Source organism: Tenrec ecaudatus, chromosome 9 (assembly GCF_050624435.1).
Source record: "Tenrec ecaudatus isolate mTenEca1 chromosome 9, mTenEca1.hap1, whole genome shotgun sequence".
NCBI classification, from domain to species: Eukaryota; Metazoa; Chordata; class Mammalia; order Afrosoricida; family Tenrecidae; genus Tenrec; species Tenrec ecaudatus.
This window is the reverse complement of record NC_134538.1, coordinates 77,806,489-77,942,578: the sequence shown is the minus strand read 5'-3', so window position 1 is coordinate 77,942,578 and position 136,090 is coordinate 77,806,489. Positions and strand designations below refer to the sequence as shown.

Sequence of the window (136,090 nt, the reverse complement as noted above, 5' to 3'; positions counted from 1 at the left end):
ATGGCTTGAAATCGGGAAAGATGTGCATGAGGATCATAGTATTTCATTGTACTTATTCAGTTTGTGTGCTGAGCAAGCAATCCAAGAAAATGGACAAAATGAAGAACCTGGCATTGAGATTGGAGGAAGGCTCATTAACAGCCTTCGATAGGTGACACAGCTTGCTTACTTTAACAAAGATCAAAGAATCCAGCCTTCCATATAGATTACAACTCAATGTAAAGAAAATAACAATCCTCACAACTGGACCCATAAACAACATCATGATAAACAGAGAAAAGCTTGAAGTTGCCAAGGATCTTATTTTACTTGAATTTAATCATCAACACTCCTGGAAGCGGCAGTCAAGTAAACACAGGATGAATCTCATGCACAAGACTTCTTTCAACTGTTAGAGAGCAAAGATACCTCTTTGAGAATTAAGGTGCCTGACTTACTGTGTCGGACTCAAGTCATGTTATGAAAAAATGCCTTATATGCACATGAAAGCTGGACAATGACTGAGGAACATTGCAGAATTGATGTGCTTACTTCTCATAAACCCAAATCTAAGAAGAATTGGCTCCTATGCTGTGGCTCTTATGAAGTGGTCTCTGAAGATACGGGTGCTACGGTAAAGTATGAAGAAATAGGATGGTGCCCAGCTATCAGAAAGAATAACATCTGGGCGTTTAAAGACTTGTGCTAAACAAGCAGCCATCTCAGTGAGGTGTCAGCTAAACTCCCACAGAAGAAGCATACCAGATCATGTGATCCACACTTGTAAAAAATAAAATCTAAGATAAGAGGTGAGGGAATCGCATTAGAGCTTAAATTCTGAGCACTCAGTATACAGAAGGTTAGAAGACGGCGAAGCCCAAAATCCAATTTCAGAGTCCCACTGGACCGTTGACCAACGTTGGACTGACTGGTCTTGCCCCCAGAGAGAGTGCCTTGAGAAGGGCAATTCTGCAGAGATCAAACTCAAGTTCACTGTCCCGGAGTCCATTATAACTTGTGGTGACCCTGTGGGGGAGAGTTGCGCTATCTCTGGGTTCTGAGGCTGAGACTCTCTGTGGGAGTAGCCAGTCTCATCTTTTCCCCTCCGAGCAGCTGGTGCATTTGTACGGCTGACCATGCTGTTAACAACCTAGCGTGTGATCCACTACACCACCAGGGCTGCAGAAATAGATAAGTTAAACTTTAACATCTTATCAATTGTTTCGCTTTGGGCCCATTGTTAATTTTGGTTATGCTTTGGCTACCATCTTCCAGATCTGCAGTTGGAAACTCCCAGCTGCTCGGTGGGAGAAAGACGGCTTTGTACTCCCACGAAGAGTCACAGTCTTAGAAGCTCTCAGGGGCAGCTCTCTCCTTTAAGGTTGCTATGAGACGTCATCCACACGGCGGCAGGGAATTTGGATTGTGATTTGTTGTGTTTTTTTAATTGAAGTTTTTCTGTGTTTTGTTTTATTGTTGCTGGTGGGCTTTTTTGTTTTTTGGTTTTTTTTTTTTTGGTCATGATGTTCTTTATATGAAATCCAGGATAGGTAAATCTATCTAGACAAAAAACTTGAGTAATAGCTTCTTAGGCTTATGTCAGGGAACACTTGGGGAATGAGGAGCTAATAGTAATGGGTACAAGAATGAAGGAAAGGTTCTAACATTGATTATGGCGATGACGGCACAACTCAATATATTTCACCCATTGAAATGTATGACACTTAAAATATATGTCAATCAGACAATTTTTAGATAGCAAGCACACACCCAAACTAAACTGGTGCATTTGAATTATGGTGCTGAAAAAGAATATGGACCGTGAAAGGAACAACAAATGTCTTGGAGGAAACTCAGTCAGAGTTCTGTTTGGAAATGTTGATGGGGAAACTTTGGACATGCTACCAGTAAAGACCAGGGCATCATGCCTGGTCAAGGAGAGGGTCCGAAAAAAGTGGAAGGTCCTTCAGTGAAATGGATTGCCACAGAGGCTACACCAACGGGCTCTAGCACAGCAGCTCTGAGGATGGCAGAGGACTGGGCCTGCTCCATGCTGTTGCACATGGGGTCCCTATGAGCTGGAACCAAGCCAGTGATACCTCACTACAACATATACATGTGGGAGTCAAAAAGCATTGCTATGAAGGTTCCCGTTCATACAGATGAGTTTATTCCAAACAATAGTGTTTAAATATGTGTCTGCAATCAATGGATGGCTGCAGGCAGGTTCTCTCAGTAATACACTGGTCTTAATTCCTACACAGCCACAGGAATCGCAAGACCTGGAGTTCAAGAACATGTGAAGACAGGTATCTGATTTTCCCAAAATCTTCCTGAAGAAGCTTATTGTCGTGGGATTAATGTTTATTAAGCAGCAGCAATACGTTGTCTCGGCTTTGTATATGAAATGCTGACCCTAATGGAATTTAGTCCTCACAAATAGAGATATGACAACAACCACGCAAGAAATACAGAGAACACCAAGAAATATCAACAGGGCCTTTGGTCATGGGTCTCTACCAAGCACCCAAGGGTGGGGTGTGGATAAACTACATGATTCCTATGGGACACCTTGTAAGGAAAAAAACCTTTTGTCTAAATAACTTGCAATTGCATATAAATAAGTTATTTATACTCCATCTAATTATGTTCAGAAACTTAAGAGTTAAGAAATAAAAGTACAGCAGATGGACATTAGACCTCCACTGAAGCACTTGCTCAATGCAGGTACACGTTGTTCTATTAAATTGGCATTCCAGGATGCACACCTCCCTAACACGATTGCTGAAGAAAAATGTGTGCATAAGCAAAGGTGGTGAAGAAAGCCGATGGTGCCCGGCTATCAAAAGATAAAGCGTCTGGGGTCTTAAAGACTTGAAGATAAACAAGTGGCCATCAAGCTGAGAAACATCAAAGCCCACATGGAAAAAACACACCAGTCTGTCTGACCACGAGGTGTAGAAGGGACCAGTTATCAGACATCAACGAACTAAAAATCATATCAATGCATGCCCACCTTTCTGATACGATCAATGAAGACAAATGTGTGCATAAGCAAGTGCGGTGAAGAAAGCTGATAGTGCCTGGCTATCAGAAGATATAGCATCTGGGGTCTTAAAGGCTTGAAGATAAACAAGTGGCCATCTAGTTCAGAAGCAACAAAGCCAACATGGAAGAAACACACCAGCTTGTGTAACCACGAGCTGTCGAAGGGATCAGTTATCAGGCATCAAAGAACAAAAAAAAATCATATCATTGTAAATGTGGGTGGGTGCAGAGTGGAGACTCAAAGCCCATCGGTAGCCAACCAGACACCCCTTACTGAAGGGTTGTAGGGAGATGAGCCAGTCAGGGTGCAGGGTAGCAACGATGAACCATATAACTTTCCTCTAGTTCTTAAATGCTTCCTCCCCCCACACACCATCATGATCCCAATTTTACCTTACAAATCTGGCTAGACCAGAGCTGTACAGATAGCAACTGGAAACACAGGGAATCCAGGACAGATGACTCCTTCAGGACCAGTGGTGAGAGTGGCGATGCCTGGAGGGTGGAGGGAATGTGGAGTAAAAAGGGGGAGCTGATTACAAGAATCTATGTATAGCCTTCTCCCTGGGGGATGGACAGAAGAGAAAAGAGTGGGGGGAAATGTCGGACAGTGTAACATATGACAAAATAATAATAATTTATGAGTGATGAGGGGTTCATGAGGTGGAGGGAGTGGGGACAGAGGGGGAAAATGAGCAGCCCATATTAAGGGCTCAAGTAGAAGGCAAATGTTTTGAGAATGGTGAGGGCAACAAATGTACAAATGTTCTTGACACAATGGAAGTATGTATGGATTGTGATGAGAATTGTACGAGACCCCAATAAAATGATTTTTTTAAATAAATGAATAAAAGTACATAAGGTATACTTTTTTCCCACAGAAGTCAGCACTGGTTTCTTTTCCCAGGACAAATAAATAAATAAATAGTAATGAGGGCTGACTGGGGAGTCGTTTCCATTTTTCTTCCTTGTCATGCCGAGGGACTCATGAATCTCCCTCTGGCCATTTGTACGGGAGGAAAGCACTAGAGAAACCTTTCTGGCTTTATTCATAAACAGTAATATGGAAATGAATTTACTGAGGAGATCATAACACATCCAGTTCAGGAACATTTTGCAAATATTAGAGCTGTTTATCTCTTCCCAATTTCTATCACTAATCAAGGTTGTTCCTATCTAGTTTCAGTTTATTCTGAAAGTGTGTAATCAATTGGCCAGACCTATAGGAGGAAGATGACCTAATACTAAACTCAGTAGCCTTGCCACCTCATAGCTCGGGTACCCCAGACGCAGGAAATGAGGTGGTGGATTCGTTTCCTAGGGCTACTGTACCAAAATATCACAAATTGGATGATAGAAGTCCACAGAAAGCTAGTCTCACAATTCTGAAATCTGTTGTTAGGGGCCGTTGAGTTGGCTCTGACCCATGGAGACCCTATAACAAGAGAATAAAACACGAAAAGGGGTACTGAAAAATGGAAAAATTTCCCCATTTTTCCTGCTAGGCAAGCATCGAGCAACTTTCTCTGAGTTAGGGCACCCAGTGGCATCGCCTGGAAAGTCCTCTCTGGTCACAGTGAATGTTTTTCATAAAAGCAGTTTCACCCGAACCCCATTTTTTGAGATGGCCAATTTAGGAGAACAGCATGGGGCCGTGACATTTCATTTCCTGCTCAGGGAAAATGCCACAGAAACTGTTGTGAAGTTAAAGACAGCCCTATAAGGACAGCTCTGTGGGGAAAGACTCAAGTGTACAAGTGGTTTTCTCATGTTAAAAAAGGTGAAATGTCGAGTGATGACAAATCTCATCCTGAACATCTGTCACCTTCCCCAAAGATGAAAACGTCGACAGAGTTCGAGCACTTGTGCTCGAAGAGCGACGACAGACGATTGAAGAGATGGGGAAGTTATGTGGACTGCCTTGGTGCTCAGTTCAGTGAATTTTAAAATTCGGGAATGAGAAGGGCCACTGCGAAATGTGTGCCTTGGGTTCTGACGGACCTGGAAAAAGAGCATCAAGTGGAAACATGCCCTGCTTGAAGGAACAGCTCTGAATCAACCTTGACTTTTAATCCAAGGTCATTACCAGTGACAGACATGGTGCTATTCTTGCAACCCCAAAGACAAACATTAATCAAGCCAGCGGAAGATGTCATCATTACTTCTCCCCTCAAAAAAACTCACCAAGTGAACTCTAAGATCAAGATGATGCTCATTGGTTTTTTTCATGTGAGGGGGATAGTGCCTTTAGAGTTTGTTCCACCAGGTCAGACTATTAATCAAGCTCTCTATTTAGAGGTTCTGAAAGGATCGCTTCTGAAAGTGTGCAAAAAGGGGCTGATTTTTGGCAGATGGGGGACTGGTTTTGCCACCACAACATTGCACCTGCTCATGCAGCCATCTCAGTGTGCTAGTTTTTGGCAAAAAAAAATAACATGTCTTTCTTGCCCTACGCACCTGACTCACCCGACCTTGCTCTGTGTGACTCTTTTTGTTTCTGAGAATTAAGGGGGACATGAAAGGACAGAAATTTTACATAGCAGAAGAGGAGAAGAAACAAACAATGAGGGAGGTGCTGTCAGCAATCCAAACAGATGAGTTTGAAATATGTTTCCAAGAATGGAGTGACAGATTTGGCAAATGTATTAAATGTGATGGAGAGTGCTTTGAAGGTGAAAGGTTGTTTTATAAAATAATTTAAATACATGGCCTTGAATAAAAAATTCTGTTTTTTTAGGGGGGGGTCCCCTCTTATACATGGTTCTGTGCCTTCCTCACAACTGTTCCTATGCCTGAGCCCATTTCTGCAGCCACTGTGTCCGTCCATCCCATTGAGGGCCTTCCTCTTTTTCATTGCCCCTCCACTTTACCAACCATGATGTCCTGATCCAGGAACTGATCGCTCCTAATAATATACCCAAAGTATGTAAGGTGAAGTCTTTGCATTCCTGCCTCCAAGGAGCACTCTGGCTGCACTTATTGCAAGACAGATGGTTTTGTCCTTTTAGCAGTCCATGGTACTTTCAATATTCTTCTCCAGCACCATAATTCAAATCAAATGGCACCGATTCTTCTACAGTCTTCCATATTCAATGTCAAAAATCCAGGTATTGACAAGGCTATGCTACCTCTGAAACATCTAAGGAAGAGTCCTTTTTGCCTCTTCAAGTTTTGGGGACCCTAAAATATTCCTTCACTGTAGCATCTTCTATTACCTGCATTTATCTGTATCCATCTGGATCTGGGTCGGTTCTCCTATTCTTGAAAGGACATCAGTCACATTGGATTTAGGGCTCATCTTATTCCAGCATGGCCTCATGTTAACTGATTAATTACCTCTGCAAAGACCCAATTCTTAAATATGGTCACCTTGACAGTGACTAGGTATTAGGACTTCAACATATCAACACATTCTCTTTCCATGTCCAAAATATTCACCCCATGCTGTCATTCTCAAAAGTCCTAACCCATTCCAGCATCAGTGAGAAGTTCACATAGCTCCCCTAAGTAAAATTGACTCAAAAGTACCTCAGATTTCCCCATGCCATTGTGGTTGATTCTGGGTGCCATCAAGTTGCTTCCATACAGGAGCTGGAGACCTCATATGACAGACCACTCCCCGCAGTATTTTCTTGACTGTAATCTTTACAGAAGCAAATGATCACGACTGTCTTCTACAGAGCCAACAGTGGATTTGAGCCATCCACCTTTCGGTCCACAGCCTAGCACTGAACTGTTGTGCCACCAGGCTCCCCTGTCTCGTCATCCAACCCAACCAACTCAGTGCTCTCCAGTTGTTCTGATTCACAGTGACCGCAGAGGATCAGGGACGATTGCTTCTGTGGGCTTCCGAGACTAGAAGTCTTACAGGAGTAGAAAGCGTCATCTTTCTCTTGGAGCAGCTGGTGATTTTGAAATGCTGAACTTGTGGTTCGCAGTCCAACGCATAACCACTATACCTCCAGGGCTCCTGAGAGCTCATCAGAAACTACCTAAATCAGGTATGGGTAAGGCTTTGGGTATGAGTCATCCTGGGACAAAATTCCTATCTGCAAACTCGTGAAAGCTAGAAAACCATGCTATCTGCTTCCAAAATACCCCCATGGGACAGACATAGAGTTGACATTCTCATTCTAAACTTGAGAAATTAGGAAAAATAGAAAAACAGCACAGGTCTTGTGTTAGTCTGGGTAGACTAGAGAAACAAATCCATGGACACACATATGAGATTTACATAAAAGAGCAATTGAATATTGAAAAAACACCCCAGCTCATTCCAGATCAAATCTATAAGTCCGATGTTAGCCCATATGTTTGACAGCAATCTATAAAGTCCTCTTCAGACTCACAAAACACATGCAATGATGCCGAATGTGGAAGATCACAGGCCAGGGAGTGGAAAGTCTTTGGATCCAATGGCATTGGAAACATCTCAGCATTGGCAGGGCTGTGCATGGCTTCTCCAGCACCAGGGCGGCATCAGGGTGGGTCCATGTGTCTTGTCAGCTGCTATGTCTCCCATGGTATGCGCAGAGAGAGAGAGAAGCGTCTCCTGCCTCCAAGAAGGAAGTACCAGGTTTCCCAGAATTCTGAGAAGGTCATGCCCACACAGAAGCCTCATTGGCTATCTCCAGATTGACAGCCTAGACTCCACCCCTGCACTCTTAATCCTTAAATTGACACCAGATTAGGTGACTACCACAGGTCTCAAGAAAATTCAAAACAAAGCAGGGGAAATGCCATTTGATTTTTCAGGCTTGGGAATAGTTCTCTGCGACTAGATTATCATGCTCTGGCCCCAAAAAGGCCCTGCCAAGCCCCCGTTCTGAGCCCCCAATAGCTGCCCAACTCTTTGGAATCAAAAGGCAGTTCTGCCCCCAGGACCACACTCTCTAGATGTGGGGTGCTAGCTGTAGCCCCACTGGCTTCTACCCACCCTCAGGAAAGTCCACTCTCTTCTGGGAAAATACTGAGTCCATCTATGAGCCTGCCTCCTGCCTGTGGAATTCGAAGCACTTCCACAGCCTTCATTTCATCCTGTCTCTGTACTCTTCAATTCAAGCTGGAAGGTTTCCTTCCTTCCTTCTTTTTCTTTTTCATTAAAAATATGTTATTGCAATTTGGGTGCAAGTTTTCACAGTAAATCAAATTCCTATCAACATACCTTTTGGGTAGACACAGTTCAACTGCTAACAGTGTTCTGAGCATAAAAGATTCATAGAGATCAACACATGATAGGGAAGGGATTGGAAGCAAGATTGGGCAGAGGAAGAAGGTGAACTTCAATGCAAGTGCAGTTCTCAACCTGTGGGTTGCAGCCCCTTTGGGGGATCAAATGACTCTTCAGAGGGGTTGCCTAAGACCATCAGAAAACACATATTTTCAATGGTCTTAGGAACCGAGACACCGCTCCTCTATCTGTCTCCAGGCAGGTCTGCCCACATGCAAATATGCCTACATATGAGTACCCAGTGTGATGACATCATCGCGCCAACCCCATCACATACACCCCATACAAATAAAGGTGTATGTGACACTGTTGGCACCATAATGTACTTATGCAGACTAGTCACACATATTAGACAGCAGCTACTGTGTAGAGAGCAGCTGCTGTGTTGAAAGCAGCTATTTTGTTAAAAGCAGCTACTGTGTTGAAAGCAGCAGTATTGGAGGTAAAATGACACTTCATGAATTATAATTACATATTGTTTTTGTGATTAATCACCATGCTTTCATTATGTTAAATTTGTAACAATGAAAATACATCCTGCATATCAGATATTTACATGATGATTCATAATAGTAGCAAAATTACAGTGATGAAGTAGCAATGAAAATAATTTTATGGTTGGGGGTCACCACAACATGAGGAACTGAATTAAAGAGTTGCGGCATCAGGAAGGTAGAGAACCACTGCTCTAGAGCAAGTATCAACCAGAAGAGTGTCCCAATAAAGTCAAAATGGTCAAATCTTTATACTCCCGCTTCGCTCATTCAGTAGAAGAGGGTTTGCCGCTGAAGCAGAAGTAGAAAGCTGCAAATTGTCTTTACAGACAATATCTGAAAAGTGCAATCAATCTGTTCTGCCATAATTAATATCAATGTTTTTAGTTTGTGGCATTTATGAATTAAGCTGTTATCAGCCCTTAGCTACAATTCCCTGTGTGAATATATGTTTTTATTTTTCTTTGGTAAATTCTTAAGAATGTGGGTGGGATATCAGGCATCAAAAAACAAAAAAAAAATCATATCACTGTGAATGAGGGAGTGTGCAGACTGGGAACCCAAAGCCCATCTGTAGACAACTGGACATCCCCCTTACAGACAGGTCATGGGGAGGGGATGAGCCAATCAGGGTGCAATGCAACAACAATAAAACATACAACTCCCCTCTAGTTCTTAAATGCTTCCCTCCACACCCACTATCATGATCCTAATTCTACCTTACAAATCTGGCTAGATCAGAGGATGTACACTGGTACAGATAGGAACTGGAAACACAGGGAACCCAGGACAAATGAAACCCTCAGGACCAGTGGTGAGAGTGGAGATACTGGGAGGGTAGAGGGAAGGTGGGGTAGAAAGGGGGAACTGATCACAGGATCTATATATAACCCTATCCCTGGGGGAATGGACAACAGAAAAGTGGATGAAGGAATATGTCGGACAGTGTAAGACCTGACAAAATAATAAAAATTTATAAATTATAAGGGTTCATGGGGGAGGGGGAGCAGGCAGGGAGAGGGGAAAAAAGAGGAGCTGATATCAAGGACTCAAGTAGAGAGTCAGAACTGACTCGATGGCAGTGAGATTTTTGTTTGCTTGTTGACACACGCTGACATGAATTAGACATAACCAATCATCCCCCAAATTATTTCTCGCAGTTTGAAGGCTTGAGTTCATGGTGTCTTGGGACAATCAGTCAATTGACACAATATAGTCCTAAGGCTTATGTTCCACCACCACTAGTGTCTGGGGCTTTAAAACTTGCAAGCAGTCTTCTAAGACACAACTACCATTCTCTCCTTGCCTGGAACATAAGTGTAAAAAAAGCAAACCCAAGAACCAAAGAAGGAGGCAATCTCCTTCTAAGACTAGAGCCTGGGAAACCCCACGGGTCATTCTGCTCTGTCTCATGGAGTTCCGATGAGTCAGCCTTGGCTTGAGGGCAGTAGGTTTGATTTAGTTTGGTTCATTTTGTAAATGCGAATATTCAATTGTTCCAGCACCATTTGTTAAAAAAGACTATGTTGTTCCCCACTGAATTACTTTGATGTCATCAAAAAATCAGTGGACCATACAAGTAAGGATCTGCTTCCTGACTGTCCTCTGTCACTGACCTATATTTATATCCTTATTAAGAGTCCTGGTGGTGTAGTAGTTGCAGGCTGGGCTGCAATTTGAAAACACTGCCTGTTCTATGGGAAAAGGATGAGGCTTTCAACTCCCATGAAGAGTTACAGTCCTGGAAACCCACAGGAGCAATTCTACCCTGTCCTGTAGAGTTGCTATGAGTCACAAACCACTCACTGGCAGTGAGTTTATAGATCTACTCTTGTGTTGACCCCCCACTCACTGGACAGCTGCAGTTTTCCAGGCAGTGTTGAAATTCGGCAGTGTATATCTTCAACACAGTGGACCGACACATGGCTGCATCCATGGGCCACCACAGGGACAGCTGTGAGGACGGCACAGGACTGGGCATGGTTGCCTTCTGTTTCACGTAGGCTCGCCAGGAGTCGGGACTGACCGGACAGCACCAAACCACAATCACAACGTGTCTTCCTGCATTGTTCTATTTTAAAAACATTTTTACTAGCCTAGGTCCTTAAATTTTCTTAAAATTTCTTTGAACTTAAAATTTTCTGAACTTGTTGGTTTGTACAAGATATACTGACTGGGATTTCATTGAATCTATCTATCAACTGGGGGTGGTGGTGGATTTACATCCTAACAATATTGAGCCTTACAGTTGAATGTGGTTTCTCTCTCAATCCATGGCGGTTGTATCTAAATTTTCTCAGTGAATTTCAAAATTTTTAAGGATAAAGATCATGAACATATTGTTTTAATAAATATTTCATACTTTTTAAAATGTTAATATGCGGTGGGTTTAGGATTGGGCTGCTAACGGCAAGATTCGAGTCCACTGGTCGCACCACAGGAAACCTGTGTAGTCTCCCGCAGATGTATCGGGGTTCAGGACTGACTTGATGTTAGGCAGTGAGCAGGGTGGGGGTCGGTTACTAAGGTACGAAGGAGCCTTGTCGGAGTTGAGGGATAGAACCGACAATATGATGTGGAATAAGCACGTTGATCCAGGCAGCGTATGAGGGAATGTGAGCAGAAGCAGACTCTCACCTCTTTCCCCCACGGAGCACTGCCGTGTTCCAACCTCCCACCTGTTGGTTCCCAACTGAGCCCTCTAATCGCTGCTTTCAACAAGTTTCAAAGAGCATAAACTCAAACCTCCAACATCAACTCACTGGCATGGAGTCGATACTGACTCACAGGTGAGTCTGTGCCTATGTGTTTCCAGGACTGCGGCTCCTTACAGGAGCAGAAAGCGCCATCTTTCTCCCATGAGAGGCGGGTGGTTTCAAACTGCTGACCTGGCAGCTGGCAGCCCAATGCATAACCACTATGCCACCAGGGCGCCTTCTAGTCAAACCTAATCCACATAAGATTATTGATGACTGGGCTGTCTTTTCTCTCATACAGTGGTACTGTCTGAAGTGTCAGGCAATTATTGTGAGAAGCTTGAGGGGGATATGTGTGATCGAGAAATGCCTTTGGCACATCGAAGATACAGGTGTTTGTCATGTAGGACTTCCTTCAGTGTATGACTGTAGTGGGAGGAAAATAGACCTGTCACTGGGCAAAGCTCATGGGGATGAACTACAGACAATATCACGTGACTAAGACACTTCTCGATGGGTAAGAAAGCCTGTCTAATTGCCTTGTGTAGAATCTCACGAGAACAAAAGAAAGGAGTTGACAGGAAGGCGAAGAAGAAAAACGTTAGTCAAGACTAATCAGCCACCTGCCTTAGAAGGTTCATTTTCTGAATCTGGTTACCATAGTAACAGACCTTTAGCCTGCTCTTAAATCAGTTTATAGAAATACTGGCTTCAGTGAGTACAGATAATGCAGCAAAGTTGTAAGTACTGAAATATATTTTTAAAAATTATTCTTGGACTTTAAATGAGCCATCAAACACTTTGGACATAAAATTTAAACAACCATAATTATGATTTTGGGCAAAAGGAAGATATAAAATCCTATGCATGATTATTAGGTGATGAGCTTATCAATTCAAACATTCAAATATATCATTTCACATGAATAGCTCCTGTTTAATTCTAAATAATGTAAAAGTGGACGAATATCCTGGGCCTTGTTGAAGAACAAGGCCTTGCGTATGTGTCAGGCTCCTTGACGCACCTCCTGGCGTCATCCATGGGGTTAGCTAGTTAAAGGGACCGGCTAAGGGGGACTTGGTTACACTCGGTCAGTGATCCTCAAACAGCCTGGAGGAGGATCCCATGAGCAGCCTCAGAGTTTCAACATGACGCTTCAGTGTCGACAGCGTCCTTTGTGTCCATATCATTCTAAAATAGAGCTTTTGCAATTTGCTTTCAATTTTTTTAAATTTTAATATTCTAGTGACATCTGAGACCACCTTTTAATAAATTAACGGTTATCCAGAACTGTGACAGTTCAACATCATCTATCTTTGAGATCTTAATATTACTCTGTTGAGACAATGAATGACTTTACTTGGAGGTCCCCAAAATATAGATGGAAGATTTAGCTACTGGACCTGTGAATGAGATCTTATTTGGAAAGTAGGCCTTTGCCGATGTAATCAACTCAGACAAGGTCATGCTGGATTAGGATAAATCTGATGTGCTATTTTCCAATTCTTCAGAGAACTAAGTGAAGTCTTTGTAAATTCCTGAGTACACTCTTAGTTCATTGGGAAGACTTATTTCATCCTACAAAACCCCAAACCATAAGAGAAACAAAATTTTTGGTCAGATAGAGACTGGGAGGACCGTGCACACGATGACTCTTAGTCACCTTTCAAATCTGCAACTGAGCTCGCTATGATCAGAAGGGCAGCTTTTCCCCACGGACAAAGTTTAGAGGGTTGCAGCAGCAAATAAAGGGGGACACAGTGCATGGGTGGGAGTGCGATGAATGAGCTGAAGCAAAATGTGTGTGAATTATTGAGTGTTAAACTAATAATCTGCTCTGCAAGCCTTCAGCTAATCCACAACAGAAAGTTTTAAAAGGTGTCTTGTGATGGTGGCCTAACTCTTGAATAATAATAACAATAATAAATCTATTGAAGTATAAAAGAAGAAAAATAATTGAACTCCCTACGAATTTTATTAAACATAAAATGCCACCACCACCCCCCCATCCCACCACCAATAAAAGACATTAGAAAACAACTGAACACGGTCCAACCTCTGAGTAAGCAAGTGAGTGGCAAGATAGAGCTAATAGTTTCACTGTTGTCTTAGCGATAAATCCAAGGAGCAGAGTTGATGTACAGCTTAGTCTTAACCATCAACTCCAGTAGACGATTTAATCTTCTTGAAAAAAATTATGCTCCACAACAGAAAATCTTGACTGCTGCGTGTTTAAAATAAGGGCATCTACTTGCCGCCTTTTAAAAGATTACACACTTTATAGTATTAGGCTAAAATAATGTGAGGGAAACGTAAGTGAATCGTTTCAAGGAACCAGTGGTACACACACACACACACACACACACACACATACAGAGGAACATCATGCTGTGGGGACATTAGGCAATTCTAATTGGGAGTGGCACAGTAAGATCTGTCATCTTGCAAGTAAAAAAGCTGCCTGTTTTAAGACAAAACTCCTTTTTTGGGGGGGGGGGGGATATGATTATTCCTCTTGATTGCCCTGCATAATGGTATACATTTCATTAAACTCCTGATCTTAAAACACTGCTCTGAAATTCCAGAATGTCTTCAATAAAAAGTACTCTGCACAGCAATTCCAGCAGATATGATCAAAATAATGGGAGAAAACTACCAACGTGTGGTTGGTCCAGGGTTACAGCATCCTGGACTCTGACACTCTAATGCTAGCGATTCCAAGTTATAGTAACACAAAACGCACTTCAGTAGATTAAGTGCAACAAATGAAGGAGAAAATGTTGTAAGAAACTGGAAATAAGCCCTGAAAGTTCGCCCTGACCTTACTTCCTTCTTCTAAAAATGAAACTCTCCCTCAGTACCGAAACTCACGTCCTGCATGGAATTGCACTTTCTGCAGTCACTTAACTAGAAAGGAAATTCTCTTTTATCCAACCCACAGCCTGGAATGTTACAGTGACGAAATGACTTGTAAACTCCCAGAAATTCTCAAGTGGGATATAATTTAGCTGTGATGAGAGACCCGGGGAAACCGTTCACTGGACTCTGGATTTTTCAAGTAAAACTTCAGTGAACATCTCATGCCGCTGAACACAAAACGGATGCCCGCCTGGCTCGTAGGCACTTCGATAGTCTTCATCAGCTGACCCAGGCTCTCCTAAGTCACCCGTTTCATACCAGAGACTTCCTTAGCCGTCCAGGAGCACAAAGGGTTTACCAGCAAAAGAACCCATAATAAGCAGAGATGACACGTTTCAGGTCTTCCCAAGCCCCTAATTCTTTGTACCCATTTTCTGCACCTGAGTACTGCAAAGTAGGCCATCTTTGGGTAAACCCCCGGTGAAGGAGAGAGAAGATTGTGGCAGCTTCATGTGGAGAACTCTCATGACATTGTACATGAATTATAAATGAGATGCAGGAAATGGATAGACTGGCCGGAACCGAATTGACAAAAGGCAGTGTAGCTGCACCCGAAAGACAGGTTTCCAGAGGGGCAACGGTGCGCTCGAGAGAGCATTTCCGTGATCAGTATCTTGGGCGCAGAAGAGCCTTCCCCTCATCTCTGCCTAGATACACACGAGCATATACAGGGCGACCTGAAAAAGTATTGCTGCAAAAGCATCCAAAACCTTTATTAAACAAAAATATCAAAATATAAAGATGTTGCTGATCAAGGAGCCTGACTGATAGGCAGCGGGTCAGGGCTTGGGCTGCGAACAGCAAGTCCACAATCGCAACCCATCAGCTGATGCCTGGGAGAAAGAAGAGGCTTTCTGATCCTGTTCAGAGTGAAACCACAGCCAAGGTGAATAGGGGGTGAGGCGTGGAGACCCAATGCCCATCTGTCGACAATTGGACATCCCCTCACAGAGGCCTCACAGGGAAGAGATGAGCCAGTCAGGATCACCGAACACACAACTTCCCTCAGTTCTTTGGTGCTTCCTTCACCCCACTCTCATGACCTCAATTCTACCTTACAAATCAGATTAGACCAGAACATGCACACTGCTACAGATAAAGAGCCCACAACACACGGAACCCAGGATAGATAAACCCCTCAGGGCCAACAAGGAGAGTAGAGATAACAGGAGGATTGGGAAGGGTGGGGGGAGGGGAAATCGATCACAAGGATCAAACTAGAACCCCCTCCCAGGGGGACAAATAATGGGAAAGTGGGGGAGGATGATGTAAGCTATGGAAAAAAATAATGTATAACCTATCAAGGGTTCGTGAGTGGGGGCAGGTAGGGGAGGGAGGGGGAAGAAATGGGGAGCTGATAATCAGGGGCTCAAGTGGGAAGAGAATGCTTTGAAAATGATGATGGTGGCCTATGTGCAAATGTGCTTTACACACTGGATGAATGTATGTATTGTGATAAGAGATGTAAGAGCCCCCAATAAAAGTATTAAAAAAAAAAAGAGTTACAACCTCAGAAACCACAGGGGCAGTTCTACCCAACCGCACAGGGCCACTTTGAGTCAGAATTGACTCCAGGTTGGTGAGGGAGGTTTATTGTTCATCAGCACATCCTCCTAAAAGATCGACACACTCTGAAGGTTGTGGTTCCATCTCTGGAATGCTTCCCCAAAGAATTCTGCACTCTTCAGTGAATCCCGTCTCAAACAGGGCTCTTGGTGTGCTCCATGGAGAGCAGAACCTGGTTTTCTTTCAATGTTTTGAAGTCCGAAGGCTAAGATCAGGGATACAAGACTGGGTGGGGTAAGGTTTCTCAGGCAAATCTTCCTAGAACAGACCTTCCTAGCCTTGGATGGGGTCCTGGCACTTTTCTCACCAGTGCAGTTTTCAATTTTCATAAAATGTCTTCATTTGTCCCCATGATGGTCCTGTGTTCCTCAAGAATATCTATCAAGATTATTCTTTTGGAATCCTCCCCTGGCCCCCAAAAGAATTACCATGACCTTCTGATCTCACCTCTCTTCCTTGAATTGAGCTGGTCCAGCAGTCAGCAGAACCCTGGGAAGCCACAATGTTGATGGGATCTTTTCTTCTTTTTTTGCAAGCTCTCTAATGAGACGAAAGGTGCTCTGGTGGCCCAATGGTTTACACATTAGACCTCTGACCGTAACACCGGCAGTTCAAAACCACCCTCTGCTTCCTGAGAGAAAGACGCGGATTTCTACTCCTATAAAGAGCTACTGTCTCAGAAACCCTACTGTCACCATGACTTAGAAATGAACATGAGGGTAGTGAGTTTTATTTATTTATTTTAATGAGAGTAAGACAAGTCTATTTTTGAAAGAAGAATCTGTAGCCATTCATTGACTGCAGAGGCATATTTAAACATATTTTCTTTGGAATAAACTTGTGTATATATGAACTAGAACCCTAGAAAAATTATACACATAAATAATTTACCCCCATACACACATTTAGGAATATATATGTGTGCATTAGTATTCTACATACATACATTTATACATATAGACACTGTATGTATATGTCCACACACAAATGCATACACATATATTTTTTTAAGAGAATAGCTTTTTTCTTCCAAACCTCCTGACTTTATGTACTTCTAAATGGAGAACTCCGAAAAAATGAGATAAAAGCAATTTGGGTAATGTCTGAAGTTCTTTCCTCTCTTCTAATAAAGAAGATATCCACACACACAAAAAAAACCCATACTGGCCTCCTAACTTTTTGCCCTAAAAATTCAGTTATTAAGAAAAAAATCTCCCCATACCAGCTACATGGAGAACTGTCCCTCCCCCCAGAAGAATTTACTTCAGAGGAGGCACTGAAGCTGCAGCTCCGATGAGAGGGACATGTCTGCTCAGAGCACACGGGAGCAAGTGAATGGGGAGGAAGAGAGAGTGCGGTACATCCTGGCCCACCAGGCCTGCTCCGAACAGCCTATGCACAGAGTGGACCATATGGCTGATCCCACTATGAGACACGACGTCACTCGCTGACCCATGACGCTACAGGGGACAACACTGGAGTCTCAGTGTCAGTATTGGCCTGGACTGACTCCGTGACAAGGAGGCAAAAACACTAAAGGGGTGTGGCAGAGCAAGAGGGGAGCAGAGCAAGAAGCTCCCGAGGGAGTGCAAAGGATAGACTCGGGGGCCAGTGGCACCCCATCGGACTTGACAGAAGGATTCGCCTAACGTTCAAAAATCAGACCTTGATCTATTTACAGGTTTTCTTTCTTTTTAAATTTTTTCTTTTTTTCCCTTAATTAATTTATTCTTTAATGGGGCTTTGGTTTTCTCTTCTGTTGTCATTGTTGTGTTCTCATTTGTTGCTTTGTCTTGCTAGGCCTTGATTTTGGTCATATTATTATCACTACAGATTTATCTAGATAAGATAGACTGGATGAATAGTCTGGAGGAGAAAACAACAGGACCGATGGTTCCGGGGGGACATGGCAGAGGGGGAGGTGGGGGTAAGGAGGTGGTGCTGACCAACCCAGGGACAGGGGAGCAACAAGTGATCCAAAACTAGTAGCAAGGAGGGTGTGAGAGGCCTGGTAAGGATTCAGCAAGGACAATGTAACCGAGAGAAATTACTGAAACTCAAATGAAGGCTGAGCATGATAGTGGGACAAGGGGAAAGTAAAAGGAAATAGAGGAAAGAACTAGGAGAAAAATGGTATTTATAGAGGTGTAAATACAGGCATGTACATATGTAAATATATTTATATAGGATGGTGGGGAAATAGATCTATGTGCATATATTTATAGGTTTAGTATTAAGGCAACAGATGGACATTGGACCTCCACTCAAATACTTACTCAATGCAAGAACACGTTGTTCTATTAAATTGGCATTCTATGATGCACACCCTCCTGACACAATCGCTGAAGACAAATGGGTGCATAAGCAAATGTGGTGAAGAAAGTTGATGGTGCCCGGCTATCGAAAGATACAGTGTCTGGAGTCTTAAAGGCTTGAAGATAAACAAGCATCCATCTAGCTCAGAAGCATTAAAGCCCACATGGAAGAATCACACCAGCCTGTGTGACTACAAGGTGTCAAAGAGATCAGTTATCATGCATTAAAGAACAAAAAAAATCATATCATTGTAAATGAGGGTGAGTGTAGAGTGGAGACCCAAAGCCCATCTGTAGGCAACTGGACACCCCCTTACAAAAGGGTTGTGGGGAGGAGATGAGCCAGTCAGGGTACAGAGTATCAACGATGAAATATACAACTTTCCTCTAGTTCTTAAATGCTTCCTCCCCCACTATCATGATCCCGATTCTACCTTACAAATCTGGCTAGATGAGAGTATGTACATTGGTACAGATAGGAACTGGAAACACAGAGAATCCAGGACAAATGACCCCCTTGGGACCAGTGGTTAGCCACCCAAAAGTTAGCCCACTCTGACCCCAAGGCTCCTTTGTATAATCCAAGCAGGCATTAAAATTTGTCAATAACTGCTACATTTTGCCTTTACGAACCGAGGAGCGCCTTTCATTGAATTCAGATGAATTTAGAGTAACTTCAAGGTCAGCAGTTGAAACCACTAGAAAGATGAGGCTTTCTAGTGTCATTGAGAGTTACAATCTCAGGGAGAAAGGGGGAATCGATCACAGGGATCAACCTAGACCCTCCTCCCAGAGGGATGAACAACAGAAAAGTGGGTGAGGGGTGACGGAGGACGATGTAAGATATGAAAATAATCTAAAACTTATCAAGGGTTCATGAAAGAGAGTGGATGGGGAGGGAGGGGGAAGAAAGGGAGTACTGATAATCAGGGGCTCAAGTGGAAAGAGAATGCTTTGAAAAAGATGATGGCAGCATATGTGCAAATGTGCTTGACACACTGGATGAATGTATGGATAGTGCTAAGAGATATAAGAGCCCCCAATAAAAGTATTTAATTAAAAAAATAGTTACAGTCTTGGAAATCCACAGAGGCAGTTCTACCATGTCCTATAGCATTACTGTGATTCAGGATTGACTAGATGGCAGAAGCCTGCTTGTCTGTCTGGAATCTAATATTTGCTAAGGATATTTCCTGCTGCCACCCTGGTAGCTGGAGGTGATGGAGGCAAGGCTGCAAGAAGCACAACAATATTTTAAAGAAAGTATTTACTTTGAAATGAAGACTCCCCAAGTGCACAGATAAACATGCACAGATTTTTGCTGGACCACATAGCCATGCCCTATTTTTAAAATTGTGAAAACAGCGCTACAGACACTAATAGCAGAAATACAACCAAAATGTTCCTTAATTGCAAGAATGAAGAGACCTTGACTCATTTACTTGGGACACATCATCAGGAAAGATTGATCCCTAAGGAAGGTCAGTGTATTCGGTGAAGTTGAGGGTCAGCAAACTACAAGGAAGCCCTCAAGGAGATGGAGTGACTTAACAGCCACCACGATAGGCTCACACCTGCCAACCATGATGACAACAGTGCGGGACCAGGCAAGACTTTTTCTCATACCTGTGTAAGGTAGGTTGCCGAGCGTCGAAGTGGACCATGTGGCATTGAACAACTACAGTGATGAATCTTTCAAATGAGAATATGAACTTATGGACATGTTCGACATTTGAATTCAAGCTAAAACGGGTTAAAACCCAACCAACCTTAGGTCCAAGTGCTCTGCACCTCTGCAAGAAGTTCTTCACTATTTCTCTCCCCTGACTTTATTAAATTAAAACCTTACACTGCAGATTTGATATTTTTTTGTTTGTTAAAAAAAATGAAGAGGCGAGAGATGTATTTTCAGCTTCCAACATTCCACCAGCTCCTTTTTCGCCTCCTGTGGGTTCCAAACGCCGAGAATCACTCATATCTTCAATTCGGTGGCAAGTGGGGGGAGTAAGGCTGAGAAAACATTGCAGATGCAAGCAGTACCCTACTTCATGAAAAGAAGCAATGTACATCCTCATTTCTGCATGATAAAGATGACAATGGCCAATCACTTCATCTGAATCAGAAATCATTGTTTCTTGCTATTTTGGGGCAACTCAGGATTTCACATAATCACATAAGGCATTTTATAGCACTAATTTACCAAGGAGTCATTAATCACCATTACTTCAACCTGTGGCACACAATGAGCACAAACTAAAATATCAGTGATAATAAACATCCACACGCACACACACACCTCTCTACATTTCTCCAGGGTTAACAATTCACTATTAATTATTACCCTGAATGCTCAAGGTTTAATGCTTGTTTCAAAGCCAAATTTAAACCAAGCCACAACTTGGATTACAAATGTATCCAAACAGGGTCATCCAAAGCAGTCCTGGAGGCATCATGGTTACGCATTGGGCTGTGATCCCCACGGTCAGTCCATAACCACCCGCCATTTCACAGGAGACAGACGGGACTTTCTACTCCCATTACAGTCACCTCTCAGACACTCACAGGGGCAGTTCTACCCTCTCCTACAGAGGCACGACAGGGGCATTCACCATCCATCTTTCTCTCACTTAATTTCAAGGTAAGACGCAGAATTCCAAAAGACTCACTGCCATCGGGTTGAGTAAGATTCATAGCGACCTTATGGAACTTAATAAAATTGTCACCAGGGGTTTCTGAGACTGACTCTATTGGAGTAGAAAACCTCATCTTTCTCTTGTGGACTGGCTGGTGGTTTTAAGCTGCTGACCTTGAAGATAGCCTAACAATAGGTAAGGTAATGCACGACACCACCTAGAATTAGAAAATCAAGAAAGCTGCTTGTGATATTTAGGTTTATTGTGGCAACCTGGTCAATAGGAACATGTGGGATTAATCAGGTCGCAATTTGATTGGAGGGAAAAGAGACAAATGGCTCAGCAAGGCCCGACACTGTCTGTTGCTCTCTGGTGCTTTAAAGTTTTCTGCCTCAACCTGTGTGCTACACCACCTGTGGGCCCAGCCAACCTGTGGGTCGTCGATCATGTTGCTAGAGCTTGAAGCTCCTTTGAGACCTGCTTCACCACGCTCGCTGCTGTTGTATACATTCCTTGCGCTTGAGACTGGTGGATCCTTGGGTCTTGCATTGCTTGAATTGGGAATCCCAGCCTGCTACCCTAAGCAATCAGGCTACTGACTATTGCTGACCCACCCTGCTGTTTGCTGCCTGTGGCTAGACTCTGCCTGCCTTGCCCGAGGGAGAACTCCGCTGCCTGCTTCTTTGACCTTGGACCTGGCAGCCCACGTGAGTTGAAGGGCTTCCAGTATATTAACTGTTCCACGGAAAAGTGAGTTGACCTGGGCCCTCTGTACTGCTGTGTGGACTAATTAGCTGTTATATTTCTTCTCGCTGGATAAACCTATCTTCTTTTATATCTATAATCCTAAGTGTCCTGGTTATGTTTCTCTAGAGAACCCTGCCTAACACACTGCTGAAAAAGCTGGTGCTTTAAGAACTGTTCACAAAACCAATTACTTTCAAATACGCTTTATTTTGAAATGACGACCATATTTGTGCACATTTGATTACAGCACATCTCGTCCAATTAGACATGTAGGGAAGTTACAGTTCATGTGTGTTTATTCCCACTGACAGTAAACATACAAAGGTGCAGCTAACCTCAAAGGCCAGATAATTTGAAAACAATCATAAGCTATGTAAACATTTTCATTTCATACGTATATCAAAATACTAAATATAGAATCGCTAAAAATCACTGAGATGAAGGCTATGCTGCTTGGATCATGAGAATCCTTCTCCCTTTAATCCATAACGTTTGGACAGACAAGCACCTCGGACAGGCTGCTCTTTTCCTCCCATAAGGCAGCACGAGGCTTTCCCCATTTTGGTCCAGGACAATATGATTGATGCTGTGATACACAATTTCTGAGTAGGGTTGGTTTTGTCAAGAGAAAGCATTTTAGTATGTTCTCCCCAAGAACTTCATAATTTAGTGAGGAATGCGTCAATGTACAATCTGTGAAAGTAGTCACGCAATAATGATGCATGATTCAAAACAAACAAAAAACACAGCCTGTAGCTAACGAGCATGAAGGAAAGGAGAAACATACACACTGAAAACCTCTCTGACCACACAGGGTTTGTGAGGCAATTCGGAAGTAGCCCCCAAATTATTGTACCAAACCAAAGCCATTGCTGCATCCTGAAGAGAATTCTAAAGTTCCAGAGAGAGTCAGGAGACCATCTCTATAGGACAAACACCTAAACACAACTAGAACAAACTGAAGGGAAAATGAAGCCCAAAATACTCCAGGGGAAGTTGAATTGTCAGTAGGAGAGGATGTAGAAAGATACTGAACTTGGGGGCCGAAAACTGGTTCTTCCGGTTAGCTGTTCACAGAGGCAGAACAATGAAGCTCTTTGAACACCCACTTCTTGTCTATGAAACTGGTACAGTACGCTCCATGATCATTCCAAAGATTTCAGAACAATATGATTCCAAGATAACAACGTATTTGATTTCACTTTGTAAATTCTAAAAGACTTTTCTTAGTAAATGGGTGTTTGGCCATGCTTCAAAGGTATTCAGGATAAAAATCTACGTAAGATACAATTGTCAAATCATCTATCCCACCCCCCCCCCCACCGGTTACATTCCTATTCAATAGGGACTGGTACAGAGTGGCTTCATTTTCTTTTCTTCTTCTTCTTTTTTTAAAGTTAGATTTCGTTAAGGCTAAACTTGAGATACGTTTGATAAGCAGATACATTTGTCAAACCACAAGACTGAACTGAAAATTTTCATGCTTAACTTACGCATTTTCAAAATAAAGGAATCCAGACATGGACATTTGAAGAATGAATACACTAATTTCAGGATAACATGTTAAGCTTCCCTCACGCATCCTGTGGTCGCAAACTGATAGGCAGACCGCCGTTTCTGCTGAGGACAAAATGGGACACTGTCCGCCTTTCCTGGCCAGTGGAGACATGGGTCCAGAAAGCAAAACAGCCAAGAGCTTAGAAAGCTCAGCTCCTTTGTCTTCACGAGGGAATTGGGTGTAAACTATCGGCCTCAGCAGGTTCACTTTGTCAGTGTGCGCAGAGTGAAGTCATGAATGGTTACTCACTTCTCTTATGATACAGTGCTACTGGAGCATAACACATTAGTTAAAGACTTTATTCACCAAAGGCCCACAAAATATACTAGCCTTAAAAACAGGGAATAAATAAAACTCCCTTCCCTATGATATTTTGACACATTTTAATTACAAAAAACAAAGACATCAGTAATTCATCCTATTTATCATGACAGATCATTAGTGAACTTAATCTAACCACCAAGTCCCAGGCGCACTGTTTGAATGCATATATATTTATAAGTTAATACCTTATTTACCAGGAGCCTGGTAGCATAGTGGGTTAGGCATGGGGCTACTAACCACAAGGTTGACATTTCAAAGCTACCAGCCACCCTGGGGGAGGAAGATTACGCTTTCTGCACCTTTAAAGATTTACAGCCTTGGAAACCCCAAGGGGGCAGTTCTACTCTGCCCTAGGGGTTACTATGAATTGGAATTGACTTGATGGCAGCGATGTCAGTGTTTGCGATCTTTGGTTGGTCGGTTGTGAACCTCAGTTACACTCTGTAGCACTGCATGTCCCTTTAGTGAAGCAGTCATCGCTAACCAGTCAGTCCAATGACCATTTTCCTCAAGCAGAGATTCAAGGACAGTTTAAGATCAACGATTTCATTTTAACATGAAAACAGTAAGCCGAGGGGTTATCGTAAACGGTCTGTGAAGCGGGCCAGCCTCTCACTTAGAGGAAACAGGGGAAAGGAGAACTACATACAGTGTGCGCCCTTGGTTTCAGGTAATGGCATGTTCTCAGTTGCAATATTTTAAATTACAAGTAAGCAAGTAAAACATTAAAATGTGGTGTGAGAAACTGGACAATGGTCCAGCAAATTCCATTCAAAACAAAGTAATTTTTTCCTTCACAATAACTCACCAGAAAAAAATGGACCAGAAGGACCTTAAGGCGCTCCTGAAGTGTTATTGAGAAAAAAAATGAAAAAATGTTAAAACAGTAAGAACAGAACATTGTTGAAAAACAAGACGTTCTTGAAAGGCAGTCAGTCACCCTCCCAATCCAGTAAAAAACTAAGCAGCTCTGTCTCTATAACTCATCATGTTTATATGTAAATTCTCTGGCAGATATAAATCCATCTTTGTCTTCGTCTTCTTTATCAAAAATATCCTCCACCAAAACATCATGATGACTTTCATTCACCACCGCACCATGCTTTTCAAACTCCTTCTTTAAATATACTTTAACCTATAAAATAATGGACTTCATTAATAATTTTCATTCATATGATACCGTCATTGAACCAATCAATAGCACAGACATATGAACTAGAAATTAACTACGTATAACTTACTACATATAATTAATTTGTAGGAATATATTGGAAGGGCTTCAAAAAATCTGTGGAAGAATTCTCTTATCTATCAATTCCATTTCCTGAAACTCACGCGTATGTATTTAACTATGTTTGCATGTATGTTGACATAGCTACTAAACTACTACATGGAGGTAGTTGCTATATACAGTAGTTATATAGAGTAGTAATTATAAGAAAACTTATCCCTGGAACATGGATGCTTGACTGCTGTACTTGAGGAATAGACTGTTGCTGAGAAGCAAGCACAAGGCTTGTACCATGTGTACAATCTTTGTATCAGGCATAAGGCTGACAGCAGGAGCCCTGGTGTTGTAGTTGACTATCTGTTGAGCTGCTAACCACAGGGTCAGCAGTTCAAACCCACCAGAAGCTCTGCAGGAGAACAATGAGGCTTTCTACTACTGTAAAGAGGTGCAGTCTCAGAACTCCATGGTGGGTGGGGGACACAGTTCTACCCTGCCATCTAGGGTCACTGTGAATTGGAGTCAGTCTGATGGCAAGGAGTTTTAAGAAGGATGACGGCACCTAGAAAAATATCTGATGAAAGTAGATAAGCTAAGCTTAACCTAAGTCTCTATAAAGCCAAGTATGTGGAAGGCAGCAAAATCTATGAATTATCCAGACCTCCGTTTTTATTCTGCCAAGCATCAGTAGTCTACCTATTTCTCTTAAAAGTAGATTAAATGACTGCATTTTTGACTTGGGCAAGTCGCTGCGGGCCTGATGATCATCACATACTGATTAAGTTTGGTTATCTCCGATATCTGAAATTAAAGCAAAATCCAGTCTGATAAATCCTTAGATAAAAGCTTCACATTTTCATTTAAAGTTTTAAAAACAAAACCAAACTACTGCTGCCAATTCTCCACTAAAATGGATTCAATTCAGAGCCACCGAGACCATATAGTACAGAGCAGAACTTCCCCTTTGGGTTCTGAAGCTGTATATTTTTATGAGAGCAGAAAGCCTTATCTTTTCCCCATGGAGTGGCTGGTGGAATCAAACTGCTGATCTTATGGTTAACAGGCCAACCCGCTAGGTCACCAGGGCTCCTCAGTTAACCACTAGATTCACCATAAAGGAATCCAACCTATATTTCCATTTATAATCATTTTCCCACTCCTCCTTCAATTCTTCCAGCAAGTCCAAACCTTTGTCACACTTGCCCCACATGCAATCTTATAGTATATCCTTGCTTTTAAGATAAAGTAAAGTTAATGGAGTTGTTTTTTTAAAAGATGGTGATGAAATGGTTTATGGATTGATGTCACTAAATAAAGCAAGATGACACAAAGGATACTGCTACCTGTTGTATAACAAAGGAGAGAAATAAGAATCTGTGTTCACGTTTGCTTGAATTCGCATAAATGCTGGGAAGATTCATTAAAAGCTGATAAAGTAGGACACATGAAGATTTGTGGGGGGAGGGGTACTAAGTGGAAGAAGAAATGAGAGGGAAATGGTTTCTTAACAGAACCACGTGAAAGGGCTTTATGTGTTTGTTTTAGTTAAAATTTTTAAGATTTGCCTTGGATAGAAAACAGGGCCTAGGATCAGTAATAACACATGCAATGTGACAAAGTTAGTGGTTTTAGATTGTGACCCCGTGGCTCATGACAGATTAGCTGATACATGACGTCATCATTTCCTGGCCATTAGAATCTAATTAAACCAAGGAGTCCTAGTGGCCCCATGGTTAAGCACTCAGCTGGCAGCTGGGACCCACCAGCAGTTCCTTGGGAGAAAAGACCTAGCGACCAGCTCCCTTGAGGATGTTCATCTATCAAATTCTAGTCTGTCTCACAGGGTCGCTGGGAGTCAATGTCACTCAACAACAGAACTAAACTGATCAAGCATAGATGGAGCGGGGCACGGGCACTCCTTTCACTGGTACAGGAGTCCTGGTGATGTAGTGGTTATAGGCTGAGCTGCTCTGCTAACCCCAGGGTCAGCAGTTCAAAACCACCAGCTGCTCAGCCAAAGCAAGGTGAGGCATTCTACTACTGTAAAGATTCATAGTCTCACAGATATTCTGACCTCAGTCTTAGAAACCCACGGGGCTAGTTCTATGCTGTCTTAGGCGGGGGGCGATGAATGGCAATCAGCTCAGCAGTAGTGCGCTCATGGAGTTGCTATGCGTCAGAATCAACCCAATGTCAACGAATGGAGGTGTTAAAGGGTGCAGTTGACCAAGACACAAAAGGCCAAGAGGTCTATTTTGAAATGCAAAAAATCAAATACCTTGCGAGAAGTTGTTTGTATCCAATTACAATAATAACTATGCTGATTCAAGTTTACATTGAGCAATATAACAGCTAAACAGACCTTCAATAGAAAGATATTCGCATTACTCTGCTAAGCGAGGAAGGGGCGAGGAGCAGAGGAGAACTCTCCCTCTGTTCTTTATAGCAGTCGCTCTCCAGCGTGGGCATCAGGGGCCCAGGGATGCGGACACTGATCTCAACTGAGGAGAAAAAGAAGGAATAGGGCTTCTCTTTGTATTGATTTTCTTCTTGTCTAAAGCTTTTTTCTTTTGTTGGCTTTGTATTAAGGTAAATAGCAGTAGTATCTTTATAAATCATACACATATTTACTACCAGTGAGGGGAAATAATCCCAAATGTTCAGAGTTAACTGCTACCTATAACACATCATTAAAACAAAAAACAACAACAACAAAAAAAAACATCATTTAAAATTGGGGAAGACTGGCAATTGGACTTATTTTGTTTTGTACCAAAAAGATTATACAAAGAAGCTTTCGAGAGTTCATGGGAAAATTCCATTATCTTTTGATTCCATTTTCCCATGATTTTTCTTGAAGCCCATCGTATGCAGGGCCACCAGAAACACCCACAGTATCTTAAACAAAACATGACCATGGTTTGGATGACCATGGTTCCTGTCAGCACCTGCTCTGCGCCGCTCCTTCTCCGACACCTCATCTTAACCACTCATGCTCTGTATGCGCTCTGTGTGCTCCTGTTGTGACACGTGCCAATCCATGCTTTATAAGCCACCGCTGCCATCGAGTTGATTCAGACTCAGGGCAACCATGCAGGAAGAGTGGAAATGTCCTGAGGGATTGCCAAAGCTATACATCTTTATGGGATCAGACAGCCTCTTATTTCTCCCTCAGAGCCTCATGGTGGGTCTGAACCAAGAACCTTGTGGTTAACCAACCAACACATAATCCCCACCATCACCAGGGTTCCTTCTATGCTCCCATAGCCCGGTTGGCAAAATGTGGCTCTTAAGCCATGTGCGGCTCTTTGCCTACATACATGAGGCTCTGAAGTAAAACTGAAAATGAAAAAAAGACTATCATCATTCTGTTTAAAGGATAGTATTCAGATAATGGTGATTTCATTTGTTTGTAAAAATATATTTCTTCCTCAAATAATTTTTAAGTTGTTATGAAGGACAGGGTTGGCACTTCTGTCTAAAAAAATTGTTGAACCCTTGGTCTGTAGGATACTTAATTCTTTCATTTCTATCTTATTTTCTGATTTAGTAATTTATCAATCGGAGGTACTATTCTTGCTCCTCAGCCCTGAAGGGCATACGTCCTGTTTTTCACTGTGATGCCATCGCTAAGCCTTGGGAACGGAGTCTTTGATTCTCTTTAAGGGAAACAGAGGATATTTCCGTAGTTTATTCTATGCAGGACTGGAAGGAAGGAAGGAAGGAAGGAAGGAAGGAAGGAAGGAAGGAAGGAAGGAAGGAAGGAAGGAAGGGAGGAAGGAAAAGGGAAAGAGAGAGAGAGAGAGAATTGAAAAGAAAGGAGAAAGCCTCTCACTGCTATCATGTCCATTCTGACTCCCGGCGACCCCCCAGGACAGGGTAGCACTGCCCGTGGGCTTCCGAGCCTGGAGCCGATGCAGCAGCAGAGCCTCCTCTTTCTCTCCAGGCGCAGCTGGTGGTTTCAGGGCGCCTGGGGATTTTCTAGGAGGTGTCCATGGCTGAAGTGCTCAGTTGGTAAGTGAGAGGTTGGAAGTTCCAGTCTACCTAGAGGTGCCTTGGAAAAGAAGCCTCGACAAACTGCTTTTGCAAAATCAGCCCTTGAAAGCCCTCCGGAGCACAGCTCTACGCTGATGCACACGAGTCTCCCTGTACCAGAATCGACCCGCAGCCAGTGGGTGTTTCCATTCTAGTCTATGAGTCTCGAAGCCTGGGCGCTGACTGGGGAGCAGCAGCAGCAGCAGCAGCAGCACCTGGGAACAGGTTAGAACGGAAATGTTTGGATCCCCCCAGACCTATCATCAAATCCGAAAGTCAGGTGGTGGGACGGGGCACAGGGAATCGGGGAGGTGATTTTGGGAATGGGGGAGGTGATTCTGGGCGTGTGACATCTATCCCGCTGTGGGCGGGGCCAGAAGGGAGCCACATTTGTGAGGCAGTAACATGACTGCGTGCTCAGGGCCTTGCTTTGCTGTGGAAGCAGCCAGGCCAGGAGGGAGGGGTAGGCAAAAACGAAGGGATACACATATGTCTGCAGCGATGGCTGTGGGAGCCGAAACTGCTGGGAGAAACCACTTCCTTCTTTCGCTGTACCCAGAGGCCAGGACTTTGAAGGGACTGGGAGAGGTCTTGTGCTATGGAAAAATCTCCTTGCCCTACGTATTGACCAGAACCAATCCGAAGGCAAAAACTGCTTTCTGTCAATTGCTAGGAAATCGCCAAGACACACTTTTAACAGCCAGTCTACGGGGGCTCAACGGAAATTGTCCACGTGGGACCCTTTTTTGGGCGCATCTATGTTCGTTATACACTAACTCCAAAATAAGAACTATCTCAGCATAGCGGAGCTTTCCAAAACTCAAGGCCAGAGCATGGTGTGGTGAGCCCTAGGCTTGGGGAAGGGAGCCTGGTAGCATCATGGTCCAACCGCTGGCTGTTAACCAAAAGGCTGGCAGTTCAAACCCACCCGGCAGCTAGTTCCACGGGAGAAAGGTCTGGCCATGTGCCCCATAAAGAGCATAGCACTGAGCGCCTGATGGGCAGTCCCAGGGGAGTCTCGAGGAGCTGAAACTCACCCGAGGGTGCTTAGCAGCAACACAAGCACTGGGAAGAAAAAGAAACACAAAATTGAGAAGGCTGTGATTTCCTGGGAAAATGTCAACTTTGAAGACATCACAGTTCCAAGAACACTTATCAATAGCATTTTACTTGAACCCAAGTCAAGTTTCTTGAAAAACAGATTTCTGGAAATTGTGCTATCAAGAAGGGGGGGGGTGTCACCTCATCTTTAGAAAGTTTCCAGTCATCATTCAGATCCATTTCTTGGAATGATTCATGGGATCTTGGTCCATTCCGAATCTCCAGGAGATCAATGTTGAATATCAAGGTACTCTCTGGAGGGATTTTACCTGGCATGAGGAGAGGGGGGAGGAACGGTGCATTAGAAAAAGATCCGCATGTTGATACTGGACACAATGCTCTTTTCATTGTAATTTAGGAAAGATTTCTCAAGCTTTTGATGACAGACATATGGTAATGTGTCGTATAATTATATTTTACTCAAATAGTTGGGGGTTTCAGTCCACCAAGAGGGGGTACCCGGGAGAGGCACTCTTGCACGAGGCATTTGGAAGTCAGGCTTGGTGCTGTTCTGAAAAGCAGCCACTGGCAGTCCACTGGGCACAGTTCTCCGGTGACACACGTGATACACGTGGCGTTGTCATGGCCAGAATGCCCAGATGAAGGACTCATGTGGCCTAATAAATATGAAAGAGTCTATTTTGTGCTTTTCAAAAGCAATAAATAAATAAACAGAGATGTGCCTAATGGCTATTTGAATGTATACCGACCCTATAGGACAGAGTAGAACTGACCCAAAGGGGCTTCTAAGGCTATACATTTTTATGGAACAAACCGTCACAGTTTTGATCCTAAGAAACAGCGGGTGGGTTTTGGTTACAATATTCCCTGCCGTTCAGTTGATTCTGAGTCATAGTGACTTTATAGGACAGGGTGGCACTGCCCTGTGGGTTTCTGAGACTATTATGACTGTAGGAAGCCAGTGGTTTCAAACCACTGGCCTAGGAGTGAGCAGTCCAACAAGAAAGCCACAATGCCACCATGGTTAAGTCAAAATTCAAGCTTACCACCAAGTCAATTCTGACCCGTGGGGAGCCTAAAGGACAGAATAGAACTGCCCCTGTGGGTTTCTGAGACAGTAATTGTTTATGGAGCAGAAAGCCTCATCTTTCCCCCAAGGCACAAGTGGTGGTTTTGAACTGCTAACCTCTTGGTGAGCAGCCCAACTTGTAACCCTCTATGCCACCTGGGCTCCTAACAGCTGAGCATTAACTGCTGTGCCACCAAGTCTTCTTAAATAAGAAGTTCAAATCTTCATGGAATTCAGACTCTCTGGAGCCACAGGAGTCAGATGACTCTGAAATTATTACTTTGGAAAAATAAAAACCCAAAACTTTAAATCTTGAACCCAAATTGTCTTCTGAAGTCTTCCTTTGCCTCAAATGCTCGTTTAGCTGAATTAGACGAGAATGCCTGCATTAAGCAGTATAGTTTCTTAAAGAACAGCTATAAAAGGTGCTTCAATGGTCAACGGGAACTCGAATGCATGAATGAGACGCTTGAGGGGCAGTTTGACCTAAGGATGTACAGCCGTCTGGAAATGGTACAACTCGAAGAATGTAACCGATGTCCCTGAATTGTACATGCAGAAACTATTCACCTGCTGTATGGTTTGTCGTGCACATTTTCACCCCAAAAAGGAAAAGGAACATTACCTGTAGTGCTTGGCTTTGAGGGTGCTTTAGAGAATTCAGATTTCATTATATTTCAATGATTACTAACGTTGGAGATGGAAATCCTGCCCCGGAAGCATGAGACAGATACTGCCCTCATTCTATTGCACGTCCCTCTCTCGTACTGCCCAGGCACCGGGTGTTCTTCTCATGAAAGGTTTGTGGCAACTCAGATGGCCCGAGTGGATTGCACCATTTTTCTAACGACATGTGCTCCCTTGCTGTCTCCGTGTCACATTTTGGTCTTCTCACAATATTCCCAGTGTTTCCATAATGGGATTGCACATGTGAGTTTTATCTATACTGCGAAGCAAAAAAAGTGTGCGGGACTCCCTTGATGTGGCATTTGAATACCCAGCATCTTCATGGGTGTCTGCCTAGAATTGTCCTTTCTACCGCTGGGAGAGACAGTCAAATGTAAGGAAGTGCGCGCAGGTGGCTCACGGTCAGGGTTGAAGCTAATAGTCACCCTCGCTAGTCTCTGTTTCCTCGTCTGTAAAATGCAAGTAATATTGGGATACTCACGAGCCTGTTGAGAGGACAGAAGACAATGAACCATAAGCTCCTTCTTTGTTTTTAACTTTGGCATGGATGGTTTTATTTATGATTTATATTTTATAAAATAATTTAGCTATGCTGTAGATATTGGGTTTTTAAAATGAGTATTAAGGTAATTTTAAGAATTTATTTTACTTTTTTTAAAAGGGTAATTTTGGGGGGGGGCTCTCACAGCTCTTATAACAATCCCTACATCAATGGTATCAAACATATTTATATATATATATAATAAGTTCTTGAACATTTCTTAGACATAGTAATTCTTTTATAGGCTTTAAAAGACAAGGTGGAAATTTCAAAATGTTAAGAAACCTCTCCTCTGATCTATGAGGGTAAGTGAAAAGGGATGGTGACACCATAATGGAAACCATTATTAAACCAAAATAGCAAACATGAAGTTACTGTTTGTCGACAGAGCCTTCCTCTGGGTGGATACACTCTGGTGTTTCCATTTCTCTGAGCCTTCCCCCAAGACTTCAGCACGCTCCTGTTTGCACCACGTCAAAACAGTAGGCTGGGCTTTTTTTGAGGGGCTCAAATTGTGTTCCTTTTAAATGTTTGTTGTTGTTTTTTTTGAGTTGTGAGAATCAAAAGCAGCCTGAAGGGACAAGATCAGAGCTATGGAGGGTAAAGACGACAGGGTCACTCAGTGATATTTTTGCTTTTATAGGATGGCCTTTGCTACCTAGAAGTCCGAGCAGGTGCATTGTCATGATGGAAAAAAATTTCTTTGGTTCAACTTTCCAGTCCTTTTTTCTCACCAAGGAACTCTTCAGTTTTCTTAAAACTTCTTCCTGATGCATCCCCATGCTCATCCTGTGTCCACTGAGAAAACCGATCAGGATTACCACCCCTTCTGATTCACGCTGTTGCATGTCCTTCAGAGCTGACCTCTCTGCTTTGAATTTCACTGGCCCAGCAGATCCCCTAAGAAGCCGCTTGTGCTTGTGCTTTGTCTTTGAGTCATCCCCCGGTTGTATGTTTAAACAAGTTCTGTTCACAATGAACCCAGGCATGTATGATGCAGCAATACTTTCTGGCTTACCCTCGGAAAATATTTCACAGATGCTAAAGAGAGTTCATGGGAATAGGGGTGGGGGTGGGTGGGTGAGGGAGAAATGAAAATGAATTATTGAGGTGGGCGAGAAAAATCTTGGAAAGTAAAAAGACCTTTGTTAAACCTCTAAAAAAGAAAATACAAGTAATTTGTTTCAAAGTTTTTCCTTACAGTCACATCTAACTTGCAGATTTGGAACAAACATTGCAACATATTTCCAAGTATGTCCATGAACAAGCATTTGTATGGCTCAAAGGGAACAGCACTTACATTGTGCACGAGGCTTAGCATTCCACCTCTAGACAGAGCGGGCATGCACTAGGGGTCGCTGAGCACACCGGTACTTTCCAAAGAAGGCATGCAAGCATGGTGCTAAAAAACTACAAAATCAGCGTTAGAGACATGGTAGAAGAATTAGTTTCATGACATTTAGTGCAAAGGAAATGACCAAACTTAAATCACTACCGGTTATTATGATTAAAATTGAGTTAATTATAGTACAGCGAAGAGTCATGAGCTAGTACTATACATAGATATTAAACAAAAATGAGACAGTGAAGATGCAAGAGAGTCATAGAGCATGTGTAAGCAACAGAGAAACATTTTTTAGATCCACGACTTTCTACAGTTGACTATAATTAAAGTAAGAATTGGAATTGGTTAGTAAATTCTTCTCTAGGCATAAGATTTACACACCAAGTTCTATTTTGGAACGGTGGTTACGTGTTGGGCTGCTAACCTCAAGGTCAACAGTTTGAAACCACCAGCCACTTTGAGGGACGCAGAGGATGCTTTCCACCCGGTAGAGTGACAGTCTTGGAAACACACACGGGGCAGTGCTACCCTGCCCTGTAGGGTTGCTATGAATCGAAATCAACTCGATGGCAGTGAGTCTGGAGGATGTTTCATGTATGGCATCTTAATTTCCATTCTCAGGAAACAAGGAATCAGAATTCTGATCCTCATTATAAATGATAAGGATAGACCTAATATTGATACTATATCACTGTGGTTCTGTGTGGTTCTGATGACTATTTAGACACACATAAGCTTTTCCTCATTATAAAAGTAACACATGGCCATATACATGAGGTAGAACCAGAAACAAAAGCAGAATGTCCAGTCCCACAGTCCAATAAATATTCTAATTTATTCCTTGGGATTTGTTTTCTGTGTATACATATTTTATTTTTTAAATCATTTTGGGGGGCTCTTACAAGCTCGTATCACAATCCATCCATCCATGTGTCAAACACATTTGTACATATGTTGCTATCATTTTAAAAACATTTTCTTTCTACTTGAGCCCTTGGTTGATACCAAGCTCATTTATCACCCCCTCCCCATGAACCCTGGATAATTTGTAAATTATTATTTTTCATCTTACACCGACTGCTATCATGTATACATATTTTCTTCCAATGCTAAGTGTCCTAGTCGATATGACAGCTTTATTTTCTATATGGATATATAACATTATACCATGAATTTTATATACACTTTAAAAAATCTTTTAGGATTCCAGTTTTAGTAAGTGGCCTACATTTTATTTCCATGCACTGACACGGAGTCAGTTCTGACCCATATCGACCCTTTGGGGCAGAGCAGAACTGCTTCTCTAGCTTTCAGACTGCCAATCTTTGCAGGAGAGCATAGCCTCGTCCTTCGTCCATAGAGCAGAGGTGGGTTTGAACTACCGACCTTGGAACTATCAGCTCAATGCTTAACCTAGGACAGCACCAGAGTTCCTTTATATTTTACTTTGCTAACCCCGGTGGCATAGTGGCTACTCATTGGCCTGTTAACCACAGGGTCAGTAGTTTGAAACCACCAGCTGTGCCTTGGGGAAAAGATGAGGCTTTCTACTTCTGTAAAGAGTTACAGTCTTGGAAACACAGGGGGAAATTCTACCCTGTCCTGTTGAGTCACTAGACATTGGAATCAACTTGATGGCAGTGAATTATTATTTTTTAACCCTTATTATTATACATATAGGCTGGTTCCAACATTTTGCTGTTGGAAACAATGCACCGATGAACATCCCTGCTCACAAATCTTGCTCCCGATAATCTGGATTGTTTCCCGCAGACTAATTTCAGTGTAGGAACTACAGGATAAAGTGGATCTCTTTAGACTCGCTAGGAGTCGGCAGTGAGCTTGGTTGGTCTGGTGATCAAGATAGGAGAAAGAAAGGATGTTCTGATCCTGTGCAGAGTTCCAGTCTTGGAAACTCACAAGGGTGGTTGTTTCCTGTCTCGGGACCCATTCAATGGCCATGAGTTTGTTTATTTTGGTCATTGAGTAGATTACAACTCACAGTGATCTTATAGGAGACAGAGGTTTCAGAGGCTATAAATCTTTACAAGAACAGAAAGCCTCATTTTTTCCCCATGAAGTGACTGGTGGGTTCAAACTACTAACCTTGCAATTGGGAGCTCAATTCATAACCCACTAAGCTAGCAGAGCTCCGTTAGGGCCTCTTGATACATATATAATCAAACAGCCCTTTAGAATGCTGCACTGTTCCCACTCAAAGGTCAGGTGAGTGTGCCCGCCCTGGAACTGGCCCAGAACCCGCCAGCTCAGCTAGCCTGCTTGCTTCTGCTTCGTGGAGCAGAGGAAATAAAAGCTTCTTATGTCACCTGCTGCTTTTAAAAATAAATAATCAAAGTTTTATAAATACACTTTAAAGTAAAAGAGAACAGAACCCCATGAGAGATTATAGTTTGTTGCAAGCCAGTCCCAGAGGGTAGATCTAAAATTGCATTTAACGGCCTGCATTTTAAATGTCCGACTTACGATACGAGGTGGCTTTAAAAAGGTTATCGGTAAATGGCATTAAAAGGCCATGAAATTCCCCCTGTCCAAACTTTTCCAAGCGCTCTTGTACTTGAGTGGAATAATGCTAAAACAAATGGGTGATGGTGAGCAGAGGTCAGGGCTCCAGGGCCTTTTTATAATCCTTGCTGGGTGGCCAATTCAGAGACTATTCGACTTTATTTTAGCAGACCATTTTAATTGATACCTGAGCTATGCTTACATTTCCCAAAGGAATGCAAGAAGTTACACTAACTTCAGTCTCTGGATCCCAGGACTCTAGTGCCAAGGCAAGAAAAGGGGCAGGGATCTTACCTTTTCCTTCTTTTCCATAGCCGAGCGCAGGCGGGATGGTGAGCTTTCTCTTCTCGCCCACACACATGCCCTTCAAGCCCTGGTCCCAGCCTCTCAGAGACTCCAGAATGCCCAGGGTAAACCAAATGGGCTGACCATTGTTATGTTTATGACTGCGATAGAAAGAATACATATTGCAACTCTCCACTGTATTTTGTATTGCCATGGTACGTTTCCCACCCACGACCGGCCCACCCAATCTGTAGGCAATTATTTGATGGGAAGTCAATACCCACCATGGCTGCTATGATGGGCTCCAACATAGGAACAACTGTGAGGATGGAGCAGGACTGGACAGGGTGTCCTTCTGTTGCATGGAAGTCGCTATGAAGTGGACCAGACTCAAGGGCACTTAACAACAACAATTCTTTATTTGCACCCATAGGAGTCAACTGTATCCTAAGTCAATTGATGCAAATTTCATCTTACTTGATGCAAATTTCACACAGTTGACTCAGCTAGGGAAGGACAGAGGGAACTATCAGAAAGGCAATGACTATTTTTCTCAGTGTTTTCTACGTCCGATGTATTCTCCTCTGATGCTACAGTGACCCTGCGGGGCCCAGCACCTTGACTGCTCCCTTGTACAGGTTAGGAAATGAAGGTTTAAGTGTACCCCAAACAGACCAAACTCCAAAGCACAAGGATATAACCCAAAGCCATGCTGTCCCGGGAAAACCACACGGATACAGAACAGAAAAAATTGGGAATGGGTTCCTGTGTGAAAGATGACAGCCTAAAGCGAAGTGACTGCCAGCACATGTGAACCCATATGTCCATGATAACAGGGGGTAGGGGCACAGCAGCATCCTATTTCACCTACAAGCTACCCTAGCTGACAGCTCACCCACAGCTCCCACAGGTGAACTGGCTGTCCCTAAATCCCACTCAGACCCTGGCTCAGTTACTTACTCCCTCAACGGTTTAAAAGGTGCTATTTCTTTTCCCACCTCTCAGAGCACAGCAAATCCCAGGCTCCGTTATGCTGTGTGATCACTTCATGCCTCTGGACTCTGTATCGTGAGCTATTCACACGTCTCCTTCCCTCTACCTGTAGACTGTATGTGGCTAGAAGACAAGTCCTATTCTCAATCATCATTGCCTCTCCCACACCTGACCTGTGGCCACTCAGTGAAGGCGTGGATGGGGAAGGGAATGGATGACAGTGAGTAGAAGCCACACTTCTGAATGCCTGGTACCCAGCAAAGGGCTGAGCATAAAGAAAATGCCGATAAATCCTTTGGAACGGAGTGAATTGACGGAATGCCTGACGGGAAATCATTACACCTGTAAAAATGTTCCCATGTTGCAGTCTCTTTATTTATAGAACAGAAACAATGATCGCGTGGCCACCTGAAGGGGCCCTGGTAGTGCAGTGGTGATGCACTGTGTGGCCAACTGCAAGATCAGCAGTTTGAAAGCACCCGTCACTCTCGGGGAGAAAGATGGGCTTTCTAGTCCTGTAAAGAGTTCGTCTCGAAACCCACAGAGACAGTTCTAAATTGTCCCGTGGGGTCGCTGTGAGTCGGCATCGACTCCATGGCAAGGAGTTTGGTTTTCACCTGAAAACTCCTCACTACAGGTTCGGGATTGGCCTTCCACAGTCACGCCCACAGCCACGGCCATCAATGAAGCCTCTGGATTCTAGAAAAAGAGCCCATCAGTATGGAAGATCATGGAATGTGTCTAGATTTGTCTGCTCCGGTGAAGATTTACAAGCTTCAGAAACCCTAAATAGGATCGCAGTGAGTAGGAATGGCTGTGTGTGTGTGCCCAGGTCTAAGTGTCATCTGTCAGTGGGATCACATTTGCACAGCCTTCAAGAGGCAAATAAGTGATGGTGTATTTTTGCTCATAAAGTTGCTATGGACAATTTTAGGCATATACACCAAATTAAAACAAAATTGAATAGACTAATCTTCCCTGAAGAATGGTTTGCGAATTCCTTTACGCTGTTCTTACTGTCTATTTCCGCATTATCTCAAAGCTTCTAGTCCTGATTTGTGCAATAAATGAAACAGCTTTATTCAGGCCACGCGTTTCCAGGAGGACCTCTTAAGGTCTCCGCATGTGCGTTAAGACTGGCTTTAAACAATTCCCTTTCCCCCGAAGAAGTAACTAGGCCATTTTTGCGTGCGCTTTATAAGAGAAGCAACTCTTCGCAGCTCCAGAGCTAGCCGAACAGGAGGGTGGGTTCTTCTCATTCTACTTGCGGGCACAATTACTTACGTGGAGTGAAATAAGGCGCCGTCCTTTTCTAAGTAGCCTTCATAATGGATCAGCATCAAGTCTCCCCCTTTGGTCTTGCGCTGGCAGATAAATGGCTTCTGGAGAACTTCGATCTTCACTTCTGGTTCAGGGATCAGAGCCCCGCTCAGAGGAGTGACTAAGAGAGTCAGCACCGCGTTCCATGCGAAAAGTCTCATGTTAGTAGGACAGGAAAGCGCCCCTACAAACACAGAGAAAGGGACCCTGACTACAAAGAGTTAAGACGTTGGGACAACAGCTGGGGCAAGTTCATGACTACGCAGCAGACGTGGCACTTTAACTACCTACAACTTTCCCAGGCACTGCGAACTCTCCCCTACGAGGTTAAACCCAGACGGAGGCCTCATTGGCTCTAGCACTGCAGCCGCCCGGAAAGACTGTCCTCCTATTGGCCAGAGCCCTTGCCAATCAGGCTTCTCTCCAGCCAATGGCTTCGCAACACTGGGGTTGGCCGCCGGGCTGCGGAGACTGCGCAGCCTGCCCTGCGGAGGACAACACCGAGAGATCCTAGAGCTCCAAGATTTAAAGGATTTCATGTCCCAGGACCTGGTGTCGTTGTGGGTTAGGCGATGGCCTACTAACTGCAAAGTTGGCGGTTCAATCCCACAATTCTCTCATGGGAGGCAGAGGAGGATGGATGCTGCTCCCATAAAGATTTGCATGATCTGCAGCTATGAATCAATAGCACACTGGATTGGTTTGGTTTTGGACATTTGGGAGCGGCGCACTGTGGAGGAGGCAGGACACACTAATTCTTGCACTTGATGAACGCTCTGGTCCCACCCCCCAATCCCACCCCCAAGGTTCCTGCACTGCATATTAATGAATAAAAAATACTCTAAAGACTGGCCTGGGGCTTTAGGAGTTACACAGTAGGGTCCTGTGCTCGAGCTCCGCTCCAACACCAAGGTAGGTGATCATTTTGTTATAATCCCTTTCTAAAGTTAAGTAAACTTAGGCCCAGGGAGGTAATTCAGCCCCATAACAGTTGAGCTCCAACTTCAAACCAAGTCTTCTGATTCATTCCGCGACTTAACTTTATGACTATTGATAACGTAGGTATACCCTAATGTAGCTGTGTGAACTCAAGCCCGAAATCAGTGCTATAGAATAAATTATTAGTGGTCTTCGAGGCTGTATGGAAGAAGGCAGACTCATTTTACTCTAGTCCAGCTCTTGGTGGGTTTGAACCGTGAACCTTGCCATTAGCTTACAGGATAGCTTCACAGATAATACCAATGTTCGCCTCCTTCGAGGGTAAGGGTGTGCAGACCTTTGTTTTAAAGAGGAAATAGTCATGTTTACCAGTTCTATACCAGCAATCTTATCCTAATTTTGTCAGTGTTACATTTGTTCCCTTGCCTAATTTCAAAAGTAATTTGGAATTATAAAGCAGGGTTTAGTAAGTACCCGTTAAATTTGAACTTCAGATAAACAGTGCATTTTTTTCTTTACTGAATCTGGCAAACAAGTTCCTAAGAAACAGGCAACAGGGTGGAGGAAAGAGAAAGGTAATTTAGAATGCCTCCATCCACAAATACCATCCTCACACTTTGGCGCTGGTTTGTGGGACATGTGCCTAAAACATTTTGAATCACACTGTTTATGTTGTTTAGCAACCTCTTTCCTGCAGAAATCTATGGTTAATACTTTCCCTGGTCAAATGTTCTTAGCAGAGTGTTTCTCACACTTTAAGGTGCATAGGGATCCCCTGGGGATCTTGTTAGAGTGCAGATGCTGACTCTGGAGGTAGAGGAATCCCCTGGGGATCTTGTTAAACTGCAGGTTCTGATTCTTCAGGTCGGGGCTAGGGGACAGAGACCGCATTCCAACGAACTCCCAAGTGATGCCAATACTGCTGGTGTGGGCACTCCCCTCAGGAAGCCTCCCGGTTCACACAACATATATTTGCACACGGTATCCCACCGAGAAATTCTCATCATCTCCGTAGTAAGTTTTACTGTCGGGTACCTCCAGGGTGTGGGATCAAATCGAAACCAGTGAAATAAGGTTCCCATTGGAACCGGCAGGGTCCCCGGGCCGGTCCCCCAAACAGAAACTGGGGCTCAACCATGTATGGCATCATTAAGCGTCAGAGCTGTCTCCCCCACTTCTCACCTGGGGGGACCCCTCCCCCTCTTTTGCTCAGGGTCCCCTAGCTAGCCGGCGTACGGGCCCTTTCCCGGGACTCAGTTTCCCTGCGGGCTCAGCCGGCGACGTCAGCGCCGCCGCGAAACCACGGGGTGGATTTCGGGAAGGGAGGCGCGCAGGGCGCACCGGGCATGCGCGAGCGTGCTCCGAGGCCGGCGGCCGGCGGGGTCAGGTAGCGCGGCGGCGGGGCTCCTCGCGGTGGGCTCGCTCGCCGACGGGCGTGTAGCTGCCCCTCGGACCCCCCCCCCCCGGGTGCCTGGGCGTCCGGGTGGACCGCGCGCCGGGCGCTCGGAGCCCCACCGGCCGGCAGCGTCCTCCCGGGCCGAGGCCGCCGCAGTGACCCCGCCCCCGGGCCGAGGATGTGAGGCCGGCCGGCCGGCCCCGCGCGGGACCCGCGCACCGGCAGTGGGCGTCTCCGCAGCGCCGGGCGATGGCCCAGCCCCGGCCGGTGCTCCTCGCCGCCTGCGGGCGGGGGCAGTGAGGGGCCGGCGGGCGCCGGGGAGCGGCGCCATGGAGGGCGTGCTGTACAAGTGGACCAACTACCTGAGCGGTGAGTGGACCCGCCGGCTCGGGGGCGCGCCGGGGCCGGCCCTTTGTCTGAGCGGCCCCAGAAGGGCGTCCGGACACGCCCCCGGGGGATGGGGATGGGGTCACGGCCCCTGGGAGACCAGCTGTGTCCCAGAGCGGGTCTCCCCCCCCACCCCTACCCCCGGCCCCGGCGCGGGTTGGGGGGAGCCGTAACTGCCCTTGCACTTCAAGGAAAGGCCGGAAACCGAAGTTGGCTGGCCTGAATGGCGCGATGACCTCCGGTCAGCGTTGTAGTCCTCCGTGGGGCTTCACCAGTTCTGCCGGAAGAGTGTGCCTCCAGGCTCGCTGCTAGGTTGGAAACTTCCACGGGAATGGCATTAGTCACGTGGAATTCCAGAGGTGAAAGGCCCCTTCAGAAATTAAAAAAAATAAATAAAGTTCTCAATGCAAACACTTTGCCTTTGTCACCTTGGGCTTTACCAGGGTGTAGACGAAGCTCGCAGAGTTCCACCCCCACAGTTACAAAGCCCCGAAGAAGGTCAAGGAGTTTGCTTTCAGTCACTCACTCAGAAGTTACTCCGACCGCGCGGAGTAGCTTAAAAATTAGCACCCTCTCCCCACTTCAGTTTGTGGATGGACTTCCTTCGTGTCTTGCAGTAACTAGAACTCAGCAGTGAAGATGATTCAGGATAAGCACCCACCCTGACCCATGCAACCAATATTTAATCAAGGAGGAAGCCTGGGTGGAACCAGAACATGGTGATTCGCTGCTAATCTGAAGGGCAGCAGGGGCAGAATTCAACCCGAGGAAGAAAAGGCTGGCAACTGATTTCATAAAGATAGAAGCAGAGGTTATGGGGAGCAAGCAGTTAAACTCTATCCCATGCAGGATCTCCTGGAAGGAGTCCCCCGGTGGCACAAACATGTTCATGTGACTGGCAGTTACATGTCACTGTAAGCTTGGAAGTTCAAGTCTACCCAGAGGTGTCTCCCGAAAGGCCTGGCAATATTCGGTAGGAGGGGGAGAAATCAGCCACTGACACCCCTGTGCCACAGTCTCACACAGACACACTTAGGGCGCCATGCATTAGTTTTTTTTGGGGGGGGTGCTGGAAACTAAAAAGAAAACTTTTTATTGTGGGAAACAGGCTGTTCTCGTCATCGTTAGGTGCCCTGGACTCATAGCAACCCTAGGTACAACAGAATGAAACACTGGAAATTTAATAGCCCTGGATTTTGAAACCCAGACTACTGCTAGTATTTTTGAGAGTTAGGAGGTATGTTTATCTCACCCTTTCTTGGTTGGGACAGCGTTTAAAGGTTGTCCTGGTGTGCTGGCATGATTTAAGGATGAGTGTGTCTGGGAGGTTTCCTTGGCCTTGTGACTGAGGAGATTACCCAGCACAGCCTTGGCTAACAGGTACACCTGTTGGGTGTGCCCTGCCCAGAATTCCTTCCTTATGCATATTATGGTTCAAAAGGAATTCCTCTTCTATTTTTCCTGTAATCATAAATATAGACAACTATTTTAGAAGACCTGGTTTTTATCTCAGGGACTGTCAGTGATTAGATTGGATGTGAGCTTCAGTCCATGGCCACAGGCTACTTAATACTTGGCTAACCTAAAACAAGAGAAGGAGGTTTGACCAGTTCTGAGACGCATGGGTCTTTATTTATCTATTTATTTATCCACTTTCATTAGCTTGTGTTTTAAGCTTACTCTACTCCTGAGCCCCAAGTCTTTACTTCTTTAGTTTCTTCTAGATGTGTTTTTCTCCTATGCAAACGTCTCTTCTGTTTTCAGAACACTTTGTTCCTTTTCAGTATGACTTCAACGTGGCAGGGGGAGCGAATAAAGGGGTTGATCGGACCGTGAGCAGTTGCCAACAGCGCATCTGAGGGGCTTTCTTGACCTGGATATGCTTAAGGACCAGAGATTCCACAGCTAAACCCTTAGGTTCAGCATCATGCTCTGCAATTTTAAACCTATGCAGCAAAAAGTCAGCACTCTTTTGGGGCTACCGACCCTGTGCCTAACCCACTGTTTGGTCCAGGCACATCTGCTAATTCCACCATTGTAATGTGGAAGGGCACACACTGCTTCTGCAAAGTGACATCTTTCAAGTACTTGGTGGTTTTCCAGATGTGCACACGCTGGATAACCTGTGTAGTTTCACAGGCATTCCTAAAATGGATCAGAAGATTTCAGCCTCTTGATTTGTGCGGCTTTATCTATTCTTTTGTCCTTGGTGCTTCCCCCCCCCCCCCAACTCCTTTTTTTAACCTTTCGTTTTCTTTTACGGCATCCAGCAACTTTGAACCAGTTAAGTCATGATGGACGAAAGGAAATCCGGACAGGCCCTTATTTTAAGCATTTGAACAAAGCAGAATAACCATGGGAACATGAAAAATTACTGGTCAAAGCCCTGGAACGGAAGATTCAGAAGCGGCATAGTGAACCTTTTTAGGAGAAATACTGTTGGGATTGTGGAGAGTGACACATCTAAGTGGTGTAGTTAGCAGTCTTCTTTGAGCAGAGCATTGCTGTTTCCAACTGTGTCGGACAAGAGATTTGGTTACTGTGCAGCATACACGCAGCCGTTGCTTTCTGTGAGCCTTTGGCCTCTAGGTTTCTCCTCTCCCGGCTATTATCCTGGTTCAGATTGTTCATTGTGAGGTCTCTCCCATATTCTCTCCAGCAGTCATAAGAACAGTCTGGAAGAATGAGTTCACAGCCCTGCTTTCTCATCTTTTCTGTGTGGGGTGTATTGTCTTTAGTATCAGTACCTACTTTTCCTTTTCTTCTTCCTGACTGTACTTGTGTATGCTTCAGTAAAGCGAGATTTCTCTGGGAGGATCCTTTGGAACTTTTGTCATGTGATACCTGTACCATCTGTCTGGTTGGAATAGATTTTACCTTTCCTTCCTCAGTAAAATGCTGTGAGTGATGCCTGACTGGAAGCTCTGTAGAAGACAGGAGCTGGAGCCACAGCCCGAGACACCTGTACCATCTCTCTGGTTGGAATAGATTTTACCTTTGCTTCCTCAGTAAAATGCTGTGAGTGATGCCTGACTGGAAGCTCTGTAGAAGACAGGAGCTGGAGCCACAGCCCGAGACAGAGACTGGTTTCACTCGAAGGGCACAGAGGGTGCAGACTGCACTCCCTGAGGCTGCAGGGAGATGGCACTCATGGCCCCAGAGGCTGGTCACATGAAGGGGTTGGGTGGGGGTGGGGGAGGTGTTGCTAAGGTGTCTGTATTGCCCAGTCACCCAGTGCAGTAATTCATTTCTATCCTCCTCCTCCCAGTCAGGGTGTGAGCCCTCACTGCCTTGACAGAAGGAGCTGTGTGTGGGAGTGGGTGTGGGGGGTTGTCACCGTGACTTCTTGGACTGGGTGACACCGTCCTTACTGGCCCCGCTCTCAGGGGCAGTGTTTACATCATGCTGCACGCTCCCTCAGCACATCCACTGCCTCTCGCTGGACAGACGAGAAGCTCACGGCGCAGTGAATGCTTTCCTTGCGTGTAGCTCAGAACCTTCGCTTCCATTAGGAGGTCCATTAAGGAACGGTGGTAACCTTCAAGGCACAAATGTTTCCTCCCCCTCCTGTGCGGATGCTTTCCCAGAGAGTGTGGCGTGTTAGAAACTTTCATAGAGATTCACCACACCCACTCCTCCCTCTTGGACCTAATTACAGACCAAAGACCAGGATGTTGGGCAAAGCCCTCATCATGCAAGGAGCAGGGCAGAGAGGTGGCCCTGGAGCTCAAACCCTAAGAACTGGTGTACCCCCGCCCGGCACTGCCATGTACTGGACCCCGAGGCCCTGCCATCGGGGCTGGGTACAAGTGGACCTGGGGCCTGCTGTCTGGACTAGAGGCCCAGTTGATGGCCCTAGGCTCAGGTAACCAGTGGGACCAGGGGTCAAGTGATCAGTGGAGGTTGCACCCCAAGCTCCCCACAGCTGCCCCCCGGCAACCCCAGCTGCATGGTGCTCCCCCAGGCTGGGGAGGACCTCACAGATAGCAGCTGCTGGTCCGAGAGGTCTCGGGATCTGTGGCAGAGAACTGGAGGCCAGCAGCTCCTGGAAGAGGAGCTTAGCAGCTCCCAGTCCTGGACTTACTTCCAGGGCCAGGGACCCTTCCAAGTGCAGGGCGTTGTCCCTCCAGGCGCTTGAGTAGAAGGAGCATCGGCAGCAACCCTCCTCTCCCCTGCCTCCTCCTGGGCCCCTGCTGCCTTCCCAGAACCTACTCAGAAGTGTTCCCCCATCCACCGCCGTTCTCGCTCTCATGTGAGGTTCTGCAACAGTGGCTCTGGAGTGAGGATAGGGGCCCCAGAGAAAGGCCTTCTGGCCAGTTGGCGGCTTCAGCTGTGAGCTTGTCAAACATGGGCTGGATTTTTTTTTTTAACTAGTGCTGTAAATGCACAATGTTGTATAACAAGATAGATGGTAAATGAGGAGTTAGGTGTACTTTCTCAGATTCTGCTGAAATTGGTTTTAGAAAGTAGATGGTAACTTTACATGTCATCCTAACCAGAATTCTTGTTCATTATGAATTTTTCTCCCAAAGCCAGTGTAGCTGCTGCCTTGGCATAGTATTCTCAAGCCGACAGCTTGACACGAGATCAAATTTGGTATCGCATTTGAGCAGAGAAGTTAGGAAATGAGTTTATCAGCCCCTGGTCTCTTGAGTGTACAGCCCATGGGCAAGAAAGGCTTCCAATGGCTTAGTGGTTAGTGGCATTTTCCAGGTGTAGCTCTCCTCGTCCATAAACATGATTGGATTTACCGGTTCCAAGAATAAGACAAGCCTTCACACAATGTGTCAGCTACTCTTCCAACACCCACGTACATGGACTGACTTATTTAATCTTTGTAACGATCTTGGGAAGCAAGTCGTCTCTACTATCCTCACTGTCCACAAGGAGCCACGGAGCCACAGAGAGGTAGAGGAACCCCCGTAAGCCCACACAGTAAGTGGCAGGGTTCAGATGGGATGCATGGTGTCTGGCTCCACAGTCTGTGTTTCTTTACGCTTACCTCTTTTGAAGAGCCCTCTGCTTGGCCATTATGTAATTCAGCTGGGGTCCCAGTGAACTCATGACATTTATATGTTTAACTCATGGTAGCAGACTATTTGGGGGTGAGCGATAGGGAGGAGGGCTGCAGAGAGGAAGCCCTGAGTGCCCAAGGTCACGCTGTTGACATATACTCTACACAAGGAACTTGTCCGAGCTGTGCTCTTGAGTTGTCTTCTTCCCGTTTTAGGTTTCTGCTGTTACCCTCTTGGCAGAAGAGAGGGCTGTGAGATCTGGCCTCTGCGCAAACCTTTTGCAGCCCTGCATTCCAAACAGAGCAGAAAGCTAGCCAGTTGTCATTGAGGAGGCCCTCGGATTTTGCATGCCCCCAGGTGGAGGGAGGTGATTCTTCTGCAATAGGTGTGTGCCCTGTGAGCATCCGTCTGGGATGCCAGGGATCCAGAGCAGGATGCTCATGTTCTCACAGCTACAGGTCAACTGTGTTAGAAAACACACACCTGTATGTGTATCTTGATTGAGATCATTCATTTCATATAATTTGCTTATTGAAAGAGTACAAGCTAATTTTTTCCAGTATATTTGCAGTGTTGCACAACTGTACTCCAGCATTCTCTCTCTTGGCCTATATTTCAACTCTCTCAAGAGGCTTCCTCTTTCCCCAGTCAATTTTAGAACATCTTCATCCCTGAACAAGCAACGCAGGATCTATTAGCAGTCTACTGTAATCTACTATCTGTGATCTCTCTTGTGATGTAGATTCTCAAGGGACAAGAATCAGGATCAGGACAAAGCTGCTTCCTGTGAGGTGGAGTCAGACCTACTGCCACCCTCCAACATTTACACATTTCTGACTCCAGCCAGGCTCCCATGGCACTTTCTACTTCTCTGCTGGGTTCGCACATTTGTTCTAGTGTCACACAACTCACAGACCATGCTCAACAGTTATGTGGTTTGTGGTAGTACCATAATCTGGTGTCAACTTGAGATTTAAGAGTGAAAGGGTGGAGTTTAGCCTGTCAATCAGGTCGCAACTTGATGGCCTCATTTGAAGGTGCTAAGGAGATTAAGTAGCTCACTGGAAGCGGGACACAGACACTCTCCTTGGGAGACATTCCTGTTGACAAGCCACATGGAGCTACAATGATAGAGCCAGAGCCCTGGAGCGGGAGGATCCACATGGAGACCCACACCAACGCTGAGATGCTTATACCGCCACTGGATCCACAAGACTTCCCACTCACTGGCCTGTGATCTTCCTGTATTCAGTGACATTGTGTGAGTCTAAAGAGGAATTTACAGACTGGTATCGGACACATGGGCTCATATAGGATTTATGGATTTGATTTGGACTGGGCTGGGATGTTTTCTTAATATCCAATTACTCTTTGATATAAAGTTCTTTATTACACACAAATGTGTGTCTATGAGTTTGTTTCTTTCGTTCACCCAGACTAACACATAGTTTATGAAGTATCAGGATCAACTTGGAAGTGCCAGTAAGTACACAGCTCAGCAAATAGGATACAGTGTGTTCATCAGAACAACTGCCAAGTGAAACAGCCCTCGGGCAGGTCAGTTTCTTGGCCATGCCAGCTAATGGGCCTTCTCTCCACTTCTGGGCCTTGGCTCTGCTGCTGGGCCTGTCCGGGAATCTGCTCTGCCTGGGAAAGTGTTTAACTCCACCAACTGGAACCTGGAAGCAACCCTGCAGTGCCAGCAAACCTCTTTGCCCCAAAGCGCTCAGCCCTCAGCGAGCACCTCTGCAGCCATCTGCCTGTTCCTTCCCACGTCACCGTCAGTGGTACAGCTCGTGACCTCCACTCCAGCCCGCTTAAGAGGGTCCCTCTTCCCCACTGCTTTCATTCCAGTGTCAAGACATGGCCCTCCCAGCCAGACCACAAACTGACCAGCCTCCATGAGATCACGTCAGTCACCTTAGGTGATTTTATGCACTCTGCTTGCCCCAGCAGCATCGTCAGGTAAGCGTTGAAGATCAGCAGTTCTTGCCCACCAGCCGCTCCCCAGGAGAAAGATGAGGTGGTCTGCCCCGTGAAAGGCTTACAGCCTCAGAAACCCCGCTGTGGGGTTGCTGGGAAGTCAGCACTGACTCAGTGGCAGTGGCTTGTGTGCATAGTAAATTGACCAACTCCTGCAAGGTGCATAAAGTAGACGAGTCACAAAGCAGGCCGCAGCCCATCAATCACTGGGCAGAATTTTAAACCTCCAGCCAGAGAGGGCTTTGAAGAAAAACTCAGTGCACTGTATACTCACCCTGTACCCCCATCCCACCCTAGGCAGCTACTAGTTTTCTGTCTGTGAAGATCTACGCTTTTGGGTAGTTCATGCAAATGGAACCTTACACTATGTGCACGTTTTTAGTGGTTTGCTTTACCTAGCATAGTGGTTTTTCTTGTTTTGTTTATCCTTGGCTGTAGTATGTATCAGTACTCTATTTCTTTTTATGATTGGATGGTATTCCATTGTTCAGATAGACTACTGTTGTTTATTCTTGTGCTGGTGGTGGTTTCTGTTCTTTGACTTATGAATATTGCTGCTTGAGCATTCATGCTTCAGCTTTTGTATAGATAAATGTTTTTCTTTCTGTTGGATATCTACCCAAGAGTAGAATGTGTGGACCATATGGTAAGTCTTGTTTAATGGTGTGAGGAAATGCCTTCTGCTTTCCAAATTACTATGTGGCTTTATATTCTTATCAGCACTGAATGATGATACTAATATTTTCACATCCTTGGCAGCACTTGTTATTGTCTTGCGTTTTTTGATAATAGCCAAGCAATTCGCAACGTCAGCAGTTCAAAACCATCAGCCGCTCCCTGGGTGAAAGACGGACTTTCTACACCTTTAAACAGTGACAGTCTCCAAAACTCACAGCAGGCAGCAGTTCTGCCCTGTCCTGTAAGGTTGCTGTGAGTCAGCTTCAGCTCCATAGCAGTGAGTTTGTGTAGTGAGCTTGAAGTGGCATTTTTGTTGTGGTTTTAAAGCAAATTTGCCTAAGTGCTTGGCTGCTAACCAGAAGGCTGATTGTTCAAGCCCACCAGCTACTCCATGGGGAAAAGATGTGGCATTTGCTCCCATTAAAGACGAGCAGCCTTAGAACCCTCTATGGCAGTGGTCTCAATCTTCCTAATGCTGCGACCCTTTCATACAGTTCCTCATGTTGTGACCCCAACTATAAAATTATTTTCGTTGTTACTTCATAACTGTAATTTTGCTACTGTTGTGAATCGGAAGAACCCTGGGGTCGTTCGATTCTCCCAAAGGGGTCACGACCCCCAGGTTGAGACCCTCTGCTCTGGGGGGTAGTTAGACTCTGTCCTCTAGAGTTGTCAGGCGTGGCAGTTGACCTGGCGATGACGAGTGTTTGGAATGAGCAGTGAGGGAACTCTGGGGTGCAGTGGTTGAGTGCTCAGCTGCAGGTGTTTCGAGGGAGAACGGTATGCTGGCTTGAGGCTGTAAAGATTACAGTCTAGGAAAGCCAGTGGGGATCAGAACTGACTGATGGCAGCAGTCAGGGACCATGGAGTTTCTGGGCAATTCACACGGTTAGCACACTTGACTGCTAACTGAAAGGGTTGCGTCCACGAAGAGGGCCTTTAAAGAAGTGCCTGATGGTCTACAGCTGAAAAAAAACAGCCACTGAAATCTCTGTGGAATGTGGGGGGTGTTGGCATTCAGGGAGGTTACCAGGAGTCAGAATGGCTAGGTGGAAACTAATTTTTGTTTGTTTTTGGTTAGAGCAGCGATTCCCAACCTGTCGGTCAAGACCCCTTTAGGGGTTCAATGACCCTTTCACAGGGGTCGCCTAAGACCATCGGAAAACACATATTTCCAATGGTCTTGGGAACCTAGACACCGCTCCTCTGTCTGTCCCCAGGCGGGTCCGCCCACATGCAGATGTGCCCACATACGAGGACCCAGTGTGAAGACTGTTAACCATGCTACACCATGACAAAATTTCATTTATTTGTCATTTGAAATAAATATTTCACTATATATAATTACATATTTTGTGATTAATCACTATGCTTTAATTATGTTCAATTTGTAACAATGAAAATACATCCTGCATATCATATATTTACATTACAATTCATCACAGTAGCAAAATGACAGTTATGAAGTAGTAATGAAAATAATGTTATGGTTGGGGGTCACCACATCATGAGGAACTGTGTGAAAGGGCATGGCATTAGAAAGGTTGAGAACCACTGGGTTAGTACTAATGACTTTTATCAACTCTTCCTGGCTGCTAACCCACCAGTTGCTCCAGAGGAGGCAGATAAGCAGTTTGCCGCTATAAAGATTGACAGCCTTGGAAACCTGCAGGAGCAGCTGAACCCTGCCCTGTTGGGCACTATGAGCTAGAGTTGATTTGATGGCAGTGAGTTTGATGAAAAACAAAGCAGCCCCTTGCTGTTGAGTTGATCTCCACTCACGATGACCCTTTGTGTTGTGGGGTGGCACTGAACCCCTTCCGTTTCCCCTTGCTGCAGTCTCTGTGGAAAAGAATCACCAGGGCTTTCTTGTGCAGCGCTGTGTTCAAACCTCCAAACTTTCAGTGAGTCGCTGAGAAGAAACTGCCCATTTTATAACTGCGTTCGATACAAGTCCCAGCCAGATACATTACATGATTTACAAATAGCATCTCATGTTTTCTAGGTTGCCTTGTTAGTGTGCACACGTTTTGAAATTTGATGTAATCCAATCTGTCAGATCTAGAAATACATCTGTAGGACAATGGAACTGCCAATACGGTTTCCAAAGATACGCATTTTCACAAAAGAGTAGACTGTCACATCTTTCTCCCATGGGTGGCTGATGGATTTGAACTGCTGACCTTTAGGTTAGCAGCCAAGCCCTTAACCATTGTGCCACCGGGGCTTACTTTTATGGAGGGCAGAGGGTATGCATTGTAAGGGAAAAATGAAAATAAATTTTGCATCGGCATTTTGACCTTGACTCTACGGGGACTGTGACAGCCACGGGGCCCACTTTTGGATGAATGATAATGACAAACCCTGTAATTCTGTGATGCGGGGTCTGTAGTTTTGCATCCAGCAGCAATTAATAATGCGTTAAGCTGTCTTCCCAGCGATCCTGGTGTGATGTGGCTGGAGACATTGGGAATGGCCCTTGGAGTCCTTGATGGCATTGAAGTGGTCTGTGGGTTGAAACCTGAGGACCCTTGTTTTCAGATTCCACTCTCAGTGTTTCATCTCACCACTCTGGCTACCACTACTTTCATCTTCTGTGAAATTCCCTCTAGAAACAGTTTTGAGACAGTCAAAAATAAAGGCCAGCTCTTGTTGGACATGAGACAGATGAAGGAGACCGCAGGCAAGGGCTGTTCAAATGATGCTCTCATCCTAGGGCATTTTTTGGAATTCATTGTCCACTTCACTTGTGGAGGGTGTGGTGTATGGAGTGTACAAGGAGAGCTGGACAAACGGATGGTCCTTGTAGACTTAGAGACAGGGCTTTGCCAACATTCCCGTCACATCAAAAGGAGCTCTGGTGATGTGTAGTGGTTACGCATTGAGTTGCTAACCGCAAGGCCAGCAGTTTGAAACCCCAGCCCCTTTTTGGGAGAAAGACAGGGCTTTCTACTGCTGTAAAACGTTCCAGTCTCAGAAACCCACAGGAAGAACATCTCCACCCTGGCCTACAGTGTTGCCATGACTCGAAATCCAGAGTAGCAACCGCCCCATGCAGCTTCTTGGCCTGCACGCTCCACGAAAGCAGATCACCAGGCCTCGCTCCCCTGCACGCTGCTGGGAGGCAGAGGCTGGGGCTTGACGTGCCATCCTTTCCTGTAGCAGCTGAGCCACTGCCAAGGCTCCTTGAGGCCAGTGTAAGCAGCCAGAAATTAGCGGGGAAGGGGGTAAAGAGCAGTAGGATTAAGAAGGCAGCCACAGGAGGTAGGCATACCTCTGTCAAGAAAAAAAAAGGTCGAGACAGCCCCTTTTCTGGAGCGGTCAGGGGAACTTTATGGTGGGTAGAACGGGCCTGGACAGAAAGAGGGAGGTTGAGGGAAGTTCTGGAGAGCAGAAGGAGGATTGAAAGGAAAGTCCGTCCCTGGGAGCAGGTGGCAACACTGAGGTGGTGCTGGGCTGGTGTGAGCTATTTACGCCTGAGCGGTTAGACCTGGTGTGGTAGGGGGTCACTCCGAGTTTCTGAGTCGGGGAGAAAAGCTGGTAGGATGTGGTTGAAGCATGCAAAGCTGCAATTCAAGGGCAAGAAGATTGAGGGCAGGTGTGGAGGGAAGTGTGGTTCCTCATTTCCCAGGCTCATAAGGTAAAGATTCACTCTTAACAACTAATAAGTCTGTGCCACGTGCACCTGATTCCATGCTCTTTCCTTGGCTTGGCACTCGATGCTCCAGGGGGAGAGGTGGAAAGCTTCCAACAACAAGAACTGAACTGATTAGGAAAGACATGGGGACTAACTTGGGCCAGAAGTGACCCTTAGGTTTGGCCCTTGGATAGGGAAAGGAAGCTGAGACAATTGAGAGGCTTAGAATCGAGAGAAAGCCGACATGTTAACCCTGGAAGCAACTTTCCATACTGTTTCATCCCTGGCTCTATGTATAAACAGGGAACTCGTGACCAGAGGAATTACGTGCCATGCTCACAATGACCTGAGTGCCAGGAGCCTGAATGTGCTCCCGGGACACCTGACTGTTCTCTGGAGTGAGTGCAAAACTGGTCTGGAGGGGCCACGTCTGACCTCTGACTTTTCCTCTGTCACCATGCGGATGTCGGATGTGCCTCCACCCTCCATCCTTCTTTACCTATTCTGACGCCACCTGTTCCTCCTCTGGCACTCTGCTTCTCTGCTGGCTTCCATAATGCGTCGGCAGTAGCCACACAGAACTCACAGACTACCGTTTTTACTAAGGAAGCTAACAGGTTTCCACAGTCAGGATCATTAAACAGGACACAAACCAGTGGTCCACATCAACCCTCTGCATAGCCAGTGAATCTCCATCCAGTCCTCAGCCTCTCAGCCATGTGGTGCCTTGGCCTCTGCCTTGGGGGGCCAGGAGGCACACCCGCCTGCTGCTCTTCCTCACGACCTCCCCGTCTCAGCACAGCTCCTCGGCTCTGTCTCCTGGTCCTCTTGCTCAGCCTCTGCTCTCTCCTTCGCTCTGCCCCATGGTTTCCGTGCCACAGCCTCCGGTGCTTCCGGCCTCAGGAAACAAGAGATAGTGACTAAATCTGTTGAGGAAGCACTTATTCCTTTATTTTGGTAAAAATATGTACAACAAAGCATTCAACGTTTCACTAGTTTCTCTGTGTACAATTCGATGATGTTTACATTCTTCAAGTTGTGCCATCCTGATCAACAACCATTTCCAAATGGCTTGTATTAGTCTGGGTGCTTTAGAGAAACACATCCACAGAAACTCATATGTATAAGAGAGAGTTTTATATAAAGGGTAAGTGCGCATCAAGAAAACATCCCAACCCAGTGCTGCCCAAGCCCACAAGCCCAACATTAACCCATATGCCCAGCACCAATCCACAAAATCCTCCTCCATCCAACAAAACAGACGCAATGATGCTGACTGCAGGAGGAAAGCTGAGTCAGTGAATGTGCAAACATCTCAGCGCTGGCAGGGGTCTCCACACGGGTGCTCCAGCACCCAGGGCCGCATTGGGGTAGGTCCATGTGGCTTCTGAGGGATGTCTCACAGGAAGTGAGCCTTGTCAGTTGAAGCACAGAACTGGCTAAGGCAGCTGGACCCTAGTCCAACCATCACAAAGCAAGAGATCTGAGAACTCAAAAGCGAGGCTTACTGAGCCATTTATCCCTCTGCCCTTCAATTAAACCCACGCGTGTTTATCGGCCAGGTTGGCACAATAAACTAACTCAGACGTCATCATTAACAGAAACACACTGCCCACCTAAGCGTCTCATTGCACCTTTTAAGTTACTATTGTCAGTGACTACATTTAGAACATTCTTTAAAACTATAATGCTTAGTGAAGACATTCTTTTGTAATTAGGCTAAACTATTATTTGGCTGAAAGATGACTTTAGGAGATAGTTTTGGTTTAAAGTTTAAAGAATTCTATCAGGTAATAGCTCCAGGGAGTCATTCAGCTTCAATGGCTCCAGAAGGTCTGGATACTACAAGAAGTATCCAGCAATGAAATTCCAGATATGAAATTCTGCTCCACATATTCCTCCATTTGTCCAGGATTCTCTTAGAGAATCTGTGATCTAAATGTTGAGGATTGATAGCTGGGCACTATCCAAGGCTTCTGTCTCATAGGAAAAGATGTAGTTGTTCACAGAGGCAGTTTGACATGTTGAATAAATCAAATACTGGTATTGATTTAGCACTCCATAGAGATGGTCAATTCTATTAAGAAATTTAATATAGCTGAATTTTCTTCACATTTACAACTTTGTTGAAATAGATTGGAAAAAGATTTGCGTTTGTTGTTGCTTTGGATTAGGCCAGAGGTTTACAGGTTTGGAAGTGGAAGAGCTTGCTAATGACTAGATACGCTCCTGCTCTAATTTTGTAGTCAAGCTAATAAAACCAGAAAGCAGCTAAGAGATGTATTCAACTCTTCTGCTTCCCCAGTTTTATGTCTGCTCAGTAGTGGCCATGAATTGTATTTCCTTTCTTATGCTTGAGGAAAAGCACCTTTCTCTCTTTTTCTTCTTTGCTTTTGGCTTAGATTTCAAGAAAGGATTTACATACCCTGTGGTTTTGTCCGCACTCAGTTCAGTGGCATTTCATTAGCAGTAGTTTTTGACTCACAGTGTGTCAGTGTTTCCCTTCCTTTTTATCTGCTTTCCCACCAAACGTCGTCACTTGTGCTTTCCCGTAACGCTTGACAGCATTTCACGAGGGGCTCGGCTGGCTTTACATGCAGATTGATGGGCCCTAGCATGAAGCTGTACATTTTCCTTAGTGAGGGTTCGGTAGCTCTTTTAATTAAGAGTGTCACTCTTGGGCCCAAAGGGAGTAAGCCCACTGTACCGCTCTCTCTCACTCATTAAAACTACAAACTCTGAACAGAATACGGAAAAGCAACTAGCTGAGTACTATGAAAAGTAAGCACATGAGAGGTAAGATATTACCAACACGCGTGGTGAGGTGTGCCTCCTGTGGTGGTATCCCCATCTTCTCACCGCCACCGCCCCCATCCCCGTACTGTTTTCCCCTGGCTTTCTACTGGTGACAGGCTGCATAGGGGGTTGTGTAGCAGGCTGGCCTTCTGACCAGAGAACCTGAAATAAAAGCTTCCTACACGCCATTGTGTGAGGTTTTGTCGTTTTCTTTGTTTTAACCACCTCTGTCTTGAAGCCAGGTCCTGCCTAAACTGTGGCATGGCAGTGATGACATGGGTACCCAAAGCTTTGAGAAAAGACTCACCCCACTGGAGAGAGGAGCTGGGGGAGGAGTTCCTGCTGGATGAAGAGGGGGCGGGGAATCCACTCGATTTTTGTTTTCGTTTTTCTCATCATCTCACGATGAGGCCAGGTTGAGTTGGGCTGGACAATGCAGTAGCACTGGGATGTTAATCCTCTGAGAACCCCATCCTTTGTAGCAAAGGAACAGCTTAAGGGGCTCCTGCATCCCCGGGCGGGAATCTCTAAAAGGAGAGAGCTGGAGCTTGAATTCTGTGTGTCAATGAACCAGCACAAGCCCCAGGCAATTCCCCAAGCTGTGCATGCATGGAACACACAGTGAAGAATTCAAATAGTCATTAAGAGAGGGAGATTTTAGGTGTATGCATTTTCCTTGAGATGATAAACTAGTCTAAGGCGACTGAAAAGTTAGGTGTATGTTTTGAATTCTGGCGTGAGTGACAAAGAGAAAAACGCACAATGAGCTGGATTGATACAGAGGCTCCAATAGTGGTCCCAAGCACACCAATTGCGAGCCATAGTGTTTGGTTTTGTTGTACATGTGCTCACTATGAGTTGGATCCAACTTGGCAGCACCGAACAATAACAATAAAACAAGCAACAGAACAACCACCACCACCACCAAACCCAGAGAAACCAAAGGATATTGCCAAAAATCCAGTCACCGTATTCAAATGTTGTTGTTGGGTGCCATGGTGTTGGGTCCAACTCGTAGATTCATCTGTGAGTCCCTGTAACAGGACTCATTGTGGTGGCCATCCTGCTGGGTACAAAATGAGCTCTGGGAGGTGGGACCTCACTACCAGCAAAACCCTGTGTACAGCAGAGTGAAACATTGCTCAGCCCTGCTTCATCCTGACGATGGTTATGCTTAATCTCATTGTGGCAGCCACTGTGTCAGCTAGCCTTCCTGAGGATCTTTCTGTTTTACACTGACCCTCTAGTGTACCAAGCGTGATGCCCTTTTTAGATAACATGTTCAACATATGTAGGATGAAGTCTGTCCATCCTTTCTAAGGTATATTCCAGGTGTATTTCTGTTTGTTCTCTTTTTCACCTAACTCTAACCCTATCCTGATGCATCAGTTCTTCACCCTTCCTTATTCATTGTCCAGTTTTCACATGCATATGAGGTGATGAAAATACTAAGGCTTGGGTCAGGTGCATCTTGGTCTTGAAGGTACCATCTTTGCTTTGTAGCACCTTAAAATTTTAATAGCACATTAAAATGGAGTCATTTTAATCTCAAAAAGGGCAGGAAAGAGGAAACAACAATAAAGAATTATAATAATAATTATATGTAATGTGAGTGGTCTAAACAGGTTCATTAAAATTTCTTGTCAGATTAGGTAAAAGGAACAAGACTGGACTGTGTATCTTTGTTTTAAACTTTATTGTGCACTGGGTGAAGGTTTATATTTTTATGGCTTTACATGAACAAATTTCAGTTTTACATGAAATGATTCCTACTGAATGCAGGAATGGTGAATTATTTGATATGGCTCTTCTAGCTGAAGTGTCTCTCTAACTCCCACCAAATGCCCGTTTCCTGCCTGGTTCTGGGTAAGAAGGTGGGGGAGACACTGCTATGCTTCACTTGTGAGCTTGTGAGTTCACCACAGGATTCCTGGTGGTTGACATCCTGCTGGGGATAAAAAAGAGCTCTCTCTGAGGGGCCGGCCCCAATCCCAACTATGTGGACAGCTGCCCCTTCCCCCAGAAGAATTTATTTCAGAGGACAGCACTGAAGCTGCAGAGAGAGGGACATGTCTGATCAGAGCACACAGGAGCAAATGAAGGGGGAGGAAGAGAGAGTGGTGCACATCCTGTCCCACCAAGCCTTGATGATGATATTCCCACTCAGAGCAGCCAATCCACACAGAAGGCCATCTGGCCGGCTCCATTATGAGACACCACATCCCTCACTGACCCATAGCCCTACAGGGGACAACACTGGAAACACAGTGCGGGAATTGCGCCTGATCTGAACCCACCTCACCAGGGCAAAACACCAAGGACATGCCATAGAACACCAAGGGGAGCAGAGCAACGAAGTCCCCAAGGAATACCAGAAATAGATTTTGGTGCCAGGTCGTGGTGCCCCATTAGACTCCTAAAGGCCAACAAACAGTCCTTGAACTAACTACAAGCTTTTCTTTGTTGTTGTGGGGTTTTTTTGTCATTAGCTTTTTGTTGTTGTTTTGCTTTCTTTTGTTGCTTGGTTTTGCTCTGTCTTAGTTTTTGTGCATGTTATTATCTCCGCAGATCTGTCTAAATAAGATAGGCTGGATGAGCAATCTGGAGGAGAAAACAACAGAATCGACAGTTCCGGGGGGACATGGGAGAAGGGGTGGTGGGGGGGAAGGAAGTGATGTTAACAAACCCAGAGACAAGGGAACAACAAGTGATCCAAATTGGTGGTGAGGGTGTAGGAGGTCTGGTAGGGCATGATCAAGGGTAATGTAACCAAGAGGAATTACTGTAACCAAATGAAGGCTGAGCATGATAATGGGACAAGAGGAAAGTAAAAGGAAATAGAGGAAAGAACTAGGAGGCAAAGGGCATTTATAGAAGTCTAAATAAAGGTATGTACATATGTGAATATATATATATGAGGATAGAGAAATAGATCTATGTGCATATATTTATAGGTTTAGTATTAAGGTAGCAGATGGACATTGGGCCTCCACTCAAGTACTCCACTCCCCGAATGCAAGATTACTTCATTCTGTTAAGCTGGCATTCCATGATGCTCACCTTCTCAACATGATTGCTGAAGACAAAGCAGGTGCATAAGCAAATGTGGTAAAGAAAGCCGATGGAGCCCGGCTACCAAAAGATATAGAGTCTAGGGTCTTAAAGACTTGAAGGTAAAACAAGCGGCCATCTAGCTGAGAAGTAACAAAGCCCACATGGAGGAAGCACACCAGCCTGTGTGATTACAAGATGTTGAAGGGATCAGGTATCAGGCATCAAAGGAAAAAATATCAAATCATTGTGAATGAGGGGCAGTGCAGATTGGGGACCCAAGGCCCATCTGTAGACAACTGGACTTCCCCTTACATAAGGATTGTCGGGTGGAGACGAGCCAGTCAGGGTGCAGTGTAGCAGCAATGAAACATGCAACTTTCTTCTAGTTCCTAAATGCTTCATCCCCCCCACTATCATGATCCTAATTCTATCTTGCAAGTCTGACTAGACCAGAGGATGTACACTGGTACAAATAGGAACTGGAAACACAGGGAATCCAGTGGCGACACCGGGAAGGTGGAGGGGGAACCGGTTGTAGGGATCTACATAAAACCTCCTCCCTGGAGACAAACAACAGAAAAGTGGGTGAAGGGTGACGTTGGACAGTGTAAGATATGACAAAATGATAATTTATAAATTATCAAGGGCTCATGAGGGAGGGGGGAGCGGGGAGGGTGGGGAAAAAAAAGAGGACCTGATGCAAAGGGCTTAAGTGGAGAGCAAATGCTTTGAAAATGATTAGGGCAAAGAATGTACAGATGTGCTTTATACAATTGATGTATGTATATGTATGGATTGTGATGAGTTGTATGAGCCCCTAATAAAATGTAAAAAAAAATTATCAAGGGTTCATGGGGAAGGTGGGGGGAAAATGAGCTGATGCGAGGGGCTTACGTAGAGAGCAGATGTTTTGAGAATGATGAGGGTAACGAATGTACAAATGTGCTTTATACAGTTGTTGTATGTATGGATTGTGATAAGAGTTGTATGAGCCCCCGATAAAATGATTTTTTTTTTTAAAGAAAGAGCTTTCTGCGCAGGGTTCTTACCACCAAGAGCCAGGAGTGAAGCACGCTTTGACCCCGAGATCCCCGCGCAGTGAACCTCTATATGACAGCTGTGACATCCGAGGAGTAGCAGAACCAGGAGCCTTAAGCATGAGAGAGAGTGGGCTTCCCAGCTCACAGAGCAACTAGAACAGAGTGCTTTGGGGCAGGAGTCTGCTGTGGACTGGGGTGCTCCTGGGCGCTTAGTTTGGGGAGCTGGTGTTTGCTGACCCACAGTTGGGACTGAGTGCCTTAGGGTTGAGGATACCATGGGGTGGCATCCCTTTTGGGCATTTGTTAGCAGCCCTGAAAGAACTCTGTAGCATGTTCTGACTGAACGGTGGTAGCCTAAGCATTCCTACCTGCATTGTAACCTGTTAGCTTCCTTAATAAACCCTGAGTTGTGTGTGGCCACTGCAATGAGTTCGAGTCTAGATAGAAAAGTAGAGTGTTGTGTGGGACAGCACACACTGAGCTGTGTGCTCTCTACAAGCACCCTTCCTTAAGTATATATAAAAGTAAAAGAATGGGGAATGATAGGCCACGCAGACGCTACAAAAAAAGCTGCAATCACGCTATTAATTTCAGACAAAGGAGATTTAAGAAAAAAGAAAGCTACAAGATACACGGGGATGTTGCATAATTCTGTAAAGTTCATTTCATCAAGGAGGTACACCAACTTTAAATGTGTATGCACCTAAAAACTGATAGAAAGAGATGAAGCGCAAGTCGGTAGAATGAAAGAAGACATAGACATAGCACAACCACACCTGAACGCTTCTAATTTTCAGTAATCCGTGGAATAACTACACAGTAAGCAAGGATATAGAAAATGGGTGCACTATCCGCCAACTTGACCCAGGCGATACATGTGGAGTAATCTGTCCAGTAAGGACAGAATATGCAGCGTTTTTTCTTCTCCAAGCGCACACGTAGCGTTCATCAAGATAGATCGCATTCGGAATAATAGAACCCTTCACGAATATAAAAGAAAGTTGTTTGTTTGTTTGTAATGGAATTAAACTAAAAACTATTAACAGAAAGATATGGGAAATCCCCCAGATGTTAAGAAATCAAGCAGTACCCTAGATCGAAAGAGTAAACCTTTGAGAAAATTGGAGAATAGATTGAACTTAATGAAAATGAAACCACAACAGTGATTGCCCAGAGGTCAAGGGTGAGGAAGGTTTGAAAAAGTTCTTTGGAATGGGTACAAAAGCAGGTCTCTTATAGTCGGTTAGCCAGGTATCTGTCTTCCAAATTTCTGGGCGTAGATGAGTGAGTGCGTCTAGTGCTCCATCAACTTGTGAGAACCTATCAATTGGTGTTCATAAGCCATTCAGCAACTGGGTTCTCCAAAATGGACATCCTATTTCTTCTTTGTTCTTAGTCTGGAAGCTCCGCTGAAGCCTGTTCACTGTGGGTGGCTCTGCTGGTGTTTGAAATACTAGTGAGAGAGTTTGCAGCATCAAAGCAATAGCAGGACACCATAGTGGAACAGACTGATAGATGAATGAGGCCATGATGGGGGTGGGGGAGGGAGTATAGACACTAACTGCTACATACAAGGAAAAACCTCCTGGAATTTTTGGTGCGTTGGTTTGAAGGTTTAGGCTCCTGGTTGCTTTGGGACCTCCCAATTAATTGGACTACTGCCTTGTTTAATGTTGCTGTTCTACTTCCTGGTTCATTGTGCCTGGCTAGGTTCATAAAGGCTTGGGAAAGGCCCCCTCAGGCACAGATAAGGTTCTGGATTCCTCTGGAGCAACAGAGAAAGAGAGTTAGGAATAGGAGGAGGCTGTGGAATGTATCCCCAATTGACTCAAGAGACCAGAAGAACTGGATAGTACCTGGCTACCATTACTCAACTTTCTTACCAAGATTCTGTAGAATAGTCTTGATCAAAAGAGGGAAAATCCAGAACAGAATTAAAAATTCTCCTGGACTTGAGACTTTCTGGCGCCTTGGAGTATGGATGAGCCTTTTAATCTTATCCTTTGAAGTGATCCTTAAGCCAAACAGTAGTTTAACTTATTAAGAAAAGTCTGCCTTGAGCATTTTGCTCTTTTCAGAGCTGTATGAGATCAACTTGCGGGATGAGACAGGTACCTTCGAGGATGGCGAACTCAGGTTGACTACAGTGGCTGTGAACTTTGAAGAGAGGAATCGGTGTCTCTAAATTTTACACGCAGAAATTATTCAATTAGTATATATTTGGCTGTGTATATTCTTAACAACAGATTAAATAAAATTTAGAAGGAAAAAGGTGTCTCTTTGGTGCAGTACAGTTTTTTATGGGGTTGTGTGTGCATGAGTTGTTTGTCACAAGGCTGCTTTGAAAAAAGAAAAGCTACAGTGTTTTCCTCAGATGTGATTCTGACTCACTTGTCCGTGTGGGGTTTGCGTTTTTAATGGAAAAGGAGCATCTTCATCTAGAAATTTTCCCTTAAAAACGGAGGCAGCTTTGGGGAAATAAAGAGGAAGAATTTATAGTGCAGACATACTGTGAGCTATGCCAGATTAGATCCAAGTGTGCTCTTAAAAGAAAGAAAGAAAATTATACCCATTGAGGTCATGTAGCTCAACATTTGTTGAGCTAGAAAACCGCATGATTAATGATGAAGTGAATTTACAGATAATTGCTTATCCATTCAATTGTTGTGGTTAGTTGCCGTCCACCCAGCTCCAAGTCATGGTGGCCCTGTGTGTGCACAGTAGACTGCTCCGCCAGATTTTTAAGTCATGACTGTTTTAGAAGCAGATTGCCAAGCTGTCTTCCGAAGTACCCATAGGTCTTTGTTCTACCAACATTTTGTCTAGTAGTTGATCACTTAACCAGTACGCCACCTATGCATAATAACCCATTCCCAGCTAGTCAATTATGGGAGCAGAAAGCCACCCTTTCTCCAGTCCAGTGGCTATGAACTGCTAACAGTGTAACGCTTAACCCCCAGGGCCACCAGAGTGCCTTTGCACTACCTAAGGACTCCATTAATCAGGGCTTCCAACTCATTAATATCTGCTCAACCTCTGGCTGACAATATGCGTTTCCACCCTAGATACACTGAATCAAAACCTACATTTTGTGGAAATGCAATTTCTTAGCATTGGATCCAACCAGAGTGGACAGGTTTGAAGCCCTGCCGTTAATTAAACACAAACAGACTTACACGGAAGCTGGTAGAGCTTTTAGAACAGTGATCTTCAGAATGGAAGAGTTCGTGTATCACTAGGGGGAATGTCAAGCAAGTGTCTGGTGAAGTGGCTGTGCAGGCTCTGCTAGGCAGCCTCCTGGCTGGAGGGCATGAATCATGTGATGAACAGTGATGTCTGCATGGGCAAGAGAAGGGAGGAACCCTGACTATGTTAACTCTTTTTAAAAATCATTTTATTGGGGGCTCGCACAACTCTTATCACAATCCATACATACATCTATTGTGTCAGGCACATTTGTACATTTGTTGCCCTCATCATTCTCAAAACATTTGCTTTCTATTTGAGCCCTTGGTTTCAGCTTATTTTTCCCCTCCCTCATGAACCTTTAATAATTTATAAATTTATTATTATTTTGTCATGTCTCACACTGTCCGACATTTCCCTTCACCCACTTTTCTATTATCCGCCCCCCCAAGGAGGGGTTTATATGTAGATACTTGTGATTGGTTCCTCCTTTATGCCCCACCTTCCCTTCACCCTCCCGGCATCTCCACTCTCACCACTGGTCCCGAGGGGTTCATCTGTCCTGGATTCCCTGTGTTTCCAGTTCCTATCTGTACCAGTGTACATCCTCAGATCTAGCCAGATTTATAAGGTAGAATTGGGATCATGATAGTGGGGGGAGGAAGCATTTAAGAACTAGAGGAAAGTTGTATGTTTCATCATTGCTACGCTGCACCCTGACTGGCTCGTCTCCTCCCTGAGACCCTTCTGTAAGGGATGTCCAGTTTCCTACAAATGGGCTTTTGGTCCCCACTCCTCCTCATTCACAATGATATGATTTTTTGGTTCTTTGATGGCTGATATCTGATCCCATCAACACCTCGTGATCACACAGGCTGGTGTGCTTCTTCCATGTGGGCTTTGTTACTTCTTAGCTAGATGGCCACTTGTTTATCTCAGGCCTTTAAAATCTCAGATGCTCTATCTTTTGATAGCTGGACACCATCAGCTTTCTTCACCACATTGCTTATGCACCTGCTTTGTCTTCAGCAAACCTGTCAACAAGGTGAGCATCACAGAATGCCAGTTTAATAGAACAAAGTGTTCTTGTATTGAGGGAGTACTTGAATGGAGACCCAATGTCCATCTGCTACCTTAATACTAAACCTATAAATATATGCACATAGATCTATTTCCCCATCATCATATATAAATATATTTACATATGTACATGCCTGTATTTTGACCTTTATAAATGCCCTTTGCCTCCTAGTTCTTTCCTCTATTTCCTTTTACTTTACCTTGTCCCACTATCATGCTCAACCTTCATTTGGGTTGCAGTAATTCGTTTTGGTTACATTGCCCTTGATCAAGCCCTACTAGGATTTTGGATCACTTGTTCCATTGAGGAGGTCTATGTAAACTTTCATATAACACTGTCTCTTTCACTGACCCTGACCAAACTGTGAACCCAAATTTATATCCCTCAAACAATATGTTAAAAACAAACAAAGATGTTTACTAAACATAATCATGGCGATAATTGGTGGGAATGCCCTTTTCCCTTCCCCCAGGGATATCCCTTCCAGGATAGAAAGCTGGATTTTATACCTTACTTCTTGACCTTCCACTTGCTAAGCATTTCCTCCTTCTCTTGCCAACCCATCAAAGTTAGATTTACTCCCTCCTCTTGTGTGAAGCCTTTCTGGTTCACTGGCTCACTTCTCAACTCTTATCTGTATTTATCTGAACATCTAGTTACTGCCCTGGGTTGTTACCTGACAAGCCCATAGACTTTCTTTCTTGATAAACAATGTAGCTTCTTAAGGCCAAAGAGGACAACACTGGGGACTCATGACTGGAAGTGAATCCAGTCTGAACTCCCCACCGTGGGGCAAACCAAGAAGGGAACATAATAGATCAGCCACTGGAGCAAAGCAAAACCACAAAGCCCCGGAGGAGCCCCAAAGTACACTTCAGGCTAGGAGGGGAAGTTCCTGGAATTCCCCTAGGATTAATGGGAAGATAATCATAAAGGTCAGCAGACAGACTTGGAATTATGTATGATTTTTTTTACCCCTTAGGTTTTTTATCCTTTTCTTTTTAAATCTTGTTTTATTCCATCTTTTTTTGTCTTCATTATTGTTGGTTTTGCCTACCTATGTAAGATAGACATGGGAAGCAAGCTCGAGGAGAAAGAAACAGATTGATATTCCAGAGGGACTTGGGTGGAGTAGGAGGCAGGGGAAGGGAGTGGTGAGCCAATAGGGAGTTAAAGCAACAAGGAGCATGTAGAGATGCGGGTGGTGGTGGAGGAGCAGCAATCTAGCTGAGAGGAATTACTAAGAGGCAGAAGAATAGTGAGCACAGTGGTGGGGCAGGAGGAACCTAAAAGGACACAGGAAAGATCTAGGAAGCAAAGCTATGGATAGAGCTTTGTATACGTGTGTACATATGTCAATACATGGATTCATCAAGATAGAGGGATTGGCTTATGGACATATATTTATATGGCAATACACTGAGGTAGTGGATGGACTTTGGGCCTCTGTTCAAGCTCTTCCTCTAGGCAAGAACACTTAGTTCCAACAACCTGACATTCTGTAGTATTCATACTCTTGATATGATCACTGAAGACAAATGGGTACATAAGCAAATGTGAAGAAAGTGGGTGGTGCCCAGCTTTCAAAAAATACAACATCTGCGGTCTTAAAGACCTGAAGTGAAACAAGCAGCCATCTAACTGAGAAACAACAAGCTCTCATGGAAGAAGCACACCAGCCTGTGCGATCATGAGGTGTGGATAGGATTGGGTAATAGTCATCAGAAGACCCCAAACCAAGAAATAAACAAAAAACATTGTTGATGAAGCAGGGAACTGATAGAGAGGCCTGAGGGGACGGCCACATTACCAATTAAGTGGACAGCACCACCCTCCCCCCAAGAAGAATTCACTTCAGAGGACAGCACTGACGCCACAGCTCAAGAAGAAGGGAAGAGGGCTGGTCTGGTCAGAGCACACAGGAGCCAAGGAGGGAGCATATGGTGGGGGGTGGGGGGGAGAAAAGAGTGACACATATCCTGGCTCACCAAGCCCTGAGGACAATGTTCCTGCTCAGAAAAGCAATGCACAGAGATGACCACAGGGCCGGCCCCACCGTGGGACACAGCATTCCTCGTTGACCCATAGCACCATTAGGGACAACAGTAGAGACACACAGTGGGAATTGTGCCCTCCATGAGCTTACCACGCCGAAGCCAGCCCCTGGGGACATGCAGCAGAGCAGGGAGGGAAGCAGAGCAATGGAGTCCCCAGGGATAGAGGCGGTGCCAGGGCATGACACCCCATCAGGCTTGACTGGAAAGCACCTGTGAAGAAAAACACCGTGAACTATTCGTGTGTGTGTGTGTGTGGTGTAGCTGTTGTTTTACTTTCTGTTGTTGCTTCGTGGTACTCAATCTTGTGATAGTACATAGCATGTCTACCTGGAAGGGATAGGCAGAATAAACAAGCTGGAAGAGAGAACAATGGGATGACAGTTCTGGCAGGACACGGGGGTAGGGGAGGTGGGTGAAAGGAAGACGGTGTTAACAAGCCCAGGGACAAGGGAATAACAAGTGATCCAAAATCAGTCTCAAGGAGGGTGTGGGAGTTCTGGCAGGGCTGGATCAAGACCAATGTAACCGAGAAGAATTTCTAATACCCAAATGAGGGCAGAACATGATAGTGGGACAAGAGGAAAGTACAACGAAACAGAGGAAAGAACTAGGAGGCAAAGGGTAGTCATAGAGATTGAAATACAGACATATAAAAATGTAAATATATTTATATACAACGAGGGTGGAATAGATCTGTGTACATATATTTATAGGTTTAGTATTAAGGAAACAGATGGACAGTGAGCCCCTGCTCAAGTACTCCCTCAACACAAGAACACATTGTTCTAACAATTCGGCAGTCTGAGATGCTCACCTGCCTGGCGCGATCACCGATGACAATGGGTGGACCGGCAAATGTGGTGAAGAAAGCTGATGGTGCTTGGCTACCAAAAGATATAGCACCTGAAGCCTTGAAGACCTGAAGATAAACAAGCAGCCATTTAGCTGAGAGACAACAAAATCCACATGGAAGAAGCACACCAGCCTGTCCCGACTTGATCGCTGAGGACAAAGTGGGTGCATAAGCAAAAGTTACAAACAAAGCTGATGGTGCCTGGCTATCAAATGATATAACATCTGGGGTCTTAAAGGCTTGAAGACAATCAGGCGGCCATCTAGCTAAGAATCAACAAAGCCCACACGGAAGAAGCACACCAGCCTACCTCGACATGAACGCTGAAGACAAAGCGGGTGCATGGGCAAGTGCGGTGAAGAAAGCTGATGGTGCCCAGTTGTCAAAATATATAGAATCTGGGGTCCCATAGGCTGGAAAATAAACAAGGGGCCATCTAACTGAAAAATAACAAAGCCCACATGGAAAATACACACCAGCCTGTGAGATGACAAGGCATCGAAGGGATCAGGTGTCAGGTATCAGAGACAAAAAAAATCATAGCATTGTGAATGAGGGGGAGTGCAGAGTGGAGACCCATGGGGAAATTGGACATCCCATTGCAGAAGGGTATGTGGGGAGGTGACAAACCAGTCAGAGTGTAGTGTAGCAACAATGAAACATTACAATTTTCCTCTAGTTCTTGAATACTTCCCCCTACTATTATGATTCTAATTCTACCTTATATAACCGGCTGGACCGGAAGATGTACACTGGCACAGATAGGAACTGGAAATACAGGGAATCCAGGACAGATGAGCCCCTCAGGAAGTGGTGAGAGTGGCAATATTGGGAAGGTAGAGGGAGGGTGAGGGGGAGAAGGGAAACAGATGACAAGGTATACATGTAACCTCCTCCCTGGAGGACGGACAGTGGACAACTGGGTGACGGAGACGTTGGATGGTGTAAGATACGATAAAATAATAATTATAAATTATCAAGGGGTCAGGGGGAGGAGGTGCGGGGAGGGAGGGAGAAAATGAGCTGATACCAAGGGCTCAAGTAGAAAGCAGGTGTTTTGGGAATGATGGCAACATATTATTAATGTGCTGGACACAAATGATGTATGTATGGATTGTAAAAAGAGTTGTATGAGCCCCTAATAAAATGATTAAAAAGAAATTGTTGAGAACAAGCAGGGTTGGAGCAGAATCCAGGAACAGGGCAGGGGGAAGGTGGGGCCAGCAGGGGAGGAGGGCAGAACCGATCACAATGATCCACATATTACACCCCACCCCCCACCCCCGTGAACAACAGAAACCATAGGGGAAGGGAGACAGGACATAATTTATCAAGGGGGCACTAGGGAGGGGGAAGGGGAAAAAAGAGGAGCTGATACCAAGGGCTCATTAGAAATGTAAATGTTTAGAAAATAATAGTGGTAACATGTACAAATATGCTTGACACAATTGATGTATGGATTGTTACAAGAGCCCCCAATAAAATGATCTTTTAATAAATATTTTTAAAGATAATTTTAATAATTATATATATATACACATTCTCAGGACTGAACAATCTGTTCAATAATCCCCCATAAAAGAACTGTCATAAAGGAGCTACCATATAAGATGAATTATTTCTGTGTCTGGCTACTTCACAATGCCTAAAGGTTTTCTGTAACTAAAAGCAATCAGGTTCTATAGCCAATCCACCATAAATGTAGCAGCCCCTTGGGTAGGGCTTTGGGGGTTCGAGGTCAACTAGCACTAGGTCAAGATGATGACTTCATTGCTTGTCTATTATGTATTTGTTTATGATGTCACCCATCAACTTTATAATATGTTAGCTGTATGACGTGCATGCCTTATGAGAGATCTGTAAGACCCATTATTGACACCCATTGGAAAATACATTCTCTCTCAGCGCTGACATGGGACTAGGAGCCCCTGTGAAAAAAAGAAACCATAACCCGTAGAAAAGAAGGGCTAGGAACAGATTCTTTGATCACTTTAGAGCCAACGATAGAGACCAGAGTTCGGCAAACATTTTCTGCAAAGGGCCAGATCACTAAAAACTGTGAGCTTTGTGGTCACACAGCCAGTCATAAACTCTCAACTTTGCGTTTGTAGCAAAATGCGCCACAGCCAATATGTAGCAAATAGTGTGGTTTTATCCCAGTAAACGCTGGTGGCTGAATGGGTTAGTCTCTGGGCTGCCAACTGCTAGGTCAGCAGTTGGAACCTAAGAGCAGCTTCTTGGGAGAAAGTTGAGTCTGTCTCATAAGATGTCCAGTCTCAGAACCCCACAGCGGCAGTTCTACTCTCTCTGAATGGACTCAGTGGCAGTGGGTTTATTCTAATAAAGTTGATTTACAGGAATAGGTATGAAGACCAGTTTATACCCCTAAACTGTACTTACCCAGTCCCTGTGAAAGAATCATAGTTATTTGTTAAAGTTAGATGACTTAAAACTTTTCTGTACTGTGTTTTCCCTCCCTCACACCCTTCTAAAGAAGAACAATTTACCTTCTAATTTAGGCAAACCTTTGGGGGGCAAGGAACCCTGACGGCATAGTGGGTTTCATATTCGGCGGCTCACTGGCAGACCAACAGTTAAAACCCTTCAGACAGGGCCCTGGAGAAAGATGAGACCTTATGCTCCATCAGGATTTACAGCCTCGGAAACCCACCTGGGGCAGTTTACTCTGTTCTGTAGCGTGGCTAGGAGTCAGAGTGGGCTCAACAGTAGTGGGCTTGACTTGTTGTTCTGGGGTGTGTTGGAGAACAGTCTTGCTTTGTATAATTGTAGAAAAGAAGTAAAATAATATTTATGACTAGATTTATAGTGAAACATAAGGGATGCCATTGTAACCATGCGTAAGCATATCATTGTGTGATATAATTACAGTCACAAAGCTGTGTAGCCATCACCACTTCTTTCTCTTTTTTTCCATCTCCACTTCTAATATCTACTCATCATCCTGTTGGTAATAGAAGTCTTATACCCAGTTGGGAGCAAGAGCTAGACATTTCATTGGGGAATAGAGAATTCAGGTTGGGAAGTGCTGGTCTACCTACAGAGCTTTCCACCCTTAGGGAGGGGAGGAAGGCTATATAGACATAGAACTACTGTAGGACTACTAAGCACATTTCTGATGGATTGGTATTAAAATTAAAAAAATCCAACCAGCCAGGCATAAGACAGTCGCAAATAAGACCACAACACACACTTGATTTTGTTAACATCAGCCACTTCTTACAAAGACTCCTGGAACAGTCTAAACAAAAACTTTTTAAAGGATGCTGTGCAGGCAACATTTCACATAAACAAAACCACATTCTTTAGCCATTAACCTTCAAAGTTTCCCCCTCAAAATGACTCAGAGTTCATGTAATTATAGGAAAGCGGAAGCAGGAAAAAAATGGGGCTAAATTCCAAATCTTTGTCAGCCACTTTGTTCATATCAAGCGCCTCAAATTTTTTAAATTATGAATCTTTTTATTGGGGGCTCATATAACTCTTACCACAATCCATACATCTATCCATTGTGTCAAGTACATTTGTACATATGTTGCCATCATCATTTTCCAAGCATTTTCTTTCTACTTGAGCCCTTGCTAGCCGCTCATTTTTCCCCCTTCCTCCCTTCCTCATGAACCCTTGATAATTTATAAATTATTATTTTTTCATATCTTGCACTGTCCGATGTCTCCCTTTACCCCCTTGTCTGTTGTCTATCCCCCTGGGAGGGGGTTATAGATAAGTCACTGTGATTGGTTCCCCCTCTCTCCCCCCACCTTCCTGGTATGGCTACTCTCAATATTGATCCTGAGGAGTTTATCTGTCCTGTGTTTCCAGCTCTTATCTGCACCTATGTACATGCTCTGGTCTAGCCAGATTTGTAAGGTAGAATTAGGGTTATGGTAGTGGGGCCTGGGAGGGAGGAAGCATTAAGGAATCAGAGGAAAGCTGTATGTTTCACTGGTGCTATATTGCACCCTGACTAGCCCGTCTTTTCCCCATGACCCTTCTGTAAGGGGATGTTCAATTGTCTACAGATGAGCTTTGGGCTTCCACTCCGCACTTCCCCTCATTCACAATAATATGATTTTTTTTTTTTTGCTCTTTGATGCCTGATATGTGATCCCTTCGACACCTTATGATCACGCAGGCTGGTGTGCTTCTTCCATGTGGGCTTTGTTGCTTCTCAGCTAGATGGCTGCTTGTTTATCTTCAAGCCGTTAAGACCTCAGACGCTGTATCTTGATAGCTGGGCACCATCAGCTTTCTTCACCACATTTGCTTAAGCACCCGCTTTGCCTTCAGCAATCGTATCTGGAAGGTGAACATCTTGGAATGCAGGATTATTGGAACAAGGTGTTCTTGTGTTGAGGGAGGACTTGAGTAGAGCGCCTCAAAATTTTGATCACTCTGACAACCCCAAATTGAAATTCTGTACTCATTCAGCAGTAACCCTGCATGTCTTCCTCCCCCAACCCAGATAAAAACTTTTTCCTTTTTTTTGGAAGATGTAATTCACTTACCTTAAAATTCACCTTTGAACATGCCCCACAGGCCTCACATTCAACTTCAGGACATTTTCTTCACCCCAGAAAGAAGCCCCATAACCTTCATCTGTGAGGTTCCTCACCCTACATTGCTTCCCCATCAATCCTGTTTCTTGTCTCGATGGGAACAGTCTTGTGTTTTGCCTGTTCTGGACATTCCATATAAATTAGATCATATAGCATGTGCTCTTCTGTGATGGCTTCTCTCCCTTAGTGTTAGGTTTTCAAGATTCACCCATAATGAAGCATGTAGGTGTCAGTATTTCAGTTCTTTTTACAGCAGAATAATATTCCATTGTACAAATACAGCACATTTTGTTTATTCATTCATATAGATATTTTTCCCTTGCCATTTGGCTGTTATGAGTAATGATGCTATACACATGCATATTATGTACACGTTTTTTTCTCTCTAGATAGGTATTTTTATTTCTCCTAGGCTTATACCCAGGAGTGGAATTTCCTTATGACAAAGGATGTTGAGTGTCTTTTCTTGTGCATATTGAGCATTTGCATATTGTCTTTGGAGAAATGTCTGTTCCAATATTTCACCCATTTTGAATTTGGATTGTCTTTTTATTATTGAGTTCTTTATATACAGGGCTTCAAATGGTTTGTGGGGAAATGGATATGAAAGATCATTTCCACAAACTTGAAGTCCTTATAATGTTTTGTGTACAGGCCCTGTAGCAGGCACTTGACTTACAAAAATGTTTTCTTCTCGTCTTTGGGTTTGCCTTAGAGCTCTTATCACAATCCATGCATTTATCCCTTGTGTCAAGCACATGTGTACATATGTTGCCATCCATTTTCAAAACATTTTCTTTCTACGTGAGCCCCTGATACCAGCTCATTTTCCCCCTCCCTTCCCTCCATCCCTCATGAACCCTTGATAATCTATCAACATTTTTTCATGTCTTACATTGACCATTGTGTACCTTCACCCGCTTTTCTGTTGTCCATCCCCCTGGGCGGGGATTATATGTAGATCCTTGTGATAGGTTCCCCTTTCTACCCCCACCTTCCCCTTCCCCTCCTGGTATCAATACTCATTATTGGTTCTGGGGGTTATTTGCACTTTTGTGATGGTAGTCCTGTACCCACAAATGTCTTTATGTTTTTGTGTAATCCAATTTATTTTTCATTTGTAGCTTGTGCTTTTGATATTACATCTAAGAAACCCTTGCTAAACTCAAAGCTAGGAAAGTTGATGTTATTTTCGTGTTTTATAGTTTCTGCTCTTTCAAACCATTTGATCTATTTTGAGTTAATTTTATGTGGTGTGAAGTAGGGATTCAACTCCATTCTTTTTGCAGATGACTCATCTAGTTGTTCTAGTACCACATGCTGAAAAGATTTTTCTTCACCGACCTATCTTGGCATACTTGTTGAGAATCGATTGACTATAAGTATAAACTTTTGTTTCTGGAGTCTCACATCTGTAGTTTTATAAACACACACACACAAGGGGGTACCCCACCAAAAGAAGATAGGGGGATAGTGCATTTGGAGTTGGTTCCACCACGTCAGACTGTTAATCAGGCTTTCTATTTAGATGTTCTGAAGAGATTGCATCACAGTGTGGGACAAAACAGGCCTGATGTGGCAGACAGCTTTGTCACCATGACAACGCACCTGCTCACACAGCCATCTCCGTGCACCAATTTTGGGCAAAAAACAACTCTCCTCTCGCCCCACGTACCTTACTCACCTGACCTTGCTCTGTGCAACTTATTTTTGTTTCTGCGAATGCAGAGGGACATGAAAGGATAATGATTTGAGGACAATGAAGAGGTGAAGAAGAAAACGGGGTAGGTGGTGACAGCCTTTTAAACAGATGAGTTTGAAAAGTGTTTACAAGAATGGAATTGCAGATTTGTCAAATGTAGTAAGGGTAATAGAGAATGCAGGTTTTTGTGGGGGTATTCCCTCTCATATATCTCACTAGTGATTGTATATATAGTTAAATACTACTTAGTGTGCTCCTTCACGGCAAGGATTGCAAGACATGCTTTGGAAGAGAGACAGTCCCTGGAGAAGGACATCATGTTTGGTAAAGTGGAAGGACAACAAAAAGAAGGTCCTCACCGAGATGGATTGATCCAGTGACCGCATCAAGGAGCACAGGCACAGTAACTGTCGTGATGGTGGCTCACAGCCAGGCACAGTAACCGTCGTGACGGCGGCTCACAGCCAGGCAGTGTTTTGTGCTGTTGTGCATATGGTCGCTAGGGGTTGGAGTTGATCGGCACCCAACATCGAGAACAACAGCATATGTATGCTATTTCCTGACTGTCTCCTATCCATGTCCTGTAGGATGTGTCTATATCTATACCTATATCTATCGATCTATCTATCTATCTGTCTGTCTGGCTGGCTGGCTATCTGTCTGTCTGTCTGTCTATCTGTCTGTCTGTCTATCTATCTGTCTGTCTGTCTATCTGTCTGTCTGTCTATTTATCTGTCTATCTATCTATCTGTCTGTCTGTCTGTCTATCTGTCTATCTATCTATCTATCTATCTATCTATCTAATCTATCTATCTATCTATCTATCCACGTATGCTAGCACCACACTTACCTTGAGTGCTGGAGCTTGGTAGTGCGTTTTGAGATTAGGAAATGCGAGGCTTCCAGCGGTTTTCTTTTCGATTGTGTTTTCTATTCTGGGTCCCTTAAGTTTTCATATGAATTATAGAAGCAGTTTGTCAATTTCTACAAGGAAGCCAACTGGGATTCTGATGGCATTAGTGCTGAATCAGTGGATCCATCTGAGGAGCACGACCATCTTAACAATTAAGCCTCCTAATCTGGGAACATGGGGGGTTTCAATTAAGTTGCTCTTTCTTAATTCAACAAAGCTTTGTAGTTTTTCAAGCATAAGTTTTACACTTCTTTTGTTAAAGTTATTTCTGGGTATTTTATTCTTACTATGTTTTTGTAAATTAAGTTTTCTTAATTTTATTTTCAAATTTATTCTTGCTAATTTCTAGAATATCAGTTATTAATCAGATATTATTTCGAATATCAGTTTAGAAATAAAACTAATATATGTTGATCTTAGATCTCTAAATTTTGCCTAGTTCCTTTTTTAATAGCTGGATCCTCATAACTTTCTATAGATAAGAGCATACCATCTATAAGTAGGGACACATTTTCTGCTTGCTTCTCAATCTGGATCCCTTTTATTTTCTTGCCCAATTTCCTGTCTTAAACCTCCTGTACTGTGTTGACTAGAAACGGTGTGGTGAAAATGAATCTGATGCTTCTGATTTTACCATTTAGTATGGTGTTCTTGTCAGTTAAATAGCCCTTTATCAAGTCAAGGAAGTTACATTCTATTCCCACTTTGTTGAGTTTTTGGGTTTTGGGTTTTTTTTTCATAAGAGGATGTTAGGTATTGTCAAGTAGTTTTTCTGTGCTTATTGAGATGATTATGTAATTCTTTAGAAATCCTATTTGTAGAAAGCCTCAACTCAAATAGTTGTATGCAAAAATAGACTTATTGGCCGACTTAACAGCAAGTGTATTTCCTTCATGCGTGACATGGTGTGATTGAAGAGCTCAAGTACTGCCCCCCAGACCTTCCCGCCTTTATGTGAGCAGCAGGCTCAGTCCCTGTGTGGTGGCACAGCATCCACCTGCTAGGCCAAGCATCAGCAGTAAGACGAGTAAGAAAGAAAGACTGCCTTCTGTTTCTTTCTGATTTTCTTTCTGATTTTCTCTAGTCCCAGCAAAAGTCCCACTTCTCTGTGCTGGACACTTAGTTAAGACTCGTTCATTGCCATTGTGTCAGTGCCGACTCATAGCTATCCTACAGGATAGGGCAGGACTGCCCCTGTGTGTTTCAGAGACTGTAACTCTTTATCTGAGTAGAAAGCCCTATCTTCGTCACACAAGGCAGCTGATGGTTTTGAACTAATTCCTTACAGATCACAGCCCAATGTGTAACCACTAAACCAGCAACACTTTTTAATGAGGAGACAGGAGGTAAAGTTCTAATCTGTCCTGAACGCTATGCTGGTGAACCGCCCCACCCAAACTAAATCAGAGTGTGAATAGGCTGAATTCCAGCAGTGGAAATGAGGCGGGTAGAGGCAGCATTTCCAAAACTAATTTTGCAGTATACGTCTACAGTAAAGTAATCCAGAATAATACCTATTGTATGAAATTTAACTATTTAACAGGGTAATACCTACTGTGTGACATTTAACTATTCTTTTTCTGACATAATCTAGCCTTGGCGGTGGTAGCTGCAGTAAGAATCTTTCCTGCTCATTGATATTTCTTATTTAATTTTTTCATTCCATCTCTAATAGAGGATAGCAAAATAAAGTGAGAGACAGACAGACAGACAGGAAAGGAAGATAGCTAATGACCATCCGTCTAAAGGAGCTGGGACAGATCCACATTTTCATGTGTCCTTCTCTTACCCTGAATGCTTTATGATTTCCCAGGAAAGTGAGATTAATTTAAAGCAAGCAGCAGATTAATGGGCTCTTCATCATCCTTGCCTAGTTTTTCATACAGTTCATTGGCCCTGAGCTGCAACCCAGCTTCCTAGCAGTGGACACTGTGAAAGAGCCGTGTGTCCCAGTTCTAATCTGGCTCTCCGTCATTGTGCGTTTCAATAATGTATAATAGAATAAGCCGATACAGCTTCCGACCCTTGGTACCTTTATGCTTGGTCACAGTGTTTCACAGCTAGAAAATAAAACTGATAAATCAAACTTCTCATAGATCAATACAGAACCTGCTACAGGAAGGATTGTTTGCGCTAGTTACTGTTTACCAGCTGTTGTCAAAATGTACTACAGCTGTTGTGTGTGTAAGTGTAACATTTTTTCAGATCCCTGTAAGCTAAAGCCACTCTTGTTTGTCACATTATATGAAGCTTTTTACTTTTTTAGGACCATGCCATTATTTAACTGGGAGGTATTTTTCCTTTGTGCATTGTGTAAAATAATCATGTGTCTGAAAATTCATATTTGTTACAGCATCTGAGAACACACTGAATGCCTTCTTCCCAAAAGTCCTGGTTGATCTGGGAGTGCTCCCATAAGTCACAGGAGCCCTGCTGGGACAGTGGAGTATCAGCTTCTCTCGGGAGAAAGATGAAGCAGTCTGCTTCTGTAAAGATTTACAGCCTCGTAAGCCCTTAGGGACTTATGGTGACCCTACAGGGCAGAGTAGAACTGCCGCTGGGCTTCTGAGACTGTCACTCGTTATAAGAGTAGAAAGCCCATCGTTCTCCCATGGTGGTTTCAAAGAATTGACCATGCAGTTCTCAGACCACGCCACTAGGCCTCTATAGCATCACTGAGTTTGGATTGACTAGATGGCAGTAGGTTTTTATGCCCTAGGGAGAAATTCTGTTCTGTCCTATTGGGTCACTGTGAGCCGAAATCAACTCCCAGGCCGTGAGTTTGACTCTTGACTTTACTTAACCACCAACCCGGCATGGGGTGGTGCTGTGAAGCGTTGCTACTGTTCGCCTCAGATAGCTCCCTAGAAGGGAGGAGCCCAGGGCTGGAGTTCGTGTGCCAGGAGGGACGGTGGAGAAGGACTAGATTCCTTCCCAGCTCCGGTGGGTACTTCCTCGGTGGCCTCAGCCAGGTCTCTTAGTGTACCCGAGTTAGGGTTTCCTGTCTGGTGGCACTCCGGCTTTCAGAACCCCCTTCCATGTCCCAGGTTCTCCAGAATTCTTTGTTTCAGATTGGGGAGCTGGCCTGAGGTGAACTTCCAGTCTCCATTGAAAAGGCCTATCAGACAGAAATTAGAGTTGCATTTGAAAAATTACATAAAGAATAAGACACACACATTCACACACCCAGAGCAGAACTGCCGATGTGGGGTTCTAAGGCTGTACACTCAAATGTGTTAGGTCATCTACTTCCATTCTTTATAGAAATAGAAAGCCTCATCTTTATCCTGGCGGCTTTGCTGACCTGGTGGTTCACAGCCCAATACCTTTCTCCACACTGTCATAGCCATTAGGGATATCTTTTTCTCGTGGGACTCTGCTGTGGTGGATGGAGTCAGAGAGCCAGCTAGTGATGGCTTTGGCTGAGCTTCAGGTTCATGGCCAGATTAAAGCACACGAGGACCCTTCCCACTGATCATCTGCCTACTCACGCATTCAAACAGGATACGTGCATTATATATATATATATCATATACACACATACATGTATGTATGTTTGTATGTATGTATGTGGAGCCCTAGTGTATAGCGGGTTGTGTGTTGGGCTGCTAGGTGTCAAGTGATCTTAGCCAAGCCTATTACAAAGCACTTTAGTATGACTTTGGGAAGTTATACTAAATTATGTGTAATCATTACTTTGCCTCATTTTAAGTTTTAGATAACTTTTCTTAACCAGAGCGGGGGATGGCAGGCGTGTGATAACAATCCAGAGTGCAATAACCACTTGAGAAGAACTAAAAATTCATGGTTTGCTAGTATGAAAAACTCATCTAAGTTTCATTCTGTTATGCTTCAGATTGCCTTGAATCAGGGCTGCGATAGTTTATTGTGCCCGCCTGGCCGATAAACACAAGTAGGATTAACTGAAGGGCAGAGGGATAAATGGCTCGGTGAGCCTCGCCTTGCTTGTTCTGTGCCTCAATTTAAAGGGGTACACTACCTGTGGGATGCCTAGCCTGTGGACTGTGTCGCTGTAAGTTGAGGTCCCTTCAAGCCCACACAATTGGAATGTTCATCTCTGGAGCTGGGGACTGACAGTTGGTGACAGTTGGGGACCTGCCTTGCTGTTTGCTGCCTGGGTAGATATAGCCCAGCTCTCTCTACAGAAGGGGACTGGCAACTGGCGGCTCTCAAGCCTTAAAGGACTGCTAGTGTCTCACTGCTTTATAATTTAACTGTTAAATTCTTTTATCTATCTGTATATAATTTAATGGTTCATTGCTCATATTATATATCTATCTTTATAATTATATTTATATATAATTACTAGCAATCTGGTTTGTCTCTAGAGAACCCTGTCCAACACAAGGGCCAACACAATTAACAACATAACCCTACTACTTCGAGAGCCAGAACTTGACTTTTTTTTTAAATCATTTTATTGGGGGCTCTTACAGATCTTATAACACTCCTTAATTCAATTGTATCAAGCACGCTTGTTACATATGCTGCCATCATCATTTCCAAAACATTTTCTTTCTACTTGAGCCCTTGGTAGCAGCTCCTCTTTTACCGCCCACCCTCCCTCCCTCCCTGTAAACCCTTGATCAAATATATATTATCGTTACTGTTATTTCGTAAGTTATTTAGTATCTTATACCATGTGTTGTCTCCCTTCACCCACATTTCTATTGGTACTCCTTGGGATGGGGGTTGGGAGGGTGGAGGAATTATGTATCCAACCTTGTGATCAGTTCCCCCTTTTCCCCCTCTTCCTCTCTCCCCTTATGGTATTGCTACTCTCACTACTGTTCCTGAGGGGTTTAGCTGTCCTGGATCCCGTGTGTCGAGAGCTCTTATCTGTACCAGTGTACATGCTCTGGTCTAGTCGGATTTGTAAGTTAGAAATAACTAGGGTCATGATAGTGGGGGCCGGGGGGGGGATGTGTGAAGGAGCATTGAAGAACTAGAGGAATGTTGTGTGTTTCATCGGTGCTATACTGCATCCTGGATGGCTCGTCCCTTCCTTGTGACTCTTCTGTGAGAACTAGACTTTTTGCTGGCCCTTCCAGACTTTTTCTCAGAGCACAGCTAAAAATTAAGCCATCTCCTATGATTGAGTAACTTTGGTTTTTATGAGAATCAAATCAAGCATGTAAGTTTTTTGTCGCCTGCTTCTCACATAATAAAACATTCACTCACACTGCTATCGAGTTGATTCCTGCAGGACAGAACGGACCTGGCCCTGTGGGCTTTCCAGGCAATGTGAACTCCTGGGAACCTGAGACTCAGAATCCCATTCGGAGCCCATTCCCACGTCCTGGAAGGGCAGGGACCAAGACCGTGCTCTCGCTTCTGTGTTCAGGTTGGCAGCCTCGCTGGTTCCTTCTCTGCGGGGGAATACTGTCGTACTATGACTCTCCGGAAGACGCCTGGAAGGGCTGCAAAGGGAGCATCCAAATGGCAGTGTGTGAAATTCAAGGTGAGGAGCCAAGACTCGCAGGCTTGTTTTGGTTTGCTCTTCCACCTCATGCCATCTGTCACAACAAGCTAGAAAACCCCCCCAGCCACTCCCCTCAGCACGCCCTCCTGCGATCAGACAGATCAGGACGCAGGGGCACATATCAGGCAGCCCCGGGAGAGGCCGACAGACAGACAGACAGAATGACCGAGGACAGGGGGCCCCGCTGCTCAGCTGGTGCTCATTCTTTAGTCACTGCTCACCTGGGGCTTGTTCGCAAAACGCATCCTGCCGTGGTGGGAGGCTGTTAATCACCGTCCCCTCTGCACACTGAAAACCAGCACATCTACAAGTGGGCTTGGCTTCCTGGTTCAGGGAAGCTGGAGACGTGTGCTGAGGCTCAGAAGTGGGCAGTTTGGATCTGGGGATGTGAGGGTGGGGGGGGGAGGAAGAGAGTAGGTTGCGAGCATCTTCCCAGGGAACGCTAGCGTGATTGGTTGCCTTGCCCGGGAAGTCGAAAAGGATGCACACCGCACTCTAGATTGCTTTGCAGTAAGCCTGCAGGGAAGAAGGCTGTCCCCTTGCTGCTGCCATCAAAGCCTTTTTAAAAAAAATCATACATACATCAATTGTGTAAAGCACATTTGTGCATTCATTGCCCTCATCATTCTCAAAACATTTGCTCTCCACTTAAGCCCTTTGGCATCAGCTCCTCATTTTTTCCTCTCCCTCCCCGCTCCCTTCTCCCTCATGAACCCTTGATAATTTAAAATGATTATTTTGTCAGTTCTGTCCGACGTCTCCCTTCACCCACCTTTCTGTTGTCCATCCTCCAGGGAGGAGGTTATATGTAGATCTTTGTAATCAGTTCCCCCTTTCCAACCGACCCTTCCTCCACCCTCCCGGTGTCACCACTCGGCCTCTGGTGAGCATACTTCACATACACACTAGCCAAAAGAGAGGTCTGCTCTCTGTTTTGATACAAGACTCTGAGGGAGATTGGATGGTTCTTTCTTAAGCCAACTTCTTAGTGAAACTTTGGAGCCCATGGGGGGGGGGGGTGTTCCTCCAGATCACAGGGAGCAAATGGAGAGAAGCAGAGCTTTGAGGGAACCAGAAGATGGTGTTAAGGGCTGGCACATCAGCAACTGGCCTCATTGAATCAAGAAGTTGACAGGATGGGTGGGCTGAGAACTACTCTAGATACAACTTCTGGTCTCTCGTCTCTGTGCCCTGCTGTTCCCAGTGCATTCCGTAGATAACACGCGCATGGACCTGATAATCCCCGGAGAACAGTATTTCTACCTGAAGGCCCGGAGTGTGGCCGAGAGGCAGCGGTGGCTGGTGGCTCTGGGATCGGCCAAGGCCTGCCTGACTGACAGGAGGACCCAGAAGGAGAAAGGCAAGTATTGATTGTCCTCTGGTCTGGGGACCTGGGGACCACCCATCTGCATCTCTTGGTTCCGTGATTTTCTTAACTTCTCTCGAATCACTTAGCCACATTTTGGTTTCCTACAAGTGCAGTACCTCAGTGGAATTTAACCCTTCATACCGAATTATTTTCTGCATTGAGTTTGTTGTTGTTGATGCCATGTGTTTTCAGTGATGGACGACATGCTAAAATCAAGGCAAAATAATTTTTTGAGGCAATATGCATTTTGTTATAATTATGAGGGACACAAGAAGATCCCGGTGGTAGGATTGGTGCAGTGAGGCTGGTTTCTTCAGATTCACACAGTCATATAGGTCTCCACCATGAGGCAATGCACGAGAACTGGGAGAGCCTCTTTCCAAGAAGCCCAGAAACTGACAATGTGTTCCATGGGTCTTGGAGGGCTTAGCCAGAACCTGTTTGGAAATCTTTTTTCAGAGCATGTCAAAGTGGAAGGAGTACTGACTTCACAGACAGATAATTGCTTTCCAGTCATGGTAGCAGTGTGAGTTGGGCACGGGTAACTTCTGCGAGCTTCGTTTTTCTCAGCCTTTCAAAGGAGATGCTATCACCTGTTGGAAGGACTTTTCTGCTGTTTACGAGGTTTTCCGTGCTGGTCACTCAGAATTGGACAGACGGTTCCTTCTCCATCGTCTGTTCTTCGTCTAGAAACTCTGCTGACTCTGCTGGCGTTTGAAATGCCGGTGTTTTGACCAGCATCATAGCAGCATGCAAGCCACACGGCAGTCTGACTACTGTTGCTGGGTGCCGTCAGCCCCAACTCCTGGTGACTCTGCGCACCAGAACAAAGCCCTGCCTGGTCCGGCGCCACCTGCTCAATTGTTTTTATATTTGAGCCCATCGATGCAGCCACAGTGTTAATCCATCCCGTCGGAGGTGCCCCGCTGCTCGTACCAAGCATGATGTCCTTCTCCGGGGACAGGTAGGTGGTGGCACATCTGCACAAGACCTCCCTGAAGTGTTGAAAAGCAAAGGCGTCACTTTGAGGACAAAGATGCCCCTGACTCACGCCATGCTATTTCAGTTGCCTTGAATGCGTGTGGAAGTTTGATCTTGATAGGGAAGAGGGAAGAAGGACCGCTGCATTTGAGTCACGGTGCTGGTGAAGAACATAGAAGATACCGTGGACTGCCAAAAGAACAGGCAGATCTGTCTTGGAAGAAGTACTGCTGGTTCTAGTCCTGCTCCTTGGAAATGGGATGGCGAGACTTGTCTCACAGACGTTGGGCAGGTTATCAGCAGAGACCAGTTCTGGAAAAGGAGGGGCAGCTGAACAGAGGAAGACCCTTGACAAGATGGGCTGTCACCGTGGCTGCACAATGGGCTGAGGCATGTGAACCACAGGGAGACTGGCGCAGGCCCCTGTGCTTTGTTCGGTGTGTACCAGGTCGCTGTGAGTCCGAACGGCCGGATAGCACCCAGCCCCAGTAGCTCGGAAGGACTGCCATGAGGACTGTGCCTATGGCAAACTGTCTAGCAGCTTGTCTGGCACCAAGTTGCCCTTCAGTAACGAAGAGCTGTGTCTGAGAAGCCGTGGATCAGAGAGTTTCTACAGCAGCACCCTGTCTGTCCCTCTCGCTCCCTGGGGTGGGAATACTTAATTGTCAGCTTGCTGCTGCCTAATGCTCATTAACTCACCATTGTTGGGTCTGCTGAGAAACATGGCTCCGGTCTCTCCTTGGGGCAGGAGTATTGACTGGGGTCTACTACTTGGACCCCAGTCTGCTTCCCAACCCCATGTGCATACCTGAGGAGAGAGCAATTATGGGGTAGTGGGAAGGTGAGGGGAAAAGTCTGTCCTATGAAAGGTGTTCCAGGTATATTAACCCTTGAGGGAGATACAGTAAAATGGCCTCTTCCCTGGTGGTTTTTTTGTTTGTCTGCTTGTTTGTTCGTTTTTAAATAATCATTTTATTGGGGGCTCGTACAGCTCGTCACAATCCATGCTGAATCAGGAGTAAATTCTAGAGTCCATTGGGTTGACTCAGAGCAGGTGGTGACGTGTCGCTTTCTCGTGGCGTGAGGCGGGCTGGCTATAATTGTAGTACGGCCTCAGCGCCAAGGTCACTGGCATGCCTTGTTAATGAGGGAGCACCAGGGGCACCCGGGGAGCATTAGCCTTGACAGGCAGCGTGCCGAGCCAGCTCTTGGCCCAAATCAGCAGTGTGTCATTAGTGAGCACACATCACAGAGCACTGGCACTGTGGTGCCAGCCGAGCTTGGCGTCAGCAGACAGTAGCCATGACCCATCTTTAGAGAGGGAGCATGCCCAGTGCTGGGGGGGGGGCATGGGGGGGAGACTCTGAAGCCTGCATTGTGCTCTGAGTTCTAGCATTCTCCCATGAGAAGGCCGAGGGTCTGGGTCTGCTTCTGTCCTGGTGGCTCTTCCGTACATTGCTTCATGCATGCACATTGCTTCATGCATGCGGTTACTTCAAAGTCCTGTCAGCGTTGTTTTCTGACTGTGGCCGTGGCTACATAGCTTCCACCCCATAGTGTGCCAAGGGCAAGTGGGTTAGTCCTTTAAGAAACTTCACGACCGTTGTTCTGTTATTCAGAGTTTGCTGAAAACACTGAAGACCTGAAAACCAAAATGTCAGAGCTAAGACTCTACTGCGACCTCCTTGTTCGGCAAGTGGATAGAACGAAGGCAGCGGCTGCAGGCAGCATGCCCAATGCTGAGGTAAGATGCTACTCTCTCAGCCACGTGAAGGAAAGGAGCACCTTTGGACCTTTCTCCTTTTTAGAGAAAACAGCGAAGAGAAGGTATATGTACATTTCACACACACTGGCATATCGTCTTCTCTCCTTTCTCCCTACAAGCCGCTTCTGCTCCCCTGCTTCTTCCCTTTCATGAATTTGGGGTTCGTTCAGCGATCATATTTGGAACTTTCAGCTTACATGCTGACTTAGGAAAATACCACGTCACCTCCCATTTGCGTCACTTCTCTGCACGGGCACGGCCTTACCTGCCTTGCAGGGCCTCCTCTCTTGGCCTGGCCGCACAGCCGCCTGCACAGCATCTGTGGGGAATGCATAGGCCACCTTGGATGAGACTAGCAAGATTCCCGTGTACCCTTGTAGTTGTTCGGCGTACTTTCAAAGACGGAGACGCAGCTTTCAGTCTTTGCACCAGCAGCAAGGATGGCCACTTTAGCGTTCCCTCCTGAACACCTTGTTCACTCGGCTTACCTTCAGATGTATTCTGAAGGATCTCGCTGGTGTTGGGCAGTATATGGAATGGCTCCAGTTAGCCAAAGGGGGTCTCTGCCTTGTTCTCAAAAAGTGACGTTCTTTCAGAGAACTTGCGATGAAGAACCTGCAGGTTGTAATGAATGGTTGTATTGTCACTCCTGGTGGAAGGACACTCTGCTTCTTACAGGTTTTCTGATAAGGGTCATTTAATCCACTTCCCTGTGCACTCTTAGTCATCCAACAGCTGCCTATTTGTACAAGACCCTGTGCTGCACGGTGGAGGGAGGGGTGCAGGGTGTGGACAACTAATAACCAGCCGTGTCCTGCCCATGAAGAGTTTATATTCTAGAGCCTCGGTCCCACACTGGGCTGGTCACTGCAATCACTGGGGATCCAGAGAAACCACAGATCCTGTGCTCTTTGCAACACAATGAACCAGAATCTCTGTAGTTTCACCTGATCCCAGGTGAGTCTAATGATCAGCCAAGTGAGGGAAGTGAGGCTCCATAGCAGGCGTCCTCAAACTATGACCCGCAGGCCACAGGCAGCCTGCCGAGGACATTTATCTGGCCCACCGGTGCATTGATTCTCAAAGCAGGGCCATTTGGAGATGTTTTGGTTGTCAGGCCTGGGGGGGCGCTGGTTGGCCTCTAAAGAGTAGAGCCCAGTGGTACTGCTCACCATCCCTGACCAGCCCCACATCACCCACTGCCCTCGAGGCCGTTCCGACTCAGCGGTCCTAGAGGACAGGGTAGAACCGCCCTGAGAGTTTCCGAGACTGGGACTGTTTATGGGAATAGAAAGCCCCACTTTCTCCTGCCCGCCCCACATACATCCCCTAAAATTAGCCAGCCCCAAAGGCTGGCTGCCCAGGCAGAGAAGGCCCGACCAAGAGGGAAGAGCAGCCGTGAGCACAGCGGTGTTTGCTTCCAGGAAGAAATCAGGAGCAGTCAGTGCCTGGGGGACGTGCTCCTGGAAGTGAGGTGGCTCTGACACCAACGAGATGGAGGCAGACAGCCGCTAGGCTGTGGTCTGAACGCTCGTGAGTTGGAATGGGGCTCCGTTTCCTGAGTCATTACCAATGGCTGTATCTAGAGGAAAGACACCCCGAGTCAGCAAAAGTAACCTGACCACAAAACCTGGTTCCCCTTTGCCATCAAGCCCCAGTTGCTGAAACCACTTGGATGCATCCACAGCCAACACACCCCTTCCTGGAAGCAAATGAGTGGTTTTGTGGTCTCTCATCACCCTGAGAACCTAACCTCACTTTTATCCAGGCAGTCGGCAGCTCTTTTATATTGTTCTTGCTGCTCGTGATTCCGTGTCATGTCTTACCCCCTACAAACTGCAGGGGGGGTGGGCACCTCTTTCCCAGCACCTGACAGGCGCAGTGCTCTCAAACTCACTGCCATGGAGGGAATTCCAACTCGTAGCAGACTGTGTTAGTCTGGGTACATTAGAGAAACAAATCCACAGAAACTCATGTGTAAGAGAGAGTTTTATATAAAGGTTAAGTGCACATCAAGAAAACATCCCAACCCAACGCTGCTCAAGCCCACAAGGCCAACATTAACCCGGATGTCCAACACCAATCCACAAAATCCTCCATCTCACAAAACACACTATGACCCTAACTGCAGGAGGAAAGCCGAGTCAGTGAGTATGTAAGCATCTCAGCGCTGGCAGGAAGTGAGCCTTGCCAGCTGAAGCAGGAAACTGGCTAAGGCAACTGCACCCTGGTCCCACCATCAGAAAGAAGAGACCTGAGAATTAGAAAGGTGAGGCTCACCAAGCCATTTATCCCTCCGCCCTTCAATTAACCCCACACATTTCTTAGCCAGGTTGGCATAATTAACTAACTAACTCACAAACCTTGTAGGACAGGGTAGAATTTCCCCTGGGAGTCTCTGAGACGAAATCTTTCAGAAGTAGAAAGCCTCATCTTTCTCCTGAGAAGTGGCTGGAGGTTTTGAATTGCTGACGTTGCGGTCAGCAGCCCTGGTCCTTACTAATATTGTAGAGATTCAAAAGAGGTGTTGCCTTCACCTGGCAGGGGGGGTCAGGTGGAGGGCAAAGCTTGTGCAAGGTTGATAGGTAGGTACCTTGCACTCACCTTTGGCTTGTTCTTTCAAATAACATACTTGTCCAACAAATGGGTGAGTGCACTGTTTTCGTATTATGTAGTTTAACACCTTTCAGAGCGTTCCAAAATTGGGCTTTTTCTTTTTTGGCAAGGTAAAGGAGTCTTCCACTCTGGTTGTTTCGTAGGAGGGAATTGACGTCGGGACTCTGCTGAAGTCCACCTGCAACACCTTTCTGAAGACCCTTGAGGAGTGCATGCAGATCGCCAATGCAGCCTTCACCTCCGAGCTGCTCCACCGCACTCCCCCTGGCTCCCCGCAGCTGGCCGGGCTCAAGTCCAGCAAGGTAGAAAAAAGCCAGTCCGTTTGATGAAAAATGGAAGTGTCAGGAAGGGCATGCTGCTGAGCTCACGTGGTGGTTTAAGAAATATCTGGAGTGGGCTCTGCTGTATGGCCACTTTGAGGTCTGCTCTCGCTCACTCCAGACAGAAGCGTGAGTTATTCATCCCCCAACTAGTCAATTACTTTTTGGCAGTTTTATCATCCGAACATATCTCTTCTTTGTAATCCTCTTGTTCCCAGTGAGTCTTCCAGCCTGACCCATGCCAGTCGGGGACAGTATTTCTGTGACCACCAGCTGGCCTGGAGGCCTGCACAACCTTTCTTTGGCATCCCCAGTGCAGACAGGTTACAGTGAAACCTTAGCCCCTCCTGCCATCCATCAACAGCCTCTTTCCTAACAGTCCTTAAATGCTGGTCGTTCCTCCCACATTTCGTGCCGTTTCCCAGAGCCCCACATGCCCTCCTCGCCTGTCCTGCCTTTCTCAAGATTCTGTCTCCTCACCCTGAAGTTTGGGGATGGACCAAGAGCTCCTCCCCTTACACTTAGCCCTATTTTAGCCCAACTCTCTATAGTAATTGCTTTAGGGCAGGGATCCATGATATTGTATTTACAGAATTTGATACAATGTGTGTCATGATTTGCTGTTTGTTTACCTCTAATGAGTATAACTGAAATCCCAAAGAAATCCAGTCACCAAGGCGGGGTTTGGCTGCTTAATGAGGTCTTTTGAAAGACAACCTTCCTTAATTCAACCTACAGAATCTATGTCACTGAATGATACTTGTAAAAATTGGCAAATGCTTTATGTATGTTTTGCCCCAATAAAAAAGACCCATATCCTTTTCCGTAGAGGTTTCATAGCCCTTATTTAAAACAATGAGAAAGCTGGTTGGGCTCAGTGAGTCCCTACTTTTTGGGAGCACCTGAAACTGTCCCTGCTGAGTGCGACAGCGTGTTATAATCCTGTTTACCATTTGTCATGTGTGATGACGTTCCAGTTGTGCACTGTTAGGACATTAACATGTACATTTCTTTTCTTCTTTTAAAGATGAAACATCCTATTATACCAATTCATAATTCATTGGAGAGGTACAGTAACTTGTTTATTCTTATTTCTAAAAATAAATAAGGTTGCCATTACTCCATTTTTTAAAAAAGGGGGGGATCTTTTGATCATAGAGTGGGTGAGGGGCTGGGTGGGGGGAGCCTCTTCCAAGTGAGCCTGAGCCACTGATCGCAGTGGTTAAGCACTGGCTCCTGACTGAAAACCAGCCGTTAGAATTCACCAGCTGCTCTGCGGGAGAAAGGGGCAGCAGTCTGTCCCCTGACAACCCACCGACAGCCTTGGGAACCCCAGGGGGCGGTTCTACTCTGTCTTACAGGGGCTCTCTTCAGTTAGGCTCGACTCGGCTGTGATAGGTTTGGTTGTTGGAGTGTACTGAGATTTGACCTTCTCTTCTGAAGCCATTGATGATTGAGGAAAGCATGCTTTTAACCTGAAAAGACAATGCTGTTTTGTGTAAAAATAAGACACTTTGGTATTTTTTTCTGGTTAAAAGACAATTTAAGGGATAAAAGTCTATACTTCTACTAGGTGTACCTTTGATCAAAAATCAAGTGTAGAGTTGGACTCTGACCCCATTTAGGCTATTTGGGTTCATTATTCAGCTGTTCTGCATGTAACCCTCTCCATGTGTTGGCACAGCCCGTATGTTTGCCATCTTAAATACCCTTTGATATTTCCTCTTCTTTAACCACTGTTGTTTGCTGGGTTAATTCTTTGTTGTAAGGATCGCTCCCTATATGGTTATTTATAGTCTTCACCTCCACATTCCTTCTAGAAACATCTTTGTAGATTGTACTTCTTTTTCCCTTTTGAGGTATCTCCTGGTTAAAGTCCTGAATTTTGAAGTGCTAGCCTGAACTTGGGTATTGTCTTAGAAAATAGCAAATGTTTCCCTCGGCATCACCATGTCGGTTGGTCCTTTATTAGAAGAAAGGGATCTTCTTTGAAAAGGTCTGATTGACGTGGTTATAATCAGCTACATCAGAGGTTATGGTTTTGCCTTTCATAAGTAGAACCAGCTAGCCCTCTTGCATGACGCAAGCCTTTTCAGTTTCCCTGAAGAGCAGCAGGTCCTTCCGATATGATTTTGTTCTTTTTTGCCTGTGAGATATTTGGCATGTGGCTCCTAGACAGTTAAGTGCTGGGCAAACACACGGAGGTGGCCCGTGTTTTTGAGAATTAAGACAGAAAGCTGCTTCCCAGGTTGTTGTGGTGTGTGAGAGAAGTTGAGGGTCACCTGGAGAAAGCTACTTGAAATCCAGGGGAGCTGCCAATGACTACTTCCTGCGACCAGTGGGGAGCAAAAAGACTGGGTCAACTGAGGGCACAGGAAAGCCATTAACGGCCCTTTGATTTCTAAATTGGCACCTTGAGAGACAGATCCACCCCTGGCACAGGCAGGCCCCCCTATCTGGGGAGGCAGGAGTAGGGAGTCTGGTTTTATCAGCGTTTTTCAATTGATGTGAAAGGAAGTTGACAGTTGTGAGCCCTCCCCAGAGGGCTCTGAATAAGATATACCCGGGCAATCTACTTAGGAGCAAATATTTAGACATGTTGGCTTTTTCTTTTGTAAAAAATTTCAGACAAATGGAGATGAACAATTGTGAAAATGGATCTTTAAATATGGAGATAAATGACAATGAAGAGATCCCAATGAAAAGCAAGAACCCCTTGTGTCTAACGTCTGCAGAGAGAGACTGCAGTCTATCAAGTGAAGAAAATCTAGAAGATAACATCCCAGGTAAAAGTGTCGGGTGTCAGCTGCAAGCCTTGGGACAGTAGGATCTTCGAGGTTATGCGCAGTATCCATGTCGCTTGATGGTGACAGACCTCAAGACAGGGCCCTCTTGACTAAATGATATTCTTCTACCCCATCTGACCCCAGTGTTTAGAAGGTGCAGTGAAGAACGTTGCCATTGTTCCCGGATCCAGTGGACCATAGGGAGCAGGTCCTGCTTGTGCTGCGTATGAGCACTTCACTGACCTACAACCATGAACCTCGAAGTTCTTCCAACAGTGCCATTTGGAAAACGGCAACAACCACAAATTCACTGTCGTCGAGTCAATTCCCAATTAGAGCAATCCTGTAGGATAGAGCAGAATTGGGTCTGGGTTTCTGAGAGGCTAACTCTTTCCATGAGTGGAAAGCGTCGCCTTTCTTCCTTGGGGTGGCCTGTGGTTCAGAACTACTAACCTTGCAGTAGCAGCCCAAAGCATAACCTACTGCACCACCACGGCCCCTTTTTCTGTATAAGAATATAAACGCGAGCGATTCCGGTATCATCCTTGTGGTTTCTGTTGGGGCCTGAGGCTGTCCTAAGTCAACACCCACCAGCAAGTACTCTTCACTGGCCCTTTTTGTGGTCATCAAACCAAAGCCCCATTTCAGGTAACAGCCCTGTAGTTAGAATGCTGCCCTTGGTAACTCCACTGGCACTAAGGCAGCGTTAGTCTCTCACATTCGCATCCATGCCAAGCACTCCTCACTGCATTAGAACTCCTCAGTATTTTGGAATTGAACATTAACCACCCCAGTTTCTCCTGAAATCAGAGCTCCTGTCTCTGTAGGTGGGTTGGAGGAAAAGAAGCTTTGTGTTCCTAGCTGTTAGTCTGAGGAGATGAGCAATGTACACATCCTTTCCCCTCGCTACTGAGTAATACAGACCGGGTAATTTTCATCAACAGTCCTTTTGTTCACTTAACCCCATAATCTCATTTCTAAGCATTTGTGCTCAGAGAATAGTCAGATTTAAGGACAGAGGTCTGTGGATAGGACTCTTCTTGTGCCATTACGTACAGTAGTAACCCTTTGTAAAGTAGTAAAATGCCCCTCCATCGACGGGCATGATGCAATAGTGCACGGTCATTAAAATCACTGTACAAAGAGTATTAAAAGTAGTTGTGATACACCGTTTAGTGAACACAAGCAGAATATAAACCTATGTGCACTCTAAGTGTAGTTTTGTGTGTATGTGTGTACTTTTCCGTGTTTCAGAGAATTTCAACAGTGACTGTGTTAATTTTCACAATGAGCATGTGATAGTTGATAATTGTCTTCTTCACAGTCCAAGGTGACATGATGAAGGACGATGGCGAGGGAAGCCTGGGACATCATGACAGTTTGGGGCAGCTGGAGACACTCCCCTCTGGTAGTTCGGAATCCCATTGGGAAGAAGGCAGTGAAGTTATTCCAACTTTCTTTAGCACCATGAACACCAGGTATGCTTTGTCCTCGTGGCCACTGACTAGCTCCCTTCTGGAAAAACCCTGGGGCGTGCATAGTCACCGGATGGCAGACTCTGGGAGACCGTGGCATGTCGTGGCCCTGCTGTACCCCTTATGGTGTCGGAAGCAGTGGCTAAGGAGGAATTGGGTCATGTGGGCTCACTGAAAGCAGACTTTAGTTTGTTGGGGGGAATTATCTTTGGAAACGGATTTTATTAGCCCCTGTAATGGAAAAATAATTATTGGGCATGTCTGTGGAACTGGGCCAAACGCTTTGCGCTCCAGAGGAGACCGCTCTTTTGTTCCCATGACTACCCTCTAACCTGCAGAGCTTGCTGATGACATCGTGTTCTCTGTTTTTCCTCCTCTGCATCACCAAACCACGTAGCTTTAGTGACATTGAACTTCTGGAGGACAGCGGCATTCCCACAGAAGCGTTCTTGGCCTCCTGCTATGCTGTGGTTCCAGTACTAGGTAAGCTTGCTGCAGGTGCCTTTCATTCATCAGTCCCTGGGGTCTCTACCACAGCACTTATTTTTCCGGAGAAACGTCCTGAGCTGTGGGCTGGTGAGATGAACCCCTTAGCTGCCTCTGTGCATCACCAGGCCCCGTGTGGTTAAGACTATGTGACCTGACGCCTAATTGCACATCACCATTTCATCTCCCACGATGCTTCGGTATTGACCTCAGAGTAATGAGGAAGAGAGCAGATGTTCACCTACAGGCAAAAGCGAAAGTGGCTGAAGAATGGATCGCCATCTTCTTTGGCGGCGGTGGCTCTTGTGTGCTGGCCAGTCTATCCCACCGCATGGCCATCCTCTAGGACGCAGAATTGCCCCACAGGGTTCCAAGGCTGTGTGTGGTCTTCACTGGGAGCAGACACCCGCATGCTTCTCTTGCAGCACCTACTGCACCACTGGTGGGGCTGGTTAAACTGCTGAGCTGTTGATTAGCAGCCAAGCGTGTAACTACTGTACCCCCAGGCCTCCTTTACTCGTGGGTCTTATGGGAAAAGCTTTCTTACCCGTTAGGATAAAATGTTCCCCTAAAGATTAAAAAATACATATACGTGCAGATGTTTATTTTAAGTTCAAACTTACATTTCCTGTTACAAAGCCTTCAACGCCAGGAATCCTTATTATATTGAAGTCTGTTATAGGACCCGCTTAACTGTGCATCTTTCTCTTCATCATTGATGTGTAACTTGCATCTCCCTATGCAAACCATATCCCTCCCAAGACAGAAAACGCCCATCACCCTGCCAGCCCCAGCCCACCACCGGCCAGAGCACAGCATTTCCCTGATTTCTCTCACGAGAATGTACTTCGCTTGTTCTAAGCCTTTCATGAACAGAATCAGGTAGCGTGCTCTCCTGTGGCTGGGAGAGCCGTCATTGGAGCAGTTGCTCGTTTCTTTTTATGACTGAGTTCTTTTTTTGGGTGCCGGCCGATACCACAATGTGTTTACTCAGTGTCGTGTTGATGGGCACTCGAGCAGTCCCCGGAGTTAGCTCACCTGCTGTCTCAGGACACAGTCCCCGCACTGCCCTCACTTGGGTTCCCCCAACCATCCTCAGGTTGACCGGTGCACTGCGGGGACACCACTGACCTTACTGAGAGCTGTGACATTATGAGGACATTGTGCAGGTCAGAACCAAACAAAAAGTATCCACAAAGAAAGAGATGCTTAGGCCAGCGTCTGGGAGAGCCCTGAATGGATAGCTTCCATCGTCTTCTAGACATGCGGCACACTCCAGCTCTGTGTGGAACAGAGGCTCGGAGCGGCTCCAGCGGCCACTTCCTGTCTCTCCCCCGCTCCATGGATCCAGCCGCCTGCTCCCCGCCAGCGCACTCACACTGTGGTCAACAGGGAGCGCCCCTCATGGCTAGCGAGCTGGACAGTGTGCAGCGGGGCCTGGGGGCGACATCATCAGGCACTTTGAGCAGGAGGGATTCCGCCTGGTGGCCATGCAGTGAGTTAAGGCCTCGGAGGAGCGCCTGAAGCAGCACTACATTGACCTGGAAGACGCCCGTTTGCCCCGGGGCTGGTGAAGTACATGGACTCTGGACCAGTTGTGGCCATGGTCTGGGAAGGGTTGAATGTGTTAAAGACGGACCTTGTGATGCACGGGGAGACCAACACAGTGGATTCTCAGCCAGGCACCCTCCGAGGGGACTTCTGTGTTCAAGCTGGCAGGAACAGGGATTCGGTCAAGAGCACCTCAGGTTTCAGCGGGAGGAACTGGTGAACTGCACATCTTGTGGCTGTGACCGGATCTACGAGTAAGAGGCGACCCCGCCCAGTGGGCCTGTTGGCACTGTGCCTGCCCTGTGTGGACAGCTCTTCTTCCGGGGCTGGAAGCAGTAGGATTGGCATCCTGTCTCCTTCCAGAAGCACATAGACCAATACAATCAAGCCTTTGGAGACTGGGGAAAGAAAAACAGGCACGGAGTATTGCCAATAGGGACGCACGCTTACTCAAGCTGCAGTGTTCAAGAAGGCACAGGAGTGAGCGTTTCATTGTGTTTAATATAAGGTCACCCACCAAGAGTTAGAGGCGACGGGAAATCAATTACTACCAAGTTATACAGTCCTGATTGATGGTTGATTACCCCTCTGTTTGAACTCCATCTCCAGCCCCCTTGTCCCCAGAGGCTGAGCTGATACCAAGTGGCCCTGTGAGCCTACCCTGAGTCCCCGTCTTAGCATAAACAACCAGGGTTATTCTGAGGGCCCACAGTGAACAGACACATCTGTCACTCAGGAAATTCCAAGGGCCTTGGGGTTTACCTCTTAGAGCTGGGAGCAAAGATCAGGCCAAATTTCTTATTCCACAAGTACTGTCTAGCCAGGGCTATAATCAATAAAGCTGCCCTGAACAATACTGTATCCATTTGTAGGCATATGTTTTCCTTTATCTTGAGTGGGCTTGCTGAGTCATAGGGTAGCTGTATGTTTAACTTTATGAGAAGCTGCCAGTTTTACAGAGTGGTTACACAGTTGTACATTCCACTGGCATGTGAATGTTCCAGTTGCTTCATGTCTTCCCCACGTTTGTTGGTGTCAGTGTCCTGAAGCTTTAATGCACGTTCATCTGCCATGTCTTCCTCTATGACGTGTGTTCAGGTCTTTAACCCATTTTTAAACGCTGGTTGTTTATCACTCTTACATAAGAGTTCTTTATCTGCTCTGAATAAAATTCCCTTTTAGGGATATGGGTTGTAAATAAGCCCTGGAGGCACAGTCCCTCCACACCTCCCGCTGCTTCACAAGAGAACGATGAGGCATTCTGCATGGTTTCTTCTAGATTGTAGTTTATTCCTTTTTGATGTCTTTGGAAGGGCAGACGTTTAAATTTGTCTGTGAAGTCCAGCATTCATTCCTGTTAACCAGTTTTCTTTCTTCTTGGCTGGTGGTTTCAGTGCCCTAAGAAGTCTTTGTCTCCCAAGGGTCATGAAGATGCTTTCTTGTGTGTCCCTCTGAGTTTATGTCTGCAGTCCATCTTAAAATTGGTTTTGATATATGGTGTACAATAGGCTGGTGAAGTTAATTTTGGGGTTGTCCTGACATCTGGCTGTTCAAGAACTGTTTGTTGGGGGGAGGGCGGGAGCCGTCATTTCCCCCTTTACATTGCTTTGGCAGCTTTGTTGAAAAGCAATTATTCTTTTAAGTGAGGGTCTATTTCTGGATTTTCTCTTTTCCAAAGATTTGTGTGGCTTTCCACATGCCAGTACAACAATGGCTTAATTATGATGCTCTTGTAGTAAGGCTTCACGTCGGATCATTTTTGTTCTTTGTCGAGCTTTGCTTGTCAATATACGTTTGTTTGTCAATGTCTATGAAAGAGCCCGCGGGGATTTTGATTAAGATAGCATCAACTGGGAACCACTTAGGGAGAAACAGGCCTCTTAAGCAACATTGAGTCTGCATTCATAGCTGTGCTGTATCTCTTCAGTTATTTAGTTTCTCTTTATTTTTGTCACAACCGTGTTTCATACAGTTTCTAGTGTTGTTAAGAACACATTTCAGGCTCTTAAGTGTTTGATACTACTGTAAAAAGTAATTTATGTTCATTTTCCAGTTCTTCATTGGTAGCAGACCGATAAAATTGATGCTTCTTAAATCACAGCTCAGTTAACTTTATAAAGATGCCATCACTGCCCTTATTGTGACCGTCTCTTAAACTGTATTTTGATAATAGTGAATTACGTTATGTGGTGGAATTTAAGCTTCCCATCATGGTGTTTATTTTCTATCTTCTCCATATGTTTGTTTCCTTATTTCTATTAGCTTATTAATTTACTGTGTTTTGAATTTTATATTTTATTTCCCCTTTGGGGGTTATCTTTGTTCTTGCCTTTGTTTTATTTTATTTTTTTTAGTAGTTCGAAATATTTGGGCCACTGGTGGAATTTAAAGTACTATATTATGCACATTGAAATAGTAAAGCAAAGCACATAAAGCAATTTATTTTTAATTTTAACAATTTATTTTACTTAGCCTAATATATCCAAAATACGTTGATGCCCACCTGTGATCAGTGCTAAAGAGCCTTAAGTGCGCCAGGTCACACCCGTTAGGCTTACGTGTTTGGAAGCTGGTGTCTGTTTCACGCCTGTCGCAGTGCATCTGGCCACAGTGCACATGCCCCACAGCCAGGAAGCCTCTGAGACTCGTCCGATGGATCTCCAGCTTACCTGCCACGTGGGCGCGCACAGCTATTCCGAATAGGCTCATCTCGTAAAGGCTTTCAGCTTTGGTGTAGAAAGTAGTTCAGAAGCAAAAGTGAAAGTAATTGGAGGGAAAATCTGTTAAATTCATTATTGCTGTGAAAGAAAACCAAAAATTTCCAATTGGGAAAAAAAAACTTTTTCCAACAACATCTTCGATCCTTTTTTCTAGATAAACTTGGCCCTACAGTGTTTGCACCTGTTAAAATGGACCTCGTTGGCAATATTAAGGTGAGTAAATAGATTTGTCTTTGTGGAAAGTTTTACGTGAAAGGAAAAGGTTTATCAAAAACTTTTATGCTTGAAAGAATACATCAAAAAATAAAAAATGTATCCAGACTTCCTAGACTAGAGTTAATACCTTGTCACATTTTGAATCCTTAACCAGAAAATTGATGACAAGCCCATATTGTGCGCTGGAGGCCAGCCTCCTTGGGAGGTCGAGTGGTCATTTTAAACCTGCGACCAGGCTCTCCTCTTCACGCCCCAGAGCCTGAGTCAGTGGGACTGTACTCTTCAGTCAACACGGAGTCTGTGCTTCTTATGGCTAAATGGTGACAAGCCACAGGTCAGCAACGTGTAGATGGTGAAATAGGCCACCAGTCCCGGACTCAGCTGACTAGTGTGGAGCTGCTGTGGAACTGTCGAGCCATTTGCTTCCCCCAGAAGATGAGGGAGTTGTAGACGTGACTTCTTTTAAAGTCCGTGTTCCAGGTTAAATGTAGGCTGAGTTTTACTGTCTTCAGAATACAGTCGCCCATGAAAATCTCTCACCACTGTCAGTAGGTAATCCCCTTTAAGGAAGCAGCTTAAGGAATCCCTCCTGTCTGGGTAGCTGATTAGACTTGGCTGTCTTAAGAAATTGTGTGTGTGGTAGGAATAGTGACCCGGAATCCTATTTTGGGACAGGAGATTGTAGTATTTTCAAGGACAGACTGAATAAGTAAGAGGTGACTACGTAGCTTTAACACCCCGGGAGACAGACAGCCTTTCTGTACTTCCTGTGCCGCCCTCATAAGAACGCACAAACACATCCACGGCCCCTGGAAACAAGGGGAAGGAGGGAGGCCATTGAGGCTCTCTGCAACTGACCGATCTCAGGCCTGTTGTGATTTGTTGGATAGTGCCCCCATTGTAAACTTGGGGTCCTCCCCGGCTCTCCCTGCAGAAGGTGAATCAGAAGTATATAACCAACAAGGACGAGTTCACCACCCTCCAGAAGATAGTGCTGCACGAAGTGGACGCCAGCGTCGCTCAGGTCCGCAACTCTGCGACCGAGGCCCTCTTGTGGCTCAAGAGGTGAGGCGGCAGGGTGGGGTGGGGCGGGGCGGCAGCCTTAGAATGCAGCTCCCTTGAACTTGTGCTCAGTGAGGAGCTGCTCTTCCCAACGTTGCTGAGAATGTGGAATGGGAACACACGGAGCTTCCCCACGAACCTTTTGAAGCCCAGCAAGTTGTTGAGCACCAACTTATGCTCGCTTTCCTCCTGATGCTGATAAAGCGTCTGATAAACCCACGGCCTCTGAGTTGATTCTGACATAGTGAGCCTGTGGGGCAAGGTAGAGCTACCAGAGGATTTCTAAGGCTAAATCTTGACCGGAGAATGCTGCCACACATTTCTGCCACATCTTTTCCCCAATCCATGGCACCACCAGGGCTCCTGTTCATTAACAAGCCTCTGGTAGCAATATAGGGAGCCTGGGTGTCTCTGCGTCCGGGGATTGAATGCACTCGCGACCCCACAGGAGTTACGATGTGGCGACAGACTGTCTGTGTCCGGGCGTACCACCTTCAAACCCTGTGGGCAGCTGTACCCTGCCCGCTAGAGTCATTAGGAGTTGAGATCGACTTGATGGCGGTGGGTTTGGATAGGCATATCCTATTTAAAGAATCCTAAAAGACTTCGAGGCAACCAGGTTTTGATTAAGTCATTGGAGGACTTGCTAAACATACACTACTTGGCGGTCCATCCTAGGTTCTCTAATTCAGTTTGAGAATATTTATTTCTAGCAAGTTCATAGGTGATTCAGAAGCTGCTGGTTCTAGGATCACACAGTGAAAAACATTGCTCGTAAGTATCCCAGATGGCATAGGGAAAGATCCTGAGTACGCTGAAGGGAAGTGTCAGACACTCCGAATGGACCGCCGCATAACTTGGCTTGTAGATGGCTGTGTCCAAGGAGTGATTGACTGAAGCTGCCATCTGCCATTCAGGGGGCCCTGGTGGTACAGTAAGGAGCTCCTGGTGGTTCTGTGGGTTTGGCAGTGGGCTATGAAGTTTGCAAGGTTAGCTGTTCAAACCCACCAGCCTCTCTGAGGGAGAAAGATGAGACAGTGTTCCACGTGGAGAGCATATTATTTAAGGTCACTATGAGTTAGAATCAGCTGACGCCAGTGGGTTTGGTTTGGGGGTAGGTGGCACGTTGGGTTAAGCATTTGGTTGCCAACCACAAGGTGAGGCAGCCTGCTCCTGTCAAGATTGACAGCCTCAGAAGCCCTGGGAAGCAGTTGTGCTCTGCCTTACAGGGTCTCCATGATGGAGTCAACACAGGAGCTGTGGGGTGGGTTTCTCCCCCATTCTTTTATAGCCATTCAGCACGTGTGAACTTTCAAAGCAATGTTTCTTCCTCTCTCTTGTTTTAGAGGTCTCAAATTTTTGAAGGGGTTTTTGACAGAAGTGAAAAACGGAGAAAAGGATATCCAGACAGCCCTGAGTAAGTGTTCCTGACAGCTTGATTGCCGAGCTGCAGGGGTGTGGGCAGGTACCCCCGCGGGAGGAGCCTGGGGACACCGTTGTGTTTTTCCAGGATTTGGTTTAGTTTCTTTATCCTTATTTTTGTTTGCTTCCTGTGCAGTAAAAAGAACCCCTGAGACAGGGGCCTGGTAATTTAAATCTGGCTTATTGAAGAGTATCTTTGTAAAAGAGCTGGATTAATGGAGAGCGGCCCTCACTGTTACGTGGATAGATCTTGTATGAAGAGGCCAGTTCTTCCCAGATCAGCTTCAAACTCAGTGCAGGCTATACGCGGGCCGGAACGTCTGCCCAGGTTTAGAGACCATTCTAAGGAGGCGGGGGGAGATGCTCGAGTGTGCTTTCTAATGTCCTGGGCACCCCATTTTGCAGTGGTGGAGCCGAGACTGGAATGCAGGCCCTGGTGGGAGGAGATTGGCCTTCCTGTGGCACTTCAGTGCAGTGACTCAAGGGCAGGCCTCCCCCTGGGACTCTGATGCTGAACTCTGTACAGTAGTAGCAGGACTCGGCCTTTCCCCCAGGAGCAGCTCGTGGTTCTGAACTGCTAACTGCGCAGCTAGCAGCCTAACATCAGTGAACTAACCAACTACCCCGTAGGCTTTCCAAGGTGTCCGAGGCTATTCATCCTTATGCAAACAGGTAGTCTCAGGTTTCTCCTGAAGAACAGATGGTGGGTTTGAACCTCAATCTTGCTGTGACCCCACAGTGCCACCTCTGGCTGGTATGCTGTACTTGTTTTGAAGACTGGACCCCGTAGATCCAGCATATTTGATTTTGTGAAGAGAGGGGGGACTCAGAGGGCAAATGCTGCTCTGTAGCTGAAATGACCACAGCCACCCTTGGGGTCTCCTTCCCTTTGGCACTCTGGGTGCTGTTTTCATTGGTGAGGAGCAAGGGGATATAAAGGTTGGAGACTTCCATGCTGAAATTCAGGATTATTTCAGAGAGCAGCTTCATGGGTTAACTCAGATCTGTGCTCACAGGGACCCTGAGTTCCTGCTGCCGTTCCATGTGGGAAGATGATGGCTCTCTGGGCCAGCTCCCCCCCCCCCCGCCCTCATATCACACCACAAACTGTGCAAACCAGAACAGTGCTGCCAGAAACGTTCGCACAAGAGCCATCCACAACCCGTAGGCTCCTGAGGCATGGTTCTTCCAGAGACCCACTTCTGCTTCCTCATCCCACCGCCCCAGCCTTTGCAAATGGAGCTCGCATCTGGTCTGAATGAGGAAGGGGGGGCACACATAAAAGGGAACATGTGCAGCCCTTGTAGCAAAACCAACACCGCGCCCTCTGCCATGCAACTCAGAGTGGCCCTACATGCGTGCCCAGGACTGTGCATCTTTATGGGAGCACACAGCCTCATGGTGCTCCGGAAGTGACCTGAGCCTAGCAGCCCATGCCTCGCCCACAAAGCCACCAAGGTTTCTTATTGATATGCCCTGTGTAGCAGATTAGCTTGTCTTTTTTAAGTTTCTAGAATTAATGTTGGATTATTTTAATAATAGTTAGCATTTATAGAGCGCCCTATGCGAGTAGGTATTATATAGATTCTTTGTTTCCCCAGCAGTTTTATTGGTATATATTTCACGTATCATACTGTTCAATCACACCAAGAAAAGTTGTACAGTTATCACCACAATCAGTTTCAGAACATTTTCTTCATTCTTGGGCTCATCATTAGTAACTCCCCATTTCCCCCCAACCTCCCCTGCAATACCGCCAAGGTGTTATCTAGATTCTTGATAAATACTGCACTTAATTTTTTAAGTCCCTGGGCTTCTTACTGCAAGGACAGCAGTTCAAAACCACCAGGTGCTGTACAGGAGAAAGACAGGCTTTCTGCTCCCATGAAGAGACGCAGCCTCCAAAACTCTCAGAAACAGTTCTACCATGGGCCTCTGTGGGTTGGCGTGGGGTTTGGTTTGGAGATTCTGAACCTGTGGCTTAGAGGGGATTTGTAGGTCCCCAGGGTCTCGAAGTCTCTCAAAGTGGTCCAAGGACAGCGCTGTCATCATCCCCGGAAACTCACGTGGACTTTCAGCTCCACCCTGAGCGCCTGAGTCCGGAACTCCAGCAGTGGTGCCCAGGAGCCTGAGTTTTAACAAGTCCTCTAGGGTGAAAGCCCAAATCCTTTTGCAGAGGGGACCCCGTGTGGATTAAGCCTCCATTGAATCCCTCTGGCCATCGATCAGGGCTGTGAGCAGTCTTGTCCTCAGAAAGAGTGCCTGAGGAAATGGATGACTTCTACCTGCCCGGCCCGCCCAGGGAGGGGCTGTTGAGCTCAGGGGCTTACCTGCTGTGTCCTTGATGAAGATCACAGCACTGGGGGTCTCACAGTCATGAGCCATGTTTGTCTGCCTTGAGAAACCCTTGGACCAATATTGTAAGTGCCCTTGTTTTATATAAGGCAAGTGTCCCAATCATGGCCTAGTGCCTCCAGAGCCCCACCAGTCACCGTGTTACATACACCAGGTTCGTGTGGCACCTTTCTCTGACTCCCATGGCCTTTTTAAAGCTATGTCTCCCAGTAAACCCTTGACCCCATGATAACCTCACCCCTGGCCAGATGCTCAAAAGCTGTCTTGCCCGTAGGCCGTTGACAACTTAATAAATGTTCTCTTTAGTAAAAAGTGAAATAAATAATCCACCTTAAGTTGAGATAGAACCCCCCTCCTGTAGAGCTGTGCTCCCCTGGCTCCTGTTTCTTGTTCCGCTTTATTGCGGATTGGGTGGAGGTGTAGAGGGCCGACCACCAGGCTCACGTGCAGCATGTTGGTTCATGTCGCTCACTGCCGGCCCTCAGTGTAACGCACCCTCTGCCCTGCGGTTCCCATTTCCATTCTTTGTTTGCTTTTCATAATCCTTCTCAACTTTGCCCTTTTGATCTCGCGTGACTGACGAGTGTAAGGTGGGCAGAACCTCCCTGGTACTGCTATTCCTTATAGTCTGTCAGGTGACTGCAAGAGAAAGATGAGGCTTTCTGGTGCATCGAGTCTTTATAGCATCGGGAACCCGCAGGGGCAGGTCTGGCCTGTCCTGTAGGGTCCCTGTGAGTCAGGACTGACTTGATGATAGTGGGTTTGCTTGAAAATGGAGCCATAGAGTGAGGTCGGTTCCAGACCTCAATGGTCTCAGGGTTAAAAGGTCATTCCTTGATTGTTTGGGAACTTTGCCTGCGTCAAAACGCTTGGTAAGTCAGCAGGAATAAGGTGCTGAAGTCAGTCACCCATTAGCATCAGCCAGCCTTATTCGCCTCCTTTTTTGAGCCAAGACCAGCAAGACAATTCCAAAGCACAAAGCCACTGCCATTGAATCCAGTCTGACTCGTAAGGAGTGTAGGGTTTCCCAGGCTGTACATCTGTACGGAGCAAGTAGCTTCATCATCTCCCTCGGAGCAGCTGGCGGTCCCACCGACCTGAAGGTTAGCAGTCGGACAATCAGTGCTTACCTGAAAGTGCTCCCAGGGTTCCCGGAAAGGCGATAAGTAGAGATAAATTAAGAGATACACTTTGACAACGATTAGGTAAAATTTATATTAGAGGCCTTGGAGGTAGAATTATGGTTTAAAAAAAACAAACAACCAAACTCCCTGCTCTGGGTAAAAGTTCCCAAAGACACAGTAGAGGCTTGCTGTGTGTTCCTTGCTCTGTGGCCTAGAACAGTGCACAGTATCTGGAAGGAGAACTTAGTTCTTGCTGCCTGCCTTTCAGGCATCACTCTCATTATCTGTAACGTGATCAGAGTGGAGCATTCTGGGTGGTTGCGGTCCAAGAGCTGCTCCGCACCTGCCGTGCCCCATGACATTATCCAGAGGTCATTCAAAGGGAGGAGTTGGGTCCCCATGACTAATGTGCTTCATGGTCTGCCCAGATCTGAGTCTCTCCCTTCACAGCTGCCGCAGCCATGCAAGCAGAGGGGCAAGGGGTTGCTCTGGTATGTCAGGCACCCTTGTGTTCAGTGGTACTTGCTCTTCACCGTCCCCTCAGCAGGCGAGCATACTGCACGTCCCTCACCCCCGAAGGATCCCATCAATGTCAGGTTGAACGTTAACCCAGCCAGGATCCCTGGCACAGGATAGAAATGATGAGCAGGGATGTTCAGTTGAATATTCGCTCTTCAAGACTGTCGTAGCCAGGCCAGCTTTGTGAGAGAAATAAAGCTAAAACTCATGATAAAAGTGTAACATAGAGTTACAACTTGTCAAATCCAGACATCGTGTTGGACCCTGAATCAACCCCTGCTCTCTCTCAAGCACCTCGAAGCGTGTGCCTCGCATGGTGGGGTTGGCTTCCAGGGCATGCTCTTAGCCTGGATGGTGCCTGCAGTTAAGATAGGCCCTGGCTGCTGCCCTTTTCACTGCCTAGTGCAGTGGCTTTCCCCACACGGGTCATTGTGCTGACGCACATGCACAGGCACCTTCCCAGTAGCTTGACGAGCCCTGGCGGCAGCGTGGGCTACAGGTGAGCAGCTGACCACAAGGGCAGAGGTTCCAACCCACCGCTGGCACGTCTGGGAGGAAGACGAGGCTTTCTCCTCCCATAGAGATGGACGTCAGATGGAGCTTGGTTCACAGCAGAGAGGACCAGAAAAGCGTTTACCTGTGTTGTATTGACTGTGTGGATCATAGCAAACTCCGGCCAGCCTTGAGAAGAGCAGGGATTCCAGGCCCTTCATTGTGCTCCTGTGGCCCTTGTGCACAGATCAAGAGGCACGGTGGGGACAGGGAGTGCTGCAGGGTTTAACATCAGCCAAGGTGAGCAGGGTTTCATCCTCTCGCCATACTTGTTCCATCTGCATGCTGAGCAAATAAGCGGACAAGCTGGATTCTATGAAGAGGAATGTGGCATCGGGATCGGAGGAAAGGCTTAGCAACAACTTTCCCTGCACAGATGACACAACCTTGCTCACCAGTGTTGAGGGCTCGAAACACTCGCGGGTGAAGATCAAGAATTGCAGCCTTCATCATAGGTGACAGTCGCGTGTAAAGAAGACCAGAATCCCCACAGCTGGCTTCAGAGGGAACATCATGAGAAATGGAGAAAAGTGGGAGGTGTCGAGGATTTCATCTTGCTTGGGTCTCCCGTCGGTGCTCGTGGAAGTTAGCAGTTGACATCAAAAGATGCATTGCATTAGGTAAATGTGGTACACAAGACGTCTTTAGAATACTGAAAAGTTAGGATGTTACTTGGAGGACAAAGATGTCCCTAACCGGAGCCAGGGTATTTTCCATTGCCTCTTAAGTATGTGACAGTTGGACATTGACTAGGGAAGACCAGAGAAGACTCCATGCATTGAATCGTGGTGCTGGCGAAGAATGTCGAAAGTACCATGGAGTGCCAAAACGACAAACGGCACGTGCAACACGACGAGAGGGGACCGGTCAGCACCGAGACTCTGCAACTGTTGGACAGTCACAGGCAGGCTGGCCTTCTGGCCCATGGAGGCAAAGCCCAAAGGACCATGTAGCTGAGAGACTTGGCTGCTGGCTGAGGAAATCAATGACTAGTCTTACGGCTTGTTGATCCTGACTGTGGCAACCTATTAACTTCCTTAACAAACTCCCTTAGTTGTGAATGGTGCCTGAAATATCGAACCCCGCGTCATAAATCTCGGGTGGCATGGAATGACCAGTTGGTGTCAAAATAGGAAAAGAAAGATGGAGCATGGATACCTGTCTAATCCCTGCCTCGTGGCATAGAGAAGCCAGGGTAGGGCAGGTGTGGCCTTCCGTACTCTTTGTTGCAGGGCTTTACATTTGAGCTCAGTATTTTTGTGTTCAACAATTTAAACAACTTGTCAAACCTTCCAATAACTTGTCCCGTGCCCCTCTTCCCTCCGAATGTTCCCTTCCCCGTAATCAACACCCCTCTGCCCTCTAGGCTATTGCTTCCTCGTCCTCCCCCCGCCCTATGACTACCAAAGGCTGTTGATGTTGGCATTCAAGAAACCTGCCTCTTGGCATTTCGCTTTCATAACAGTGGTCTCAGACCATATGTGCCCTTTGTGATGGACACCTTTACGCAGCATAATGCCCTCCAGATCTAGCCACACCATGAGATGCTCCGTGTCATCATGATTTTTTCCCCATGTGCTGGACGTCGTCGTTTGTGTGGAAGGACCTCATCTGCTCTTCCACGAAGGGCTGTTTAGGTTGGTTCTGGCTTCTTGCTGTTGTGACCGGTGCTGTGATGAACGTGGTATGCATGCATCTATCTATTTGTGCTGCGATTCTTAACCCTTTCGGGGATGTGCCCCGGAAGGGGATTGCTGAGTCATAGGGCCTTTCTGTCCCACCAAGCTTGTGCAGTGGACAAGGGTTCTAATCTCCATACGCTCCCAGTAGTTATTGTGTCCTGTTTTTTTGAACTTTGCTCTTAATGTTGCTCTGTGGTGCTGTGTCAACGTTGTTCTGAGTTGCATCTCTTGAATAACTAATCATTGCATTTCTTCATCTATTTTTTGTCACCTGGATGTCTTTTTTCTTGAACTATTCCTCTGCTGTTTTTATCGGAATTTTTCATCTTGTTCTTGTGGAGTTTTTGCAGTTTGCTGTTGGTTTTAGAGATTAGTCTCTGTCCAGTATGTCATTGCCAAAAATCTTTCTCCAGTCTGTGGGTTCTCTTTGTTCTTTTGATGGAGTCTTTCAATGCTCATGAGTGTCCTAATTTTTGGAGGCCCCAGTTACCTATTTTATCTTTTGCTGTTTATGTGTGTTTTTTCATTATGTTTGATACTGTGTTTATGCCACGTATTAGGGCCCTTAAGTTTGTCCCTACTTTTTCATTGATGATTTTTGTAATTCTAGTGTTTATAATTTCTATGTCATTGATCCATCTTGAGTTAGTTTTTGCCTGTTGAGTGAGGAATGGAACCGGTTTCATTCTTCTGCAAATGGAAATCCAATTTTGCCAGCACCTTTGTTGAAGAGACTTTCCCCCCATTTAATGTGTTCATGTATTTTGGCTCTTTGTCGGTTGTGGATTTTTTTTCTTCCGGTTTTCCCTATTCTGTGCCACTGGCACATATCGCTGTGCCAGTACTAAACTGTTTTGTCTACATGGCTGTGAAGGCTTTGAGGTTGGGAAACGAGAAGCCTTGTTCATTGTTGTTCTGTAATAGTGCTTTGCTTACGTTGGATCTTTTTCCTTTCCATATAAAGTTGGTGGTTAGTCCCTCCATTTCTTTAAAAAATGATGCTGGGATCCTGGATCCCAGTTACATCATATTTATAGATTAGGTGGTATCGACATTTTTACAATGTTAAGTCTCTCTACCCCTGAACATGCAGCCTTCTTCTATTTATGTAGGTCTATATTGCTTTCTTTTAGTTGTGTTTTGTAGTTTTCTTTGTACAAGTCTTTGTTTCTCTGGTTGGTTTATTCTTGAGTATTTCATCTTTTGGGTAATGATTCTAAATGGTATTACTTTCTTGATTTCCTTTTCATAGTTTCTCTTTGTTTTTAGGACTCTGGTTGATCTTTGCTTGTTGATCTTGTACCCTGTTACATTGCTAAAGCTATTTTCTCGTAGACTCTTTGGGGTTTTTTATAAGTAGAGTCATATCATCTGAAAATAGAGCTCTTCTTCTTTGCTAATTTGGATGCCTTTGATTTCTTTTTGCTGTTTAATACCTCTGGTTAAGACTTCCAGAATGATATTAAATAATAGTGGTAATAGAGGTTCCATTTCATAAGAGGAATGCTCGCAGGTTCTCCCCACTAAGCAAAACGATGGCCTCTGAGTTTGTGCATGGCCTTTATTATGTTGAGGAATGTCCATTCTATGCCTATTTTGCTGCGAATTTTTATCAGGAATGGGTGTTGGCTTTTGTCAAATGCCTTTTTTTTTTGCATCAATTGATAAGATCATTTTCCTTTTCTTTGGCTTATTTATATGGGGGATTACATTGATTGCTTTTATAATGATGTACACTCCTTGCATAGCTGGTATTACCATGATGGATTTTTTTGTTTTTTAATTTTTGTTGTTTTCTGATGAGAATTTTTGCATAGTTCAAAAGGGACATTGGTCTATAATTTCCTATTATTCTAATGTCTTTGCCAGGTTTTATTATCAGAGTTATGTTAAATTTATAAAATAAGTTTGGGGATTTTCCATCCTTTTCTCTATTCTGGAATAGTTCCTGTCAAATTGGTGTCAACTCTTCTCCGAAAGCCTGGTAAAATTCCCCATTCAGCCTCTCTTCCTGTCTGAGCTGTTGGGTCTTACCAGTAGTTTGAGGACCTCACCAAAGGCCACTTCCTCAGGGTTCACTGTTTTCACTAGCCTCCTATCAACCGTGACTGCCTTAGGTCAGTCTCTCCTAGTTCCTGTTTAGTTTCTGCAGTTCTGAGATGATTGCCACTTCCCAAGCTCTACGATTGCTTCTACCTTTCTTAACTTTGTTTACCTATTTTCTAACTCTCTCTTCAGACTAGCGTTTGCCTCCCTCTGATGTACTTGATCTGAGGAGCCCCAATGGCATAGTGGTTACATGTTGGGCTGCTAGCCACCAGGCATAAAGTTACACCTCAGGAAATAGCACCTCCCAGCTCATTTTAAAAGCAATTGAACAGCAACAACAAAGAACAATAGGCTGTCAATTTGATTTTGGTTATGATTGTATAATTCTTCTTAATATAACTATTATATTGTATGATTTGTGAATTTTATGCCACTAAACCTGTTTTGTTTTTTTTAGAAAAAGAAAAAATAGTACCTTCTTGTTTTTAACTTTGTGACTCTGAACAAGTCTTTCCTTCCCTGGGTTATCTCTGTCTTTCTAAAGGGGAGAGAATAGGAGACAATGATTGTCACGGCTCCTGCTCAGAAAGTTTGACTTGTGATCTCTAGGGAACTGACATCTCAAATAACTGGAAGAAGGGTATCATTTATGTCTGTCAGGGACCAAAAATACTCTCAGATTATAGAACATGCATTATGATAATGAATGGGTATTACAGAGAAGATTAATGCATTTCATTATCTGCTCTTCTCTAACTGAAGTAGGTCAGGCTTAGACTTCACATTATTTTAATGCAGCCTCACATGGCAGAGATGGTTGCAGCCCTGGGAGTCAGCTAAGGACTTCTGGCAGGTCTGATTTTTTTTTTTTGTAAACAAGTTTTATTTCATTCTGCATTTTATTTAGTTTATATCATTGCTGATGTCAGATAGATCGTAGCAGAAAGCAGAGAATATCAGGAAGGTGTTTATTTGTGTTGTAGTGACTGTGCACAGGCATTTGATGTGTGAATCATAGCAAATGATGGATAACACTATAAAATGGAATTCCAGAACAGTTGTGTTAATTCACTATCTGTCCATAGACCAAGAAGCCGTCATTCAGATAGAATTCTAAGGGATCTACACTCCATGGTACAAAAACAGGAGAGGCGTTATCTGTGTTGCCTTCATTCACTATACTTATTCCATCTACATGCTGAACCAATATCAGAAAAGTTGGCTGTATGAAGCAGAACGTGCATCCGGATTGGAAGAAGACTTACAAGGGACAACCTAACACCTTCAAAGTTCTCTCCATTACACTTAATACATTTGTCAAATCTATTCCATTCTTGGAAACATTTTTCAAACTCATCTAGATGGCTGACAGCACCTCCCTCATTTTCTTTACCTCTTCTGCGTCCTCAAATCACTGTCCTTTCATGTTCCTCTGCATTCGCAGGAACAGAAAGAAGCTGCCTGGAGTGGTACCAGGTTAGTAAGGTACATGGGGAAAGAGAGGCATGTTTGTTTGTTTGGTTTTTGTCAAAAACTGGTGCACTGATAGGGCTGCCTGGTCAGGTGCATTGTCGTGGTGCCAAAAACAATCCCCTGCCTGCCACAGATCAGGCCTTTTTTTTTTTTTTTTTGGTTGCACACTGTTAGGCAGTCTTTTCGGAAGCTCTAAATAGAAAGCGTGATTAACAGCCTGACCTGGTGGAATGAACTCCAAATGCACTATCCCCTCACATCACATCTGGTTTGGGGGAGCACCCCTCGTGTTAGCAACCTGCAATATGCAGATGCTACAGCCTGGCTTGCGGAAGATGAAGAGGCCATGTAGTACTTGACTGATGAAACTCAAAGTGTATAGTGTTCAGGATGGGTGACCCCTCAACAGAAGAAAAGAAATCCTCACAACTAGGCCAGTGAGCGGCCTTATGATAAATGTAGAAAAGCTCGAAGTTGTCAGAATTTCATTTGACTTGGATCCACAGTCAGCCCCCAGGGAAGCACAGACCGTGTGTTCTGTTGAGTCCACATGAAAATCTTCTGACTGCCTCTCCCCCCAGTAGACCGCTCCACCCTCATTTTGCCAGGTGGGGCCTTTGGCGAGATGCAGTGCAGCAAAGAGCAGCTACCTGCCTCCTTTCCTGGTTCTGAGTATGAAGCCACAGAGTTGTGCCGTCCCCTCTTTTGTCAACCGGCCACTGCCCATGTGACTTGGCCCCATAGCACCCCGTCTTCTTGCTGTCCTCTGTGAGGGGTTCGGGGTGGACATGGAGAAGGGTTTGCGGGTGTTTTTGAATGGCTGACTTGAATTGTAAACTATGGGAATGTTTGTGTGGCTCCCGCTGGGCTTTGGAGAGGCTCAGTGATCAGGTCAGCTCCCCCGCTGCACACTGTGAAGAAGCGGGACCCTCACTTCACCCTTCAGCCCCACCATTCCTGACTGGGGTGAGCATGCTTCAGCCTCAGAGAAGGGTCTGGCTCCATATGGTTGGGTGTCCTTAGTTTCCTTTTTTTTTTTTTTCTGAGTTTCTGAGGTTCTTGATAATATGCATAACTTGTGAAATCGGGAAAAAAATAAGTGCGATGTTTTATATGTGTGCGTATAATGAAATGATAACAATAGGCAAAGCATATGCATAAGCAATCCACACTGGTTGTTGTTAGGGGCTGGCTTTGACTCCGCGACCTAACGTATAACAGCACAAACCCTGCCTAGTCCCACACCATCCTCATAATGGTTACTTTGAGCCTGTTATTTCTCACTTCATAGGAGAAGAAATGGAAATGAGCAATGGACACAGTTAAAATTCTTATTAGAAATATAAATAAAATACTTTGACAAAAAAAATTAAAGTACTGATGTGATCCAGTGTTCAAGGGATCTTGGGGAGCTGAGTTGTCTCATATACTGCTTTTGGAGTATAAATTGATGAGTAGTATCTGTTAAAATTAAATACGTACTTCCCATCCTCCAGGAATGCCACGTCTAGATTTGTTTTCTAGAGAAACATCATTTATTTGTTCCAGAAAACTTGAATAAAGTTGTTATTTGTTGTGTTGTTTATAATCATGAAAAGATTGGAATCCACCCAGAAGTCCAAGAAAGCAAAATGATGAACCACCTCTGTGTGCCTACACATGTGCATGCATGCGTCATGGGATATTCTCTAGCAGTGAAAATGCTTTAGATTTAAAGGTAGTGAAACTGAAGTATATCCATGCCATATTATAATATAAAAAGAACAAATTTCAAGCCCACATACCATATTTTGCCATTTATGTGGATAAACAGAAGACCCAACGTTTTTCTATTTGTGCATATGTGCATGGGAAGGCAGTCTACACGAGTCCACAGCAAACCAGTAGTTTCCGTTAGCAGTCGGGGAAGAGCTGGCGCAGGACCCGCCAGGGTTTCGCTCTGTTGTACAGAGCTGCTGTGTGTCAGAGCCAGCTCAGCAGCACCTGACATCAGAAGAAGGAAGGCCTGGGGCCGGGTGGTGATGGAAAGGAGGTAGGCTTTTTCTGTATTGCATGGATTTTTAAAAATATATAGCTATTTATGACATATCATTCCAGCTCATAACAGCGCTATAAAGCAGTAGAACTGCCCCCCCCAGCCCCCGTGGGTTCCCAGGGGAGTAAATCTACAGGGAGCGGTGGTGGTTTCTAACTGCTGACTGTGGTCAACAGGCCAGTGTGGAGCCACTATGCCACATGGACTTGGCCCTCACAATTTGGCCTCAAGGTTTCTCAACCACAGTGAGCATCTCGCCATTGCCAAGCCTGCCACCACACCGCCATGGTGCTCCCTGGTCTGGAGCACCATCTCCCTCCTTTCTCTTTGCCCCACCCAGCCTTTAAGACTCCTCTGAGATTTTCTCTGCCCACATCCCCTCAAGGCTGGGTGAGACTGCTCCCTCTCCTTCCTGCGCCTGGAGCACTGTACACAAATCCCTGTGGAGCAGTGAGGGCTTTGTAGAATGAGGATCTGTTAAATGGTTTCCTCCCTTTTCAAGGGCTGGGAACTGATGTTAGACGCCCCCTCTCTCCCCAGGGTCTTTACTGTCCCCCACTGTGTGTGGAACATGGCAGAGTCTCTGTGAATCTTACTGACTAGAGCAGCTGGGGCCTGTGCCAGTCCCCAGGAGGCTTTCGTGGCATTCAGTAACCAAGACCCTGAAAGACCACAGCTGTACTGTCGGACCTCAGGAACTCACTTCAGGATGTTTCCATGGACCTGTGCAAGATCATTTCAGCCCAGATCGCTCCTTGCGTGGTTCAAAGGTTGCTCCCCTTGTAGCTTATCTGAGAGACGGTGCCCGTCTGTATTGCACACATCTGTATTGCACACAGTCTGGGCCAGGGGCTTTTTAGTTCACATTTCTCAAGATACTTCACATCTAAAATATCTGATAGCACGGGCCCCCTTACAAAACATCAACTTGATTTCAAGTGTAACTGTCTTTAAGTCATAGTCTACTCAGAATATTCCCTTAAAAATGGCAATAATTAGATTCACTTTGGGGTCTTCCTTTAGGCTACATATTTCTAAGAATCTTCTCTGAGTTGGAATTCACTGATTCTTGACCTTTGCTGCTTTTGCTTTACCGTATTGATGCTGTCATTTTGAACGAGCTTCCAAAGCCGTAGATGCCCACCCGATTGCTATGGAGTCGGTCTCGATCCATCAGGACCCTGCGCAGAGCTCCGAGGCTTTGTAAGGCCCACCTGGAGGGCGCGGTCTGCACCTCGTGCCCCGTGGGTCTGAGGCACTCTGACCTTTCCAAAGGTGGCAGCCTCGTGCTTCCCTGCAGCGCCATGCTTGTCTTTCAGGTGTATAGTGTTAAAAAAAATAATAGAGTTTTTTAAGCAAAGTTGAATTATGTAAAATTACAAGAGTGGAATAAACTGAAAGTATTACTAAGCCCTCACCCTAAATTTTAAAATAAAAAGTTGAGCAGAATTGCATCATTTCGAAGCTGGTGGACTTGAAGTAACCTGGGATAGATAGAGGTACTACCACATGGCAACGCCATTGTGACCCTCGAGACCCCTCGACCCTGGCATCCTTGGGCAGCGTCTAACCCACCTACGTGGCTGTTCACTGCAGACCAACATGTGCTGTTGGTTTTGTGGCTGGCTTTTATTATTTTAGCACGTGCTTTTAAAAAAATACTTCAAAATGTTTCACATCCTATTGGAGTAATCCCGACGCAGTCATTAGCTAACGCTCGCACTTGGGGGAGTGTGGGGAGTGTATGTGGACGGGAAGTTGGATGTGGTACAGCGGGCAGATGAAGCCCCCATCACGGGGCCCTGCCGTCGATTCAGGCTGGGGGCTCTGCAGCGTCATGGAGATGATGCTGGAGCGGGGAATGGAGGACGGCGATAAACACGCAGCGTGCCTCCTAAGAATGCCGTTACTCAAGAGAAATTCATTTTGACTTTGGCAAGTATTTCTTCATTCCACGTCCTCGGGGACGCTCTGCCGTGTGACACACAGCCATCTTGTACTTGGAGGGGGATGGGGTGGTTTTGTTTCTCAGAAATAAAACTATTATGTCCCACATCTGATGTTTTAAAACACATTTGGACTAAAATAAGTTATGGCCTTTAAAGTACAGAATGTGAGCAATGTTCCCATCTATTCCTCTTTAACCAGCTTACTAACTGCAAGCCCCCTTTTAGCAGAATTGTAACAACGGGTTCTAACTTTAGTGCTGTATATTCACAGGGACAGTCAAGACAACCATTTCACAACCCAGAATAGGATGCTGGAATTGGACAGATTCTTAGAGATCATTTTACACTGGGGGACAGATGGCTAGAGAGGGCAGCAGAGACCCGCTCAGGGACACGCAGATTTCACGAGCATTTTTATACCTTAATGGTGGACGAGGGTGAATCCAAAGATATTGTAACAGAATCAGGGAAGCCTTTGTCAAACACAGTTCGCAGCTGTGGCCTGTCACCATACGGTCTGTCCTCCTAGGTCTGTACCCCTGAAGGCAGCGCCTCCATCTCTAACCCTGCCCTGAAGAAACCCTCGCTTTCTGATTTGTAACCACCCACGGACAGCAGTTTCAGCATCCTCGGGGACTCGCATGGTTTTGTTTAAGATGTTCTTTGAATTTAGGGAGCAAAAGAAGACATTTGGGAGCTCCGGCGGGGCTGGAGCAGGACTACAGAGTCGCTTGAGCAATATTTCCCAACAGAATTGACCCAGGCCAGCCCTTGCCACCCTGGACGACGGAGCAGGAGCGTGGTTGGGAGGGAAAAGAAAATCCTCCACACAGCTTTCCTGGCCGTTTTTAATCCTCTGAAAATGACTTCCTGTGGTCGTGGGTGTGCGTTCAGAAAACCTCTCAGGACTACACGGTTGCGAATCCGGCCCGAAACCACTGCTTTGACGGAACTGCTTTATTGGGGTGGTTTTGTTTTCGAAGGCACCCTATCCAGACTAAAACACATGCCTTAGGGAGAGCACTTGTCTGCAGCCACCCTCCAGTGACAGAGACGTGTTGAATAGGTCATGTGATATTTCAGTCTGCTGTGTTAGCATAAGCCTGTGCATTTACCTGCTGGAGCCGTAGCAGCAGTGCTTGCTTTATGTAACTGGTTTTCCCGATGGTTTTCATCTCCATTTTCCAATGCCCTTTCCTCTCGCTTTAGTATATATGTTATTGTTGTTTAACCATGAAAATAACCTAAAGTTCAGATCCCTTGGCATAGTTTACAAAATAGAAATATACCAGACTTCAACCCAGTGCCGCAAGGTGTGAATGCAATATCCCAGCATGGAGTAGGGAACCAGTGGAGAGGTCTGGGAGGCTGGCCCCAGCACCAAAAATTAAGTGGATTCCTGCCCCTCCCCCGAAAAGAATTTGTTCCAAAGGACGACATTGACTCTGCAGCTCCGGGAGATGGACATATCTGATCAGAGCACACGGGAGCAGATGAAGGGGCAGGAAGAAAGAGTGGAGCACAGCCTGGCCCACCAGGCCGTGATGATGATGTTCCTGTGTAGAGCAGCCAGTCCACAGAGAGAACAACATGGCTGGCCCCACTATGAGACATGATGCCCCTCACTGACTAAGGGCAATACAGGGGACTGCACCGGAGACACAGTGTGGGAATTGCACCTGACCTGATCCCACCACACCGAGGCAAAGCACTGGGGGAGTGCAGCGGAACAGCAAGGGAATGGAGCGGCAAGGTCCCCAGGGAATGCTGAAAGTGGACTTTGGGGCCAGGGCATGGTGCCCCAACAGACTGGACTGGAAAACGCTCCTAAGGGCCAGCAAACGATCCTTGAACTAACAAAAAAAAAATAGAAATGATTTAAATGTATCTTTTAAATTTAAAATTGTGGGGTTTTTTCCCTATTTAAGACTTTATGGGATAACAGAGGCTTATTATTTGATTTTCCCCCCCGGTGAGTTTCTTTTTGTTGTTTGTCTTTTATTAATTTTAATCATTTTATTGAGAGCTCTTACATCGCGCAGTATCGTACAGCCCCACGAGTTTCTAACACAAGTACTGCCGAAGCCGTGGGTGACGTTCCTCCTCACGGGGCTCTTCTCTCTTCTTTTCAAGATAACGCATATGGGAAAACTTTACGGCAGCACCACGGCTGGGTCGTTCGAGGGGTTTTTGCGGTAAGATCTCTTCTTCCTAATGTCCTGGTAACAGGGTGGGTGGTGGTGGTGGTGGTGATGGTGTGTGTGTGTGTTGGTTTGTGTGTTGGGTTTTGTGTGTGTGTGTGTGTGTTGGTTTGTCTGTTTTTAAGTAAAAGAGGCAAAATGTTGCTATTACCTTGCCTCTGTAGGCATTTGGTGTGTGCGGGGAGAAATTTACAACAACCAAAGTGGTCTAGTCCGGGCTAGAGTAGAAGGAGGATTTCAGAGTGCGCCTTGCCCTCCTCTGAGTCCAGCGCCCGTGTTGGAGAATCACGACCGGTAGACAGGAGAGGGAACAAGTGGTGCATTCGAGCAAGTTGCTCCCTCTGCTGGCCATGCGACCCAGTCCTGCTGGGGCTGAGATCTCAGTGGAACTCTTTCTCCGTGTGGTAAATAAACTGGGTGTTGCAGCAGCTAAGGCTAGACATTGCTCATGTCCAGTGGTTTTCGTTGTAAGGGTGTTGATGCTCCCGTGTTGGGGCTCCGATCAGGGGACCCCCTCTTTAACAGCATATTGAACTCGGAAGAACCCAAGGATCAAGTCCCTCAGACAAATCCGTTAGGCGTCTGTGTCTACTGACCCCATTGCGCCAGCCGTGATCTTGCATCAGAGGCAGAGTCACTGTGAGTGCAGTGGAACTGAAAAGGCAGAGGGGTGCCCTGGACACACGCTAGACGGGAGCATTCTGTAGAAGGCCGGGGGATACAGACAGCCACGCAGAAAATGTCTTCTGCGCATTTAAAGGATCCTTTCGCTGCCATCGAGGCAGTGCCGACTTAGAGCGACCCTCCATGCATAGCCACTGCCTCCCTGGGGTTCCGAGTTTATAGTAGAGCTTTTCTTTCTCCCACTGAGCCAAAAAGAGTCTGGGGCACACAGAGTTCAAACACTCCAGGCTGTAGAGTCTGCACGTCTTGAAGACTCGTGTTAGCAGTGCCAAGGACTTTCTTAAGGTTGCTGCTTTTTAAGAAAGTAGATTGTTGGGCGTGGTCAGCAGTCTTAGCGATGAAGTGGGTAAGTCTACAGTTAGACTGGCTGGGTCAGCCTCTCTCTGAGATTCTTTGACAACCCTGCCTTGTGAGTGCCCAGCCGTGTGCCCAGGGGCAGAGCCAGGAAAACATGTTTTACATTCAGAGAATTTGGCTTATTCGCTTGCCAAATGATGAGCTTCTGTCTTGAAGCAGCTGTTATCTCCTGAGTGGGCGCCTGGTCCAGGCTCTGCCTCTAGCTTCCTGCCACCCTTCGGGCCGGCCCTCTCCCCATCAGATGGGAGTGGAGGGCCCTCTCTGGTTCCCAAGTGAACTTTCAGAATTCCATCGTCTTAGTCCCCACTCTGGTGAAACTTTAAAAAACAAAACAAATTGTGTGTGTGTTTTACTTAAACACAAGTACACAAGTTGTTGGCTTTTTTTAATAACCAAAGCAGCCATCCTCCATTCCCCACTTAGCGGATGGGCGCTTTGGCCAGGTCCTTGACTTGCTCTTTCTTGACTTACCCCTGCGTTTTAGTTGTCGCCATCCTTCCTAAGGAAAGGTTCACGGGAACTACGCTTTTTTTTTCTTTCAGTTCCTTTGTGTTTGGCAATGTCTTTATTCTGCCCGTTTTCTAGAGTGGTGGTTTGGGTGGGTGTAGAATTACCCTCAGAATTTTAAAAGCATTATTCCCTTATCTTTCCGTGTCCACTGACATGATTTCTAAGATTCAGCATCCTTTCCATTCCTGCCCCATCGTATATAAAGTTCTCACCGCTAATGCTAGGTGTGCTTGTGATCTTTTCTTGACCCCTGCTTCCTGTAAGCGCATGTGCAGCCCCTTTGATCTGTGCCATCCACAGTTTAGAACTCTTGGTTCAAATCTGGAAGGAGCCCCACATCCTCCCGCTCTGGGAGGGGCTTCCCATCTTGTGGTGGACAATTGTCTCCCCTTTATTTTCTGTCCTTCCCTTGAACGCCGACTGTTGTGTGAGTGCTTATTATGGGTTAGGCGTGGGCTAGACACTGTCTCATTTCCCATGAATTCTCAGCAGACGGAATGTGACATTAGTTCCTGCTGCCAGTCAGGAAACCGAGGTTCTTGGTATTTTAGCACCTTTTCCAGAACCCTTAAAAATAAATTAAGGCAGTTATGGGATCCCGATCCAGGTCAGTTTGAGTAATCCTGTGCTTGAGCCACTGACTGATAACAGCAGCCATTCTCTTTGTGCAAAATGGGTAGACTGAGTCTCCGGGACTTTCAGAGGAGGAGGAAGCTCAGGAAAGCAGTTGGAAATGCTGGTTCAAGATTATCCACCCGTATGGAGAGATCCCAGCAGAGCTGACTGAGGGGCTGCCAGGAAGCATGGGTTACAGCCCTACAGGGTCCCTGTGAGGTGGAACCGACTAGACAGCAGAGTGGGGGAGAGGGCACAGTTGGCCAGCAGAGGGATGTCCTGGGAGTGTAAGGAGCCCAGGGCCTCTTCCGTGAGGAAGTAGCACAGTGAGGCTGGAAACGCACCCAGAAGTGGTGAAACCAGATGCAAGGTCCACGCTCTCTGTTTCTGTGGCCTTCACCTGCACATTGGAGGTGAGCTGTCACCTTTCCAAGGTCCCCGGGAGCAAAGCAAAGTGTAGTTGTCAGCACGCAGCAGATGTCAGCTTCTTCCCTCTTAGCAGGCATCCAGGGGTGCCCAGGAAGGACCATCCGTGCGAGGGACTGAGGAGAGGCACAGAGCCACACAGCTGGAGAGATGGGGGAGACAGCTGCCCGAGGAGCTGGCCACGTGGGGCACAGGCTGTGACTGCCACTTGGTGACCCTAAGGGTTTGAGATGGCACTGTGACTCGCAGGGAATTTTTCTGAAGATGCCCAGGTGCCGGCCTCAAGTTTTGATTTGGTGCTAGGCACATCATGTTAGGGAGCCCCAAAATTAGAAGGATAGATTCCTATTTCTTTATCCTTCCGTGTGTGTGTGTGTGTGTGTGTGTGTACATGTGCGTGTGTGCACACAAAGAAACTGAGTGGGCATGAAAGACGGTGCTGGTGCTTGTTCTCATGGGCAGTTCTCTTGCAGTTAGCTCTGAGGGCAGCGCCATCCTATGAAGATTTTGTGGCTGCGTTGACCATAAAGGAAGGTGACCACCAGAAAGAAGCCTTCAGTATTGGGATGCAGAGGGACCTCAGCCTTTACCTCCCTGCCATGGAAAAGCAGCTGGCCATACTGGATACACTATACGAGGTCCACGGACTGGAGTCTGATGAGGTGGTATGACGTCAGTGGGACAGCGCTGCCTCCTAACTGCAGGGAATACGGTTTGCTAATGAGTTTGGTTGCCCTACTGCATTGCAGCAGCAGCGTCTACCCCCTCCAGCCCCTTACATTGGAGGATGGGGAGGAGGAGGCAGAACCCAGTGCTTTTAGATATGATTTTTTAATTGCATATTTGTTTTGTGTGCTTAAAAACCACGGTGCTACAGATCGCAGTTCAAAGGGCCAACTGGAAACCAAATCAGAGAGCTAAACTCTGCTCTGTGATTACAGACTTGAACAGCAAGTTAGAAGAAATGTGACATTTGACAAATGATTCGTTGGCCTTGTCTTGTACTGTGTTTTGTTTTCAATGGGCCACCCATACCCAAGCTGTAAAAGCAAATTCTGTATCAATGAGTATTATTTATACTCTATGATTCAACCAACTTATACTGAAGACTTGGAGGGGGGTAAGCCCCTTTGTTGAAACTAGTGAAAAATAGCCCGCTATTCCTTTTAGACTCCTCAGTGGGCCTTCTCCCCGCTTCTTCTCCTCTGTTGGTGAGGGGGCCTGTGCATCCAGGTGTTACAGGTGTGGGTGCGAACCTGTGATTATAGTAGGCGGCCGAGACCGTGACCAGGAGGGCCATCCCTGTTTCCTGGTGGGACAGTGGGACTCCCAGAGATGTCTAACACCGACCTGGGAGAGGCGGGGCAAGCCATCCGAGAAGATGCACACCTAGTTTTCTCAGATGCTGTTCCACACTTGATCGCCAAACTGGCCTTCAAGGCGACCGTTACCCGTTTCAAACGTAAGGGGCAGTCGGGCAGTGATTTGTTCCAGCCTGCAGCCACTAAGTACAGGAGCCAGGACTGAAATACAGTGGGTTCGAAGGGGGACAGAATTCCGGGAAAGCCAGAGATGTTTTCTTTGTTTGTCTCTTTTTAAAATCCTTAGGTATTTTTCCTCATTGTGGTCTGTGAGCAGGCTCTGGGCCGGCAGGCTCTGCCTTTGAACAGACTCCCAGGTGATCCTCCAGGGATAGGGTGGAAGAGCCACCACATGGGCTTAGATTCGAGGGGCCTGAATCCCGTCTTCTCACTGTGTCCTGTTGTCCTTGGGGCTGTCTTGGACCTATTGGCAGTCAAGGAGGGCAGCCGCAGGGGGCGCAGGGCCTTGGCAGCGGTTTCCCTTGACACAGTTGGCTCAGCATCAGGGACCACACTTGTGATGTGCTCTCCGCTGCATCCTGGGTTAATCTCAGCCGCCGAGCCCCGCAAACAAAATGCAGCTTTCAGACAGATAACGGTCTCATCCAGTGACCTTGAAGAAGCCATCTCGTGGAAAGTGTGGTGCCCAAGCTGACCCTTGTGCCCGCAGGCCGCCCACTGTGCCCGAAGCCTCAGGCTCCTTCCTCACTAGAAACTATGGCAGCAGGTCCCCAGGGAACGGTGAGTTCTTCAAGGGGTGCAGGTGACAGCCACCTGAGCCTCTCTAGAGCCCGCTGTGGGGCTGTAGGTCCCTGGGGCAGAGAGCCTTGTAAAGGAGGAGGGAAGAGTTGGCCTTTATCTGTCTTTAAGCAAGTAGACCTTTGTTTAGCTCAGACTAAAGAAGCACAGGTACTCTGCCCACATCCAGACCTCTGGAAAACACTTCAAATGAGAATCCATCCATCGCGGTTGTCTTAAGACTGGGTGACTGCGAGGAAGCTGCTGTTGCTGACTTTTCCCGGAGCCGTCGGCAGTGGGGGGGGGGGGGGGGGCTGTGGGCATTGCATTTCTCATGGAGCTGTCTGGGAGGGATGAAGATGCTCTTGATATCATGGCGCATGGCGTCTGCAGGAGACGGGAGCAGAAACTGGTCGCTTCCAAAGCGCGCATGGTTCTGTAAACTGGTTGTCCTCCCTCCCCCTGCCACAGCTGGACTAGTGGATCCTCCAAGCAAGGAGGTGGTCACTCTGAGCATTCTCAGACTGGTGACCACTGGCCTGCCCGGCCACATGACAGCATGGGCACCTCTTGGTATTGGGAACTCGGGTCAGGATTCTCTGACCAGGCCAAATAAGTTTACATTTTCTACGCTCTCTCCCCGGCCCAGGAGATGAGGGGCATAGACGTCTTCCTCCCTAGCACATCCTCGTTTATCCAAGATGTATAACACTCCTCAGTACAAGGAATTAGAGCCAGCAGCTAACAACCCCTGCACCCCACGTGACCTGAATGCAGCGTCCTCCCGGATCTCCGATCTCTTCACTCGGTCTTCCCTTTCTTCTGTGTGGCAGTGTGTGCTCGTCTGCATTCACTTTCCTAGAAGGAGGCAATGAGAAAGAAACAAAAGGGTTTTTCTTCATCCTTCTCCCTGCTTTCTAAGACACCCACGCTTGCTTGCACCTGGACAGTGAGGGGGAGATGAGAAAACTGGTATGGCCCTGACTCTCATGGCCGCACAGATTATTAAGGCACCTTCTCTAGAGACACCTTTTGAGAGAATCTCAAGGAAAAAGAGTAGTGTGTCATCTCTTGAGAAGAGGCCGCCGTCACTTTGGGTGTTACCTGCCCACGTGCTTTCACACACGTCCTGTAGCAGAGGGCAGGCGAGCTCCGGGGGGGGGGGGCTCTGAGCCTGGTGGTCTGTTAGTCCAGCAGGGGGCCGGCTGAGAATGCCGCCGTCTTCTCTCTCAGACGATCATTTCATGTCTGTGTCCAGAAAGTGCGCGTGCTCAAGGTTATGCTCAAAGGCGCTGTGTCTCTCCTTTCAGATACGTGGGGTAAGTAGGACGTGTCCTCTGAGGACACGTAATCTGAGGGTGAAATCATATGTACTGAGAAGTCTCTGCTGAGCCAGAGGGCTCGAGCAGTATAAGAGCAAATCAAAACAGTGCAGTGCACAGCCGTAGACATCTGTACTAAAGAGGAACATCAAAACGTGAAGCTACTGCTTCTTCACATATCTTCCTTGTAGCTCTACACACTTCTGAAGGAGATTCCCGGCTCTCGAGCACCTACAGTACTTCCCCAAGTGGGCGATAACTGCCTGCGCTGGGCGGCGCTCCGCCTGATCGTGATGATGGTCTACCGGGAAAGCCAGAGGAGGCAGGGGATGGGGAACTCGGTCATCATTTTTATTTTTTTCTGAAAAGGGGGCAGTAGACCAGATACGTTTGGAAATCCCTGGTCAAACTCTTCCCAGAAGAGAATTCTGTGCTCTTTAATTTACACAATGTCAGAACGGCAGTTTTCTCCTCTCCGTGGACCTCGGATTGTATTCCTTTCGATGCTTCTTGGGTATGGGGAGCAAACGGCCCCTGGCGGGGCAAGATCAGAGCGGTACAGAGAATGGGGGGGGGGGTGTTGTTCTGCAGTGAAGTCTGCCTCGGGCAGCCCTTGTGGTCTGAAGGAGCAGGCAGGGCATTGTCCGGATTAGAAGCATTCTTCAGTGAAACCTTCTTGGCTTTTTCCCTCACCCATGCAGTTTTTACGTTTTCTGAAAGCCTTTTAGGCCCTGCGATACAGATTTGTGTCCTGAGAAAGTCTATCAAGGTTGGCACTTGGGATCCCCAAAATATCGTCACCAGAATCGTCAGAGCTTGGCCCTCTGTCTTGGGTTCACCCCGAGGCCTCCCTTCAAACCCTGGCAGCATCTGAATCCGTTCTTGTGCGGAGGCCCGCGGGCCGCCACCCTGCTGCAAAGCTTCCACAGCCCGGACCTCTGCACCTTTGTTTTCAAAAGGCACTCTCACGAGACTCCAACAGTGTGCTTCTCAGAGCACCGTCTGCAGCCCCCTCTGACTGGACAGGCGTGTCAGCTCATCTCCTGGGACAAACTGCGCGCATGCACCTGGGGCCGCTGCAGCAGTACTTTCTGACTCAGCCCCACGCGGTGCTGGAAGGGAGGAACACGGTTTTCATTTTCCCTACAAGACATGGGTTACCTAATGTGCATTTCTGAATTGCTCACTAAGTCAGTTGCTCCCGATTTTAGTCATCGGTTATAAAGCAGCCTAGCTCTCCCCCACTCATGTTTCAATTCCCTTTTTTAAAATGACCTAGTGACTTTTTTTTTTTAGTTTACAGGGTTTTTTCCCCTGTAGTTTGACAGTTTCTTAGTAAATAACCTGTACTTGAAGCCATCTTTCTGTTAGCTGGGCTCGTGCCCACGGTCCCAGCCCAAGGCCTGATGTGGGATGCTCTTGGAGGTCTTGTGTGGCCTGCCCACCATCAGCCTGTGTCTGTCCCTGTCACATGTTCATGGAACGCTGTATTTAGAACTGTGCTCTGCTCCTATCTGGCCCTTTGTAAACTGCAGTGGCTTCCTCAGGGGTGTCATAGTAAGGAGAAGCATTCTAAAATCACCCAGCCGTCTAGTCGTATTAGGTTGTTAGGAGTCTGTTCAGCTCCGTAACTGAACTGTTGGCTAGGCCTGCCCTGTAAGCACGCCCAGTGCCCATCCCGTCTGTGCACGGTGGCCGTTTGCCCGACTTCTCGTTGCCCTGCACAGCAGGCACTCCAGAGCGTGGAGCGGAGGGTTGTGGATCTCGGCTCAGTGGACGCAGGTGTTGCTCTCTCTCTGCTGTTTTATCGAGCTCTGAATTAAAAGGACAAGCACACCACCGCGAAGGGATGTGAACCTTCTCTAGCCCTTGCTTACTCTTATTAGCCACTTCTTCGGAACCAAGAACTCTTTCCAGCCCGGCCATGTGAAGACCAGAGCTTCGAGCTGGTTCATTCAGGTCCTGTCCCCTGCCGAGACTTTGTCCTTCTACTCCAGAGACACTGCCCCAGGGGGTCCTCACTGACCACCCCCCCAGGGTGAGTTTTATAGATACGGACGCATAAGACAAGGAGGCCTTCCCCTCCACCCCCCGCTGGCCTTGTGGGTTGTGGAGGCACTGGATTGCCAGGGCCAGCAGTTTGAACCCACCAGCCGCTCCATGGGAGAAGATGAGGCTGTCATCCCCCACAGAGACCCCAAGGGGCGGGTCTACTCTGTTCTGTAGGGTCAGAATCCCTTCGATGGCAGGGAATTTGGTTTGGGATGCACGTTAGAATCACCTGAAGAACATAAGTCCTGCTGGCTAACTCTGTGTGTTTTAGCATGAGGGCAGCGTTTCCTCCTGACACCTACTCAGTGGAAACTAGCCGGTGCTTGGTAGCTCTGGTGGAGCCTGTCTCAGGCCACGGGCTTCTGCCTAGGTGTGTGTCTGAGTGGAGGGGCTGGGGCCAGGGGTCACCAAAAGGGTGAGAGCGATGATTCCGTTGTGCCCTAGAAGGCCAACGAGCCAGGTTCATGGCATGCTTAAGGCACACTTCCCAGGTATCATGGGAACTGCAGAGGAATGGCATTAAACAGCCCAACTACCTCATATGAATTGGCTGTGGACAATCTGTGTCAGATAAGAAATGTGTTCAGATAAATTTAATCTGCTTAATAGACTGAGCAAAACAGTCTCCGTAGCCAAAGGCGAGCGTGTACATAGAGAAGTGTCCGCGGATTCCTTTCAGTCCACACCCAGTGTCCCCTCCAATGCCTGTGGTTTCATACGTCCATGCACTTTGAGTATCTGTCTCAGTCGCCCCTTAACCTGTTCTTGTCTGCAACATGTTGAATCAGCATCATAATGACGGTTGAGAGGAAGTTAAAACTATAAAAGTGTCGTGTGGCTTGTTGCTCTCTTATTACAACGGACCTTGACTTAGAATATAATGTTGGGACCTTTGGGGCCCAGCTGGTGAATGACAAGTTCATGTTTAGACTTGCATTGTTTCTCTGTACAAGTTCTTACTCTGTATCATGCGGGCAGGGGTACCGGGGAGGGCTTTCCTTTTTTTTGCAAAAATGTCTGAGGACATCTGTCAGATTTTATATTCGTTAGTTATAATAAACTTATTTTTAAAGTATTGTGTCGAATGCGCTTTAAAGTTTTTCTGTGTGTCTGTGTGCGCGCTGCCTTTGCTTTACTCAGCATGCCAAGAGTAAGTATTGCGTATGGCTCGTTCCGTTTGCCAGGCACCGTTCTAAGCCTTTTGCCAACATTAGCACGTTGTTCCTCCAAATACACACACCCCTCCGTTGCCGAAGGCGAGGCCGTCGATACGAAAGTCAGCCTGGCGTGGAAATGGAGGGGGGTGACCAGGACATCACTCCCGATTGCACCATCACTGAGAAACAGCATAGCCAGTCTGACTCTTGCTTCCTTCCTGGGTGTTGGTTCCTGCCAGACACGTGCATCGATGGGCAGAAGAGGTTCCCGGCGGTTTCCTCTTCTGAAGGAGGACTCCCATGACGAGGGCGCTGGGGGAGGAGGAGGCGTGCCTCTCTGTAGGACAGGGACTGTTGTCTCCTGTCCCAGGTGAGAAAGCAGACAAGGGAACCTCGTGCCCAGGGCACCCTAGCTAGTGAGTCGAGCAGGCTAAGAAAACCTTCGCAAGCCGAACCAGAGGACCATCTTGGCCCATCAGAACCCTCCAGTGGCCTGGGGGCTGCTCAGACTGCAGAAGCCTGGCCGCTTTCACAGATGCTGTGTACCTTTTTGTCCTGCTCTGATTCTGGGCTCAGAAAAGCCACATTTGTGAAACAGATCACCGCATTTGCTCAGCATGATATGTTGACATAGCTGTCTGCTGAGTACCTCACATGGCCCAGAAGACTCGTACCTGGCTTGATGCTGACGCAGGCGGACCTTGTCTGTTTTCCTCTCGTAACACGCTTGGTTGCTGACTCGGTCAACAAGGGCTCTGAAAGAGAAAGACCACAGGCGGTCCCTTCATGAACAGAAACAGGGTTTCTCACCACGTAGGAGGCTGGGCGTCTGAACTCAGGGCTCCGAGTTAGAAGGCTTTGGTCTGCTGGCTCTGCGGAAGGGCCTTTCTTTCGCGCCTGCCCCTCAGGTCCTTGATCCACAGGTGACAGCATCTATCTTCCCTGCGTGCTTTTCTAATCTAAGAAGTGATTGCCTTAAACACGCCCTACCCTGATGTGCTCTCCTGAACAAAGCTCTGTTACCCAAAGGGATCGATCACATCCACAACCCAAGGACACGGTTGAATCCATAACATGAATGTGAAGAGACACAAAAGGGCTTCAAAGAGTTCATGGAAAAGTGAAATTGAAAGATAGTGCAATTTTGTCACAAACTTTATGAAGCCCCACACCCAGCATGGAACTGTATAGACAGGTATGTCATGTATTGGGATGCTACTCTGTTCACACCCCCTTCTCAGAGACTCTTCACACCTGTTGCCCTTTGACCCCCTCCATTCCAGCTTTTTAAGCTCCTGACTGGGCCTTACAATTTGGGGGATGGAATTGGAAGGATGAGAGGACACCGGAGGTGCTTGAGCAGAAGGGTGTTGTGTGGCTTGGAGGAGCCCAGTGTGGACCAGAAGGAAGGTGCCAGCCTGCACAAGGCAGGAAGGGGCCGATGGGGAGTCCCAGGGCTGCCTCAGCAAGGTCCTTGCAGGCTTGCTCCCCCGTTCTCGACAGTGACTGCCCTGACGCTTCTCCCTTATGCTCTCCCTACGGCAAGCACGTGTGCCATTGCTCCGCACTGCGAATGGGACCAACTAAAGAGGCCAGCATGGCAGACACTGCACAGTCGCCACCTGCCATCCTCAGCACAATGGGAGGGCCTGCGAGGCCCAGCGTCTCCCTAGCTGAGCTGAGCTCCCCTCCTGTTATCCAAGGCGAGGCCGTTGATACGAAAGTCAGCCTGGTGTGGAAATGGAGGGGGGTGACCAGGAGATCACTCCCTATTGCACCATCACTGAGAAACAGCACAGCCAGTCTGGCTCTTGCTTCCTTTTGTGCCATTGCTGTTTTGTTTCTGTCGCAGACATGAGTACTCCCAGGGTTGGCACATAAGGAGCATTGGGGTGGGGGGGACTGTGGGTTTAGGCATTGAGCTGTGATCTGCAAGGTCTTCAGTTCAAATGCACTAAACGCCCTGTGGGAGAAAGATGAGGCTTTCAACTCCAATAAAGATTTACGGTCTTGGAATGAGCCTGCCCAACTGGATGAAAGTGGGGTTGGATTGGTTTGGATCTGCCGCCCCGCCCTCCAAGGCAAAGGGGAACGGTGTGTGCCCAACGATGCCATATGAAGGGAATCCGCTCTGTCCCCCACCCCGCCCTCGAGCCATGAAAAGACCGCGCCATGGAAAGGCCTGAGATGGCTCAGGAAGGGAGCACGGTGGGAACTGTGTCCTGATCCCGACTCCTCTCCAAACAGCTCACAACAGTAAGCCCCAGCCACCTCTTTCACTCCTGAGCACCGACTGTGCCTCAGTGTCACCCCGTTATTTGAAGTTCAACCATAGAAACCCATGATTCCAAGGAAAATAGACGTGATGGGATATCCATCCTGTCGTTGCCATTGTCGGTCGCCCACCTCCCTCACTAAAGGATGCACTTCTCCTTGCTGCATTCAGTGTGGCTGGCCAGGCTGGCCTTGCATGGAGTAGAAGTCCCTACCTGGCTCAGGAGTGGTTGTGACCTCCTCGCTGCTTGGAGGTGTGGAGGTCTTGTTCGTGGTTAGAGAAAGTGCACTCCTAAGTCCTCCTGCGTCTTGGCTGCTCAAGAAATACTGTGAGTGACACCACGACAAGCCAAAATGGAAACTCCCTGTCATCGAGTTGGTGCAGATTCAGGGTGACCCTCTAGGTTTCAGAGACAGTAACTCTTCACAGTAAACACCCCGTCTTTCTCCCGAGGAGCGGCTGGTGGTTTCAAACTGCTGACCTTGCAGTTAGCAGCCCAATGCAGAGCCACTACCCCACCAAGACTGGCTGACGGGGCAGAGGGTAACATTTTCTGTTTGTTTTTGCATTTTGGTGTTGCAAGGTCAAATGTTTTGTTTCAAGAATGCTTGTGAATTTCAAATTGTGAAGCGTTCCCAGGACCTACATCAGGGCTCTGAGCTCTGTACAATAGTGTGTGTGGGTGGGGGTGTCTTTAAAAAGCAAACAGAAACCATAGTGCTTGGGCCTCACCCCAGCCAATGTCTCAGATGGGGAGGGGACTGTTGGGGGACAGATGGTCCCCAACTTACACAGGGCTCTGCTACAATGATCCCATCACTAATTCAGTTCTGACTCAAGTCAGATACTTTTGGGGGGTAAGTTTTAATTAATGCCTTCCATTTCCCATATCTTCATAATCCCTGCATGTTTTGAACATGTGTATCCCACAGTAGAGAAACTGAACATGACAGATTATGTCCCGTAACCTCAGAGGATAGCCTTCTGAGAACAAAACCCGCACGGTTGTAAGGGCGGCCCCAGAGCCACAAGTTTAGTCCTTGAGAACTTGTACTTCAGGGTCTTTTAGGATAAATATATGACCAGATCTCAGAATCTCCATCTCCTAAAGCCATTAAAAAATTGTTTTTTGAAAAAGGGATAAAGGGGAAAATAAAAAAAGGTCACCAACAATTTCAAGGGAAGAATCCTAACAAAAAACTTCCAAAGGTAACAGCCGGAGATGGAGAAAGAGAGAGGGCAAACTGTGTGCCCACACTGAGCTGACCTCCTGTTGGGGAGTGTGCAAAACCAGAAGCGTCGTGCAGGTAGCAGATGGATGGGACAAGTGGGTTGGAGAGTTGGTGCGGGGTGGGTAGCCCTTATCCTTTGTACTTCCTCTGAGTGGGGTTGTAGGGGGAAGGGTGTGGATGGAGGTGCATAAAAAAAGAGACAGAAACAACTAAGCTCGTCCCTAGATGAATAAAAAGCCACGCATCCCCAGGGCAAGTATCCCAGAGCAGGGCTGAGGGCACCTACCAGAAGGTGTGGCATAGCCCAGTTCCTCCAGGCCCCATACAGACCAGGGCTCAGCCACGCAGGGCTCCCCTATTGCCTGATGACACTGCTGCGCTGTGCTGGTTGTTAAGTGAAGGAAATAGCTCCATCCCAGGAGGACAGTCACCATTCTTTGATGAACCCTATGCTGCGCTGACCCATCCGGTAACCCCACCACCCAACAACTGAAAGAATAACATATGGCCCAGGAAGGAGCCTTCAGGCCCCTGCCCCCGAGCTAGGACCACGCTTCTTTCTGCTTATGCAATGCCTGAACCATGCTGGTGGCTGGATATTTTGAACATCACCCGTGTGGGAGAACATAAAGAGGAAGAGAAATGGGTGTCAAAGAAAGTAAGAAGTATATCCAGAACCTGAGGGGAGGTAGGAGTTCTTCTTCAAACAAAGAAAGTATCTTGTAGTGTGCACAGAACCTGGTACCTGCTGCTACTCAAGACATTGGCTTTAGGACCCTGACCGAAATGTCTGATCTTCCTATCTCAACCCCACTGGTTATTTTTCCCTCCCAAGCTTCGATTCCTGCCCCCACCCGCTCCGCCACTGCACACGCACGATTCCTCATCTACATAGCCTCTATTATATACAACTGTAAGTGTGGTGACAGTCCTTCAAGGCTAAAGAATAAAACTGAACGCCAGTGGGATGCCTGGGGATTTACCGACACGGCAGAAAGCAAAAGGAAAAAGAAGCCGTTTGTTGTAGCTGACAGTCATTTTGCAAGCAGCGGCCAGAAAGACGCTTAGCCATGTGGGAGTTTTGCACATGCATTGGCTGCAGTCCATTGGACGAGCTGAAAGATTTTCTTTCTTTGTGCTTCTGTGAGTTTGGAAATGAATGTCAACCCTTTCTTGGCCCAAGTACAATTGGTGGGCAATAGAGCTGTAGTTCTGTATTCGTTTATGCTAATCACACCCAGCCAGCCAGGGATGGCAGGCCAGAGAATGGGGCAGTAAGCTGTATCCTGTGGGCACTTGCTTGAAGGACCAGTCAGCATTCTGTTTGTGGAAAAGCCAGGAGACCCAACAGACGATGGTGGCATGCGTGAGAACAACTCCAGACACTACCCCGCCCTTCAACATGCAAACAGTTTCATAAAACCCCACTTTCTTGACTCGATGCTTATGAGAAGGTGATCGCAGTGCCAACGGCCTGGAAGGCACCTTCACCCATGAAAACCCACCCACTGCCATCAAATCCTTTCTGATCCAAGGTGACCCGATCGGACAGAGAGGCCTGCCCCATCATCCCAAGGCTGTCATCTTTATGGAAGCAGACTGCCTCCTCGTTCTCCCTCGGAGCAATGCTGGGGTTTGAACTGACCACACAGTCCCACTGACACCCACGTGTACGCCACCTTTCCGTGGGTGGTGGCTGGGCATGTCACCCTTTCACACCATCCAGGGGCTCCGAGCTTGGATCCAGAGTGCCATCCGTGGAGGCAGGCATGACCCTGGGCGTTACTCATTGTAAAGGCTGTGCGACTGACTCTGTGGAGCCCGCGGTTCCCTGGCTGAGTCTGCCTTTCCTTTGGGGGACCGTCGCCTTGGCTGTGAAAAGGCCCCTCCCTCTGCTGAAGGCCACGCTCCCTTCAAGGAGTTGACCCTCGGCTGGTCATGTCTTGGGTGGGGCGTGGCACTGCCTCTCCTCGGTTTTCCCAAACTTCACTACATCCCAGCTGGAGGAGTCCAAAGAAATGGTCCAGTGGACATTTCACAGCCCCCAGACCCTTCATATCTTACCTGCCCTGCCTCCCTTCCTTGAGTGAGCTCCGGCGAGGCTGCCCACCACAGCAAGCAGGACTCTGGTCTGCTCCCCATCACAGCAGTGGGCATGGGATCCAGAGGGGGGCATTTTAAGCCCACCCTGGAACTGCATATTTGGACACGGGACGAGTCTCGCTTTCCCTTAAGGCAGGAGTGGGGCTTATGCCAAGGGCCATTGGGACGTTTATAACACCAACAGCTGCTCATAGTGGTCGAACACTTCATTAACTCCCCCTGCGGGGTGTCCAGGAGCCCTGTGGGGTAGTAGTGGTTATGTGTGAGGCTGCGATCCACAAGGCCACCAGTTGGAAACCACCAACCGCTCCTTGAGAGAAAGACAGGGCTTGCTACACCTGTAAAAAGGTCCAGTCTCAGAGAGAGAAAGTCTCAGAAACCCAGGGGCAGTGCTACCCTTTCCTACAGGGTCCCTATCCAGATACAAAGCCAGTGTCAGGCTAATGCAGTGCGCCGGAAGGAGTGGGGAACCAGTGGAGGGGCCTGAGGGCTCGGCCCCCATTCCAGCTACGTGACAACTGCCCCTCCCCCAGAAGAATCTACTTGAGAGGACGGCACAGAAGCTGCAGCTAGGGGAGAGGGGCATGTTTGATCAGAGTAAATGAAGGGAGGAGGAGAGAGTGGAGGGAGCACATCCAGCCCATCAGGCCTGGAGGACGATGTCCCTGCTCTGAACAGCCAATGGACAGAGTGGACAATATGGCTGATCCCACTACGAGACACGCCATCCCTTGATGGCCCAGGGCCCTAAGGGGGACAACACTGGAGACTCAGGGTCGGGACTGGCCCAGACTGACCCTGTGACACTGAGGCAAACCACTAAAAGTGTGCAGCAGAGCAACTGTGGGAGCAGAGCAGGGAGCCCCTGAGGGAGTACAAAGGACAGATTCTGGGGCCAGAGCATGGTACCGCATTGGACCTGACTGAAGGACACGCCTAGAGATCAAAAATCAGACCTTGATCTATTTACAGGTTTTTCTTTCTAAATTTTTTTCTTTTCATTAATGTATTCTTCTATGGGTAATTGGTTTCCTTTTTTGTTGTCATTGCTGTGTTCTCACCCATTGCCTATCTTGCTATGGCTTGATTTTTGGTGCATATTATTATCTCTACAGATCGATCTAGATAAGATAGACTGGATGAATAGTCTGGAGGAGAAAACAATGGGACCAATGGTTCCGGGGGGACACGGAGAGGGGGAGGAGGGCGGGGGTAAGGAGGTGGTGCTGACCAACCCAGGGACAGGGGAGCAACAAGTGATCCAAAATTAGTGGTGAGGAGGGTGTGAGAGGCCTGTTAGGGATTCGGCAAGGGCAAGGTAACTGAGAGAAATTACTGAAACCTAAATGAAGGCTGAGCATGATAGTGGGACAAGAGGAAAGTGTAAGGAAATAGAGGAAAGAACTAGGTGACAAAGAGTATTTACAGGGGTCTAAAGACTGGAATGTACACATAAATATATTTATATGAGTGTGGGTAAACAGATCTATGTGCACATATTTATAGGTTTAGTATTAAGGCAGCAGATGGACATTGGGCCTCCACTCAAGCACTTACTCAATGCAAGAACACGTTGTTCTATTAAATTGGCATTCCAGGATGCACACCTTCCCGACACGATCGCTGAAGAAAAACGTGTGCATAAGCAAATGTGGTGAAGAAAGCTGATAGTGCCTGGCTATCAAAAGATATAACATCTGGGGTCTTAAAGGCTTGAAGATAAACAAGTGACCATTTGTTGAGAAGCAACAAAGCCCACATGGAAGAAGCACACCAGCATGGCTGACCACGAGGTATAGAAGGGACCAGTTATCAAACATCAAAGAACTAACAATCATATCAGTGGGTGCCCACCTTCCTGATGTGATCAATGAAGACAAACGTGTGCATAAGCAAATGTGGTGAAGAAAGCTGATGGTGCCCAGCTATCAAAAGATATAGCATCTGGGGTCTTGGAGGCTCGAAGATAAACAAGTGGCCATCTAGTTCAGAAGCAGCAAAGCCCACATGGAAGAAACACACCAGCCTGTGTGACCACAAGCTGTCAAAGGGACCAGGTATCAAGGAACAAAAAATCATATCATTGTAAATGTGGATGAGTGCAGAGTGGAGACTCAACACCCATTGATAGCCAACTGGACACCCCCTTTCTGAAGGGTTGTGGGGAGGGGATAAGTCAGTCAGGGTGCAGGGTAGCAACAATAAAATATACAACTTTCCTCTAGTTCTTAAATGCTTCCTCCCCCCACACTATCATGATCCCAATTCTACCTTATAAATCTGGCTAGACCAGAGGATGTACATTGGCACAGATAGGAACTGGAAACATGGACTCCAGGACAGATGACTCCTCCAGGACCAGTGGTGATGCTTGGAGGGTGGAGGGAACGTGGGATAGAAAGTGGGAACTGATTACAAGAATCTACGTATAGCCTCCTCCCTGGGGGAGGGACAGCAGAGAAAAAGGCAGGGGGAGACGTCAGACAGTGTAACATGACAAAATAATAACAATTTATGAATTATGAATGGTTCATGAGGTGGGGGAGTGGGGGGGAGGGGGGAAATGAGCAGCTGATAAGGGCTCAAGTGGAAGGCAAATGTTTTGAGAATGATGATGGTAACAAATGTACATATGCGCTTGACACAATGGATGGGTGTGTGGATAGTGATAAGAGTTGTGCGCGCCTATAGGGCCCCTGTGAATCAGCCTGGACTCTGGCTGTGGATATGAGTCATGCAGGGGCAATGACAGCGCTCACTGGCCTCTGCCAGGAAGATTGGAAGACAGCTCCTAGGCCAACTGACTGGAAGAGACCCACACTCGGACCCATTCCAAAGAAAGATGGCTCAACAGAATGCAGAAAGTTATAGGACATTATAACTGATGTCATGGGCAGGTAAAATCTTGCTGAAGGGCATCCAACAAGAGTTACAGCAGTGCAGTGAGAGGAAGCTGCCATCAGAATCAGGCCAGGTTCGGAAGAGGATGTGGAACAAAGGATCTCATTGCTGATGTCAGATAGATCTTGGCTGAAAGCAAAGCATAGCAGAAGGATGTCTGCTTGTGCTTCATTGACTGTGCAAAGGCATTTGACTGTGTGCATCCTAACAGACTATGGAGAGCCTTGGGAAGAATGGGAGTCTCCGAACATCTCCTCGTGCTCATGCTGAACCCGTACATGAATCAAGAGGCCACCATTGGAGGAGAACAAGGGAACACTGGTTTAAAATCAGGGCAGGTGTGTGTCAGCAGTATCCCCTCACCGAATTTATTCCATCTGTACCGTGAGCAAACCGTCAGAGAAGCTGGATTAAATTAAGGAGAATGTAGCCTCAGGATTGGAGGAAGGCTTATTAACAACCTATGATGTGCAGATGAAACAACTTTGCTTAAAGCAAGGAGGGCTTGAAGCACTTGCTGGTGAAGGTCAGATTTTAGCCTTCGGTACGGATTACAAATCAATGTAAAGAAATCCTGTCAAAAGACAAGACAGCTCTGTCTTGGAAGAAGTACAGCCAGAATGCTCTTTAGGTGCAAGGATTGTGAGACTTTGTCCCACATGCTTTGGACATGTCAGGAGAGATCAGCCTCTAGAGGTGGACACCATGCTTGGTAAAGTAGATTGACCCAGTGGCTGCAACAATAGGCTCAACCATACGGACATGGTGAGGATGGCACGGGATCGGGCAGTGTGTCCTTCTGCTGCACACGGGGTCACTGAGTGGGAACCACTCCATGGCACCTCACAGCAACATCAACAACACGGTGGCTGGACCTGCTTCTCTTGGGGGAGGTGTGTGATGTTAGCTAATATTGCTGATTTCATGGGCCTCCAAGGGCCCTCTGCAGATGTTCCCCAGCTTTCCTCTAAGTGGAGAAACTCAAACTCTCTGCCATCGAGTGGATGCCGACTCAGAGAGCTCTGATAGGGCAGAGCAGAACTGCCCCTGGGGGTTCCGACACTGACTTTTTACCGGAGTAGAAAGCCTCTTTCTCACAAGAAACAGCTGGTGGTTTCAAACTGCTGACCTTTGGTTGACAGCCCGATGCGTAGCCACTGTGCCTGGCTCTAGAGTCATCAGATGGGATGGCACCAGAATGAAACAGTGGCAGCCCCTGTCATGGGGTCCACAGAGCCCAAGAGTAAGGCGCAGAGCTGAGGACTGGGGGCGCAGGGTGAGAGAGAGCGAGGGATGATGTGGGTATTACACGGCCAAGTGAGGGATCGAATCATGCTCCGGGCCAAGTGAGGGATCGAATCATGTCTCGTCCAGGTCTAGAGATCAGTACAACCCCTTTTCGTGTTGACTGGTTGATTAAAAACTAATTTGACTTAGGTTTCTGTGGCTTGTAACAAAAGAAACGAGACACGTTCAAGCGTCTGAGACATTTGCCTTCAGTCTCTCTATCAAATTCTCTTAGTCCGCTCCATCTCAGCACAATATACACTCATGTTCTTGTGTGATGGAGTCAATAGAAAAGAAGTAGAAGCCACTCCCTAAACTGGATTCAAAGAAAAGCAAACCCACCGTCAGACAGCGCTATGTAGGCTTTCTGCGGCCATCCGTCTTCCCCAGAGCGGGTAGTCTCATCTTTCTCCCGAGGAGCAGCTGGTGGATTTGAACCACAGGCCTTGCAGTTAGCAATCCAAGGAGTACCTCACAGCACCACAAGGGTGCCTTAAAAGTGGTGTGAGCTGGGGTCCAATGTACTAGGGGATATTTCTGAGTGACCGAAACACTGAAGTGCTCTGCTGCCAACCAAAGAGTTGGCACTCTGAGTCTACCCATGAATGCCTCCAAAGAAAGGCCTGCAGATCCACTTCCCAGCAATTAAACATTGAAAAACCCTCTGGAGTGTTCTACTCGGAAACAGGATCGGCAAGAGTCAAAATCTACCCTGTAGCAACCAGTTTGTTGACTCTTGTGTTATTCTGGTGCGGGGCCGGGATGGTAGACCGGGGGTTGGTTTCTCTTAGTCTTTGCTTACTGCCTCAGCAATAGTAAGAATGAACACTATACAGTACTCAGAGCTGGGCTTCTGTATATGCCACCCACTCACGGCCGTTGAGTGGGTTCCAACTCAGCCGCCCTACACGACACAACAGAACTGCTCCTTGGGGCGTACAAGGCTAAATCTTTACAAGCGCAAACAGCCTCACCTTTCTCTCTGGGAGTGGCTGGTGGATTTGAACCACCAACCTTGCCATTAGCAGTCCAACGCTTAACTCTAAGAGCCACCAGGGCTCTATACAGATGACTGCCTGTAATCTGCAGGGCTTTATATAGAAGATCTCACTTAATCCTTAGGACAGCCTCAAGGGAGGTAATGGGGTTAGCCCCAATTATCGAGGGGGAAGCTGAGGCTTAAGGATGTCACTTCCTTTTCCCAAGAGGACAAAGAGGTAGGGCCATGACTTAAGCTCAGCCCCAGCATCCTTCCTACTATGTCATCTGTTGCACTAGAGAGAGCTCAAGCTTTTGGACCAAACATACCTGGGATCCAGGCTCAGCCTCCCCAAATTCTAGTTGTGAAACTTGGAGCCTGGACATTCAAGTCTCTGAGCATCTCTTTCTCCTCTCTAAGCTGAGTTCATGTAATTGCACTTCCTGTTGGTACAGTGTTTGCAAGGATGCAATGGGACTTGTTTGTGAACCCTGTCATAGGGCCTGGCCTGTTTGTTGCCGTCCTCCCTCAACACACAAAAGGCTGGTGCCTTTTCCTCATGGTCCACGTTCAAGTGCTCAAAGTTCGGCTGACCACACACATGCCCGAAGCTCAGCTCTCAAGTGGGCCCTTCTGCATCCCTTTCGTCTCCATGGGAGTGTGGGCAGAAATGCACTGAATTTGATAGGTCCTCCCCTTGCAATTTACCATCTGGGTGTCCTGGGGCAACTGACATCAAACGTGAACTGCTGTTTCCTCACCTGTGAGACTGAGATGGTGGTGTTCTGATCATTCGGTGACATTCAGGCACACTGACACCATGGCGCATGGTGCCTGGAGACGGGGTGCGCATGCTTCAGACAGGTAGCTCAGCTCTTCTTAGCTCAAGTCCCAAGACAACGGCATTATCAACAGTGACATCTTGAGACTTTCATACCAGACACCACTTAAGTTAGACAAAGAGGCGTTTCGTTTGCCCTTCATTTCGCTATTTGATTGGCTCCGTTGAGATTTAGAGGAGAGCAAGTTTTGCTAAAAAGGAAATTATTGACAACACCTCAAATTTCAGAAAATAAGTTGTTCAGTCACACACCAAGCCAGACTCCCGTCTACTAAAATTCCTAGCTCATTTCCAGCTTCACTAAACTAAGTGCTGTTGGCAGAAGTGGCTCACAACCAAGCAAGAAAACCATTGCCAACAAATGAACCAGCTGTGGGAGGCACGGTGCTGGGTGCCCTGCAGACACGGCGTGAATCCAATGCACTCCATGTTCTCCTGGAACTGACCGTCTAGCAAGGGAGCAGAGACACTTTCTACTAGAAACCAGAATGCAATAGGAAGTATACCGACTACTTGCTTGGAAACCACAGTGAGGGGTGTGTCCTTCAAGTGGGAGGCATAGCAAAGGTGCTCCGGGGAGATGGCCCTGAAGCTCAGGCCTAAGGATGGGGGTTCCGGTTGGGATTCTTTGGGCTGCAAGTGGTCAAACACCTGAGCAACACTATCCACTGACTCAACACTGCATCCTCTCCAGATGACACATTCTTCTCAAGTGTATCCATTCACCACGCGACATCGTTGTCACCAAGTGAAGTCATATGCCGGAGCACAAAGCAAGCTCATTGATCTGAAGAATTCTGTAAAGGTAGCAGAAACAGAATCGTTTTTGTGAAAATTCCTACATAATAACAGATGACACACTATAAATAGCATTTCCTACAAAATGAGGTGCCACTATGCCTAATAGGATTACAAATGCTTCCCCACCAAGTTCAGGAACAAGAATATCTGTTTTCAATCACCACTTCTAGATTGGACTTGAGGTCTTAACCAGTGCTGTAAGGCAGGAAAGGAAAATAGAAAGTATAAAGTTTTAAGAGGAAGAAATAAAACTGCCTTTATTTGAGAGAGTGTCTGAGGTCTTAAAGACTTGAAGGTGAACAAGCGGCCATCTAGCTCAGAAGCAAAAAAGCCCACATGGAAGAAGC

The 136,090-nt window shown here is 46.3% G+C and overlaps 2 protein-coding genes across 3 annotated transcripts; one reads left to right on the top strand and one right to left on the bottom strand.

Annotated features, from left to right (window-relative positions):
• Positions 1-21,814: 21,814 nt before the first annotated feature.
• On the bottom strand, positions 21,815-38,931 carry FKBP14 (FKBP prolyl isomerase 14). 2 transcript variants are annotated; one of them, XM_075558226.1, is made up of 4 exons: positions 38,562-38,927; positions 36,294-36,445; positions 30,015-30,142; positions 21,815-24,644 (listed from the first exon to the last, which is right to left on the bottom strand). In XM_075558226.1, the coding sequence occupies exons 1-4, from the start codon at positions 38,756-38,758 to the stop codon at positions 24,486-24,488; spliced, it is 636 nt and encodes a 211-aa protein (XP_075414341.1). In that variant the 5' UTR covers positions 38,759-38,927; the 3' UTR covers positions 21,815-24,485. The 2 variants fall into 2 exon arrangements, with proteins under 2 accessions (XP_075414341.1, XP_075414342.1); XM_075558227.1 differs by lacking the exon at positions 21,815-24,644 and adding an exon at positions 27,625-28,987 and having other exon boundaries at positions 38,562-38,931.
• Positions 38,932-40,901: 1,970 nt separating this feature from the next.
• On the top strand, positions 40,902-123,242 carry PLEKHA8 (pleckstrin homology domain containing A8). Its single transcript, XM_075558225.1, has 14 exons — positions 40,902-41,301; positions 79,257-79,373; positions 80,599-80,754; positions 83,364-83,488; positions 86,269-86,427; positions 87,473-87,513; positions 89,074-89,231; positions 90,556-90,709; positions 91,104-91,189; positions 95,618-95,676; positions 96,614-96,744; positions 98,088-98,158; positions 114,035-114,096; positions 117,168-123,242. The coding sequence occupies exons 1-14, from the start codon at positions 41,262-41,264 to the stop codon at positions 117,363-117,365; spliced, it is 1,557 nt and encodes a 518-aa protein (XP_075414340.1). The 5' UTR covers positions 40,902-41,261; the 3' UTR covers positions 117,366-123,242.
• The last annotated feature ends 12,848 nt before the right edge of the window (positions 123,243-136,090 follow it).

What these genes read in the sequence shown, in the direction of transcription:
- PLEKHA8 (XM_075558225.1), top strand. Translation starts at nt 41,262, where the DNA reads ATGGAGGGCGTGCTGTACAAGTGGACCAACTACCTGAGCG. An exon ending in TGCTGTGGTTCCAGTACTAG is followed by an intron (nt 91,190 to 95,617) that starts GTAAGCTTGCTG and finishes CCTTTTTTCTAG; the next exon opens with ATAAACTTGGCCCTACAGTG. An exon ending in GCCCTCTTGTGGCTCAAGAG is followed by an intron (nt 96,745 to 98,087) that starts GTGAGGCGGCAG and finishes CTCTTGTTTTAG; the next exon opens with AGGTCTCAAATTTTTGAAGG.
- FKBP14 (XM_075558227.1), bottom strand. Translation starts at nt 38,758, where the DNA reads ATGAGACTTTTCGCATGGAACGCGGTGCTGACTCTCTTAGTCACTCCT. An exon ending in CTATGGAAAAGAAGGAAAAG is followed by an intron (nt 30,143 to 36,293) that starts GTAAGATCCCTG and finishes TCCTCATGCCAG; the next exon opens with GTAAAATCCCTCCAGAGAGT. An exon ending in GGAAACTTTCTAAAGATGAG is followed by an intron (nt 28,988 to 30,014) that starts GTGACACCCCCC and finishes ACCTGTTCCCAG; the next exon opens with GTGCTGCTGCTGCTGCTGCT.